Genomic DNA, 144,179 nt, shown 5'->3' on the forward strand with positions numbered 1-144,179 from the left:
TACATCGAACTTTATTGAAGAAACCTCCCAATGATAACAGTGTAATCTCCAAAATGAATAAAAACTCAAAATGCACTGTTCCAATTTATTAGGCACAGTAGAATTTCTAAACATTTGATATGTTTTAACCCCTTTCTGACATCGGACGTACTATCCCGTCGAGGTGGGGGGGACCCCATGACCACGGACGGGATAGTACGTCCAGCGCGATCGGCGGCGCTCACGGGGGGAGCGCGGCCGATCGCGGCTGGGTGTCAGCTGCCTATCGCAGCTGACATCCGGCACTATGTGCCAGGAGCGGTCACGGACCGCCCCCGGCACATTAACCCCCGGCACACCGCGATCAAACATGATCGCGATGTGCCGGCGGTGCAGGGAAGCATCGCGCAGGGAGGGGGCTCCCTGCGGGCTTCCCTGAGCCCCCCGCAGCAACGCGATGTGATCGCGTTGCTGCGAGGGTCTTACCTCCCTCCCTGCCTGCTCCAGACCCGGATCCAAGATGGCCGCGGATCCGGGTCCTGCAGGGAGGGAGGTGGCTTCACAGAAGCCTGCTCAGAGCAGGCACTGTGAAGCAGCCTGCACTTCTCTCAGATCGGTGATCTGTCAGAGTGCTATGCAAACTGGCAGATCACCGATCTGTATTGTCCCCCCCTGGGGCAAAGTAAAAAAGTAAAAAAAAAAATTTCCAAATGTGTAAAAAAAAAAAAAAAAAAATATTCCAAAATAATGAAAAAAAATATATATATTATTCCCATAAATACATTTCTTTATCTAAATAATAAAAAAAAACAATAAAAGTATACATATTTAGTATCGCCGTGTCCGTAACGACCCGACCTATAAAACTGGCCCACTAGTTTACCCCTTCAGTAAACACCGTAAGAAAAAAAAAAAAAAAACGAGGCAAATAACAACGCTTTATTATCATACCGCCGAACAAAAAGTGGAATAACACGCAATCAAAAAGACAGATATAAATAACCATGGCACCGCTGAAAGCGTCATCTTTTCCCGCAAATAACAAGCCGCCATACAGCATGATCAGCAAAAAAATAAAAAAATTATAGTCCTGAGAATAAAGCGATGCAAAAATAATTATTTTTTCCATAAAATAGTTTTTATCGTATAAAAGCGCCAAAAAACAAAAAAATAATATAAATGAGGTATCGCTGTAATCGTATTGACCCGAAGAATAAAACTGCTTTATCAATTTTACCAAACGCGGAACGGTATAAACGCCTCCCCCAAAAGAAATTCATGAATAGCTGGTTTTTGGTCATTCTGCCTCACAAAAATCGGAATAAAAAGCGATCAAAAAATGTGACGTGCCCAAAAATGTTACCAATAAAAACGTCAACTCGTCCCGCAAAAAACAAGACCTTACATGACTCTGTGGACCAAAATATGGAAAATTTATAGCTCTCAAAATGTGGTAACGCAAAAAATATTTTTTGCAATAAAAAGCGTCTTTCAGTGTGTGACGGCTGCCAATCATAAAAATCCGCTAAAAAACTCGCTATAAAAGTAAATCAAACCCCCCTTCATCACCCCCTTAGTTAGGGAAAAATAAAAAAAATGTATTTATTTCCATTTTCCCATTAGGGCTAGGGTTAGGGTTAGGGTTACGGTTGGGGCTAGGGTTAGGGCTAGGGTTAGGGCTAGGGTTAGGTCTAGGGTTAGGTCTAGGGTTAGGGCTAGGGTTAGGGCTAGGGTTAGGGTTAGGGCTAGGGTTAGGGCTAGGGTTAGGGCTAAGGTTAGGGCTAGGGCTAGGGTTAGGGCTAGGGTTAGGGTTAGGGTTGGGGCTAGGGTTAGGGCTAGGGTTAGGGCTAGGGTTAGGGCAAGGGTTGGGGCTAGGGTTAAGGCTACAGTTAGGGTTGGGGCTAAAGTTAGGGTTAGGGTTGGGGCTAAAGTTACGGTTAGGGTTTAGATTACATTTACGGTTGGGAATAGGGTTGGGATTAGGGTTAGGGGTGTGTCAGGGTTAGAGGTGTGGTTAGGGTTACTGTTGGGATTAGGGTTAGGGGTGTGTTTGGATTAGGGTTTCAGTTATAATTGGGGGTTTTCCACTGTTTCGGCACATCAGGGGCTCTCCAAACGCGACATGGCGTCCGATCTCAATTCCAGCCAATTCTGCGTTGAAAAAGTAAAACAGTGCTCCTTCCCTTCCGAGCTCTCCCGTGTGCCCAAACAGGGGTTTACCCCAACATATGGGGAATCAGCGTACTCAGGACAAATAGGACAACAACCTTTGGGGTCCAATTTCTCCTGTTACCCCTGGGAAAATACAAAACTGGGGGCTAAAAAATAATTTTTGTGGGAAAAAAAAAAATTTTTTATTTTCACGGCTCTGCGTTATAAACTGTAGTGAAACACTTGGGGGTTCAAAATTCTTACAACACATCTAGATAAGTTCCTTGGGGGGTCTAATTTCCAAAATGGGGTCACTTGTGCGGGTCTTCTACTGTTTAGGTACATTAGGGGCTCTGCAAACGCAATGTGACGCCTGCAGACCATTCCATCTAAGTCTGCATTCCAAATGGCGCTCCTTCCCTTCCGAGCCCTTCCATGCGTCCAAACGGTGGTTCCCCCCCACATATGGGGTATCAGCGCACTCAGGACAAATTGGACAACAACTTTTGGGGTCCAATTTCTCATGTTACCCTCAGGAAAATACAAAACTGGGGGCTAAAAAATAATTTTTGTGGGAAAAAATTTTTGTTTTATTTTTACGGCTCTGCATTATAAACTTCTGTGAAGCCCTTGGTGGGTCAAAGCGCTCACCACACATCTAAATAAGTTCCTTAGGGGTTCTACTTTCCAACATGGTGTCACTTGTGGGGGGTTTCTACTGTTTAGGTACATTAGGGGCTCTGCAAACGCAATGTGACGCCTGCAGACCATTCCATCTAAGTCTGCATTCCAAATGGCGCTCCTTCCCTTCCGAGCCCTTCCATGCGTCCAAACGGTGGTTCCCCCCCACATATGGGGTATCAACGCACTCAGGACAAATTGGACAACAACTTTTGGGGTCCAATTTCTCCTGTTACCCTCGGGAAAATACAAAACTGGGGGCTAAAAAATAATTTTTGTGGGAAAAAATGTTTGTTTTATTTTTACGGCTCTGCATTATAAACTTCTGTGAAGCCCTTGGTGGGTCAAAGCGCTCACCACACATCTAGATAAGTTCCTTAGGGGGTCTACTTTCCAACATGGTGTCACTTGTGGGGGGTTTCTACTGTTTAGGTACATTAGGGGCTCTGCAAACGCAATGTGACGCCTGCAGACCATTCCATCTAAGTCTGCATTCCAAATGGCACTCCTTCCCTTCCGAGCCCTTCCATGCGTCCAAACGGTGGTTCCCCCCCACATATGGGGTATCAGCGCACTCAGGACAAATTGGACAACAGCTTTTGGGGTCCAATTTCTCCTGTTACCCTCAGGAAAATACAAAACTGGGGGCTAAAAAATAATTTTTGTGGGAAAAATTTTTTGTTTTATTTTTACGGCTCTGCATTATAAACTTCTGTGAAGCCCTTGGTGGGTCAAAGCGCTCACCACACATCTAGATAAGTTCCTTAGTGGGTCTACTTTCCAAAATGGTGTCACTTGTGGGGGGTTTCTACTGTTTAGGTACATTAGGGGCTCTGCAAACGCAATGTGACACCTGCAGACCATTCCATCTAAGTCTGCATTCCAAATGACGCTCCTTCCTTTCCGAGCCCTCCCATGCGCCCAAACAGTGGTTCTCCCCACATATGGTGTATCATCGCACTCAGGACAACTTGGACAACAAATTTTGGGGTCCAATTTCTCCTGCTACCCTCGGGAAAATACAAAACTGGGGGCTAAAAAAATAATTTTTGTGGGAAAAAATTTTTGTTTTATTTTTACGGCTCTGCATTATAAACTTCTGTGAAGCCCTTGGTGGGTCAAAGCGCTCAAAACACATCTAGATAAGCTCCTTAGGGGGTCTACTTTCCAAAATGGTGTCACTTGTGGGGGGTTTCAATGTTTAGGCACATCAGTGGCTCTCCAAACGCAACATGGCGTCCCATCTCAATTCCTGTCAATTTTGCATTGAAAAGTCAAACGGCGCTCCTTCCCTTCCGAGGTCTCCCATGCGCCCAAACAGTGGTTTACCCCCACATATGGGGTATCAGCGTACTCAGGACAAATTGTACAACAACTTTTGGGGTCCAATTTCTTCTCTTACCCTTGGGAAAATAAAAAATTGGGGGTGAAAATATAATTTTTGTGAAAAAATATGATTTTTTTATTTTTACGGTTCTGCATTATAAACTTCTGTGAAGCACTTGGTGGGTCAAAGTGCTCACCACACCTCTAGATAAGTTCCTTAGGGGGTCTACTTTCCAAAATGGTGTCACTTGTTGGGGGTTTAAATGTTTAGGCACATCAGGGGCTCCCCAAACGCAACATGGCGTCCCATCTCAATTCCAGTCAATTTTGCATTGAAAAGTCAAATGGCGCTCCTTCGCTTCCGAGCTCTGTCAGGCGCCCAAACAGTGGTTTACCCCCACATATGGGGTATCGGCGTACTCAGGACAAATTGTACAACAACTTTTGGGGTCCATTTTCTCCTGTTACCCTTGGTAAAATAAAACAAATTGGAGCTGAAGTAAATTTTTTGTGAAAAAAAGTTAAATGTTCATTTATATTTAAACATTCCAAAAATTCCTGTGAAGCACCAGAAGGGTTAATAAACTTCTTGAATATGGTTTTGAGCACCTTGAGGGGTGCAGTTTTTAGAATGGTGTCACACTTGGGTATTTTCTTTCATATAGACCCCTCAAAATGACTTCAAATGAGATGTGGTCCCTAAAAAAAAATGGTGTTGTAAAAATGAGAAATTGCTGGTCAACTTTTAACCCTTATAACTCCCTAACAAAAAAAAAATTTGGTTCCAAAATTGTGCTGATGTAAAGTAGACATGTGGGAAATGTTACTTATTAAGTATTTTGTGTGACATATCTCTGTGATTTAATTGCATAAAAATTCAAAGTTGGAAAATTGCGAAATTTTCAAAATTTTCGCCAAATTTCCATTTTTTTCACAAATAAACGCAGGTACTATCACAGAATTTTTACCACTATCATGAAGTACAATATGTCACGAGAAAAAAATGTCAGAATCACTGGGATCCGTTGAAGCGTTCCAGAGTTATAACCTCATAAAGGGACAGTGGTCAGAATTGTAAAAATTGGCCCGGTCATTAACGTGCAAACCACCCTTGGGGGTGAAGGGGTTAAAGAACTGAAAATGCTCATTTGTGGAATTTGCAGCATTAGGAGGTCACATTCACTGAACAAAAAAGCTGCTTAACTCCAAAACATCCTAACATCCCAAGTTACATGTTAACCCCTGCAGACAGTGAGCCCTCGCGGGCAGGGTCCTCCCTCCTTATGTACCCGCGTGCCTTGTTTTTTGCTCATGTGTAATGTATTTGTCTATATTTGCCCCATATTCACATGTAAAGCGCCATGGAATAAATGGCACTATAAAAATGTATATTAATAATAATAATAATAATAATAATAAATAATAATAACATAGGAACCCTTCTTTGAGATCACCTTCACAAATCTTGCATCCATTGAACTTGTGAGTTTTTGGAGAGTTTCTGCTTGTATTTCTTTGCATGAAGTCAGAATGGCCTCCCAGAGCTGCTGTTTTGATGTGAGCTGCCTCCCACCCTCATAGATATTTTGCTTGATGATACTCCAAAGGTTCTCTATAGGGTTGAGGTCAGGGGAAGATGGTGGCCACACCATGAGTTTATCTCCTTTTATGCCCACAGCAGCCAATGACTCAGAGGTATTCTTTGCAGCATGAGATGGTGCATTGTCATGCATGAAGATGATTTTGCTCCTGAAGGCACGTTTCTGCTTTTTATACCATGGAAGAAAGCTGTCAGTCAGAAACTCTATATACTTTGCAGAGGTCATTTTCACACCTTCAGGTACCTTAAAGGGCCCTACCAGCTGTTTCCCCATGATTCCGGCCCAAAACATGACTCCTCCACCTCCTTGCTGACGTCACAGCCTTGTTGGTACATGGTGACCATCCACCAACCATCCACTACTCCATCCATCTGGACCATTCAGGGTTGCTCGACACTCCTCAGTAAACAAGAATATTTGAAAATTAGTCCTCATGTATGTCTGGGCCACTGCAACCGTTTCTGCTTGTGAACACTGTTTAGGGGTGGCCGAATAGTATGTTTATGAACCAAAGCAAGGCTTTGAAGGATCCTATACCTGGAGGTTCGAGGGACTCCAGAGGCACCAGCAGCTTCAAATATCTGTTTGCTGGTTTGTAATGGCTTTTTAGCAGCTGCTCTCTTTATCCGATGAACTTGCCTGGCAGAAATCTTCCCCATTATGCCTTTATCAGCACGAACACATCTGTGCTCAGATTCAGCCACAAATCTCTTAACAGTACGATGATCACGCTTAAGTTTTCGGGAAATATCTAATGTTTTCATCCCTTGACCAAGGATTGCACTATTTGATGCTTTTGGCAGCAGAGAGATCCTTTTTCTTTCCCATGTTTCTTGAAAACTGTGGCCTGCTTACTAATGTGGAACATAATTTTTAAGTAGTTTTCTTTAATTAGAATCACCTGGAAAACTAATTATCACATGTGTATAAGATTGATGTCAGTGATCCATTGAGCCCTGAGACACAATACCACCCATGAGTTTATTTGAAAAACAAAACAATTAAATCTTTATGACACTTAAATCCAATTTGCATAATAATTTGGAACACGGTGTATAGTTTCACAGTTCAGTGGCCCACTACTAGTGGAGTACAGCAAAAAGTTACATATGCTATGCACATCAGGACAAAGGATGATTACTGCAATCAAATCGGAGATGTCAACAGTGACAGCAATAGATCACCATTTAAACAGTTTACAAAATAATATGGACATTTCCAAAATGGCACTACATAAGTCAGTCTCTCATTGTATAACAAACCAACCAGAGACCCAATCTCAAATGCATTCTTGGACCTCAAATAGCAGCAGACCCATAAATAAATAGCCAAATACTACATGGTGCTGAGAGGTGACTAACTCTATACAGGTTAATAACATTCTGAAACCGTGTGGCCACGCCACTGAGACCCCTGCAACAGGGAGGAAATGAACTGTATTCCTCAAAATAGCCTTCAGGCTTTCAGTCATAGGGGCGAGCAGGCGTGGCTTCAGTCATCATTCTGTGCATATTAAGTGGCCTCTGTAACCGTGCTACAGGCACTTACTGACAGCCAGTTTCAATGCTGAGTTGGCTGTCAGTCAGTGCTGAGGACACGGTTACCGCCGCCGCTCACTATACAGTGAGTGATCACTCAAGCCACGCCGGCCCATTCCTATGATTGAAACTCTAAGGCTGCCGAAGGGAATATAGATTATTTCCACATGGCAGCAGGGCTATCAGTGCAGGCACTGGGCAGCTACAGAATGCTATAACCTGCAGATTAACCACACATCTGCAGATTAATAACATTTTTTTCATGACAGGTTACTTTTAAGGTGGATATACACCTTCAATAATTGACAGATGTTAGTACAACCTCCAGCTTTTCCTCCCAACCCCCATTACACATGTGTATCCTTGCTTCAAAGATTATGCATATATTTTCATTAAAGACAAGAGAATAAGTCACTGTCAGACATATTTGGCAGAGGCGTACAGTATTTTCCATGGAACAAAAGGATGGGTGTCACACTAGGTGAGGGAGAAGCTAGGTGCACAACAATGGGACGAGGGTATACACTTAAGGTACCGTCACACACGCTGCAGAGATATACACTCACTGGCCACTTTATTAGTTACACCTGTCCAACTTCTTGTTAACACTTAATTTCTAATCAGCCAATCACATGGCGGCAACTCAGTGCATTTAGGCATGTAGACATGGTCAAGACAATCTCCTGCAGTTCAAACCGAGCATCAGTATGGGGAAGAAAGGTGATTTGAGTGCCTTTGAACGTGGCATGGTTGTTGGTGCCAGAGGGGCTGGTCTGAGTATTTCAGAAACTGCTGATCTACTGGGATTTTCACGCACAACCATCTCTAGGGTTTACAGAGAATGGTCCGAAAAAGAAGAAAAATCCAGTGAGCGGCAGTTCTGTGGGCAGAAATGCCTTGTTGATGCCAGAGGTCAGAGGAGAATGGGCAGACTGGTTCGAGCTGATAGAAAGGCAACAGTGACTCAAATCGCCACCCGTTACAACCAAGGTAGGCCTAAGAGCATCTCTGAACGCACAGTGCGTCGAACTTTGAGGCAGATGGGCTACAGCAGCAGAAGACCACACCGGGTACCACTCCTTTCAGCTAAGAACAGGAAACTGAGGCTACAATTTGTACAAGCTCATCGAAATTGGACAGTAGAAGATTGGAAAAACGTTGCTTGGTCTGATGAGTCTCGATTTCTGCTGCGACATTCGGATGGTAGGGTCAGAATTTGGCGTAAACAACATGAAAGCATGGATCCATCCTGCCTTGTATGGAGCATCTTTGGGATGTGCAGCCGACAAATCTGCGGCAACTGTGTGATGCCATCATGTCAATATGGACCAAAATCTCTGAGGAATGCTTCCAGCACCTTGTTGAATCTATGCCACGAAGAATTGAGGCAGTTCTGAAGGCAAAAGGGGGTCCAACCCGTTACTAGCATGGTGTACCTAATAAAGTGGCCGGTGAGTGTAGACAACGAGCCGATCGCTGCAGCGTCGCTGTATAGGTCGCTGTAGAGACGTCAAACACAGCAGCTCCAGAACGATGCAGGAGCGATCCTGTGACGTAACAGCGACTCACTTATCGTTCTCACAGGTCGTTAGCTCCATGTAAAACATTGCAGGCATCGTTGCTTTTGCTGTCAAACATGACGATACACGCCGACCTGATGACCAAATAAAGTTCTGGACTTCTAGCTCCGACCAGCGATATCACAGCAGGATCCAGATCGCTGCTGCGTGTCAAACACAACGAGATCGCTATCCAGGACGCTGCAACGTCACAGATCGTTGTCGTTCTCGTTGTAAAGTTGCTCAGTGTGAAGGTACCTTTAGCTTGAGATGACACAAGAGAGCTCACGCCAGCAATCCTCCAAGAGACACCAAGAAGAGACTAATCGACTTCTAGTACTTCCAACAGAGAGAGGTAAATAAGCTAACACCAGCGCCATGCTGAAAGGACCACGGGTATTTTTATTTTTGCGTTTCCATTTTTTGCTCCCCTTCTTCCCACAGCCATAACTTTTTTATTTTTCTGTCAATATGGTCATGTGAGGGCTTGTTTTTTTGCGGGACAAGTTGTACTTTTGAATGGCACCATTGATTTTACCATATCATATTCTGGAAAATGGGGGAAAAAAATCCAAATGTGGTGAAATTGCAAAAAAAGTGCAATTTCACAATTGTTTTGGGGATTTTTTTACCATGTTCACTAACTCCTAAACCTCCATGGGAGACTAGAAGCTGCCATAACTCGATCATCTCTGCTACATGCAGGCGATGATCAGATCGCCTGCATGTATCAGAATACCTCACTTGCTATGATCACTGACCACTGGGCTCCTGCTGACCCCGGGTTTTCATGCCAACCCATCGGGGACCCGCGGTCATGTGACATGGGCACCGATGGGAGGAGGTAATGACCTGCTTCCTGCGCTTGCATGTCAAATGCCACTGTCAGAGTTTGACAGCAGCCTTTAACATGTTAACAGCCGTGGGTGAATCATGATTCCACCCATTACAGTTCCAGGCACATGTCAGCTGATCAGATCAGCTGTCATGTGCCGGAAAATATTGCAGGCTCATCGCCGGAGCCCACACTAAACAAGGGGAGGTGTCCAATGACAGACTCTGTCCGTCATTGGACGTTAAGGGGTTAAATATCCAGCAAGGATGTGTCAATAAGCAGCAGAAGGTTGAGGTCACTCCATACAGAGATGAAAATTAGGGCTCTTTTCCATTTGCGAGAAACACGTCCGAGTCTCGCATTTGAAAACCAAGCTCTGGCGCCGGCACTGTACTCTGGCATACAGCTCTATGTGTTGCTATGTGGCTGCACGCTCCGCTCTGGAGTGCCGGCGCCAGAGCTTGGTTTTCACATGCAAGACACGGATGTGTTTCTCGCAAATGGAAAAGAGCTCTTAAGAAGGTGATTGCAAAGCCAAGTGCAATGACCTTCACACAGCCGGATCCAAAATGACTGTCTGTCACAACTGGCACACCAGTGACAATGGGGTGTTGAAGCTCAACATGTCTAATCTTTCTTTTTTTTCACCATCTTTAGATGAGAGTTAGGAAACGTCCTTATATATTAGACAGTTAATAAATCTATCTGAAAGTAGTGTGTTTGGCTGACTTTACTCTTTGATACTCAGCACTTACTCAAGCAGTCCAGAGAGAATTAATAGAATATGCGAACTGCCACAAAAGGTCCTCTTCTGGTAATCAGTGGGAGTCTCAGCCATTAGACCCATCCTATGTAAATTCGGAACCATGTATGTGGTGATGGGATACACATACTGTACGAGTCAGTGTCAGTTGCTCTGCAAGTGTAATGATATTTTGTCCAGAGTCCTGAAGTCCTTATAATAGATGTGACATTTTATGGAAGAGAAAGCTGACAGCCTTCATCTCATTTTGGACAAAAGATTCTCTCTGAATCAGATGTTTCAAGTAAAGAGGTTCCAATGTTTCCATGGAGACGGAGCTTTGAGATGCTGGGGGATAATGAACTTTTCTTTTTTGACATGTGCAAAATGACCCCAATTGAACAATACAAAAGATTAGTGTGTTCAGGTTGCTGGGGAAGAAATAGAAACATCCTCTTGTCACATTAGAGTTGCACGGATACTGTATAGGGCTATTAATAATTGCACAGAGGTGATTATGGATGTGGCTCCTCAGATTGCTCTTGGCAAAATTAATCATGTATTAAGTCATAGAAATAAATCTGAGCGTTCAGTGACACAAGCCATGTGCATCATTAGTCATTGTATCTTGAAAAGTAGCCCTAATTCAGTCTGGTCCTGTGGAGCTGAGATTGAGGTGGTGAATACTGCAGACCACACACACTGGGGGGTGAAATTCCCGAAACTGTTTCTCAACAGAGACTGATGGATTCAGAGAGTGAAGCATTCACTGGCTCCTAGTCATGCTTAGGTCAAGGTCAGGTTGCTTTTATCAAGGTTGGTATCTATAAACTGAGTTTTGTGGACACAAGTAACCCTTTTTATGTCTGCATTATTGATTATTATTAGGGCAAAGTCAGACGATTATATAAATCAGAGCAAGATAGGAATGCAGTGCACGGACTGGCCGCCCTGAGCGTGACATCTGCATAACAATACATGAAGCTGTCACGCGCGGGTCGGGAGAGAATCCGACCAGTCCATGCATTGCGTTCCAATCTCATTCCGATTTTTACGGCCATCTGACTCTGCCCTAAGTATTATCATTATTGAACATTAGATGTCTTATAATATAAAAAAAATGTGATAGGCACTTTCATATATGAAAACTAGGACAGACAAGAAATGAAACAGGTGTCCATAGAATTGTAGAACTTTCAGTGCTTTTACATAAGGTCCAAATATCTGTACAAAGGATGGTGTTAGAATAGTGAATGAAATAGAAACTATACATAGGTCAAAAAATGATGCTTGACATTAAAGGAGTTGTCCAGCCTTAGGCTTACAAGTCTATAGTCACTCTACATGACTTCAGACTTGTGAATCCTCACATCGCACGCACTGCACACTGTGAGGATTCTCCGATGCTGAGAGCGGGCGATCTTGTAGATTGTGAGCCCTCACGGGCAGGGTCCTCTCTCCTCCTGTACCAGTTGTGACTTGTATTGTTCAAGATTATTGTACCTGTTTTTATTATGTATACCCCTCCTCACATGTAAAGCGCCATGGAATAAATGGCGCTATAATAATAATAAATAATAATAATAATAATAATATGACCGCAACTATGTGATTTGCATACTTCCTGCCACATTGCAACTAGACGTCTTCAGCCTCTCTCAATACACTTGCTATGAGTTAGGCTGCACATGTCTAGTTGGCACATGACCGCATGTATGCAAATTTAATACTTGCTCTCATGAACTCCGATGGCCGGCATTAGAGAATCCTCACAGCGCAGTGCGCCTCATGTGAGGATTCACAAGTCTGCAGTAACATACAATAATGGCAGAGTTTTAGCCTAAGGCTGCACAACCCCTTTAACACACCTAAAACAATTCTATAATTAATGTTTCCATAGTCAATAATAGTATTGGGAAGATACGTGTACTTTAAAGTACATTCAAATCTTGGCAGAACTTCATGCGTTGCAGCAGGGATTCTAACAGGAAAAGTTCTTACAAGAAGTGTTTATAAGTACCAGAACTTCAAAGTCTGTGCAGATATCGCTAGTTGTTTCAGTTTTAATGATACCCCCTAAGGGGCTGAACTTCTGCACGTAGGATATCTGGAATTTATGATAATAGCAGCCAAATAACTTCTACCTTACCAATGCACGGCTCATTTAACCAAGAAAAAAATGTACCCATGATACTTCAGTGCTTGAAATGTACTGCAAGATTTTCTATAGCCACTACACTGCACCTCATGCATAATGGGTAGGAAAGGCTTTTGCTATTGAATTGAAACAATACATCATTCAGTGATTCTTACACTTTATTTGACAGCAAAACTGGATGTTTGCAAGATACGATCACGCGATGAAACATTTTCCTTCCTCAGTGTCATGATTTTTCTGGAGGAAGGCATTGAAAAACCATAGTTCTCATAAGGTGCTGCCAGTAGTAGTGCTGGTGGACATGGAAAGATCCTTAAAAATTGATCTACCATATATACTCGAGTATAAACCGACCCGAGTATAAGCCGAGACCCCTAATTTTGCCACAAAAACTGGGAAAACTTAATGACTCGAGTATAAGCCTAGGGTGGGAAATGCAGCAGCTACCGGTAAATGTCAAAAATACAAATAGATACCAATAAAAGTAAAATTAATTGAGACATCAGTAGGTTAAGTGCTTTTGAATATCCATATTGAATCAGGAGCCCCATATAATGCTCCATACAGTTGATGATGGGCCCCATATAATGCTCCATACAAAATACGCCCCATATAATACTCCATACAGTTTATGATGGGCCCCATAAGATGCTCCATATTAAAATATGCCCCATACAATGCTGCACAAATGCTGATTATGGCCCCATAAGATGCTCCATACAGTTATTTGCCCCATGTAATGCTCCATCAATGCTGATTATGGCCCCATAAGATGCTCAATACAGTCATTTGCCCCATGTAATGCTCCATAAATGCTGATTATGGCCCCATACGATGCTCCATACAGTCATTTGCCCCATGTAATGTTCCATAAATGCTGATTATGGCCCCATACGATGCTCCATACAGTCATTTGCCCCATGTAATGCTCCATAAATGCTGATTATGGCCCCATAAGATGCTCCATACAGTCATTTGCCCCATATAATGCTCCATAAATGCTGATTATGGCCCCATAGGATGCTCCATACAATCATTTGCCCAATATAATGCTCCATAAATGCTGATTATGACCCCATAAGATGCTCCATACAGACATTTGCCCCGTATAATTCTCCATAAATGCTGATTATGGCCCCATAAGATGCTCCATACAGTCATTTGCCCCATATAATGCTCCATAAATGCTGATTATGGTCCCATAAGATGCTCCATACAGACATTTGCCCCGTATAATGCTCCATAAATGCTGATTATGGCCCCATAAGATGCTCCATAGACACATTTGCCCCATTTGCTGTTGCTGCGATAAGAAAAATGAAAAATCACATACTCACCTCTCGTCGCTCAGGCCCCCGGCACTTTCTATATTCACCTGCTCCACATTCCAACGTCACCAGCCACCGCTACGTTCCCTGTCCACTGCAGTGACTGCTCAGGCAGAGGGCGGCGCGCACTAATCGCGTCACCACGCCCTCTGACCTGAGCGTCAGTGCAGAGGATGCAGAAGTTGCAGCGGCGGCTGGCGGCGGTGGAACGGGGAGCAGGTGAATTTAGCGCACTGCTTATACTCACCTGCTCCTGGCGCGGTCCCTGGTTCTCCGGGCACCGGCAGCTTCTTCCTGTAGTGAACAGTCACATGGTACCGCTCATTACAGTAATGAATATGCGGCTCCACCCCTATGGGAGTGGAGTGGGGTCCATATTCATTACTGTAATGAGCGGTACCATGTGACCACTCACTACAGGAAGAAGCTGTCAGCGCCAGGGAAGCAGGGACTGCGCCAGGAGCAGGTGAGTATGCTTAGACCGCTGCCTCTCCACCTCCCCTGCCGGCCCCTGGGTATGACTTGAGTATAAGCCGAGAGGGGCAATTTCAGCCTAAAAAAATGGGCTGAAATTCTCGGCTTATACTCAAGTATATATGGTAATATATCGCTGTAACATACTGTATATGAGATTGTAACATAGTAACATAGTTAGCAAGGCCGAAAAAAGACATTTGTCCATTCAGTTCGGCCTATATTCCGTCAGAATAAATCCCCAGATCTACGTCCTTCTAAAGAACCTAATAACTGTATGATACAATATTGTTACGCTCCAGGAAGACATTCAGACCTCTCTTGAACCCCTCGACTGAGTTTGCCATTACCACCTCCTCAGGCAAGGAATTGTATTTTATTAATTTACAGCTACAGCATTGCAAGGGGCAATCTTTCTATATGCTGTATTTTTCTGATTGCTTTTATAGTTCCATATTAAGGGAACCTTACAGCTGATACATGTTGCCCAATCCACGGCCCGCATGCATCAGGCCCTGGCTGCATGATTTCAGCCAAGTATATTTGACTCTGAAATGCTGCGACATTTCAGAGAAAAGTGTACTTTAACCTGTTCACTGCGAAGCCTGGTTTCACCTTCCTGACCAGTGCGTACATAAAACCTTAAAAAGATGAGCATTTATTAATAATTTAATTAAAAAAAGCCGCCCAATTCCCTACAGTGCAATAGAATTAAACATAAAAAAACAGATAATCATTAAAAGTCAGACCACTAATTAGATGTAATAGATAAGGCTATAGAAAATGTATAAAAAATGATTACTGTCTTGAGTAAAAAAGGTTCGCCAATCAGACCGAGAATGTCTGTGTTGTCAATTCAATATGTGACTAAAGCAATACACATATACGCAAAAAAGTCGATGAACAAGGCCAGATTAATACTGGACTAGAAAATTAGTGTTACCAGATCAATACTGGATTAGAGAGTTATATGTATATGCAAATATACTACTCCATAAATCCAGACTAATACTGGATAAGAAAATTGTATATATTTGACCTTGATCAACCATTCAATTGTAAACCTCTAACTGCTGTTAAACAGTTATAAATGTTACTGTTAAGATTGTTTTACTTATTTGTCTTCCGGCATGCCACATAAAAATGGTGGTCCTAGGCGGCTGTGTGGACTTTGGCTGTGATGCCGATACACCCCTGCAGACTACCTAGTGCTGTTTTTTTCTGCTGGCCAGGATCAGGTGTTGCAGAGTTCAACTAGAGAGATCATAGTTCATAAATAAACATATTTTTACTGAACAACAACTTTTGAGGAACTGTATACAGCTGATAGTAGGCATTCATCTTCATAGACATTTCTATTATTACCTGGTTATCATACACTTCTTTCTCCCTTTCCTGTAGTCACTCTCGCTTTCCACTTCAGGTCGTTTTTCTGCCCCAACACAGCCCTGCACACTATCCCGGGAGCATCAGAGTCCCCAATAATGGCAATAAAGTCCAGCAAGCAAGGGTCCTATACTTCTCCCCTTAGAGGATTTTTCTATGCCCATATGGCCACTACTTAGCTTTCCGCTTTATTGACTCCTCTGAATCACCACACGGGGCATTTCCTCTTCCTCTCACTTATCCTTCCTTCTCTGTCCCATTACCCAACTGACGGACAACTCATACCGTCCTGCTAGGCTTCCTACCCCAGGCCCCGATACTATTTACTTTCCTCTTTTTCACTCAGGACCAACTCTGGACCGTGACTCACTTTTCTGGAGGATTTTACTATCCGCTCCATCGTCTCTCTCCTTTGCCACAGGACATGCACTGCATGCGGTTCTGCTTCTCAGTCAGACCTAAGGTCTGCTACTGGTGCAGGCTCGTCCCTATCTAACATTCTACCTAAATACTATCTGTTGTGCCCTCACTTAGCTCCTCCCCTCTGGGCTAGTCCCACTATTAACCTCAACTACTCTGGTACTACCTAGCGCTGGGAAGAACACAACTCTATCACTAACAATATGAATCATTAAACATTTCAAACACCATAATGCATTACGTCATTTTACATATCTTCAAGGAGGAACATGGGCAACACTTCAACCTTCTTACAGAAGCTTGGCTTGGAGAGTACCTGATGGAGCTTGATACAATGGCACATGTACAAAGGAGAAACTATGGCTGACAATGTGAGATCTACTGCTTGCAAATTAATAGAGCACAGTCCTGAAAATATTGTAAATACTCTGTCTCAAAGAGACTGCAAAAGTGGAGTTTCACTTTATACAAGGATATAATCATGTTCACACAGAGCAATTTGCAAAAATCATAGCCTGTAGATATATACAGATTAAGATACATGAATGTGAGTAAATATGGAAAGTGCTATTATCTTTATATCAAATTTTTAATCTGAAGGCCTCCCAGTTTACTTGCAGAGGAATCTGTAGGCTCTGTAAATTTACAGAATATAATATTACATGACCAGAATGCTTTTAATTTCCATTGTTTCAGTGTCACTAAACAAAATTAAATGACAGACAAAAATGTTGAAAAGATTTGGATTATCTGCAGGGGATTATACAAACTGCAGGAGAGGCCATTTTTAGAAAGTCTGTCTGTTAATCTGAAACACCATAGAGGAAAAAATCAGATTAGTCCTCAGCAAACAGGTCATGCAAAGTTTTAATCTTTTGCTTTACTGCACAAATCAGACTTTCAATTAAGGAAATGGTAAAGTAATAAACCATCGGCTCTAGAGTATTAAATAGTGATTAATCACTTTAAACTTGCAGCATTGTACATTTATATTATTTTAGAGTCTTCAAGGAGTGGTGTGTAAAAAAAACAGTATAATAACACAAAGTGTGCACTAAGCTTATACAGAGAAATATTGTGCACCCGACTGAAAGCACAGACAAAGTTGTGATTATAATCTCTGTAAAGCACAATGTAAGTAATGGGGAAAAAATAAAACATGTAAGGACCCTCTTTTGGTAAATATCTGCAAAACAGAAGCCTATAGTTATCTTAGCACATATGTCTAAAGATCTTCTAATTGGTATGTAACAGTTGTGTAGGAGAACGGAGTATAGGAGACAAAGTGTTGCAAAGCCTTGCAACCTCCAGACTTGAACAAAACCCTGCGGAACTATCAAGGAGAAGCATTGCAAAAGGGACAGAATTAGGCAGTGCTCTGGATCAGATGAAACCAGCCTTTAATAGAACAGATCAGGGCGCAAAAACGGGAGGAGATTTGGTGCCAAAAGAAGTGACAGATGCTCTGCTGCAGCTCCAGCAGCCGAGATAGTAGGCCGCATTCATGGGCACCAGCTAAGCACGGACCGAAAAGGACAAGCATGGAAGACCAGAGCTACATCGGTCAAGGTCCAGATTGCAGTCGATGATGGTCAAGCAATGAAGAGCCGAATGACGCTGGTCAAGGTTCCCAACAGAGACAACATCAGTCAACAGTCAAGGATCAGCCCATACCGATACAGACTGAGGAGACGCTCAAGCACCAAAGAGACCCTGGGAATACCTGGCCAGAGACTCCAGCCTGGGCCAGAGATTAAAGGAGATGTGTGAGACAAGCCATCACTTCCAGCATAGGCTTACGGTACCGGGCGTGGGCAGAGGGAGGGCTGCGGACCAGACTGGGTCTGGCTAATGCTAGAGTGACTCAGAAAACGTTGATAGACTTTGTACAAAAAACGTGCTGCTAGTGAGATGGAGCAGTGGCCCTCATCAAGGCCCCAGAAAGCGTAGAAACTTCTAGAGACTGTTCCCACCAAATACTGTCCTTTTCAGCCACACTAGCACTATCTTGGTCTGCAGATTCGGAGCTGATACTGGAGTTTAATGTTGTAAACAATTCCATATACCTATATAATTGCTTGTCAAATACTCTGTAAATATTGTGTTTTTGGGATTTGTCATTTTCAGTATCCTGTTTCTGGTTCATATTGTTAATGCAATAAAAAATATTGTTGTTTCCACCTGGTGCCTCTGCTATTGCATTTAGTCTTCTACTTACAGCTGCAAAAGACATACAGCAAAAACAAGAAGTTAGCCGACTTAAAAGGCAAAACTTTTTTCCTAAGGAACACTCAAAACAGTAAGGCTAGGTTCACATTGCGTTATTGGGTGATCGCTAACGGACAGCGTTGCACGGCGAAAATGTCGCAATTAACGCCGTGCAACGGGTCCGTTAGCGCACCCATTGACAGCAATGTTGTTTATGCCTGAAGCGCATCGCTAGGGCGTGCCTTTTTCGGCTCGCGCTAGCGATGTGCCGTTCTTTTGTGGCGCGCCTCGGACGCTGCTTGCAGCGTCCGCGGCGCGCCCGAGGTCCGTTCCCCGCTCTCGCAGATCGGGGATCTGCGAGAGCGGGGACGTTAATGTGACCCCTAAACGCGACCCCTACAAATACATTGCGTTAGCGCAATCCGCTAGCGCTAGCGCTAAACGGATTGCCCTAACGTAATGTGAACCTAGCCTAATGTGATTTGATTGACTTTTTATAGCATAACGGGTCATAAGCAGTTTTTTACAGTGATCTTTAAATGTGACTTAAAGAAACATATATCATATCATATCCTATACTTAGGCTTTTCACCAGTGTCATGGATTCTAATTTTACAGAAGCTATGACAGATATGACAAACGCCGTACTAAAAAGAAATTCATCAGGTTTTCATTTTTAAGAAAAACAAAGCAAAACAACAATCAAAGCTTAGGCAGATAGTTGCTAAAAAGAAGCATAAAAGGGCACTGTTACATTCTACGTCACACTTGGGGCATAATTATTATTAAAGGGCACTCAGGGAGCATTATGACATTTTGGGGACAATTAGGGTCATTATAAATTTTAATACGGCAATATTTTTGTTTAAAGTCAAAAAGGGATGTTACCGTAAATTATTATTCCTCTAGGGGGAATTTAGGGGCAATATTAGATTTTAAGGGGTCACCCGGGGCATTATCACCTTTTATTGTGTCATTGTAACCTAAAGGTACAGTAGATTTACTTTCTATGGTGCAGATGGAGAATTACTACTCTATTGGGGTCATTATTACTGTCTAGGAGGCACAAAGAGGGCATTATTACTTTTTAAGGGCTACAAAAATCAGACATTATTACTATATGGGGGCACTGGAAAAAAATTCAATTACTGTGTAAAATATAGTCTCCATTTGTACTGTGATTATGATTTGTGGCACAATATGGGGCACTGTTTGGTATTAATATTTTGGGAGGCACTAGCTACCTAGTGTTGTTTTTTTGGATGACATCTATGTGATACCATTCTGGAGAGAGGCGTAATTATTGTAATGACAACATTATTTTTGAAGGAAAGCAGTTATGTTACTGTGGAATCAGAATGGGGAGTTTGTGTAGGTTAGTAACAGATGGGGAGACGGCTGGAGGTGTGAGAAATCAAATGTGCCTGTGTTGGAAACTCTGCCAACATAAGTTGTGGCTGGAAGAAGAGTTCATAACGGTCTGGGCCAGACAGAAAAAAAAAGGAAAAAGTGAATGACTCCAACCAGAGAAAATATCATCTGTAAGTCATTGAATTGAACTGTTCTATAATCACTAATTTAGTCTTCCGAACTGATATCTACCGATAAAAGGTCACTATGTAGAGGTAACGCATGTTGTCTGATTTGCTTTCAGCATTTTGTCCACAGGCTAGCAACTGTTGTAAATGTGACTGATATTGGCAAAAATCTTAAAGTTTTAGTATGAAAGTGAATATTGTAAACTATAAGTTAACATTGATTCTCACAGATAATTAGTGACACAATAGGTTTAAAAAACTAAAAAATAAGCCTCCCCTTACCTACTGTAGTATTTCTCCCATTGCACAACATTATCGGGCGTCAAGAAGAAAAATATCAGTTTCCTCATATCCACTTTTTAGTATTTTCCCATTTTATATCACTGACACCATCTTTTATCTTTAGCTAAACCATCTTGCAAGCTTGGTAAAATGCAAATCAAGTAGAAGATACAGGAGCAGCAGATTGTAGGTAATTCATTCCTATTCAACTGGAAACGCTGATCCAGGTAAAAGGCTTTTTAGCAAAGCTAAATTCAGCTACATGCAGTCTCCTGCAGGAATATTTGGATGTTGTGGTTTCTTTGTTCCCATTTTCAATAAAACTGTAAATTGACCTATATGCAAATATTGTCAACTCTGAGAATTTCCATCATATCAGACAGAGCACTTAGCTGTTCACACTGGCTTATCCTAACGCTAGCTGTGGCAATGTGCTCATAATAGTGTGTTTTCCCAAGGGAAAATATCTCACATGTTAGATGACCTCACTTCAGAGGCGTCCGCTCAGCCTAGAATCCCATGCCTGAGTAGTGTTGTTGCCTTGGCTATTGTTTGTGTGCCTCATCTATGCTTCCTCACAATAGTAGCGGCAAACCTCACTTGTCATCGGAAAAAATGAAATGATGTCTTGAATTGTGTAAAAGAACTTGGAGCCAAATACATAACACAATCCGTCTCATTGAAGGTGTATAAAGTTTCTACAACTAGGTGGACACAATGGGTATAACAGGGCCTCCTGTGTTTTTTAAGTTACACGGCAAGTAGTATCCCTGACATCATTTACTGAATTAGGTAAAAATGATAAAATATTTTAAAAAAATATAACAGAGTGCAAAAGACTTCCATCATTATTTTTGTTCAATTTCTTTGGAGAATCTAATTAAACACAAAAAAATAAAAGTTGTGATGTGTAGCGTAAATCGGTAAGAACATCACATTGGTGAACATTGATGTAAATGATTTAGGACCACCACTGCTTTTCAACACCAAATGCTCCAATATTTAAAAGGGAGTCTGTCATCTGATTCATGTCACCCGAATCATGGGCAGCATGTATCAGACACTGCCTGCCTTACTGCAGACGTGTTTTACTCCGAAACATTTGTAAAACTGGCCAGAGACTGTTCGTAGGATGCATTAAGGTGTGTATGCGTGTAAAACACCTTAACAAGTTGCAATATTTTTACACAGTTGGGAAGTTGCTGAAAAATATTGCGACTTTTGGTTTGTGCATGCCACTCCTGGCCAGCTACACCAAAATGGGCAGCGCATGGTCAGAATGCGGGTTGGCATATTACTCCAGAAATGTACTCCAGCCACTGACTGTGCTCTAGTAGCACCAATTAAGATAAGTGCTTAATTCATTAAGTGAAGTGCACCTTATAATGAAATAGGCGCATCATACTCTAGCAAGTCTGTTTATTAAAACTTGTGTGCGTGTTGTGTCTCAGCTAACTAGTCCAAGACAGGTCTTTGAACGCTTCTCCCTTTGACTGGCTGGTCTCACCCTATGCACTTGCATAGGAAGAAAACTGTCAGTCTGTGGGAACAGAGCAGGGAGATGTCATCAGGGACCGATGTCGTACTAGTCATCTGACGCACATAGTCCCCGAAGCATCAAGACAGGCGTTGCTCATGCCAGTCTTGATGAGTCTGAGACACTTGACTCATTAAGAGATGCACGTCACAAATTTTTATTCAGGGACTAAAGTAAGGTTTCTGACAGAGCGTATGCCACAGCTCGTTATGAATTACTCAAACTGTGGCATTAGGCCCACCAGTAGCATAACTAGAGTCCGATGGGTCCTGATGCAAAATTTGAACCTGATACCTCCTCCATGTTGGTCAGATGTATAGTACCTTGTGGACTTCTATATCATATACAGACAAATGTGCACCACCATTTCATTAGGTAGTAATGGTATATATGTCCCACATCCTGGGCCCCATCATGGTATATATGTCCCCCATCCTGAGCCCTTTCTTGGTATTTATGTCCACAATTCTGGGCCTTTTCCTGGTATATATGTTCCCCATCCTGGAAAATGTGCTCAATCCTGGTATATATGTCTCCATTCTTGGTATACATGTCCCCCATCCTGGTATATGTCTCCCATCCTGATATATATGGTGGTCATCCTGGTATATATGTCTCCTAATCCTGGTATACAGTGGGGCAAAAAAGTATTTAGTCATTCAGCAATAGTGCAAGTTACACCACTTAAAAAGATGAGAGGCGTCTGTAATTTACATCATAGGTAGACCTCAACTATGGGAGACAAACTGAGAAAACAAAAACCAGAAAATCACATTGTCTGTTTTTTTATCATTTTATTTGCATATGGTGGAAAATAAGTATTTGGTCAGAAACAAAATTTCATCTCAATACTTTGTAATACATCCTTTGTTGGCAATGACAGAGGTAAAACGTTTTCTGTAAGTCTTCACAAGGTTGCCACACACTGTTGTTGGTATGTTGGCCCATTCCTCCATGCAGATCTCCTCTAGAGCAGTGATGTTTTTGGCTTTTCGCTTGGCAACACGGACTTTCAACTCCCTCCAAAGGTTTTCTATAGGGTTGAGATCTGGAGACTGGCTAGGCCACTCCAGGACCTTGAAATGCTTCTTACGAAGCCACTCCTTCGTTGCCCTGGCGGTGTGCTTTGGATCATTGTCATGTTGAAAGACCCAGCCACGTTTCATCTTCAATGCCCTTGCTGATGGAAGGAGGTTTGCACTCAAAATCTCACGATACATGGCCCCATTCATTCTTTCATGTACCCGGATCAGTCGTCCTGGCCCCTTTGCAGAGAAACAGCCCCAAAGCATGATGTTTCCACCACCATGCTTTACAGTAGGTATGGTGTTTGATGGATGCAACTCAGTATTCTTTTTCCTCCAAACACGACAAGTTGTGTTTCTACCAAACAGTTCCAGTTTGGTTTCATCAGACCATAGGACATTCTCCCAAAACTCCTCTGGATCATCCAAATGCTCTCTAGCAAACTTCAGACGGGCCCGGACATGTACTGGCTTAAGCAGTGGGACACGTCTGGCACTGCAGGATCTGAGTCCATGGTGGCTGTTGTGAATTAGACTTTTTGGCTCCCTCTTGTGGTTACTAGTGATATGACTCTGGGATTTTCTTCCCTCAGTTTGCACCCAGCTGGGTCGTTAGTTCAGGGGTGTTGCTATATAACCTCCTGGATCCTTAGTCCAGTGCCTGGCATCGTTGTAATCAGACACATTCTGTTTGCTCCTATCTGCTGGTCCTGGTTCGTGCAAAATTAAGCTAAGTCCTGCTTCTTTGTTTTTTGGGGTATTTGCTTGCTCTCATTTTTGTCCAGCTTGTACTAAATGTGATTCCTGACCTTGCTGGAAGCTCTAGGGGGCTGGTGTTCTCCCCCCGGGCTGTTAGACGGTTCGGGGGTTCTTGAATTTCCAGTGTGGATATTTTTGATAGGGTTTTTTGCTGACCATATAAGTTTTCTTTCTATATTCTGCTATTAGCTAGTGGGCCTCTCTTTGCTAAATACCTAGCTCATTCTTATGTTTGTCTTTTCCTCTTACCTCACCGTTATTATTTGTTGGGGGCTTGTATCCAACTTTTGGGGTATTTTCTCTGGAGGCAAGAAAGGTCTTTCTTTTCTCTTCTAGGGTTAGTTAGTTCTCCGGCTGGCGCGAGACGTCTAGAATCAACGTAGGCACGTTCCCCGGCTGCTGGTAGTTGTGGTGCTAGGATTAGATATATGGTCAGCCCAGTTACCACTGCCCTATGAGCTGGTTTTCTGTGTTTGCAGACTTAGCAATTATTCCTGAGACCCTCTGCCATTGGGGTCATAACAGTATGCCAGGCCAACATTGAATGTTTAATGCATTGCAGAAGTGGGATAATAAGAAAGGAAATTCTGAGTTTTTTTTTTTTTCTTTCCTCTCTTCCTCCCCTTTACCTTTGAGTGGCTTGTGCTTGCTGCAGACATGAATGCCCAGACCTTGATTACAAGTGTAAACCAGCTGGCAGCTCGTGTGCAGGGCATACAAGATTTTGTTACCAGTAGTCCTATGTCTGAACCTAAAATACCTATTCCGGAATTATTTTCTGGAGACCGATTTAGGTTTAGGAATTTCATGAATAATTGTAAATTGTTTCTTTCTCTGAGACCCCGTTCATCTGGAGATTCTGCTCAGCAAGTTAAAATTGTTATTTCTTTTTTACGGGATTGGGCTTTCTCCCTAGCGCCAGGAGATCTGGCATTGGCAAATATTGATGCGTTTTTTCTGGCGCTCGGATTGCTTTACGAGGAACCTAATCTTGAAATTCAGGCAGAAAAAGCCTTGCTGGCTATTTCTCAGGGCCAGGATGAAGCTGAAGTGTATTGCCAAAAATTTCGGAAATGGTCCGTGCTTACTCAGTGGAATGAGTGTGCTCTGGCCGCAAATTTCAGAAATGGCCTTTCTGAAGCCATTAAGAATGTGATGGTGGGTTTCCCTGTTCCTACAAATCTGAATGATTCTATGGCGCTGGCTATTCAAATTGACCGGCGTTTGCGGGAGCGCAAAACCGCTAATCCTCTGGTGGTGTTGTCTGAACAAACACCTGATTTAATGCAATGTGATAGAATTCAGACTAGAAATGAGCGGAAAAATCATAGACGTCAGAATGGGTTATGTTTTTACTGTGGTGATTCTACACATGTTATATCAGCATGCTCTAGACGTCTAACAAGGGTTGTTAGTCCTGTCGCCATTGGTAATTTGCAACCTAAATTTATTCTGTCTGTGACTTTAATTTGCTCTTTGTCTTCTTACCCTGTTATGGCGTTTGTGGATTCAGGTGCTGCCCTGAGTCTTATGGATCTGTCATTTGCCAAGCGCTGTGGTTTTGTTCTTGAACCGTTGGTAAATCCTATTCCTCTTAGAGGTATTGATGCTACGCCATTGGCGGAAAATAAACCGCAGTTTTGGACGCAGGTAACCATGTGCATGACTCCTGAACATCGGGAGGTGATTCGTTTTCTTGTTCTGCATAAAATGCATGATTTGGTCGTTTTGGGTCTGCCATGGTTACAGACCCACAATCCAGTCTTGGATTGGAAGGCTATGTCTGTGTCAAGTTGGGGCTGTCAGGGAATTCATGCTGATTCCCCCGCCGGTGTCTATTGCTTCCTCTACTCCTTCGGAAGTTCCTGAGTATTTGTCTGATTATCAGGATGTATTCAGCGAGTCCAGATCCAGTGCTCTGCCTCCTCATAGGGACTGTGGCTGCGCCATAGATTTGATTCCAGGTAGTAAATTTCCCAGGGGAAGATTATTTAATCTGTCTGTACCTGAGCATGCCGCAATGCGTTCGTATATCAAAGAGTCTCTGGAGAAGGGGCATATCCGTCCTTCCTCTTCCCCTCTTGGTGCGGGATTCTTTTTTGTGGCCAAGAAGGACGGATCTTTGAGACCTTGTATTGACTATCGGCTTCTGAATAAACTCACTGTTAAATTTCAGTATCCTTTGCCTCTGTTGTCGGACTTGTTTGCCCGGATTAAAGGTGCCAAGTGGTTCACCAAGATAGATCTTCGTGGTGCGTACAACCTTGTGCGCATTAAGCAAGGAGATGAATGGAAGACTGCATTTAATACGCCCGAAGGTCATTTTAAGTACTTGGTGATGCCTTTTGGGCTCTCTAATGCTCCCTCAGTGTTTCAGTCCTTTATGCATGATATTTTCCGGAAGTATCTGGATAAATTTATAATTGTTTATCTGGATGATATTCTGGTTTTCTCTGAAGATTGGGACTCACATGTGGAGCAGGTCAGGATGGTGTTTCAGGTTTTGCGTGAGAATGCTTTGTTTGTTAAAGGCTCAAAGTGTCTCTTTGGAGTACAGAAGGTTCCCTTTTTGGGGTTTATTTTTTCCCCTTCTGCTGTGGAGATGGACCCAGTCAAGGTCCGAGCTATTCATGAGTGGACTCAACCCACGTCAGTTAAGAGTCTTCAGAAGTTCTTGGGTTTTGCTAACTTCTACCGTCGTTTTATCGCTAATTTTTCTAGCGTTGTTAAACCTTTGACGGATATGACCAAGAAAGGTTCTGATGTTGCTAACTGGGCTCCTGCAGCCGTGGAGGCGTTCGTAGAGTTGAAGCGCCGGTTTACTTCAGCGCCTGTTTTGTGCCAGCCTGATGTCTCACTTCCCTTTCAGGTCGAAGTGGATGCTTCTGAGATTGGGGCAGGGGCCGTTTTGTCACAGAGAGGCCCTGGTTGCTCGGTAATGAGACCATGTGCTTTCTTCTCTAGGAAGTTTTCGCCTGCTGAGCAGAATTATGATGTTGGCAATCGGGAGTTACTGGCCATGAAGTGGGCATTTGAGGAGTGGTGTCATTGGCTCGAGGGTGCTAAGCATCGTGTGGTGGTCTTGACTGATCACAAAAATTTGATGTATCTCGAGTCTGCTAAGCGCCTGAATCCTAGACAGGCCCGCTGGTCATTGTTTTTCTCCCGTTTTGACTTTGTGGTCTCGTATTTACCAGGTTCAAAGAATGTGAAGGCTGATGCTCTTTCAAGGAGCTTTGTGCCTGACTCTCCTGGAGTCGCAGAACCTGTTGGTATTCTTAAAGAGGGAGTTATCTTGTCAGCCATTTCTCCTGATTTGCGACGCGTGTTGCAGAGATTTCAGGCTGGTAGACCTGACTCTTGTCCACCTGACAGACTGTTTGTTCCTGATAAGTGGACCAGCAGAGTCATTTCCGAGGTTCATTCCTCGGTGTTGGCAGGTCATCCGGGAATTTTTGGCACCAGAGATCTGGTGGCTAGGTCCTTTTGGTGGCCTTCCTTGTCACGGGATGTGCGGTCATTTGTGCAGTCCTGTGGGACTTGTGCTCGAGCTAAGCCTTGCTGTTCGCGTGCCAGCGGGTTGCTCTTGCCCTTGCCTGTCCCGAAGAGGCCTTGGACACACATTTCCATGGATTTCATTTCTGATCTCCCGGTGTCTCAGGGTATGTCTGTCATCTGGGTGGTATGTGATCGCTTCTCGAAAATGGTCCATTTGGTGCCTTTGCCTAAGCTGCCTTCCTCTTCCGATCTGGTTCCTGTGTTCCTTCAGAATGTGGTTCGTTTACACGGCATTCCTGAGAATATTGTGTCTGACAGAGGATCCCAGTTTGTGTCCAGGTTCTGGCGATCCTTTTGTGCTAGGATGGGCATTGATTTGTCGTTCTCGTCTGCCTTTCATCCTCAGACTAATGGACAAACGGAGCGAACTAATCAGACTCTGGAGGCTTATTTGAGGTGTTTTGTTTCGGCAGATCAGGATGATTGGGTGACCTTCTTGCCGTTGGCTGAGTTTGCCCTTAATAATCGGGCTAGTTCCGCTACTTTGGTTTCGCCATTTTTCTGCAACTCTGGTTTCCATCCTCGTTTTTCCTCGGGACATGTGGAGCCTTCTGACTGTCCTGGGGTAGATTCTGTGGTGGATAGGTTGCAGCAGATCTGGAATCATGTGGTGGACAACTTAAAATTGTCACAGGAGAAGGCTCAGCGTTTTGCCAACCGCCGCCGCGGTGTGGGTCCCCGACTTCGTGTTGGGGATTTGGTGTGGCTGTCTTCTCGATTTGTTCCTATGAAGGTCTCCTCTCCTAAATTTAAGCCTCGCTTCATCGGTCCTTACAAGATATTGGAAATCCTTAATCCAGTGTCCTTTCGCTTGGATCTTCCGGTTTCGTTTGCCATTCACAACGTGTTCCATAGGTCTTTATTGCGACGCTACGTTGTGCCTGTGGTTCCTTCTGCTGAGCCTCCTGCTCCGGTGTTGGTTGAGGGCGAGTTGGAGTACGTGGTTGAGAAGATCTTGGATTCTCGTCTCTCCAGACGGAGGCTTCAGTATTTGGTCAAGTGGAAGGGCTATGGTCAGGAGGATAATTCCTGGGTGGTTGCCTCTGATGTGCATGCGGCCGATTTAGTTCGTGCCTTTCACGCTGCTCATCCTGATCGCCCTGGTGGTCTTGGTGAGGGTTCGGTGACCCCTCCTTAAGGGGGGGGTACTGTTGTGAATTAGACTTTTTGGCTCCCTCTTGTGGTTACTAGTGATATGACTCTGGGATTTTCTTCCCTCAGTTTGCACCCAGCTGGGTCGTTAGTTCAGGGGTGTTGCTATATAACCTCCTGGATCCTTAGTCCAGTGCCTGGCATCGTTGTAATCAGACACATTCTGTTTGCTCCTATCTGCTGGTCCTGGTTCGTGCAAAATTAAGCTAAGTCCTGCTTCTTTGTTTTTTGGGGTATTTGCTTGCTCTCATTTTTGTCCAGCTTGTACTAAATGTGATTCCTGACCTTGCTGGAAGCTCTAGGGGGCTGGTGTTCTCCCCCCGGGCCGTTAGACGGTTCGGGGGTTCTTGAATTTCCAGTGTGGATATTTTTGATAGGGTTTTTTGCTGACCATATAAGTTTTCTTTCTATATTCTGCTATTAGCTAGTGGGCCTCTCTTTGCTAAATACCTAGCTCATTCTTATGTTTGTCTTTTCCTCTTACCTCACCGTTATTATTTGTTGGGGGCTTGTATCCAACTTTTGGGGTATTTTCTCTGGAGGCAAGAAAGGTCTTTCTTTTCCCTTCTAGGGTTAGTTAGTTCTCCGGCTGGCGCGAGACATCTAGAATCAACGTAGGCACGTTCCCCGGCTGCTGGTAGTTGTGGTGCTAGGATTAGATATATGGTCAGCCCAGTTACCACTGCCCTATGAGCTGGTTTTCTGTGTTTGCAGACTTAGCAATTATTCCTGAGACCCTCTGCCATTGGGGTCATAACAGGTGGCGTAGTGTGTTACTTATGGTAGGCCTTGTTACATTTGTCCCAGCTCTCTGCAGTTCATTCACTAGGTCCCCCCGCGTGGTTCTGGGATTTTTGCTCACCGTTCTTGTGATCATTCTGACCCCACGGGGTGGGATTTTGCGTGGAGCCCCAGATCGAGGGAGATTATCAGTGGTCTTGAATGTCTTCCATTTTCTAATTATTGCTCCCACTGTTGATTTCTTCACTCCAAGCTGGTTGGCTATTGCAGATTCAGTCTTCCCAGCCTGGTGCAGGGCTACAATTTTGTTTCTGGTGTCCTTTGACAGCTCTTTGGTCTTCACCATAGTGGAGTTTGGAGTCAGACTGTTTGAGGGTGTGCACAGGTGTATTTTTATACTGATAACAAGTTTAAACAGGTGCCATTACTACAGGTAATGAGTGGAGGAAAGAGGAGACTCTTAAAGAAGAAGTTACAGGTCTGTGAGAGCCAGAAATCTTGATTGTTTGTTTCTGACCAAATACTTATTTTCCACCAGAATATGCAAATAAAATGATAACAAAACAGACAATGTGATTTTCTGGATTTTTATTTCTCAGTTTGTCTCCCATAGTTGAGGTCTACCTATGATGTAAATTACAGACGCCTCTCATCTTTTTAAGTGGTGGAACTTGCACTATTGCTGAATGACTAAATACTTTTTTGCCCCACTGTATATGTATCTCAATCTTGATATTTATATGTCCTCCTTCTTGTTTTATATACCATATCCTGGTATTTGTCTCCCATCCTTGTATATATGTCCCGCAGCCTGAACCCCTTTCTGGTATATATGTTACCTGTTGTACATAAAAGAAAAAATTTTCTCACCTTCCTCCGCTGCCTCAATGTGGGTTGTCCTCTGTGTTGACCTTTTTCAGGCCAGTACGTGGGGAGGGCGCATGCGTCAGGGGGGCCTGCCGACCCCAGCGCCTACTTCAGCTGAACGCCAATTCCTGGCATGCCACCATCAGTTTCCAGCTTCTGATTGGCTAGCGGCATGTATTGCAGCGCAGTGAACCAGAGAGTCCCTGCACTGCATCTAGCTGATGAAATCGCTGGAATGAGTGGGCCCCTCTCCCGAATGGGCCTGGTAGCGGTTACACCCTCTGTGACCGCGATCATTATGCCCCTGATGCCCACCATTCCAGCAATGTTCCACCCCAATGTTGCCCGTTATGGTTACCCCAAATCTGTGGCTCTTCACATGTTGCATGACTTCAACACCCAGCATGTTCTGACAGACTATGACAGCTGCGAAGCCACAGACTACTGCTGTAAGGGTATGGCTTGCTTTTTAGCCCTGGCAACTACAGTAAAACCATATTATTAGTGCAATCTGTGCAGCTGCACAGGGGCCCAACAGGATAGGGGGGCCATTTCCTCCTCCAAAGAAGGTGGATTTGTGCATTATAATGAGCTATTGGACTGCGAAGGCCCCATATACTGTTCTTGCACAGGGGCCCTCTTCTGTCTGTGTCTGCTAACGAGTAAAACTGTAACTGTGCCAAGAAAGGTCCACACCTCACCCTTTTCCCTCTCCTTTTCCCAATTCTGTTTTTGTACCTTATCAACCAGTGCTAAAACATAATCATCTCCAGGAAATGTCTGACTAACACTGCATGTTACAGAAGTACAGATAAGCTTGTGGGGGATTAGAGATGCTTCAAAAAATGTCCAAAAAAAGCTACATACATAATTGGATAAAAAAAGTTAATCTAAAAGACGTATCTTGCAATGCGCACAATATTTCAGAAGGCTCCTGGAATGTTGGCAGTACCCCAGACATATTTCCTGTGCCAAAAAGGCAGAAAGTTTCAACATAAAATGTCAAGTTTTGTAGAATTTACGAAGTTGTTAATCCTGCAGAATTATATTCAGTATAATTGCATGTCTTCACCCTGAAAAACCTGCAGAGTAGCGGGTTCTCCAATATATAAAAATGAACATACAGTACTTTCCAAACCTGTTATTTAATGCATTTCTTTGTATTTGTATAATACAGTGCTGCATTATACAAATTTACTTGCATAAATGGAAAACGTCACCACCAGCAAACCGAGGTTCCAAACTAGTGTTCTGTGAATTTATAGTCATAGTGAGACATAAGAGTCCACTCACAACAGGTGTACGCTCAACTGAAAAAGTTGCAGATACAACTTTGCATGCACTCTCCTCCACATTGAAATTGCAACACTAAGAAGGAAAAGTCGAAGGAACTCTGGAAATCACAGGATCAGTACACATGTTAATTACATGCAAATAATGAAAAAATGGAAGCAAAATGTTATAGGGGAAAATTACAATACATAATACATCTCCAAGGAGGGGACATACAGTACATCTCCCTCACATTGAATACATGGGGAAGAGGGAAAACAACCTCCTTTTGAAGTGGGCTTAATTATAGCTAGAGAGCGAGAAGCAAATTAAAACAACATTTGAAGCAGAGACCTCCTGCCATGGACAGGTGATTAAACAGGATATCTGCTAGGCAAAAGACAGTAAGCTTTGAGATATGTTTACACAGGGGAGGAGAAGTGGAGAGGCTGCCTTTTTTTCCAAGAAAGAAGCATCCTCTGTTCAAAAGATTTGGCTGAGGGTGCTCCAGCCTTTGTGTCTCCATTGTCCAGATATGAATATGGAGGTTTTGCATTGAATATATCCTGTAAGTTGGGGATCTTATAAAATTCTAACAAACCCAACACATCCCACAAACCGCCCACACATGAGCTCATAAAGGGTAGGTATGTGGGCTTGACTTTGAGCTAATAAAAAGCAGTATTTGGATTTGGGTCTGGATCATTTGTCAGTCCTTGGAAGACATTGGTTGCCATGGTTCTGTCTATTTTCCCTATTGGAGTGCTTACCTCCGCTAAGCTCCGTGTCATTTCTGTCACCAAATTTAGTAATTCTCTTTCATTATTCCTTTATATTATATGTAATTGTATATATTGTATTGTTTTATTTTGTATCATCTTGCATATTTTTTCTAAACACTGCCTATCTTTCTGGATTAAATATATAAATATTTAAATTTAATAGCTCTGTTCCTCTTGCTCTGTAAACCACACCCGGAAGCCATACACTACCTTTAATGGGTGTCCAATAGGCCTGTATAAACTATTGGTGGCAACTAGTAGTTCTTTGTTATTGCGGAGATGCATTTTTTTAGGAAGGTGAGGTGACCAAAAATTCACTTCTGGAGTGTGATTTTTTCTCTTTGTTGTGTTTACATAATAGGTTAGTTAGTTTCATATTTTGATACACTGAATTTTTACGGATGTGGTTAAACTGAATATGTTTTTTTTCCCTGAAGTTTTAATAGGAGAAAAAGGGGGAGATTTCAATTTTTATATTTTTTGCATAATTTTTTATTTCCAATCGTGAATTAAATTTGCAATCTTAGGAAAACTTGTACTATATACTGCAATACCACATATCACACACATATCATATCTGGGCTTCACAAGAGTACCAAGATAGCAGCTGCGGGGTTTCCTTCAGTAGGCCCTTGGCTGCCACGGAAATCCATCATTGCCACATGATCACTTCACTGGAAGGACGATGGGAGCCGATGCTTGCGAGATCTGGCTGCAGCGCAATTTACATGCAGCTGTCAGAAATTGACAGTGTCATGTAAATGATTAACAGTTCAACTCTGGTCCTGGCTATTATACACAGATGCTCGCTATTCACAGGTATATGCACATGATAAGTATTGGCTGCAGACATTTCTGTACCAAAAATGTGTCTGTGGCACCCCAGGAGTCCGGTTGCCACAGTGGCATTGCCTCTCTCACAGGGGTGATGTCATGCCTGAAAGCAAGGAGGGGTCCCCTTACCAGATAACACCAGCATCCAACACCTTGTCTTACTTCAGACCAGAAGGGGGAGCTCTAACACCCGGTTTCAGAGGAGCTTCCCTATAAGTTCTGGCCTGGAGGCGGAGTTAGTGAGTCGAGTCTGAGAGTGAGAGGGAAGCAGATGAGGAGAACCTGGGGAGTGGAGCTGTAGCCAAGCTCACCCCAGAACAGAGCGCTGACAAAGGGGATGCCAGAGTCCTTGGGTGTGTTGGAGCTGTACACCCCGACAGGGCAGGGGACTGCAAGCTCCCTGGCCACACCGAACATCCAGAGGCACCACAGCAGACCAAGAGCCCGGGGCTGCCAGTGAGAAGGCAGCGCTCATGATAGGCTCACGCTGTTTGCCATACAGGTTAGAAGCAATACGCAGGAGAGGAACTTGAGCAGAGCTTTAAGCAGCAAGGACCTAAGAGAGGGCGCAGCAGGAAGGCCTCCGAACCCACCTGGCTAGGTGGATCCTAAGTTGCTTCCAGGCTGCCCGGACCCCATCATCACCTGTTACCCATGCGCCGGACTGCACCTTCAGCTACCAAGTAAAGGTAAAGAAAACTACAGTCCTTGTGTCCTCCAGTCATTTCCCACACCTTCAGTCCTGCACCCCAACGACCATGATCCCCTACAAAACTATACCTGTAGCCCTGGGGCCCCGCTCCACCTCTGGGGAGCAGAACCATCCCAGCTGCGTCACCATCGGCCCCAGCGGTCTCCTTAAGCAGCGTCGGCCACTCATTGCCAAACACCACAGATGGCGTCACACTAAATCCCCTACAAACTTTCCCTCATCATTTTTATTGCGCGCCCAGGGCCACGGATCAGGTCACTGCTGCTGTGACAACCCCCTGAAGAACTGCCTGACCCGGACCAAGTACCCTGCAGCCCTAGCGGATGTCGCATGTCTCTTAACAGGAAAAGTGCAGCGTAAATTTACCATTTTTTAAATATTTTTTCCCCAACCTTTGGAGTAGGTAAAAAATGTTGCAAAAACGCTGAAAGAATTGACATTCTGCAGATTTGAAAATGCTTCAGATCTGCAAGGAAAAAACAAGCAGCCTGTGCAGGAGATTTCATAAATCTTATTCTCTTTGCTGCATTTTTTCCAGGCAAAAAGAAGCGGGAGGGGTTGCAAAAACGCAAGTGTGGACGTGTCCTAATATGCCTGCAATTTATCTCACGTGGAGCAGGCTCAGCACCTGAGCCCCTACCACACCTGAAAATTCCTGCCCAGGACATTTATTAACTTTCTAAAGTGGGAAGGAGTTCATAACCTGATTGATAGCTGTCATGGTTTGTCTGGGTCGGTTATTCTAGGGTTAATTCCTGTAGCCTCACATTGATCCTGGTGATACTTCCGCCCTTGGCTAAGTGTATTGACCCCTGGATGTGTTTTGTGCTGTGTGCTGTTTTGCTTGATCCCTTGGCTTTTTGACTCGGTCTGTTCTCTGGATACTGTTTGTTGGATTCCGTCTCTGTACTTTCTCTGTCCGTTTGGTATTGACCTCTGCTTGGCCCCTACTATCCTTTCTGTCTAGTCCCTTGGTACCGTTACGCTATCCCATGCTCTGACCCCGCCTCATCTGGTTTATGTCTCTGTCTGTGCCATTGGTAGCTCTGTTCTTTAGTTATCTTTCTAGGAGTTTTCCTTCAGCTTCTAGCTCCCTGGAGCTTAGGCCATGCCCTCCAGCAGTCAGGTGATTCAGGTCCTGTCAGGCCTGAAGCAATATCTCACCAGTCTCCCTTGCCCCGCATTCCTGGGAGTCTGTGGCTCTCTCCGGGTCCTGTCTTCCCAGGAGATAGCATCGGTGAGTGTCACTTATATATCTCCCTTCGTGATAATAGCAGCCAAGATGTGTAAGTGTGGGGATTTCTGCATGTGTCACTCATACTCGATACTGAATAAGTTGAGATGTGTTTAAAACGTTTTCCATTTTTTCATCACTTGCATATCTAGCAATTTGGTGATTTCCATCATGCCAAGACTTTTCCTTTTTGATGTTGCAATTTGTAGATATGTAGAGAAAGAAGGCTGTTGCTTCAGCTTAAGAAAAGCTAAATTTGCTAGATTATACATCACTGAACCTGTGGGATAAAAATAGGTGAAGGGAACAACTGCTTTAAGCCCCACATTCTGCTACACTAAAGTTCTGAGCGTCATTATGCCTCGTACCTTTAGCTGATATACTGCTTCTTTACTCCTTGTTCTGACCTTGCTTTTTTCATTGATATTGTTTGTGCAGATACCTTCCCTGGTTTTATTATTTTCGCTGCTGACTTCTGATCTTGCCCCTTGGTTGCACTTCTAAATTAATCTCCAGCTTCCTTCCCAGTATGTTGTACAGTATTACTAGCACGGAACTATGATCTTTGGTTTTGACTACCAGATACAGCAGCCAGAAGGAGAACTACAACCTGGACAGAACCCTGGAGTCTATTACCGAACGAGAAGGAGAAAAGTGAGCACAAATTCTCCTTTTGACCTTGCACCCTGGCTAGCCTGCTTTAGTTCGATAACAAGGTTTTCAGTTTTGTCGATCGGTTAATCAGACGCATACAATGCAGCCAATTTCTCATAATAGTAAGCTAAGAAAAATCATTAAACTCATCATAGTTCAAACAAATATGTGCAATAAGTTCAGTGCCGAATGATTGAGCCATATACAATGGATACAAAATTGTGCCAAATACAACATTACTATAGATCCTAATAGACTGTCTATCAGTGTTTTTTAACTAATTCTGCCTCTTGGAGGATAGAAGGAAAATGTGAACAGAAGATGAAAGGGAAGAATGCTTAGCCAAGCTCTTGAGCCACTTCATTCAGATTTGTAAGATATCAATACCAAAACCGCTATATATGGAAAACTTCCGACATGTCTACATGATAGTGTTCCCCAACCAGTTTTTGGGAGTCACATGTGGCTCTTAGACTTCTTCATGTGGCTGTTCAGCTGTTGGCAACTTCAAATTTGGTTATGCACAAATAAAGGCAAGAAAAAACATAGCTTTACTATACATTTGTGCTAATTTGAAAGTGGCTCAACAATCACAAAAGGCTGGAGACCTCTGCTTCATGACACGTCCAAGCTTACAGATCTGTCAGTGACGTATCGGAAATGCTCTATATGGAGACATGGTGATGCTCTGGAGCTCATCAGACGTGCTTGAGCGAAGCTCTTACAATCCTGTTTATTATTCTGAACGTAATCCACTCATTATACGAATAAAATACACCCTAATGAGTGGGTGGGTGAGAAGAAGGGACAAGGCCTCAAGTGGGCACTGTGGGTGCCTGAGATGTGCCCTGGAGCGCTCTTAATAACCCCAAAGCTGTCAAGCATGGGAAAAACAGCGGTGGCCATCTTGTTTTTTGGGTGTCATACTGTGCTGAGGAGGAAAGAGAAGCTTCCCGGAGGAGACACAGAATACTTACCTGCAACAGCACTGAGCCTAGAATCTCATAAATTTAAGGGTTGCGAGTCAAGACAACTCCCTACTTTATTTTTATTTATAAAATTTAGTGGACTTGTAGAAATCTATTAGGAATGAAGACCTGCTCTAAATATACCCCTATTTCAGACATCCCCTGTGTTAAGGAACTTCTACGTTTTGAGGGAATTGGAAAAAACAGGGGCTAAACATATGACTTCCATTTATACGTAGATGGGAATTTCTGTTCATTTGATCATTTGAAATTAGTGCAATCTGAGCAACTTTGAGTTTTTGAAATATCTACAATTAAGACCTGCTATTAAAATTCAGGAAAATATCTCGGACCTCACCATGTCACATAATGGGGTAATAGACTATGTGGTATGTACTAAAGCAACTACCGGATTGAATTCATTGCTATATAATTATCTTTTGTAAAAAATTCTGGGAGACCCCATGGCCTTAATTAAAGCTAGGTGGGAGAGAGATGTAGGAAACATGTCTATGGAGGAGTTGGAGAACAGCCTTGAATTTACAAGAAAGATCTTGATTAACACAGCCGAGAGAAGATATCAGTTATTTTTAGTGCATAGAGTGTATATTGCGTTGCGTAGGCGTGTACTCCGGAGGACAGAGAATGAACTTCAATCCAATATTGCGGCCAGCATGCAGCCAGCGGGTAATGAAAGGGTGAATCAAACACCCGAAAACCCCGCCCATATGACCCAAAACTGGTCCCGCCAAATTCAGGTGACAGGTTCCCTTTAAACTTCAGAATAGTGTGTGCAACTGCAGTAACAGGAACATCAAGCTGTTTGGAGATGGTCTTATAGTCTTTACTCTTCACCTGTTTATCTATAATTTTCTTTCTAATTATGTTTTCCTTAGCCTTCTTTGGTCCATATTCAGTGTGATACACACCATGATACCAGACAGCACAGTGACTACTTTTCACCCTCCAAATAAGCAGACTGATTTCTTACAAGTTGGTAGACCCTTGTGATGCTAACAGGACATAGCCTAGTTAAATATGTCCCTATGGTCAAATTATTTTTTATAATTTCTACGAGTTCCATCATCTTTGTCCAGGCCATTTTCATTATTTTTTTTTCTTCTTATCAATCACAAGTCAAAAGCAATGTCTGACTTTTGTTAGTTGATTTTCAGTAAACTTAAATTGAAAATTACTTTTGTGAGTTTCAAGTTTTTTTCAGTGACCATTGTGAGTTTTTCTTATTTTAACAGAGAACTGATCTTAGAATAACATACGCTCAATCGCCCAGGTTTTCATTTCAAATTCATTGCGTTCTGTGTCAAATACATTGATCCTCACCTACTGTATTCTCACCCATCCCTTGTAGATTGTGAGCCTTCGCGGGCAGGGTCCTCACTCCTCCTGTACCAGTTATGACTTGTATTGTTTAAGATTATTGTACTTGTTTTTATGTATACCCCTCCTCACATGTAAAGCGCCATGGAATAAATGGCGCTATAACAATAAATAATAATAATAATAATCACCTACTGTATCCTCACCCATCCCTTGTAGATTGTGAGCCTTCGCGGGCAGGGTCCTCTCTCCTACTGTACCAGTTATGACTTGTATTGTTCAAGATTATTGTACTTGTTTTTATTATGTATACCCCTCCTCACTTGTAAAGCGCCATGGAATAAATGGCGCTATAACAATAAATAATAATAATAATGTATTGCATTCTGTGTTTAGAAGTTTAGTTACAGGATGCAGCTTGTTATCTGCATCCTGGATGAACAGACATAGTATTTTCAAAGTTTTGCAGTTACCAGGTTAGTGCACTCAGATATTTCACTTTCTAAAATGAAGCATGTAACATATTTCAATATAATAGGTACCGTAATTGCAATATTAGCAATTTTATAATAATTGGTAAAGACTTCTGCTCCACAGTGTCTATAAATGGAACAAAAAAAAAATTATTTATTTTTTTCAGGTGGTTGGACTGCTGGTCTGGACAAAGAATAAACTCAAATAAATGATATAATACATTCTGATGACAGCTTTGTCTATTTTTACCATTTGTGAATAGCAACCAGAACAAAATCACTAAGGAGTATGAGGTCATTGTACACAGACAACCCTTCTAGCCCTTTGATTTCAGTTTTCATTATAGCAGGAACACTGTGACAAATCACACGTAGCTGTAAATTACAGTATCAGTTCTTTAGATTTACATATGAACTTGCTGAAAGTGTAAATTTTAGTGTTGGCAGAAAGTTGCGTAAGTGAGAGTTTTTGGCACCCTTGAATGAAGTGCTGGTGGTGAACCAATATTTGATGTAAAACAGTGTTAGAAAAAATCCTTAGCTGTTCATCTGTAGGCTAAAACTAAACAACACAGACCACGCAATAAAAGATTATTATTTGCCACTACTAAATTGCAGCGTAATGCACTCCTCAATGGCTTCGGTAAAAGGGTATACTCAAATGCCAGGAGACACAACTCCACTGCCTCCAATCATCAGGACAATTACGCAATTGATTAATGGACGAGACTGTGGCTGCTTCCACTATTAGGCCAGTTATTGGGGAACGCACAGTGAGCACATGGTATACAACACCATGTTGTAATTACTTCTTCGCGGCAGAATGCCATTCTTAAGTGGAGGTTGAATTGTCAGCTCTTTCTCACTTCCCCAGTTATAATTAATCCAATATGTTCAATCTGAGGGTGATATGTCCCCTCTCTGGAGATGTCTTTATGGATCTCACAATTTTTTCTCTATAACATCAGGTTTGAAAGTTGTCCCCCTTCTGCTAGATAGGGTTTAACTTTCCGATAGTGGGAGTCCAACTGCTGTGGCCACCGGTGATTTTGAGCCTCGGTTCTCAGGATCGCTGGTTGGACCCCCAGCAAGCAATAAGTTATCCCCTATAACATGGAAAATGAGAACACCTGTATAATGCTGTGAATATCTATTTAATGCTGTAGCGGAGGCACCAAGTATTATCATTCAGAAAGAGTTGAAGTTAACAGAAGTGCATTTTGGCTGGATAAGAGGTGAATGATTGTCACATTGCGACCACCAGGGTATGATGACCATGACAAGCAAATCCGAATCCGAAAAAACTTGGCACTCTAGATGAATAATTATCATATGCAAAAGGTTTATTGATGTGCATCCATAAAGGCAAGTCGAACGTTTTCAGTCCACATCCGGACCTTCATCAGAACAAATATAAGAGATATGGTGCAGGGAGAAACGTTAATCCTGTCTCTATAAATTCCAATATTGGTAGGGTAGCCTGGATGCAGCAAGAAGTCCTGTCCACGTAGGCGCACATGTGAGTCGCTGGGTAAATGGCGCTGTGACCGTGACAAGCAAATCACAAAAAGTCAGACGAGTTGGATCTTCTGTGACTTGCTTGTCAAGGCCTCCGTACCTTGTAAGTAACAATGCGATCCCATTTACCTGCATTACACTTCAATGTAGCAGGGATACAGAGCAATCTTTGCAATGTGCCATGGCCATAGTTGCCATACAGCCCCAGAAAAATCCACCACTGTCAAGTTCAACCAGTTTTGGGTGACAATAATTATGGTCACTATTAAAGCCTCAACAAAAGCCATTACGGAGTGTTTCCACAGATTTGATTGGCAAATCAGTTCATTTATTCCAAGACTTTTGTATCATATTACTTTATACATTAATAGACCAGCAGCTCAGGTATCTGAATATTTGAATAATTTCCAAACATCATTTCTTTTATATATATTATATTACCAGGTGACATAGAAACACACTAACACTAACACAATGTATACTACTTTAAGCAGATCTGTCACTAGAATTCAAAATACAAATGGCAAACATTATTTAATAGAAGTCTTAGACCCCATGAGGCTGCTGTACTTACTTTGAAAATCCAAACCACGATGGCTGCCTAATCCTGAATTAAATATTAGTGTATTTAGTCCAGCTACAGCCATTCACAGGTACTGCTGCTCAGCTTACATTAATTTCAATGGGAGATGAGCCACAGTACCTAAGAAAGCCATTACACATTGTCCGGTGCTATACTATTCCAGCCCTGTACACACTATTGGAGGTGCTATTATATCATTTATGACCTGCTTTTTTTTTTTCTAAAGACAAGCGTTAGCTTTAAAAGTGTATCCTGAGTACAGTGAGAAGATGGGAAAATGGTGAGGAGAAGAGAGGACATAAAGAATAAAGAGGAAATAGTTGTTTAAGTACAGTACTGCAATCTATAAACTGTTTATATATTCAGAATCTAATGTATGTAAATAATGTTTCTGAGATACATCCTCATACAACTCTTCATTCATTTGCATCAATTCTTTAATCCATCATCGTTTTTAATCCAAGTTGATCCATAATTATGGTGAATCATGTAAAATACTGATGCTGGTGATTTGTGGCATCAGAATGATTTCCTAAGAAATAAAAATGTGTCCATGCACTAGAGGTTTTAGACAGCTGAATATTTAGACTATTTTCTGGCACTGTCATATGTTGATATACTCATTGACAATACTGCTGGTTTAGTTTGACCAAAATGTCAAGACAGTTGCTGATCTTACAGATAGATCAATCATGAATGAAAAGTCACAGAGAAATTGACCTTTTGAAAACTCTTCTGTATGGTGCCAGACAAGTTGCTTTTTATTTCACTGCAATGCAAAAATACTTTTTAATTAAAAAAATAATTGATGTGATTTAGGAATGTTCACATGTTTGTGCTAATAGTAGGTACAGTTTGTGACCAATTTTAAATCTTACTGTTCCCTTAAAGTAATTTTTTTTTGTATCGCTGAAGCATAAGCCCCGAGGTAGGTGTATTAGCTGAAGCTATCTTTGAAACAACATTCCACAAAGTCATGAAATGTCATCTAAATAATTTCTTGACGTCATTCAGAAGCTACGATTTTGTAGTTAAATCCAGTTTTGCAAACAGAGTGAAAATCACTGTGAATGCTAGTGACAAGGACTTCATACCAGGACTGGGTTAGGACACATACACCGTCCAACTGTCATAGTATAAAAATCTGATATTCAGCAATAGTGGTAATGCACGACATCTTATTTCCCAATAGAGAGACAGACATATTTCCCCTTTTTTGCTTTCGAAATAATACATTGCGTTAGGCATTTGAAAAACCAGCAAATGAGCACATGACCTTCAGGCTCACACATGTATATAAACAATTGGCCGATTTTCATCCCAAAAAATGGGACTATTTTTTTTCTAACAAAAAGAAGAAAATTCCAGCTTCTGGCAATAATTATACAAATATGATTTAGAAAAAAAAAAAAAAACTGTTTAAAAATTCATGGCATGATGTAGGGAGCAGAAAACATGGCGACATGTTTTGAACGCTATCCACGTTCTTCCTCAAGGCCCGATGAGAAAAATTTCCCATGAATCCTAAATCCACATTGAATGAATCTAATTGGATAAAGGCCACGATATAAAACTAATCTAAATAATTAAACAATGACAGCAATGACAAAACAAAAACACAGAAAAAAGATAAATAATCAATATTTCTTCTCACTTCTCATCACTGTGCTGTCCGTGTTGTGCAACACGTATTTTACTCAGCAGCTATTCATCTTCTACAACATCGTTTACAGTTTCCTATATTACAGAATTGTAATGTATCCGTAAAACATGGATGCCACTCTGATGGTCTGTATGACATCCAATTTTTTTCTCGCACCCATCCGATTTCAGAGCAAAATTGCAGCATACTGCATTGCAATGGCTAGAGACCTTAATGTCTGGTCAGTTACACCATTTATCCCCCTCTAAGGGGTTGTGACATTCATGCTGTCGTTGCCATTTTTTTATAGATAAATAATAAAGTCATGTTTTTAGAGGATCCTGGACATTCTGTGGTGCAATGTGGCGTTAGTGGACAAAATGACACAAGGTGTCCCAGATGTTCTTTACTTCAGGTCTGGGGTACGGGCATCAATGCCTTCATCGTGCATGAACTGCTGACACACTCCAGCCACATGAGGTCTACTGTAGCATTGTCCTGCATCAGAAGGAATCCAGGGTCCAGTGCACCAGCACATGGTCTCACAATGGGACTGAAGATCTTATCCAGGTACCTAATGGCAGTCAATATACCTCTGGCTAGGACATGGAGGGCTGTGTGGCCCTCCAAAGAAATGCCACCCCACACCATTACTGACCCACTGCCAAACCGGTCATGCTGAAGGATGTTGCAGGCAGCAGATCGCTCTCCACGGCGTCTCCACACTCTGTCATGTCTGTCACATGTGGTCAGTGTGAACCTGCTCTCGTCCATGAAGAACACAGGGCACCAATGTCGAATCTGCCAGTCTTGGTGTTCTCTGGCAAATGCCATTCGCCCTGCACGGTGTTGGGCTGTAAGCACAACACCCACTTGTGCACTTTGGGCCCTCATATCACCCTAATGGAGTCTGTTTCTGACAGTTTGAACAGACACATAAATGTTAGTGGTCTACTGGAGGTAATTTTGCATTGCTCTGACACTGCTCCTCCTGTTCCTTCTTGCACAAAGGAGGAGGTAGTGATCCTGCTGTTGGGTTGCTGCCCTCCTATGGCCCCCTCCACATCTCCTGGAGTACTGGCCTGTCTCCTGGTGTCTCCTGGTATCTGCTCCATGCTCTTGACACTGTGCTGACAGACACAGCTACCCTTCTTGCCACAGATCGCATTGATGTGCCATCCTGGATGAGCTGCACTACCTGATGAGCTTCTGTGGGTTGTAGACTCATGCTACTGCACCTCTAGGAGTAAGAACATTTACACTACTGAGCATCATTTCCTTGTCTTGAGTAGAATTGAGTGAATATGTTCAGCTTCCCTCTTATTCGGCAAGCTATAGCGCTTACAGAATAAGCTGCAGAGGGATCCCGAATACATGGAGCGTGCCGGTTGATCAGCTGTTAGGCTCTGCAGCTGCATGTGCTGTGACTGTGACACAGCTGCGACACATAGAGCTGTGGCGCCGATCAGCTAATGAGCCGGCATGATCGAGATTCCCTCTGCAGCTTATTCGGTAGGCACTATAGCTTGCCGAATAAGAGGGAATCTGAACTTATTCGCTCAACTCTAGTCTTGAGGCATTTCCACTGAAGTTTGATCAACGTGTAATATGATTTTCCACTTTGATTTTGAGTATCATTCCAAATCCATACTTCCATGGGATATTAATTTTGATCCTATGCGCTCTGAATGATCTGTACAGGTCACTAAGTGCGCATTGTTTGGTTTGGTCTGCTTGTGTGAACAGGCATTCAAATGACCACCGATCTGTAAGGGTATGTGCACACGTCAGGATTTCTTACAGAAATTTTCCTGACAAAATCCGGACATTTCTGCCAGAAATCCTCATGCGTTTTTTTTGTTGCATTTTTTACTCTTTTTTGTGCGTTTTTTTGCGGATTTTATGCGGATTTTTTGCGTTTTTTTCCTGACACTCCAATTTAATGGGAAATCCGTAAAAATAATGAACATGTTGCTTCTTTTTCCGGAATGCGTTTTTTTTTGCGGAAAAAAACGCAACATATGCACAAATAATGCGGAATGCATTCTAAATGATAGGATGCATAATGTATGCATTTTTTAAGCGTTATTATAGTGTTTTTATTGGGAAAATCCGCAAAAAAACGCAAAAATTCCTGAAGAAATCCTGACGTGTGCACATACCCTAAAAGTTTACTGATGAGTGGTCCCATAGTGCTGCTGGTCGGTGTGTCTAAACAGATCTTAAAGAGGTTATTCATGCTTGGGGCTCAAGTCTGCAGTGACTATATGTATCTGCTGAATTGTGACTCTTCACCATACACGCTGTCATGATTCTCCGGTGCCCACGTCGGGAGCGGGTATGGTCATGTGACCGCAAGTATCCGATTTGCATACTTCCGGTCCATAGACGTGCCTTTCCTTATTCAAATCTCTTGTACTGAGCGAAGCCACGCACATGTAGTCGGCTCGTGACCACATATGCAAATCGCACACTTGCGGCCGTGCGCTCACCCGCTCTGTTCTTTACAGTTCGAATTGTCAGTTTATGTAGGCCTTTAGGATATAGTAGACTGTCTTCTTGGACATCATGATGAACTGAGTCAACAATACCTGTACAGTATACAGTATACTACTGGTTTGTCAGATTATGGTCTACACTAGATGGTATGACTCTGTATATACCTGTGGAGTGCCAAGAACTGATAACTAATTATATACACAAACCAGGGGACACAGTATACTCCACTGTGATTGCTGCAATTAATGTTGATTATTATGAGGCTTTTGTTAACCTTTTTTTCTGATCATTTGTTGAGTAAACCGAATTTTATTGGACATTGAAAACACAAGACTTGTACTTACTCTCCACTCCTTCTGTATGAAGCACTTTCTTCCTGGAGACATCACTAGCTCCACCTTCTTCCTGCAGACATTATCTGTTTCTTATTTCTCTTATCTTATCTAGCATGGCTTCTGGATGAGAAACTTTTGCTCTCTCTGGTCTGATGAGTGCAGTCCACAAGTCCTTGAAGACTTGTCATAATCCTCAGCACTGGGCTTCAGAGAACTATGTTAATGGCTTCTGGAAGAAAGGATAAGATAACGATTGTCATGTAGAAATGCAGATAATCCAATGTCTGATTCACTGAGTATGATAGTTTTAAAACTGTTAATGAAGGGACTAGACTAAAAATGTAATATATTATAATGAGCTTGCCACTGGGAAGCAAACACACATAGATATATCTACCATAGAGGTACCATAGATTTCTATGGAGTATAAGATGGGACGGTGATGGTGACTGAACTGCTTGCTGCGTTCGTAGTGGCTACCTACAATCCATGTTATGGGGAGAGAGGCCTCGCATCATACTGATTTATACAGTTACCATTGAGTTAAATTCCAGTCTTATATATCCATGAGAAAGAAGGGATTATCATGCTACACAATATGAACTGTAATATGTAAATGAGCCATATCTCAATGGCTTTGTTTCAAAATAGCTTTCCCTCACTATAAACAACTAGCTGAAGAGCCCGGCCTTGCCCGGTCATAGTAACTAACTGTAGTTATAACAAATTATTATGATTAAATTGCATATAAAAACATTTCACATCATACACTGCTCAAAAAAATAAAGGGAACACTTAACAGAATATACAGTAACTCCAAGTAAATCAAACTTCTGTGAAATCAAACTGTCCACTTAGGAAGCAACACTGTTTGACAATCAATTTCACATGTTGTTGTGCAAATGGAATAGACAACAGATGGAAATTATTGGCAATTATGAAGACACTCGTAATAAAGGAGTGGTTGTGCAGGTTGGGACCACAGACCACATCTCAGTACCAATGCTTTCTGGCTAATGTTTTGGTCACTTTTTGAATGTTGGTTGTGCTTTCACACTCGTGGTAGCATGAGACGGACTCTACAAACCACACAAGTGGCTCAGGTAGTGCAGCTCATCCAGGATGGCACATCAATGCGAGCTGTGGCAAGAAGGTTTGCTGTGTCTGTCAGCGTAGTGTTTGGAGGCTGGAGGCACTACCAGGAGACAGGCCAGTACACCAGGAGATGTGGAGGGGGCCGTAGGAGGGCAACAACCCAGCAACAGGACCGCTACCTCAGCCTTTGTGGAAGAAGGAACAGGAGGTGCATTACCAGAGTCCTCCAAAATGGCCTCCAGCAGGCCACAAATGTGCATGTGTCTGCACAAACGGTTAGAAACCGACTCCATGAGGATGGTCTGAGTGCCCGACGTCCATAGATTGGGGTTGTGCTCACAGCCCAACACTGTGCAGGACACTTGGCATTTGCCACAGAACACTAGGATTGGCAAATTCGCCATTGGCGCCCTGTGCTCTTAACAGATGAAAGCAGGTTCACACTGAGCACATGTGACAGACATGACAGAGCCTGGAGACGCCGTGGAGAGCGATCTGCTGCCTGCAACATCCTTCAGCATGACCAGTTTGGCAGTGAGTCAGTAATGGTGTGAGGTGGCATTTCTTTGCAGGGCCGCACAGCCCTCCATGTGCTCGCCAGAGGTAGCCTGACTGCCATTAGGTACTGAAATGAGATCCTCAGACCCCTTGTGAGACTATATGCTGGTGCAGTTATCCCTGGGTTCCTCCTAATGCAGGACAATGCCAGACCTCATGTGGCTGGAGTATGTCAGCAGTTCCTGCAAGATGAAGGCATTGAAGCTATGGGCTGGCCCGCCCGTTCCCCAGACCTGAATCCGATTGAACACATCTGGGACATCATGTCTCGCACCATCTACCAACGTCACGTTGCACCACAGACTCTCCAGGAGTTGGTGGATGCTTTAGTCCAGGTCTGGGAGGAGATCCCCCAGGAGACCATCTGCCGCCTCATCAGGAGCATGCCCAGGCGTTGTAGGGAGGTCATACAGGCACGTGGAGGCCACACCCACTACTGAACATCATTTCCTTGTCTTAAGGCATTTCCACTGAAGTTGGATCAGCCTGTAATTTGATTTTCCACTTTGATTTTGAGTATCATTCCAACTCCAGACCTCCGTGGGATATTAATTTTGATTTACATTGATCATTTTTATGTTTTATTGTTCTTAACACATTCCACTATGTAATGAATAAAGATTTGCAGCTGAAATATTTCATTCAGTGGTATCTAGGATGTGGTATTTTAGGGTTCCCTTTATTTTTTTGAGCAGTGTATATTCAACACTACAGATTTGCAACACAAATTAACTAAATGCTTACCCAAGTATTGATTGTATTAGAATATTAGAAACACGTCACTACTTCTGTATTTTTCTCCCACTTGTGGTTTTGGCTTCTAAATACTGAGGTAAAATACTGACCAAATACTGAACGTGTGAATGTGGCCTTATACACAGGCTCCACCTGCAGCGCCTCATTCTTCTCTATACACAGCCTCATACTGCAGCAGCACATCACTTCTCTCATTTTCCCATCACACCTCTCATTTTCCCCCTCACTACTCTCATTTTCCCCCCTCACACCTGTGATTTTGACCTCACACCTGTCATTTTCCTATCACTCTACTATTGTCCCCTCACCCCTCTCATTTTCCACTCATTTCTCTTCATTTTCACCTCACATCTCTCATTTTCCCCTTACTCCACTATTTTCCCCTCACTCCTCTCATTTCCCCTCCCTCCTCTCATTTTCCACTCACTCCTCTTATTTTCACCTCACTTCTCTCATTTTCACCTCAGTCCTCTCTTCCCATCACACATGCACAGAAACTTCCTGTTATGAGCACAGCGGTGTAATCCACAAGGCTCCTCAATTTCCCTTGATGTCATGCCTCACAGGAGCAACCATTCTAGACACGACGGAGCTAGATGTGGCCTGTGCCTTCCACACTCTGAAGGCGGCGGCCCTGAATGTAGCTCGCAGCGGCTGGGACGTTGCAGCCAGTGAGTTTTGCAGGGTGGCTTTCGAGGTGAATGTGTCTCCGCCCGTGTGCGCTAACAACGTGGTCCATGTGGACAGGGCTTTGCGTGTGGATTGAGTGTGGCTATGCGGAGCTTTATATATATATATAGATTAAGGCCCCCATACACATTAGACTAATGTCCGCTGAACCCACCAATATCGACGGGTTTGGCCAACACTCTAATGTGTATGGGGGTGCTGGCCGATTGATTATCGGAAACTATTTTGAACAGGAATGTCCAATTTCAGACTAACAATCTTTTTGCGCTCCTGAAGACATCTCTGCAGATACTTTCTCAGAGAGAACACAAGAATACTTGGCCGAGTCAGCGCTTCTGTGTATGAGAAAGATTGCCGAGATGGCTAGTGGCTGAATGACCATCCCACATTGTTCATCTCACAGACATCTACGGTGTATGTCCTGCTGTAGTTTCGGTGCATAGAGGGGTTGTCACTCCACAGCCCCCAACCATGAAAGATAAAGAGCATCTAGTCATGCTGAGTGATTGATGGGAGTGGTGCTTATTTTAGGGTATTTAGACTGAATTGGGTTTTACGGAATTAAATGAAAGCTTTCAGTATTTTGAGGCAATTGTCTTTGATGGCTAATGTCTTTATAATTAACAGAAATGTGAAATTAATGGTTCTTTTTTCACCAATGGGCTTTAATGTTTGTAAATTAGAAATTCATATCCCTCACCATAATTATGCTAAAATAGTCATTTGGCATCTTCCTTCCAGGTAGCATGTTGTGCTGGTGACAAAATCTTATTGCAAAATTCTGAGAAGTTGCAACCTGGTACACAAATAACATATGTAGACTAAAGGTGCCCATACACGTTAGACTAGTTTCATGCAGATTACATTCACGGTCAGCGTTTGGACTACTATGTTCAGACTGAAAATGGGTCTCCGTACGCTCATTTGAGGCTTTTGAGTTCATGTTAGGAGATCTGAGACCAGTCCGAATATTGGGGTCCATTCTTGGACTGTAAATATTGAACGTGCGCAATTGGCCTTAGATATATGTTGGCTGAACTCTACTGACCACTCTCGGTCGAGCAAACATGCATACTGTTTCAGAGAGGGAGAGTAAACTTCTGGTGGCGGCTAGTCTCCATGGAAAGCAAAGAGAGTTGTCACAGAAATTTAAAATGCTCAATCTCACTCGCCCCAATATCATCTGTCAAGGGAGACTTGGGGAATCGAACTCTGCTTCAGGAAAATGGCTGCCGCGATCTCCATCTGCGCACGCGCGTCATCCCGCGGCCATTTTCCTGAAGCCCCGGGCAGCAGAGTGCTCCATCTGCGCACGCGCGGCCACAGGAAGATGGCCGCCCCCACCGATCACCAGGGTAATAGCTCAGATCGCGCTCTTTTTCCTCACAACTCTGCAGTGGATTCGGCACTTGGGCATGCGCAAACCACTACGCCTCCAACGGAAAAATAAGCAAGATCTGGGGGAAGAAACAGCGATGTCACCACGCCCATCCGACCAGACCAGCCTGATTGACAGGCGAAAACGGCTACTTTGGTAACGTATTTCGGCAGCATAGGTGGGGAATCGGGGTCCACAAAATACAATATTGTAATGCACAGCTCAGGCCCTATTTAACAGTATTTTTATCTCATACGGAAAAAACGGGGTGACAGGTTCCCTTTAAGAGAAATGTGGATTACTCTGGAATAAAACATTGGATCACAGATATCAAGGTATCATTTTATTCAGCTTCCTTGGTATCAGCTGGAGGGGGGACATACAATTTGCAAAAAAGAGTAATAACATGTGAACAATTCCTTAGAGTTTTAGGTAGTAAGTTAAAGACGGACATTTAAATGAGGTCTGAGGCTAAGGCTACTTTCACACTAGCGTCGTGCACTGCACGTCGCTATGTGTCGTTTTGTAGAAAAAGCGCATCCTGTAAAAGTGCTTGCAGGATGCGTTTTTTCTCCATTGACTTGCATTAGCTACGCAGTGCGACGCATTGCCACATGTCGCAACCGTCGTGTGACGGTTGCGTCGTGTTGCGTCGTGTTGCGTCGGTCCGTCGCCACCAAAAAACGTTGCATGTAACGTATTTTGGTGCGTCATCTCCAGCATTTCCGACCGCGCATGTGCGGCCGGAACTCCGCCCCCTCCTCCCCGCACCTCACAATGGGGCAGCGGATGCCTTGAAAAACAGCATCCGCTGCCCACATTGTGCGGCGCATTCACTGCTAGCGTCGGTATGTCGCAACGACGCAATTCGTCGTGCGTCGTACGACGCTAGTGTGAAAGTAGCCTAAGTTCACCAGAAAATAAATGTTTTGTCATCCTCCATATTGTAGTCAGCATGCCATCCATATGTCCATTGTTCACCTCTGCATGACATCCATTTTTTACATTAACAATAAAAAAAATAATAAAAGGTGCAATTAATTTTTCAATTTTTTGCACTGGATCTGTTAAAAACGGATGGCATCTGTATTGCACCCTTTTATTTGTGTGCACAATGAAAGGTATAGACGAGTCTCATAAACCCTTCACTTTTACTCCAGAAAAGGAAGCAAAAGCAATAACAAATTGGCTTTTACATCCATATTGTCATCCACAAGGCATCCGACTTAATACATCAACAATAGTGATGAGCGAATGTGCTCGGATATGGTGCTTTTTGAGCACGCTGAGGTCACTCGGTCAGCACCCGAGCATGCTCAGATAACACCATGTCCGAGCACATTCGCTCATCACTAATCAACAATTAAAAAATGTTACAAGATTAAATAGAGCGTAATCACTGCAATGGGTTCCTTAAAAGCGGATCCCGAAAGGATGGTGTCCACATCGCATCCATTTTTTATGCACTTTTTCAGTGTAATGAATGCGAACCTAAAAAGACATCAGATATCAGATGAGTGGAGGCTGCGGACTTTCTCATGGACCATCACTCCTCGTGTAATGTGTTCCTCAGAACTACCACATCCCCTTGCATTGGTTCGCGCCCCGTGTCCACTTGCCACACATTCGAGCTGAAAACGCGCGTGTGAACGACCTGGCTGCACATTGGGCATAGCCCAACATGGCCGGGGTCAGTCATCAAAAGTGACACTTGTAAACCTTATAAAATGACATTATTCGTCAGCGAATCAGAGATGCCGAATCTGAGTTTACTACGGTTTTCCAATGTGTTTGTAAAAAATATTGTCTATCAGTGATTTTCTGATAAGCTCTCAAGAAAAAAATAAAAAGGCAAATTGGCTTCTCTGCCCTGTGTCACAGCATGAAAACACTGTCCTGTGATCAGGAGAATCATTGTGGTTATTTTGTGCTACAACATATGTTTTTTTTCCTTTCCTGCCTGCTCCTAGTATCAGCACAGACCTCCAGACTTGCAACCTGACCCCGAAGCATCAGGATTCCTGGGACAGATTGTATCTGCTCTGCAGGAGTTAATCAGGATCCCAGGCTCCCCCACTCTGGCCCCTCCCCGGGGCGGGGTCACGGCCAGCTCCTCCCACTCCTCTAAGCAGCTGGGACCTGAGAACACAGACAGCGGCGGCGGCGGCGGAGCAGAGGCATGGGGCTGCGGTGACCCCGGACTAGGAGGACCCCCGGTGTAACGGAGAGGTGAGCGCCCCCTGTTCGCAGTACATAGCCCTGCAGCATAGTGCTGGCCATGTTATCTGCTTGCAGCTGTCGTGCATATGTCGTTGCTACCTTGTGTATCTCTCTAATTGCCCCTCTCTGGGGTGTTAACGCTCTGAGGATTGTGTGTGTGACATGTTATACGAAGCAGAGCCGAGTTTGTCATTTGATGCAACTCCTTACAGCTGCCTCTATGTAGGGCTGCAAGTGACAAACACAGCTCTGCTACATCTGTAATGGATAGAGTAGGTTCCCACAACTTGATCACGGAGGGGCATACATTTATAATGTTTTTTTCTTGCATTGAAGAACCCCCCCCCCCCCCCTCAGATAGCTGACAACAGAGAACAATACATTGCATTGAACTGCATAGCAGATGCTGATCATGCTTCCACTTGTGGTTCCTCTATCCCTTTAAGGCCTGTCAAAGATCTGGCACCTTGGAAGTTGTATGAGGGAAGTATCCGGCAGGCTCATGCCATAGGAATGTCATTGTGATTCCTCCCATATGTAGATACCTTGGGGGCAGAAAGTGGCGGTTCTGAAGTGTGCTGGTGGCGGATGTCCACAAAACACGTCCTGCAGGAACTTCGCTGGTGCTCCCTACAGAAGTCATCCAGAAAGTCAGCCGGTCACTTCCACAGAGGAAATGCATGTCCTTCTATCCAAGACGCTCCTGATTAATGCCCCAGCTCATTGTAAGCAGTCCTCTGACCCCTCAGCTAACGACCACTAACCGCTAAGATTAGCGCCCTCTCCGTAATGGTCACTCTCCCCGCATTGTCCTTCCATTATCGCCTCCTCGGCTGCAGGTTCAGGATCATTCTGGTTGCAGTTGGATTATCCGTGTTCTGTAGAAGGTCCCGTACACGGTGGACCGAGCCTACAACTCCTCTACTGGTACCTGAGTCTTACAACCAGTAATGATAATGTGGGAACATAAGTAAGAAAGATAAAAAGTACTGGTAATGTAGCCATTAAGCTGGCCACAAAACTTCAATAACTGTCATCCAACTTCCTTTCTGACGTCCCCATACACGGACGCTCAGCGTGTCTGTATTATCAATGGGAAGAGGAAAGTAAGTGGCTGCCAGACTCCTTTTGGTGGTAACACATTGATTTATTCCACATCGTCATCACTGTCCCCATTGGGGCTCACAGTCTACATTCCCTATCAGTATCTCCTCTGATGACAGAACATTGGACATGTTGAGTTTCATTATGGCCGATCGTTCCTTCCCCCAATATCACCTATTGGGGGAAAGTTGGCACAACCTCAATTACATGTTAGCCGGCTTCTTCTGCAGATTCAGCTGATTTTTCTCTTAAGCTGCATTTCACACATTTAGTATTTGGTCAGTATTTTACATTGGTATTTGTAAACCAAAATGAGGAGTGGAAAAGTATAATAGAGACTCGTCACTACTTCTGTATTTATCCCCCACTCCTGGTTTTGGCTACAAATACTGAGCATGCGAATGTGACCTTAGGGCTCATTCAGACATCAGTGATTTTTCTCATATGCTAAACAAAAAGTTCTGAGTTTCATCAGTGGTTTTGATCAGTATCTTGTCAGAGTTTGAGGTTTTTTTATGGATGTTTCTCAAGCTTCTCCTATCAATCTGTGAAAAAGATGGCACAGGGATGGCATCAAAGTGCTGTCCACAATTTTTTATTTTATTTTCCACTGATACATAGACTTGCATTGGCAAGTTTGAGCAGACGCTCCCATCAATATCGGACAAGACTCCATACTTCTTTGAGGACCACTTGGTCTGAGGAAAAATTAGGACACGTGAATTACCCCCATAGACTGATAGGTGCGAGTGTTCTCTTTGGAAAACACAGAACTGGTACGAGAGAAACTGACAACTAAGAGTATGTGTCCACGTGCCGGATTAGGTTACTTTCACATTAGCGTCATGCACTGCACGTCGCTATGCGACATTGCGGCGCACCGACGCTAGCAGTGAAAGTGCCGCACAACAGGGGCAGCGGATGCTGTTTTTCAACGCATCCGCTGCCCCATTGTGAGGTGCGGAGAGGAGGGGGCGGAGTTCCGGCCGCGCATGCGCGTTCGGAAATACTGCAGACGACGCACCAAAAAACGTTACATGCAACGTTTTTTGGTGGCGACGGTCCGACGCAACCGTCGCACGACGGTTGCGACGTGTGGCAATGCGTCGCTAATGCAAGTCAATGGAGAAAAAACGCATCCTGCAAGCACTTTTGCAGGAAGCGTTTTTTCTACAAAACGACGCATAGCGACGTGCAGTGCACAACGCTAGTGTGAAAGTAGCCTTAGCTGCGGATTGAACGCTGCGTACAGCTGCAGCGTTCAACCCGCGGCGTCCAGATGTTACAGCATAGATGAAATCCCGTCTCCACTATGCGTGCAAACACGCACCCGGCGGTCCTGCGTTTCCGTACATGCGGTGCGTCTTATTAGAACTCAGCATGTCTGTTTACCTTGCGGCGACGCTCAGTCGCCGAAAGGTAAATCACAGGGCCCTATGTATGGGGTGCGGAGATTCCGGATGTGTGCAATGAACACATCCGGAATCGCCGCACGTACAGAAGGGGACGGCGCTTTGGGCGAAGCGGGTTTTCCGCTCCATCCAAAGCGCCGTGATTACGGACCGTGGACACGCACCCTAATTGTGCTGTTGATCTAAGTTCAGACAAGCAGTGAATTTATTGATCTAGTCAACTAGTTATGTCTGCTGATTGCAGTCAGAACAGAATCTCAGTACAGCTCCATGCTCTCATGCGCTGTTTCTGTGCACTAGTCAGCTCTGTGTGTAATATATATATATACGGTATGTGTATATATATATATATATATATATATATATATATATATATATATATATATATATATATATTATAATATTTTATTATATTATGTTCTTCACATGGATCTGAGGTCCACAGACTACAGTGAGTGTGCAGTCCATCGTGCACATAGACCTGGTGCATCTTGTATGTCCCAATCAGTGTGGTTCGTCAGATTTCGATTTGGGCTGTTGTGTTTTTTTTATAGAATGAATGGCACTGCAACCCCAAAAAAAGTAACTTTGTTTCATTGGACAACCCCTTTATCACCTATCCCTCAGAGGCAGTGTGTGTCATAAGTGTGGCTCATTTGGACAAGACTGATTTGGTAATCGCTCCGCAGGGGGTTTCTATTGTTGCCCTGACAGTGTCAGCAGAATACAGGCCACCACACACCTGCCTCATCCCTGGGCAGCCACAGTCATAGATCAGAGGAGTCTTCATTCCTCTACTTTGGAATATGTGATATACGTTTAATAGAGCGCATTAATACATTACACATTGTGCCTTTTTGCATAATAATGGAGATGCAAAATGTCATTTACCCGTGGCAGCACTCCGAACTTTCCATACTGGTTTGAACATGATCTTTGCTTATACTGGTGTTTTGCTGGAGGCCCTAAATGTAAAAAGAAAATCGGATTTCCTTATTTCCTTTCTGCGCTATCTGTCATTATTTGTATACTAGATGGTGGCCCGATTCTAACGCATCAGGTATTCTAGAATATGTATGTAGTTTATTTATGAAGATTTTAGAATAATACATTGAATACACAGGATTCGGTTTCGCTTGGCAAAACAATAAACGCACAAGATACATACCTTCTGCTGACCCGTCACGTCCTACGAGGTAATCCATCTGAAGGGGTTAAAATAATTTACAAGCAGGAGCCCTGCAAATGCAGCTGTGCTCGTGCTTGTAATTCCCCGGCGAATGAAGGAAATGTAGGTCATTGACCTACATTTCCTTCAGTCGCGGTGATGCGCCCCTGCTGGATGTTCTCATGAACTGCAGCCTGGGAACTTTTTCCCACGCTCCAGGTCATATGAGGACATCCACCAGGGGGCGCATCACCGCGACTGAAGGAAATGTAGGTCAATGACCTACATTTCCTTCATTCGCCGGGGAATTACAAGCACGAGCACAGCTGCATTTGCAGGGCTCCTGCTTGTAAATTATTTTAACCCCTTCAGATGGATTACCTCGTAGGACGTGACGGGTCAGCAGAAGGTATGTATCTTGTGCGTTTATTGTTTTGCCAAGCGAGGGTCTGCAAATGGATTGAGAGAGCAATAAAATATTAAAACAACCGCTGTGTTTATTTCATTCAAATACTTTTAAATCGTGTGTGTGTGTGTGTGTGTGTGTGTGTGTTTTTTAACCCTTTCAAACAATTGGATTAATAATGGATAGGTGTCATAATTGACGCCTCTCCATTATTAATCTGGCTTAATGTCACCTTACAATAGCAAGGTGGCATTAACCCTTCATTACCCCATATCCCACCGCTACGCGGGAGTGGGAAGAGAGTGGCCAAGTGCCAGAATAGGCGCATCTTCCAGATGTGCCTTTTCTGGGGTGGCTGGGGGCAGATGTTTTTAGCCACGGGGGGGCCAATAACCATGGACCCTCTCCTGGCTATTAATATCTGCCGTCAGTCACTGGCTTTACCACTCTGGCGGAGAAAATTGCGCAGGAGCCCACGCCAATTTTTTCCGCCATTTAACCCTTTATTTTAGCAGCTACAGCGCCCAAATTTTGCATACACACACTACTAACATTAGTAGTGTGGAATATGCAAAAAAAAAGGGAATATGAGATGGTTTACTGTATGTAAACCATGTCTCATATCCTGTCGGGTTTAGGCAGGAGAAATGAAAAGCCGGCAATTGAATTACCGACTTTTCACTAACACCGCTGCGTATTTCTCGCAAGTCACACTTGCTGGTCCGTGTGGAATCCGTATTTTTCTCGCCCCCATATACTTTCATTGGCGTATTATTTGCGCAATACGCTGACAAACGCAGCATGCTGCGATTTTGTACGGCCGTAGAACGCCATATATTATGGATCCGTAATATACGGCTGATAGGACGAGACCCATTGAGAAGCATTGTGCCGTATGTTATGCGAGTTTTACGCACGTAGTTTCTGCACTCTTACGTCCGTAAAACTCGCATGTGTGACGGCGGCCTTAGCAAAGCGTGGTTCAAATCCCGTGCCAATTCGCGGCCGGACTGCGCCTGTCGCTGATTGTTCGCGGCCTGCCATGTAGTATATAACAGCCCACGTAGTATATAGCACAGCCCGCGGCGTATATAGCACAGCCACGTAGCATATAGCACAGCCCACGTAGCGTATAGCACAGTCCACGTAGCGTATAGCACAGGCCACGTAGCGTATAGCACAGGCCACGTAGCGTATAGCACAGGCCACGTAGCGTATAGCACAGGCCACGTAGCGTATAGCACAGGCCACGTAGCGTATAGCACAGGCCACGTAGCGTATAGCACAGGCCACGTAGCGTATAGCACAGGCCACGTAGCGTATAGCACAGGCCACGTAGCGTATTGCCCAGGCCACGTAGTGTATAGCACAGCCCACGCAGTATATAGCAATGTGGGCATCATATCCCTGTTAAAAAAAAAAGAATTAAAATAAAAAAAAGTTATATACTCACCTTCTGTTGGCCCTGGATCCAGGCGAAGCGGTTACCGACACTCCTCGCGCGCTCCGGTCCCAAGAGTGCATTGCGGTCTCGCGAGATGACGTAGCAGTCGCGAGACCGCAATGCATGGAGCGGTCACCGGAGCGTCGCGAGGAGCGGGAAAGGCCGGTTCTGGATCCGAGGGGCCGACGGACGGTGAGTATATAACGATTTTTTATTATTTTTAACATTAGATCTTTTAACTATTGATGCCACATAGGCAGCATCAATAGTAAAAAGTTGGTCACACAGGGTTAATAGCAGCATTAACGGAGTGCGACCAATGAATATCCGTGACAGACAGACAGACGGAAGTGACCCTTAGACAATTATGTAGTAGATCTGCATTTTTTGGTTTGTTAAAAACCCTCTCTAAAAAGTGCAATTTGAACCCAGTCTTGCCTTACTATACATAAACCACATACTTAGCATAAAAGGCTAGATCTGCTGAATTTGGAGATTAAGGGTATGTGCACACGTTGCGGAATGTTGTGCAGATTTTTCTGCACTTATTTTGGTAAATCCGCAGTAAGTCTGCACTGCGGATTTATTGTGGAATTACCGCGGATTTACCACGTTTTTTTCGCAGGTTTCTTGCGGATTCCACCTTTGGTTTTAAACTTGCAGATTCCTATTGTGGATCAGGTGTAAACTGCTGCGGAATCCGCACAAAGAATTGACATGCTGCGGAATAAACAATGCGGCGTTTCCGCCCGTTTTTTTTTCTGCAGCATGTGCACTGTGGATTTTGTTTTCCATAGGTTTACATGTTACTGTAAACTCATGGAAAACTGCTGCGAATCCGCAGCAGCCAATACGCTGCAAAATCTGCAGCGTGTGCACATAGCCTAAGCGTACATTTATATGTGTTGATCTTTGCACTGTGGTTCCCCATAAAATCCTCATGTGCCAGGCTGGTCTCCCCATGTGGACATTGACCGTTCTTGCTCCCCCCACCCTTTTTTTTTTTAAATTACCGGGATCCTTGAAATCCTATTTATTTTTTAGTAAAATATAAATGAAGCATAAGGCTATATTCAGACAGTTGTGTTTTGAGCGGATCTGCTCCGAAAACTGCCTTCAACATCTTTTGAAAGACTTTCATTTCAATGGTACTGTACTGTAAAGCGCAGCTGAAAATGTTTATAAAAAAAAAAAAGCTGAAGAAATACGTGTGAGCATAGCCTTACTGCCAAGAGTTTTGCCTGTAGGAAAAAAACACAACATGGGAGGATAGCCATAATCCTCTGTACTTTTCACATGTTAATTTATTTATTTTATTTTATTTTTTAGCCTCAGGTTTTGAAAACTTGTGGCAAAACACAGAAGTTCAAATCGCTTCTATTAGGTGGATTCTTCTGAGAATTTTCCTTAAAATTGACACAGTCAAAAGGAATAAAAAAAAAATTGCTTTTAAAAGCTCTTTAAATGGAATTGGTCAATAGGATCAACCCTCCTAGGTCAGTATGGGCACGCAAGTTATGGGAAGTTGAAGAAAATGATACCTTGGTATTTCCAATATGATGTCTTAGTCTCGAAAAATCCATATTTTCTTAATATGTAAGTGAGCTGTTAAGCTCTATGGGTCGGACACTAATCTCTCTGAGAATCTGCCTCCAGAGCCTATTTAAAATAAAAAGTGGTGCTACCAGCGTGAAACATGTAATGACTGACTGTCTGATCTACATGTCTCACATTGGTAATGCCCCCTTTAATGTAACCTAAACCCTGGAGGCAGATTCTCAGGGAGAGCTATGTACAGCCCATAGATCTTAACAGCTCATTTATATGTTTAAGAGAAATGTGGATTACTCTGAAATACACTGATACTGTGATATGATGTTTTATCATTTTATTTAGTCTTCTGTGACCTACATGCCCATATAGACTGCTTAGGAGGATTGATCCCACTGACAGATTCGCTTGTAAGGGTATGTGCACGCGACATATTTTCAAGTAGATCCGTTCCGTAACCCGCCTGAAAAAGGGTTAATAAAGAAGCATAATAATGAAAATATTCACTGCTATATAAAAACGACTTGCTGTGCGTATGTTCAGTCTTTTGAGCTTCTTTTAACCACTTCACGTTTCCTAAGGCACAAAGCTATTAAAAGACATGACCTGACTATTCTTCAGGCAGCTCATGCTTACAAAACTGTGTACATAATGGAAAAAAAAACTTCTAGCTGCAAAAAAGACAGAAAAGACGCTTCAGGAAAAACATTGTCATAATTTTCCTGAAGAATCTTCTGCTTGAAAAGCTTGATGGTATACTGATGTCTGAAAGATGTCATACCCACATATATTGTTTTTTTTTCAGGAGTTTTGGAGCATAATCTCTACAACTCTCCAATCAAAACGCGTGTTTTTTTTTTTTTTAAACTGCTCATGTTTTTTGCGTTGAGAACTCAGCAAAACACCATTGGGGATATACAGCTCTGACAATAATTAAGAGACCACTGCAAAAATTTTTAGTTTCTCTGATTTTTCTCTTTATTGGTATATTTTTGAGTAAATTGTTCTTTTATTCTATAAACTACTGACAACATGTCTCCGAAGTTCCAAGCAATACATTTTCTATTTATTTTCTGAAAATGAGAAATAGTCAAAATAACAAAAAAATGCATTGCTTGCAGACCTCAAATAATGCAAAGAAAACAAGTTCATAATCATTTAGAAACAACAATACTAATGTTTTTGCTCAGGAAGAGTTCAGAAATCAATATTTTGTGGAATAACCATGATTTTTAATCACAGCTTTCATGCGTCTTGGCATGCTTTCCACCAGTCTTTCACACTGCTTTTGGGTGACCTTATGAAACTCTTGGTACATAAATTTAAGCAGTTCTTGTTTGTTTGATGGCTTGTAACTATCCATCTTCCTCTTGATTATATTCCAGAAGTTTTCAATGGGGTTCAGGTCTGGAGATTGGGCTGGCCATGACAGGGATTTGATGTGGTGGTCCTTCATCCACACCTTGATTAACCTAGCTGTGTGGCATGGTATATTGTCCTGCTGGAAAACTAGTCCTCAGAGTTGGGGAACATTGCCTGAGCAGAAGGAATCAACTGTTTTTCACTTGGACACTGTGTACTTATGCAGCGTCCAACCCGCAACGTCCAGATGTTACAGAATAGTGTATAGGATTTCAAGAAATCCCATGTTCACTATGCGTCCACAAGACGCCCATGGATCACCCATGGAGATGGACATGTGGCGCATCTCTCCAGACCGCAGCATGTCAATTTCACCTATAGCATTTTTCAGACACAGTGAATCTGCATGGTTCAGTGATCACATGCGGATTCCCCTGCGTTCATTAGACTGCAGCGCTTTGGATGCAGCAAAGATGCGCTGTTACTTCTGGGCCATGTGCACCCGGCCTAATAGAAACATGTCACCGCTTCTGCATTTTTTTTTCACCCATTCCTGGTTTTGGCTTACAAATACTGAGGTAAAATACTGAACATGTGAAAGTGGCCTTGGGGTATGTTCCGATTGAAAAATTTGTCTTTAATACCTGAAAAAGCCTCTGTCTGGACATAGCCTGTCTTACCATTGCCGTTATTCTTGTATTTTGTGGGGGGACAGAAGCTTTATGGTGTTTCTTCCCTTTGTTAATAGGCCATAAAGTTGTCTTTCTAGGTTATAAAAGCCTTGGTTGTATATTTACTGCTCATGTAATTCTGCTAAATTTAATTGCCTACTTTTACTATGCTAATTTCCCAAACCTGCGGGACATGAGAAACATGGACGCTCCTGGCAATGCAAAACCTGATCCACACCTGTATACCTGGCTCAGCGGAGCAGGTTCTTCCATGAAGGAGTTAGTAGTATGATGGCTGGTGTGACATGCTGCAGACACAGGAGCCTGGTACAGTGAGGCTCGTTTGTGGTAGGTGGCAGCAGCTTTGTTACCTCACATCTTCTCTTGGCCGCCCTGTTTGCCTAAATGAGGCTCGCGGAGCTTGAAAGGGGAGACAACAAGCGGATGTCAGGATAGCGCTGAAGTATCCATGGTAATGTGTGCAGGGCTCGGGTTAGTGAAGTGCTGGGCTCTCTGGAGGCTTTTATAAGGGCAAATTCACATCCATTGTCCCAGCTGCTCTGAGACTGTACAATACGTGGCCTGCAGCTGTACGTGGATTAACCCTTTCAGTGTATGGCAGCATAACAGTGTTACCCGAGGTTAGGGCGATTATTATTTATGTAATGATGACAGCAGTCTGGTGCCAGAACTGTGCTGTGTTGTGCGACAGCCATTCTCCTCCCGTCGTTTGCAAATAAACCTTTTTGCCACGTCTCCAAGGGTGACATGTGAGCTGAGTACCTGTGGGAGTGGAGTGTATCTGTGAGGGACATGGGTACTAGACAGGAAGCGATCATTTTTCTATCGATGGGAATCTTGAGTAATTTAGTGTATGCATATAATTATAATTTTGTTAAGTGCCGTATCTTAAGTCTATACTGACAACCATTTTATTTAGTTTTGGTAGTTGAACTCGTTGCTTGACGTACTGAAGATATCAGCCATAGGCCGGGGTCACACTTGCGAGTGTGATGCAAGAAGCTCTCGCAAGTTTCTCGCATCAATACCCACCACTGCCACCGGCACTTGGGACCAGAGTGTGCGGCTGCATGTATTTCTATGCAGCTGAATGCTCCGGTCCCGAGTGTCGGCGGCAGTGCCGGGTATTGAGGCGAGAGACTCGTGCAAGTTTCTCGTATCACACTTGCAAGTGTGACCCCGGCCTTGAATGGGTTATCCAGGTTTGGCATTCTCACTGACTGCAGGCTTATGAATCTGTCTTCACACCACTCACACAGTGTTCGCTGTCAGGATTCTCTGGGAGCAGGCGGTCATGTGACCGCATGTATTCAATTAGTATACTTCTGGCCACTTCTAGACATGTCCCGCCTTGCTCAATTCACTTGTATTGCTTAAGGCCATGCACCTCTAGTCGGCATGTGACCACATCTATGCAAATCTCATACTTGCAATAATGCGCCTGCCCACTTCCTACACTGGAGGATCTTGGGAGCACTCAGTGTGTGCGCTGAGGATTCACAAGTCTTGGACAACCCCTTTAAGACCTCCATACATATTAGCCTAACATCAGTCAAACCAGCTGATATCAAAAAGTTCAGACATTCTAATGTGTATGTCGGGAGATCCAATTTCAGACCACCAATCCATTTGTTCTCTAGAGATAAGTCGCCTTTCAAGAGATGTCTAGCGGGGGCTCTCTCATAGGAGACAGTACTCCTGTCGGGGAGAGTTGGCCGACAACCATGTAAGGTCTATGGGGAAACTTAAGCTGTTTTTCCATCCGCTGCTGTCTTCTGCACTAATGACCTCCATTGTTCTACTCCGTTATAAAAACAGATTTAAAAAAAAAAAAGCGAAATCCATCACATGATTCCTCCCAAGGACACCCAATGTGTCTTGACTATAGTCGAGTTTCTGGATAATGTCCCACCTTTTGCCAGATCTGTAATAGTGTTTTGGATGCGCAAGTGAATAGCAAGTTTAACTTTTCATCAGCCCTGAACTGTCCGCTTGTTTTTTTTTGTTTTTTTTTCCCCTTCATATGAAATGAACTACCCTAAAGTATGTGCAGACTTAACGTATGTGCTGACCTTTTATTCCCAAAAGTGTGATGATTAGCAGGAGCACTCATTTGACTTAATGTATGGCTGTGTTCACACTTCTGTTTGTGAAGAAACACCGTATGCACTACCAGAATAGGTGCCCTAGTAGGGTCCCACACCGTATATGTAGAAGAAAATAGACTAGGCACTCAACTTATGCAGAACTTTTTGTGGTTTAATGTAGTCAACAAATAAACGTTTCGGCCACAGTAAAAGGCCTTCTTCAGTAATGGTTAGTACCAGAAGAAGATAATAACATAGGTGAACGTGGTTATATAACATAGGCACGATAACAGCAGTGTCTGGGCAGGAGTATAAGGTCCCAACCGGAGTAACCGGTGTGTAGTAGAGACCCAGAAATTGACAACGTGCCGGCGTGTCTGGCAGGGATGCGGTATCCACCGCTTGTCAGCTGACATTCAGTGGATACCATGTCCCTGCCAGACACGCCTACGTTCACCTACGTTATCATCTTCTGGTACTAACTGTTACTGAAGAAGGCCTTTTACTATGGCCGAAACGTTTATTTGTTGACTACATTAAACCACAAAAAGTTCTGCATAAGTTGAGTGCCTAGTCTATTTTCTTTCACACTTCTGTTTAGACTTCTTTTTGTACTTTTTAGGAACAGACAATTGGAATTTTGTCTGAAATGGATCCATTGTATTACTGGCGCAAATGGAAACAGAGGGACCTCATTGATTATTACAGCCTCCTTTAAATATGTGTTTTTAGCCGATTCATCAAGATTGACATTGCATATGTCAGTGTTAATTAAGGGGCTCTCTGGCGTTCAATTCACCTAATTCATTAAGAGGCACATGCAACTTAATGAATTGAGTGCATCTTACAAGTGGCGTGCGCCATTGCCAAAAATGTTACTCCAGTTAGAAGCGGAGTAAGTTACACCACTAAAATGACTTAACTTTTCTAACTCTAACCATCTCTCCAACCTATCACTAACAACTGGTGTTTTCCCCTCAAGCATTAAACATGCCTCAATCACACCTATCCTCAAAAAGCCCTCTCTTGACCCATCCTCTGTATCTAGCTATCGCCCTATATCACTTCTCCCCTATGCCTGAAAACTACTGGAACAACACGTCCATCTTGAACTGTCCTCCCATCTATCTTCCTGCTCCCTTTTTGACCGCTTACAATCAGGCTTCCGGTCACACCACTTCACTGAAACTGCCCTAACTAAGGTCTATCCTCCTGGACCTGTCCTCTGCCTTTGACACAGTGGACCATTCCCTATTACTACAGACCCTCTCATCCCTTGGCATCACAGACTTGGCCCTATCCTGGATCTCGTCATACCTAACTCACCGAACATTCACCGTCTCCCATTCAGACACCACCTCCTCACCTCGCCCCCTATCTGTCGGAGTCCAGCAAGGTTCAGTTCTAGGGCCCCTGCTCTTCTCCATTTACACTTTTGGCCTGGGACAGCTGATAAAATCTCACGGTTTTCAGTATCATCTCTATGCTGATGACACACAGATCTACATCTCTGGACCAGATATCACCACCCTACTAAGCAGAATCCCTCAATTTCTATCTGCTATTTCATCCTTCTTCTCTAGATTTCTGAAACTTAACATGGACAAAACAGAATTCATTGTCTTTCCCCCATCTCACGCGACCCCTCCCCAACGAACCTATCCATTAAAGTAAACGGCTGTCCACTCTCCCCAGTCCCACAAGCTCGCTGTCTCGGGGTAATCCTTGACACTGATCTCTCCTTCAAACCGCATATCCAAGCCCTTTCCACTTCCTGCTGCCTTCAACTCAAAAATATTTCATGGATCCGTACGTTCCTAAACCAAGAATCTGCAAAAACCCTAGTCCATGCCCTCATCATCTCCCTCCTTGACTACTGTGGCCTCCCCTCTAACACTCTCGCACCCCTCCAATCTATTCTAAACTCTGCTGCCCAACTAATCCACCTGTCCCCCCCTATTCCCCGGCCTCTCCCCTCTTTCAATCCCTTCACTGGCTCCCCATTACCCAGAGTCTCCAGTACAAAAGCCTAACCATGACATACAAAGCCATCCACAACCTGTCTCCTGCATACATCTGTGACCTCGTCTCCCGGTACTTTCCTGCACGCAACCTCCGATCCTCACAAGATCTCCTTCTCTACTCCCCTCTTATCTCCTCTTCCCACAATCGCATACAAGATTTCTCTCGCGCATCACCCCTACTCTGGAACTCTCTACCACAACATACCAGACTCTCACCTACCATCAAAACCTTCAAAAAGAACCTGAAGATCTACCTCTTCCGGCAAGCCTACAACCTGCAGTAACCACCGATCGACCAAACCATTGCACGACCAGCTCTATCCTTACCTACTGTATCCTCACCCATCCCTTGTAGATTGTGAGCCCTCGCGGGCAGGGTCCTTTCTCCTCCTGTACCAGTTGTGACTTGTATTGTTCAAGATTATTGTACCTGTTTTTATGTATACCCCTCCTCACATGTAAAGCGCCATGGAATAAATGGCGCTATAATAATAAATAATACTAATAATAATAACTTTTCATGAATTTTGATAGGTGGGTGGGATAAAAGTGAAAACGCCAGAACTCAAAACTTCTCAGTTGCTCAAAGATTTTGCAATGAAGGTGTTTTGTACGAGAACTGTAATGTAAACGTCTTAATGAATCAGGCCCTGAAAGGTCTGCATGATGGACCCCCATAATAATCAGTGGGATGTCTCTGCTTCCGTCTGTTTTACATGGCAAATGTACAGGCGTATTTTCCTATGGAGGCATTGCTTCTAGGGAGGAAAATCTCTGTACAGTCATGGCCAAAAGTTTTGAGAATGACACCAAAATTATATTTTCACATGATCTGCTGCCCTCTGGTTTTTATTAGTGTTTGTCTGATGTTCTGATGTTTATATCACATACAGAAATATAATTGCAATCATATTATGAGTACCAATAGGTTATATTGACAGTTAGAATGAGTTAATGCAGCAAGTCAATATTTGCAGTGTTGACCCTTCTTCTTCATGACCTCTGCAATTCTCCCTGGCATGCTCTCAATCAACTTCTGGACAAAATCCTGACTGATAGCAGTCCATTCTTGCATAATCAATGCTTGCATTTTGCCAGAATTTGTTGGTTTTTGTTTGTCCACCCGTCTCTTGATGATTGACCACAAGTTCTCAATGGGATTAAGATCTGGGGAGTTTCCAGGCCATGGACCCAAAATCTCTATGTTTTGTTCCATGAGCCATTTAGTTATCACCTTTGCTTTATGGCAAGGTGCTCCATCATGCTGGAAAAGGCATTGTTGGGCGCCAAACTGCTCGTGAACGTTTGGGAGAAGTTGCTCTTGGAGGACATTCTGGTACCATTCTTTATTCATGGCTGTGTTTTTAGGCAAGACTGTGAGTGAGCCGATTCCCTTGGCTGAGAAGCAACCCCACACATGAATGGTTTCAGGATGCTTTACAGTTGGCATGAGACAAGACTGGTGGTAGCGCTCACCTCTTCTTCTCCGAATAAGCTGTTTTCCAGATGTCCCAAACAATCGAAAAGGGGATTCACCAGAGAAAATGACTTTGTCCTCAGTCCTCAGCAGTCCACTCCCTGTACCTTTTGCAGAATATCAGTCGGTCCCTGATATTTTTTTCTGGAGAGAAGTGGCTTCTTTGCTGCCCTCCTTGAAACCAGGCCTTGCTCAAAGAGTCTCCGCCTCACAGTGCATGCAGAAGCACTCACACCAGCCTGCTGCCATTCCTGAGCAAGCTCGGCACTGCTGGTAGTCCGATCCCGCAGCTGAAACAGTTTTAAGATACGGTCCTGGCGCTTGCTGGTCTTTCTTGGGCGCCCTGGAGCCTTTTTGACAACAATGGAAGCGCTCTCCTTGAAGTTCTTGATGATGCGATAGATTGTTGACTGAGGTGAAATCTTTGTAGCTGCGATACTCTTCCCTGTTAGGCCATTTTTGTGCAGTGCAATGATGGCTGCACGTGTTTCTTTAAGGTACCTTCACACTAAACGATATCGCTAGCGATCCGTGACGTTGCAGCGTCCTGGCTAGCGATATCGTTTAGTTTGACACGCAGCAGCGATCAGGATCCTGCTGTGATATCGCTGGTCGTTGAACAAAGTTCAGAACTTTATTTGGTCGTCAGACCGGCGTGTATCGTCGTGTTTGACACCAAAAGCAACGATACCAGCGATGTTTTACACTGGTAACCAGGGTAAACATCGGGTTACTAAGCGCAGGGCCGCGCTTAGTAACCCGATGTTTACCCTGGTTACCAGTGTAAAATGTAAAAAAAACAAACAGTACATACTCACCTTCGCGTCCCCCGGCGTCCGCTTCCCACACTGACTGAGCGCCGTAAAGTGAAAGTGAAAGTACAGCACAGCGGTGACGTCACCGCTCTGCTGTTAGGGCCGGCGCTCAGTCAGTGCAGGAAGCGGACGCCGGGGGACGCGAATGTAAGTATGTACTGTTTGGTTTTTTTACATTTTACGCTGGTAACCAGGGTAAACATCGGGTTACTAAGCGCGGCCCTGCGCTTAGTAACCCGATGTTTACCCTGGTTACCCGGGAACCTCGGCATCGTTGGTCGCTGGAGAGCGGTCTGTGTGACAGCTCTCCAGCGATCAAACAGCGACGCTGCAGCGATCGGCATCGTTGTCGCTATCGCCGCAGCGTCGCTTAATGTGAAGGTACCTTTAGAGATAACCATGGTTAACTGAAGAGAAACAATGATACCAAGCACCAGCCTCCTTTTAAAGTGTCAAGTGATGTCATTCTTACTTAATCATGACTGATTGATCGCCAACCCTGTCCTCATCAACACCCACACCTGTGTTAATGGATCAATCACTAAAACGATGTTAGCTGCTCCTTTTAAGGCAGGACTGCAATGATGTTGAAATGTGTTTTGGGGGTTAAAGTTCATTTTTTGGGCAAATATTGACTTTGCAAGTACAGTAATTGGTGTTAAGCTGATCACTCTGACATTCAGGAGTATATGCAAATTGCCATTAGAAAAAATGAAGCAGTAGACTTTGGAAAAATTAATATTTGTCTCATTCTCAAAATTTTTGTCCATGACTGTACATAAGACATGCCATAAGTTGTATGGCTTTTTACTAGTGGGTCGCACGCCTCTGATCACTGCAGTGCCAGGTCCACGCCTGCCTCACCTGTGTATATGGATCCTAATGAATAAGAGCTTGAGCATTGGTGCCTCTCAGTAGAAATTTTACTGTTGGAGGGTTTAGGTAAATAAATTATAGGCATGTTTGTGCACAAACTTAGTAAATTGACACACAACTGAAAGGGTTTCCTTTTTTTTTCTTTTTTTTTTGTTCTCCACTCTTTCCACTTGTATAGCAAAAGGGTATATCTCCAACTGTGGTATCCTTATGTTACCAGTCTGCTTGTTTGGATGACAGCCTTTCACACCAGGCAGCTGGTAAAGACATATGTTTTATGTCAAAATTGTAGATGACTGTCTTTAATCAAAAACCTTTAATCTCCGTGCAATGCTGGATACAGTGATTAAGGGTACCGTCACACAGTGAAATTTTCATCGCTACGACGGCACGATTCGTGACGTTCTAGCGATATCGTTACGATATCGCTGTGTCTGACACGCTACTGCGATCAGACATCACGCTGAGAATCGTACGTCGTAGCAGATCGATTGGAACTTTCTTTCGTCGCTTGATCACCCGCTGACATCGCTGGATCATTGTGTGTGACACCGATCCAGCGATGTGTTCGCTTGTAACCAGGGTAAACATCGGGTAACTAAGCGCAGGGCCGCGCTTAGTAACCCGATGTTTACCCTGGTTACCAGCGTAAACGTAAAAAAAACAGACAGTACATACTTACATTCCGGTGTCAGTCCTCCGGCGTCTCAGCTTCTCTGCACTGTGAGCGCCTGCCGGCCGGAAAGCGAGCACAGCGGTGATGTCACCGCTCTGCTTTCCGGCTATGGTGCTTACACAGTGCAGAGAAGCACAGCGCCGGGGACAGACACCGGAATGTAAGTATGTACTGTTTGTTTTTTTTACGTTTACGCTGGTAACCAGGGTAAACATCGGGTTACTAAGCGCGGCCCTGCGCTTAGTAACCTGATGTTTACCCTGGTTACCCGGGGACTTCGGCATCGCTCCAGCGCCGTGATTGCAAAGTGTGACCGCAGTCTACGACGCTGGAGTGATAATCATACGACGCTGCGACGTCACGGATCGTGCCGTCGTAGCGATGAAAATGGCACTGTGTGACGGTACCCTTAGAATAACTGTGCTGCCCTGTTTCAGATTAGTTTGCCTTGTCTCTTATCTCCTCAACCAGTGTTTGTGGAATGTCTTTAGTCTACTTCATTCTTTTTAGGCTTTTACTGAGCCATTGTTTCATTACATCTCTATTTATTTATGGAATTTATTTTTCTCCATGTAGGCAACTAACATGAATGTTAGGTAAGGCTACGTTCACATTTGCGGTGTGCGCCGCAGCGTCGCCGCCGCAACGCACAGCGCAAATGTGAACACATGCACAACGCAGCTTTTTGCGCCGCATGCGTCCTTTTTTTCATTGATTTTGGACGCAGCAAAAATGCAACTTGCTGCGTCCTCCGCGACCCGACGCGGGCGCCGCAGGGACGCATGCGGCGCAAAAAGCAAGTGCACCGCATGTCCATGCGCCCCCATGTTAAATATAGGGGCGCATGATGCATGCGGCGCCGCTGCGGCGCCCGCCGCTGCGGCGGGCGCCGCTAATGTGAACGTAGCCTTAATGAGATTCTAGGAAATGCCCATACTATTGTTTTAACTTTGGTAAATCTTTTCTTTCCAGACTTATGGTCAGCATGGGTCTACCCGTCAGTGACATTCTCTACCATTGAGGAAGTCGGTAGTTTGTCTGCCACATTGGTCTGTTTATACAGCCCACAAATAACTTATTGTTTTCTAAATTATATGGGCGGTTGCAGTCAGCCCATATCATAAAGTCCATCTATAGAGATTATTGTATTCACTGAGAAGAATCATGGGCCAGGACTGTGACCTTGGATAGAGGCTCATGCTGGGCAAGGACTTCAAGTGATCCGCAGTCCTGGCCTTTGAACCACTTGGGGAATTGTTAGAAGTGAGACGATAAAGTTTAGGATCCCAAATAATTATTTAGAAGTACTTAGAAGTGTTCATTGACCAAAGTACCTGTAAGGCCACGTTCACGCTTTTGGTATTTTACATCTGTATTTGTAAGCCAAAATTGGGAGTGAAACAATCAGGGGAAAAGTATAATAGAGACACGACACCACTTCTGTTATTTATCACCCACTCCTGGTTTTGTCTTACAAATACTGATGTAAAATACTGACCAAATACTGAACTTGTGAATGTGGCCCAACACTGAAAATGTGGACACCATAAGTGGTAAGGAAGAATAGCTGCCGCTATCTTTTTTTTTTTTTTTTTTTTTTTTAATTCATCAATGTCATGTGAGATAAGCAACATATATTTTCTTTCTTCTGCTCTCCCACCTCAACACAAATCAGACAAGTGCATGTAAATAGCCAACTTCTGCACCCATCCGTTATGTGAGCGAGCACACAGAGTCCATCGCGTCACCAATTTGTAGATGTTACTGGCTTGATTTTTCATACCACCGTGTTTTCAGTCATTGTGCGCTTCGTGCACCCAACGGACAGCACACTGACCAATAATAGTCTATGGGACACAGCATTGCAGCATGCACTAGTTTGGTCTAGTTTGCAGAACAGCGCATGCACCAGAAGGCAACTTCTGCATCCGTATGTGATACAGATGAGCACACAGAGCATATCCCGTTTGCATCCTGCAGACGTGACTATCCTTTTTTTTTTTTTTTTTTTTTTTTCATACGGTTGTATGAACTCGACCCGAGGCTACATTTGTTATTATCAATGAGCTGTTTTTTTGTTTTTTGTTTTTTAAATGAACAGCACATAAACATAGTTTCTTTGATCCATTCATACATCCATGAACGAAACAGATCCATGTGTGTCAGATCTGTGAAATCCAGAGCATTCTGATCTGTTTTGCAGATCTGACTCAGCCATTAAAGTAAACCTGTCCTAAATGGAAGACATGCTTTGCAAAGAGTCAATGGATAAAAAAAAGTTTAGTTTACTTCCATTCTATAAAAAAAGTGTATGAGACACAAACATAGATGTAAAACTGAAAAATGGAAGTCACTTATTGGATTCAAAAATGGAAGCGATTGTGTAAATGTAGCAATAACAATCCACACACACTACATGTGTAATGTGTAAAAGTTTGCATGAGGGGCACAATCCACATAGTCAAATTGTGACTGTGTGCACCATCTCTGGTGGGTCAGATGGTGCAAACTTTGCTAAATGGCACATTAATAGTGTGCTGGTCCATGATACTGAAGGGGGCACAGAACACAACAAAAATATTGGTTGCTTCCACTGGTCGTGTGAATTAAACAAGCCCAGAGACTCCGAATACTTCCCGTAAGGCTGCATTCACACATCCTTGTAAAACAGACCATTTTTCTCTCACGTATTCCATATAGCCTCCACGTTGCATCGGTTTATAAAAATTGAAAGAGGGGAAACTGTGTGAACTTACTATTATTATTTTTTTATTTTTTTTTTTCAAATCCATTACCCCTTTTCAATGGATTAGTGAAAATGGATGAAAACAAGAGGCCGACATTTTTCTTCAGTTCTCCATCTGTGTTTGATCTGTGTTTAACAGATGGTCACAGACGTTAATGGCCAGATCTGATCCGCAGATCAGATGAGAATAGCACTTGCTCTGAGCCTTGCGTCCCGGAGACATGGATCTATTTTTAAGACTGATGTGTGTATGTGTCAGTGTGGTGTCCAAGAAAAAACATCCGGCACATAAACGTGTTCAACCGATGTGTGAATCTAGCCCAAAATAGAAAATATGGAGTATCCTAGAGTGGTCCGTTTGTTTGGTTTTATTTCTCTGAAATTTTTAGGAGGACCGTTAACAGCAGGTTACCATTCCTGTGAAAAAGGTCAGTATTTCATAAGATTGGCATTAAAGTATGCGTGATTTTTCTAATTGAATCCTGTAAAAAGAAAACCTTCCGTTCCTCCATATAGTTTTTGGTTCTCTTTGGCCACTATGCTCGGGATCCATGTGGCGCTTACCCTAATGCCACTCTTGGTTTTCACTCTTCAGACCTATCTGGTCACTTTACATCTACAACTCTTATCATTTCAACTGCACGTCCTTCCTTTCAGGTATAAGTCTTCCATTTGCTCCTTTGCTTCATTTCTACCCATCTTCTGTTGGTTTCATGTGTTTTGTGCAGTAATACACCATATATGATCTCAGGCATTTCCCTCTGTGTCTAGTAGCTGGCTGGATGTGTTGCTTGGAGAATGATTGTCGTTTGTCCAGGCAGTGTGGGATCCTGGGAGGAGAGGGTGCGGGTTCTCCGCTTTCTTTTTTTATGAAAGGGTTAAGGCCTATTTTGGTGCCCTCTCCTCTCAGAGCCTTCATCCTCTTGCTGCTTCCGAAAAAGTTAACCCTTTGTTTGGCAGTGTTTTTGTTTTGTTTGTTTTTTACACTGCCAGCTACTTACCAGTCGGAGGATAAGCCATTTCAGTTCCTCTGTACTCGTGCTGTTTATTCGGAGAGATTCTTGGCTTTGTTCATTGTAAACATGTATTGTGCCAGGCATTTTTGAGTCTTGCTTGCCCTTTGCCAACCGCTTGTAAAAGCAATGAGTGTATAACTGAAACTAGGCTCTCAGCAACGAGTATTACCTTTGTAATAATCTCTTTTTATGTTCTCATCTAAATGATGCATAACAGGTTTTTATGTGTCTTCCATTGTTATTATTGATATAAAAACTAATGTATATAATTTGGTATATTTTGTCCTCTCTCGGCTGGCATTTCTTTTCCAATGCCTTGAATCTACTCGAATAGAACTGAGCTGCAATGACGGGCATAGCAACTACCAACAGTGCAGAGCTGTGCCCTGTAGTCGGCCAGCTTTTGGAAGTCTCAGCCCACTGATCTGATTTTAATGTCCTTTCTAATTAAGTTTAATATTTGCCAAGTTTTTAGAGGTATTTCCCCATTCTCTGACCACAGCAGCAATCCGACCACCCTGTCCCATCATGTCGGAAAGCATCATTGTGCAATGTCCATGCACTTTAATGAAAGTGCCCAATATTAATATTTAGGTAGTCCAATACCTATTTGAGTTATTAGTATCACTGAATTAAATGTTTTCACAATTCACCATAATTTCTTTGGTCACCTAACGGATTGTAATTATATTTGTGTAGTATGAATAACATCCAAAATGGGTGACTTCTCGCTGAAATTTACTATCTCTGCCTTTAAAAAAAAAAAAAAAAAAAAGTGGTCCCCTAATAGCACTCTTGTAAAATACCAAAATCAAATTGTACTCCTCCTCTCCAGGTCGAGTGCCTGCCCTCTGCCAGGGTTTGTCTCAGTGTTTTGGCTGCAGTGGTGACATAATTTTGACGACTCGCATCACCACTGCAGCCAATCGCTGAGCTTCACAACTTTGACAAAGTAGATGGCACAATCCGTTGAGCTCAGTGATGTAAGCTGTCAACATGACATCTCAACTGCAGCTAAAGCACTGAGACAGAAGCCTCAACAAAAAGCAGGTTTTGCACCTGGGGAGGGTAACTATCATCTGAAATTACTTTATTTTTCCATATTAATTATATTTTACATGACTTCAATAATTTCAGTATGGGCTCATAGACTTTCTATTGAGCCCCTCCAATGATGTGCGTGCAATGAGAAGTGAGTGCATCCGATCAGCATTATGAGCGATCGGTGGAGATCTCTGCTCCTGGACCCCAAAAATTAATTAAAGAATGAATGGCCTTTAGGCACAATTCATCTGGCACATGGCAGAATAAAACAATATTTCTTTTTTTTTTTACAGATATGCTTTCATTACTGCAGGAAACATGTTATCCACCCTTATAGAGAAAAATTAGGTCCACTTGCACTGAACTTGTAATGGGCTTGAGCGTTCCTAGGAGTGCTTGTTTCCGAAAATAAATGCTAGTGTAAACAAGCCACAAATCATCCGACAAACAAGTGCTTGCTTAAAAATCATTGTTCTGTGTAAACAAAACGTGCTGCCGAGAACAATGCTACTCTGTACGCAGATGACCATTATATTACCGATAGCCTTGAGACAAGGTGACCACACTTGAATGAACATATATACTGTATATGTGCTTACTTGGTGTTGAAAAATAAATATTTAACACATACTACTGAGCATTTGAGCTTTCAAGTAATCTTCTCTTTACACTGATCCAGTAAGCAAAAAACAGATTCTTCTTTTCAAATACGAGAAAAACGGGTGGCTATTTAACTGATCCTTTTTCGATAGTCTTGAATGTAAAAAAAAAATAAAAAAACAAAAAAAAATGGATCCAGTTGAAATTGGCTTTTTTTTTCAGGCAGGTCAAGTTGTCAAACGGTTGCATGCTGGTTCAATTCTAAAGGGTAGGATTACTGGACATGTTAAATGACTTCTGTGTAACCGAACAGCTGTTCAGCCCCACGGGTGGTGTAGTGTAAATCCACCAGTAATGTGAACCCAGCGTGGTCTAAAAATAAAACAAAACAAATCTATTTGAGGTGTATGGACACCTTTTTAAGCCTGGCTTTCTACATCTAATAAGCTCAGTGTCCAGCATTCTGTCGCATTTTTTTTTCATTCCGAATACATGTAAAGAAACTGTATGGTTCTGTATTTGTTTTTACAGTTGCGTGTTTAATCCTATTAAGATTCATGTCACTTGCTCAGGGCCTGTGTCATAAAAATCCCAAAATGCAGTCATGTGCATGATCGCTTCCTGTTGACTTTAAACAGAAAACATTGATGCACCCCTGAGAGCAGTGATTGGCTACAGCGGTCACTTATGTCAACATGGTATCGGCAGTACAAGTAAAGAACCCCATAAACAGTAGATAAGTTTTCAGTTTTGACAGTATGGGGGAACTCTCAAGTTTCTCCCAATAGGTAATGTTGGCGGAGAAAGGATCCAACCTGTTGAATTTCAAGAGCTCATCCTTTTGTTTTGCACACAGAGAGGACGTTGCCAGAGGAATCTGGCAGCAGGTCTCTGAGGACACAGGAACGCTTTGCTCGGACAAGAGTTTTGTTTATGGAGATTTTAAGAAGTATCTAATGTGTATGTTTAAAGATCCATGCCATGCTGCAGGCTTTCAGTCATACAGGCATGCCTGGAGCAATTAAAGGCACGGCTCACAGAACTGTTGGCTTTGGCGGCCCGGCGCCTTGATTGGCGGCCCTGACGCGCGGCGCCTTGATTGGCGGCCCTGACGCGCGGCGCCTTGATTGGCGGCCCCTTGATTGGCGGCCCTGATGCGCGGCCCCTTGATTGGCGGCCCTGACGCGCAGCGCCTTGATTGGCGGCCCTGACGCACGGCCCCTTGATTGGCGGCCCTGACGCGCGGCCCCTTGATTGGCGGCCCTGACGCGCGGCGCCTTGATTGGCGGCCCTAACGCGCGGCGCCTTGATTGGCGGCCCCTTGATTGGCGGCCCTGATGCGCGGCCCCTTGATTGGCGGCCCTGACGCGCAGCGCCTTGATTGGCGGCCCCTTGATTGGCGGCCCTGACGCGCGGTGCCTTGATTGGCGGCGCCTTGATTGGCGGCGCCTTGATTGGTGGCCCTGACACGCGGCGCCTTGATTGGTGGCCCTGACACGCGGCGCCTTGATTGGCGGCCCTGACGCACGGCGCCTTGATTGGCGGCCTTGATTGGCGGCCCTGACGCGCGGCGCCTTGATTGGCGGCCCTGACGCACGGCGCCTTGATTGGCGGCCCTGACGCGCGGCGCCTTGATTGGCGGCCCTGACGCGCGGCGCCTTGATTGGCGGCCCTGACGCGCGGCGCCTTGATTGGCGGCGCCTTGATTGGCGGCCCTGACGCGCGGCGCCTTGATTGGCGGCCCTGACGCGCGGCGCCTTGATTGGCGGCCCTGACGCGCGGCGCCTTGATTGGCGGCCCTGACGCGCGGCGCCTTGATTGGCGGCCCTGACGCGCGGCGCCTTGATTGGCGGCCCTGACGCGCGGCGCCTTGATTGGCGGCCCTGACGCGCGGCGCCTTGATTGGCGGCCCTGACGCGCGGCGCCTTGATTGGCGGCCCTGACGCGCGGCGCCTTGATTGGCGGCCCTGACGCGCGGCGCCTTGATTGGCGGCCCTGACGCGCGGCGCCTTGATTGGCGGCCCTGACGCGCGGCGCCTTGATTGGCGGCCCTGACGCGCGGCGCCTTGATTGGCGGCCCTGACGCGCGGCGCCTTGATTGGCCATGTGACTTGTGTGCAAGTTGGTTGTTTTATATACAGTAAAAGCAAAGCTATAGTTGCACAACAGCAAGTCGCAGACAAGCTTCACAGTTAGCTATTGCCTTATTCACAAACATCTGCAGTCCCCAGGTGAGATTCAACATCACACTTGTTTCTGTGAAAAAGTATTCTCACAGAAATGTTTTGAGGCTGCCTGCAATGTACAGGCATATGGTGAGCTTAGGCTGTAACCAGAGGTCTGATGTCGCAGAGCAGTATAGGTGCAGATGCATGGAGCACCTTACTACTACAACATCATTAGACCTTATTACAGCAGCATCAATGAAAGGTTGTCCACCTTTTGGAATTTGTTTTATTTTTTATTTACAGGATTTGTATTTCCCTTCACCGTCAACTTTTGATGTGGTCATAATTCAGTGGAGAGGAGCTCAAAAAAAGTGTTATAAAGGCAAACTGTGCAAAATTTATAATGAAGCACAATTACAAGAAGAAGAAAAATTCAGCCCAAATGCCATGCATTTAATTTTAAGATCTAAAAATATAAAGCTAATATTGTCCTGAAGGGTGTACAACCCCTTTAACACTTTCATGCCATTTGCATATACAGTGCCTACAAGTAGTATTCAACCCCCTGCAGATTTAGCAGGTTTACACATTTGGAATTAACTTGGCATTCAGAATGTTATTTCTTTGTTTATTTTTTTTTTTAAATTGTGAAAAGTTGTTTCAGAGGGTCATTTATTATTCAACCCCTCAACCCACCAGAATTCTGTTTGGTTCCCCTAAAGTATTAAGAAGTAGTTCAGGCACAAAGAACAATGAGCTTCACATGTTTGGATTAATTATCTCTTTTTCCAGCCTTTTCTGACTATTTAGGACCCTCCCCAAACTTGTGAACAGCACTCATACATGGTCAACATGGGAAAGACAAAGGAGCATTCCAAGGCCATCAGAGACAAGATCGTGGAGGGTCACAAGGCTGGCAAGGGGTACAAAACCCTTTCCAAGGAGTTGGGCCTACCTGTCTCCACTGTTGGGAGCATCATCCGGAAGTGGAAGGCTAATGGAACTACTGTTAGCCTTCCACGGCCTGGACAGCCTTTGAAAGTTTCCTCCCGTGCCGAGGCCAGGCTTGTCCAAAGAGTCAAGGCTAACCCAAGGACAACAAGGAAGGAGCTCCGGAAAGATCTCATGGCAGTGGGGACATTGGTTTCAGTCAATACCATAAGTAACGTACTCCACCGCAATGGTCTCCGTTCCAGACGAGCCCGTAAGGTACCTTTACTTTCAAAGCGTCATGTCAAGGCTCGTCTACAGTTTGCTCATGATAACTTGGAGGACTCTGAGACTGACTGGTTCAAGGTTCTCTGGTCTGATGAGACCAAGATCGAGATCTTTGGTGCCAACCACACACGTGACGTTTGGAGACTGGATGGCACTGCATACGACCCCAAGAATACCATCCCTACAGTCAAGCATGGTGGTGGCAGCATCATGCTGTGGGGCTGTTTCTCAGCCAAGGGGCCTGGCCATCTGGTCCGCATCCATGGGAAGATGGATAGCACGGCCTACCTGGAGATTTTGGCCAAGAACCTCCGCTCCTCCATCAAGGATCTTAAGATGGGTCGTCATTTCATCTTCCAACAAGACAACAACCCAAAGCACACAGCCAAGAAAACCAAGGCCTGGTTCAAGAGGCAAAAAATCAAGGTGTTGCAGTGGCCTAGTCAGTCTCCTGACCTTAACCCAATTGAAAACTTGTGGAAGGAGCTCAAGATTAAAGTCCACATGAGACACCCAAAGAACCTAGATAACTTGGAGAAGATCTGTATGGAGGAGTGGGCCAAGATAACTCCAGAGACCTGTGCCGGCCTGATCAGGTCTTATAAAAGACGATTATTAGCTGTAATTGCAAACACAGGTTATTCCACAAAATATTAAACCTAGGGGTTGAAGAATAATTGACCCACACTTTTATGTTTAAAATGTATAAAAATTTAACTGAGCAACAAAACTTTTTGGTTTGTAAGATTTATGCATCTGTTTAATAAATCCTGCTCTTGTTTGAAGGCTCTAACTTATTTGCATCTTATTAAACCTGTTAAATCTGCAGGGGGTTGAATACTACTTGTAGGCACTGTATTGGCTGCAATATATACAGTATGATGAAATGCATTCATATACTTGTATCCACATGTATTAAATGTATCCATATACTGTACATGAAGTCCCTGGTTCTGACATCTGCTGCTCCTTATTATGGGATCAGGATGAAGCTTGTCACCTGCTTAGGATTTGTTGACGTGCTCCCATTAACCCTTCATCACCCTATGGAGTCAGGTTTACGTTTCTTTGTATAGTTTATAACCTGGGGCAATTTCTTATTGTGTACCGTAATTGCATAGGGCACTGCACGGTGATCACTATTTGGTCTACTAGGTTTCTTATCTTCACCTCTCATGACCTACAAAAACTAGGTCTTTCATGGTTAGTAGTTGTGGTAGGAGGGGATGCAATTACTTTTTTGTCTTTATGCAGTGAGTGTACTCCTACATCCAACTCCAGGTATGAGAATGGAGAATTCATCAGTGTGCTGCATTATTACCGTACCTGGAAACTTCTGGAATGGGTTTTTGTATCAGTAAGGGTTAGCCATTATATTGTAATACTGGTCTGAAAGTGTTTATTTATTATTTTTATTATTATTATATTTATTATTATGCTTTGGTTATTTAGCACTGTTAAGGCTACTTTCACACTAGCGTTAACTGCAAACCGTCTCAAAACGTCTTTTTTTCCGAAAAAACGCATCCTGCAAAAGTGTTTGCAGGATGCGTTTTTTCCCCATAGACTTGTATTGGCGACGTATTGCGACGGATTGGGATACGTCGTGTACGTCGTACGACGGATGCGTCGAAATTTGGCCACACGTCGTCGGCAAAAAACGTTGATTGTAACGTTTTTTGTCTCCGCTTAAAAAACGTGTCGCGACGCATCCTGCGGCATGCGTCGTTGGCTACAATGGAAGCCTATGAGCGACGGATGCGTCGGGACACATCGTACGACGCAATGCAGCGCTGCAATACGTTTTTTTACACTGAGCATGCTCAGAAGCTGGACTTTGTTGCCAATTGGCCAGACACCCCCAAATCTATATAAACCTGGCCTGGGCCTTCAACCCCACATATGCCAGCAAGACCCAGAGAGAAGACTGCCAGCCACAAGACCCCAGCCACAAGACCCCAGCCAGCCACGTATATAAGTGCCACGTATATAAGTGCCACGTATATAAGTGCCACGTATATAAGTGCCACGTATATAAGTGCCACGTATTTAAGTGCCACGTATTTAAGTGCCACGTATTTAAGTGCCACGTATTTAAGTGCCACGTATTTAAGTGCCACGTATTTAAGTGCCACGTATTTCACGTAAATGCCACGATATTTCGGTGCCACGTATTTACGTGCCACGATATTTCAGTGCCACGTATAACCACGTAGTTATAGTATTTATAGTACGTGGCACTGAAATACGTGGCACTATGACTGTCAGAAAATGTTCATTAAACGGTTAGGGGTGAGGTTAGAGGTAGGGTTAGGGTTTGGATCCCTTTATCATCATCCGTAGTTCATTAATCGGATGTATCCAGAGTCGCCTCCGTCTCCGTTGCTGCAGAAGCATCCTCCATTTTTCCGCTGCCGCCTCCTTCTCCCGCACTATGATATCCAGGCGATTCGTCTCAAAGATAACGTCGGTAACCAAACTAGCAATCCTCACAAGAACACCTTCCATCGCTGCCACAAAACTAAAACCCTCAAAGATGGGCTGTAAAAACAGTAACTATATAGTTTTCCATATTTTCCAGTAGCCAATCAAATTTGGGAGCCTCCCATTTTAAAAACGGATCCGTCGGAAAAACGGATGCAACGGATGGTAAAAACGTATGCAACGCATCCAGTATTTTCGACGGAAACGTTTAGCGGGTTTGCGACGGATCCGTCGAAATGCTGTATGCGTGGCATTCGTTTGTCACCGTTTTTCACTTTTTTGACGCATCCGTTTTTTCGGCAAAAAAGACGTTTTGAGACGGTTTGCAGTTAACGCTAGTGTGAAAGTAGCCTTACTCCACAGCGCTTTAGACATGATCATCACTGTATAAATATATGAGGGGACAGTACAAAGACCTTTCTGATGATCTTTTTAATCATAGACCTGAGACAGGGACAAGGGGGCATCCTCTACGTCTGGAGGAAAGAAGGTTTAAGCATAATAACAGACGCGGATTCTTTACTGTAAGAGCAGTGAGACTATGGAACTCTCTGCCGTATGATGTTGTAATGAGTGACTCATTACTTAAATTTAAGAGGGGACTGGATACCTTTCTGGAAAAATATAATGTTACAGGGTATAGATACTAGATTCCTTGTTAGGGTGTTGATCCAGGGAACTAGTCTGATTGCAGTTTGTGGAGTCGGGAAGGAATTTTTTTTTTCCCCAATGTGGAGCTTACTCTTTGCCACATGGGTTTTTTTTTTTGCCTTCCCCTGGATCAACATGTTAGGGCATGTTAGGTTAGGCTATGGATTGAACTAGATGGACTTAAAGTCCTCCTTCAACCTTAATAACTATGTTACTATGTTACATTGGGGCTCACAATCTAGATTCCCTAACAGTATATCTTTGGAGTGTGGGAGGAAATCGGAGAACCCGGAGGAAACCCACACAAACACGGAGAACTCCTTGCAGATGTTGTCCTTGGTGGGATATAAACCCAGGACTCCAGCGCTGCAATGCAAAAGTGCTGCTAACCACTGAGCCACCATATTGCTACATTTTGGTGTGCCACACTGAGTCTCTCCTCCACATGGTTACCTGTTTTTTATATATGAGGGTGATGCCTACATACAAGACTAGTGATTGGGAGTTCGAGGTAAGAGGGGATACAAAACATAGGTTTTTAGTTTAAGGGTATGTTTCCACGGTCAGGATTGGCTCAGTATTTGCTCAGGATATGACGCAGGTGTAATCGGCGTCTGAGGTCACTGGCAGGTCACCTGCGTTTCTGATGCGTTTTTTCATTACATACGTTTTTGGGTTTTTTTGTCACTTGAAATAAAGCTTATTGAAAGTTGGCTTCTGGAAAGGGGGAAAAAAAGCGATTTCCTGTTTGCAGATAGGGTACGTGCACACAGTCAGTAAACACTGCAGGTTGGACGCTGTGTACAGCCACAGCCGCAGCATCCAGATGTTACAGCATAGTGGGTGGGATTTCATGAAATCCCATCTCCACTATGCATTCAAAGACGCAGGCGGTAGACCTGCGTATCCGGACATGCAGCGCTTCATTCCAGACCACAGCATGTCTATTTACGATACAGAGAAGCTCAGTCCCCGCAGAGTAAATTTCCCATAGACTATCATTGCATGCGGTAAAACTGCATCCAATTATTAGTCACATGCGTAATACCTGCGGGAACGTACTAATTTACTTATGTTGATTCTTGTCACATCCGGAAGTACGTGATGGGCCGGTGTCAAACTTGCGACTGTGATGCGAGAAACTCACACATCAACACCTGGCACTGACGCCAACACTCAGACCGACGTGCGGCTGCATAGAAATACATGCAGCCGCACACTCCGGTTCCGAGTGTTGATGCGAGAGACTCGCGTGAGTTTCTCACGTCACACTCGCAAGTGTGACACCGGCCACACAGAAACAAGTTACCGTATGTCCTTTCCTTTTTTTTTTCTAAACAAATCATTTTTTTACAAAAATGGCATGGGCTCCCGTGCAATTTTCAAAACCAGCAGAGGGAAAGCCAGCGACTGGGGGTCGATGTTTATAGCCTGGGAAGGGGGTAATACCCAAGGAGCTTCCCAGGCTATGAATATCGGCCCACAGCTGTATACTTAGCCTTTACTGGCTATTAAAATAGGGGGCCCCTTAAAAAATGACATGGGGGTTCCCCCATAATTAATAACCGGCAAAGGCAAGGCAGACAGCTGCGGGCCGATATTAATAGCCTAGGTAGGGGCTATGGATATTGCCCCCCCCAGCTACAAACACCAGCTCACAGCCGCCCCAGAAGTGGTGCATCTCTAAGATGTGCCAATTCTGGCACTTAGCCTCGCTCTTCCCACTTGCCCTGTAGTGGTGGCAAGTGGAGTAATAGTTTGGGGGGTTTATGTCACCTCTGTATTGTAGAAGGTGACATCAAGCCCGGCTTAGTAATGGACAGGCGTCTATAAGACACCTATCCATTACTAGTCCTATAGTTGTTACCGGTTAAATAAAGACACAGCCAGAATAAAGCCTTTTTTAATTAAAGGGAACCTGTCACCCCGTTTTTTCAATATGAGGTAAAAATAGTGTTCAATAGGGCCTGAGCTGTGCTGGACAATAGTGTCTTTATTATCCCCTGATTCCCCACCTTTGCTGCCAAAATACCTTAGTAAAGTCGCCGTTTTCGGCTGTCAATCACGCTGGTCTGGTCAAAAGGGCGTGGTGAAATGGCTGTTTCTCCCCCACCTCTTATCTTCCCGGCGTTGGCGTAGTGTTTTGCGCATGCGCAACAGCCAAATGCACTGCGCAACGGCAAAAAAATTGCGCGATCTGTGTTATTCAGAGGTTTATCTGTGGGGGCGGCCATCTTCCTGAGGCCGCGCGTGCGCAGATGGAGTGCTCTGCTTTCCGGGGCTTCAGGAAAATGGCCGCGGGATGCCGCGAACTCGAACTCAGCTTCAGGAAGATGGCCACCCCCACCGATAAACCTTTGAATAACACAGATCGTGCTTTTTTTACCGTTGCGCAGTGCATTCGGCTGTTGCGCATGCGCAAAACACTACGCCAACGCCGGGAAGATAAGCAAGAGGTGGGGGAGAAACAGCCATTTCACCACGCCCTTTTGACCAGACCAGCGTGATTGACAGCCGAAAACGGCGACTTTACTAAGGTATTTTGGCAGCAAAGGTGGGGAATCAGGGGATAATAAAGACACTATTGTCCAGCACAGCTCAGGCCCTATTGAACACTATTTTTATACGATGATGGAGAAAACGGCTGCACTCACCAACCTTCGGTAACAGGTCACTCTTTATTCAGTCCATACAAACACAGCACGGGGGTGTGTACACAGGGTAATGCGGCGGCTGAATGACGGCCGTTTCGCACCTGTCCGGTGCTTCAACGGGTTCCAGTGACCTGTTACCGAAGGTTGGTGAGTGCAGCCGTTTTCTCCATCATCGTATATATCTATTTGGTTTCTTCTGGCTTTGGCACCCGATACCCAGCAGGACAGCAGGATTTCATTTACCCACAGGCTCGCATAGGGCAGGATCTGTGGTGCGGGTCGCTGACTTTCTTATACATATACTATTTGAACACTATTTTTACCTCATATTGAAAAAACGGGGTGACAGGTTCCCTTTAAATAAAAAACCACACAGTTTTCCCATCTTTATTGTTCTGCTAATTTCCCGAATCCCTTGATCTCCTACAAAAAAAAAACCAACACAAATACCCCCTGTTCCGACGTAGTCCTTAATAACAAGTGTTCCATGACGAGTCCAGCTCTGCTACATCTGGATGCCTGACTACAGTTCTCACAATCAGCTGATCGTGAGAACCAGCCTAGTGACCAGAGGTAACCCCGGCAGTCACGTGCACGGCAGTTCTTGCGGTGAGCTCAGTCATTACGAGAACTGCAGTGGATGCGGACTTCCGGCGGTCACAAAGTAAGAGATTATTTAAATTATTTTGCATGTGTAGTAAACTAATGTTTTACCGCATCTAATGATAGTCAATAGGAAATTTATGCTGCGGGGACTTCAAACCCGCAGCGTTTTTGACCATGGAAACATACCCTTAAACAGCCATGTCTTAGGGAACATATTCTGTACAGTACTATTATTAATATACTGTATATTTAATATATATAATTTGTTTGTTTTTTTTATACATTATTGCTTCTTTTGGGTTTACAACCCAGAAAAAAAAAATGGCCATGTTCAAATATAACAATGATTTGTAAGTGTTTTTACTAGTGCAAATTTTGGTATCCTTCGGTGGCAAGCCAGTTGCTCTAACATTGAAGAAGCATATAGGAAAGGGTTAAAATAAAGCTTTTGGGTTGTGTACCAGTCATATTGTCTCAGTAATCCCGCCAGTGATACTTGTTGGGGGTAGACGGGCTTAATATTTAATCCGGACATCAGTGTTGGTTACTAGGTGCCTTTGTAAAATATGATTTGAACAATAGCCCGGCCTGCAGCTATCTTTTAAGGTGAAATCTGATGTCCTTGATTTGCCGTTTCCCACAATTGGAAGACTGAGTTTCCCTGGAGACCCCCTGGAGGGGAGGAGAATTTGGATACCAAACACCCACCCAGTCTGACCAGACTATTGAGTATTTATAGCTTTGAGCCATTGTGTGTATGTAAACCGGAAGGGAGCTAATCCTGATTGGGGGGGGGGGGGGAGTAAGGCAAGGCAAGCAAGGAGTCTAGCCAGCAAAGGCATGAGGGATCTGCTGGGTGCGTTATTAGAGGGGGGAATAAAGACTTTCTATGCGTCTTTAAGGGCTCCTAGGATGTAAGATGCAAGATGGGCTCTTTATTGGTTTTGTGCCATGGACTAATTTGTGATTGTTGCAGCAGATAGTGCTCCGTTCAGAAGAGATCACTGTGATCTAGTGATGTAAAAATGTTTTGTAGATGTCCACATTGATATAGAAATTGCAAAGCCGTAGATGTAGGACATATTTTCTTCATTTTACTTGTGTAAATTCAACATGCAGATCAAAAGCATCAGTTACTGAATGCTGCAGTTTTTTTTATTTGTTGTTAAAACCTTGCCTTAGCAGAAAAATATACACTGCTGGTTGTCTTAAAAAATTAGCAGTGCATGGGTTTTTTTTTTGTTTTTTTTTTTATATCTAGTTGCCTCGTGAATCACATCAGAGGCACGTAGCTATAATTGATCATCGATTGCTAAGAGCAGCCGGCTCAGAGAAGCCTGAGAACTTTATTGAATTAGCCCTGAAGTTATGTCAGTGTTACTGTGTAGCATCAGCCGGCAATGTTGGTGATGCCGAGATCTACTTTTGTAATATAGAAGGTATTAAAGGGATAGGACAATAAATACCCTTTATCGCCTTTTAACAGGATAGCTTGTGAAACAAGATCTTTTTATCACTGCTATAGGGAAAACGTGGCATTGAGCGTGTCTTACTTGGATATCCATTCATGTAAATGGAATCAGAGTTCATAAATAGACAATTAACTTATGGACCATAAATGTGTATAATTTATGGGATGGTGATAAATGTATGGTTTCTGGGGGATTATCGGCCTCTCTAAACAGGCAGGTAAGCGACCAACAAATCAAACATTTTCTTTCTACTAGTGAAATAATTTTTTAAAAAGTAGGATAAAAAAGTTGTTTCTCTCGACAGCACTTTGTTCTTTATAAATGGTACATGTGCTGCCGAAAACATAATGATCTATGAACACAGAATTATCATATTAAGGCTACATTCACACGCTCAGTATTTAAGTCAAAACCACGAGTGGAACAATCACAGAAGTATAATAGAAACACGTCACCATTTCTGCATTTATCACCCACTCCTGGTTTGGCTTAGAAATACTGATGTAAATTACTGACCAAATGTGTGAATGTGGCCTAACAATAATGCTATGCGGCCAGCCTGTCTAACCAGGAAATTAAGTGACCACTGATCATCTTGTGAGTAGCCGATCGGCAAACGACTGTGATCGTCTGGACTAAATACAGTTTGTTTGCAGGAGAGCCTTAATGAAATGTCATATTTTCGGATTTCTGCAGTGTTTGTGTCAGATGCGTCAGTCGGAGGAGGTCTGTGCAGGAGTGCGGTATCCATCCTGCTGCTCCAGCCATTGTTCTGCAGTTTCACTGTGTGCACACACTAGACTTGTGTTTATTGTTGCCTGCAGTTTCACTGTTGCACTTTTGGTTTGTTTTTCTGTGTAATCCTGTCCTGTGGTTTTCTAGAAACTGTTGTGAATTCCTTAATGACCCCTTTAGATTCCTGCTGTTTCTGTTTCCATTTATTGTCCATGCTCTCTGGTGCCACACTATAATTTCTTCTGTTATAAAAAGCTTCCTGGAGTAACAATGATGTGTTCTGGCAGTGGTATAGACGTGCGATGGGACAATCTTTGATCATATTTGGTATTTTACCATTCTATTGTTCATTGTAGATCTCTGTGCATGAATACGTGTATGTGTAATAAATAATATAACTTTTTGATCTAATTTTGTGAGGTGTGTGTGTGTGTGTATAATTTATCTGTATATTTAGACACAGCAACACCTATCCCTAATGTCTTTTTCTGTTTTTAATTTAATTAATTTTGATTCCCTTTACATTTGGATCTCCTGTTATCAACTTAACAGTGATTACATTTGATCTGTGAAGTTTGTGAAAAGTGGCGACCATGATATAAGGACTAGATAATAGGGGTTATTCAGTCCCAGAAGAGAATGCTCTGCCTGCAAACTGCTCAATTGTGACGAACTGTAAAGGTACCTTCACACTCAGCAACTTTACAACGAGAACGACAACGATTCGTGACGTTGCAGCGTCCCGGATAGCGATATCGTTGAGTTTGACACGCAGCAGCGATCTGGATCCCGCTGTGCCATCGCTGGTCGGAGCTAGAAGTCCACAACTTTATTTGGTCGTCAGGTCGGCGTGTATCGTCGTGTTTGACAGCAAAAGCAACGATATCAGCGATGTTTTACATGGAGCTAACGACCTGTGAGAACGATAAGTGAGTCACCGTTACGTCACAGGATCGCTCCTGCGTCGTTGTGGAGCTGCTGTTTGACATCTCTACAGCGACCTAAACAGCGACGCTTTATTTCAGCAGAAAGGGAGAAGCCCTCGGGACCAACCTGTCTGACTAATCTCTAATGCAGCTCGCTCCCTGACAAACGCTGCAGCATTTCAGAGTCAAACCTCTATATGGCTGAAATCCTACAGCCAGTGTCTCATACATGCTGCCCAATCCCAATACACAGGCAGTGTGTATCAGCTGTCTGGTTCCTTATTAAGGGTGAGTTTACACCCCTCGACTTAAAGGGAGTGCACCTTCCCACCGACAGGTCTTCCATCTATCTCAGCCTTTCTCTGGCTCCATAAAGCAAGAGCTGTCATTCAAAGCAGAGTAATGGGTTAGAGAGAGAAAACAAGCAAGTGGGAAGGTGCAGTTAAATATTTGGCCCCACCATGATTCATCGAGCACCTGTTCTTGGTTTGTACACTCATTCTTTATAGATAGTCCCTTTAAATGATCAGCGATCACTTGTTTGTTGATCGGTACTTATTTAATAGACAGACAGACTGCAGTTTCTATGAAAACCGATCGATCACAGAATTCTATGCATGTAGACTACCATTTTTTTTTTCGGCAGCGCTTGTCATGATTACACAGAACATTGTGCTATCAAGAATGATGCTTTTTCAGCCCCCTTCCTGTGAACACCCTTTTGCGATAATCATGCAGTGTTTCCATACATAACTACTGATGGGAAGTTCGGAATGATCACTTCTTTGTCTTGAGTCTTTCCATTTGGGAGAACCTCTTGAAACCATAGTTTCACATGTTTTTAGCATTACTTTTGGCCCAAGATGCATATCTGTGGGTTCAGCTAAACATTTATTTTGTATGTAGGCTTCGCAACTCTCCCACAACAGCAGATGTTAAATTTGTCCTGGGAGATTTGCCACCCCCAGAGCTGTCTGGCAAGAGTTTACTCAACTCACCCTATTAAAAGCACATTAATGCTTGGGAAGTCGGGAAAAATAGCTGTTGGCTGAATTGAGTTGAGGGGAAAAAAAGCAGGACCCTGGTCCAGTGGTCATGTCGGTAGTGCTTGGCTACTGAACCAGAGTCCTACATACAACCTCCTACCTACTGGCATCCCCATAGCCTCTTCTAAGCCCAGCATGGCGTCATGCTTGCATTACACTGCAATAATGACATGGCACTGGTCCTGCTAATCTCAAGAGGCTACAGGGATGGCGTAAGAAGGCAGAAGTATGCAGAGCTCTGGTCCTGTCGCCAAAGACTACCAATGTGGGAGCTGGATCAGGGTACTGCAAGTCTCTTTGCCAGTGAATGAGTGAGTCGATCCGTTATTTGAGGAGTGTGGTTATGAATATTGGCCAAACCGATTTGAGCATGTAATGTGTATAGCGGTATATCCACTCTCCCTCCAATGATAGATAAGAAGAAAAGGGTCAGACACATTGGGTTTCAACCTGCAGTACTCACTGGAGATGAGCTACAGGCAGAAGTGTTTGATAGTGTCTTGCCAATTTACTAAAAGGTTTATGGGGAAGCTACATTTTATCTTTACACATTTTATTTTGTTTTTACCAAATACCATATTTTTCAGACTATAAGACGCACCGGACCATAAGACTCACCCCAAATTTTCAGAAGGAAAATGGGGGGGGGGGGAATTAATATGTCAAATGGGGTCCGTCTTACAGTCTAAATTCAGCTTACCAGGGGGAGGGTGGTAAGGAACTATATCGCTGGTGGATCGGGGTCACAGGAGGTGTTTGGTGGTTCGGCGATGATCTAACTCCAATCCCACGTTGGTGTGGCATATTCAGCAGTTATCAGTGGTTTGGTGGCTCCACCAACATTTTGTGAAAGCCTAGAGTCCCCACACATTCATTGCTCTTTGCCTAGCTCTCAATCTGCATATGCACCATCTCCGGCGGCCATTTTCCCAGAGGCTACCACATTGCAGCGAGGTTTCACAATTTCACAAAATGTCGGTGGAGCTACGGACCACCGAGCACCGCCAAACCTGCCGCACCAGCCTGGGATGGGAGTCAGATCATCACCCTGCAGCATTGGACCACCGAACACCCTTTCTTCCCAGCCCAGGGTTGGCAGAATCTCCTGACTCCTGCTACCACCACACTCCTGGTAAGTACACCTGGACTATAAGATGCACCCCCATTTTTCCCCAAAACATTTTTGGGAAAAAAGTGTGTCTTGCAGTCCGACGAAAACGGTAACTCCATTCTGGTTTGCTGGTTAAGTGAAGATTCACATACTAGATGTAGATTTGGTCAGTGTACATTTGACGCCATGACAATACTTTTCATGGATAAAATGAAATAGATTTTTCAGCTTTCTCCTTTTCCCTGAGACACAATGTTGCAAAACTCCAAATGTTCTTTTGTCACTTGGCCCCTATGTAAAGGAATCCCATTATCACCTTACAGGGTGTTAAAGAAATTAATAGACCGTGTTTTGCCACTTGTGATCTTGTGATATCTCAGGAAGTTTGCGACTTGAAAACCTACCTTTAAGGTACCTTCACACGAAGCGACGCTGCAGCGATAGCGACAACGATGCCGATCGCTGCAGCGTCGCTGTTTGATCGCTGGAGAGCTGTCACACAGACCGCTCTCCAGCGACCAACGATGCCGAGGTCCCCGGGTAACCAGGGTAAACATCGGGTTGCTAAGCGCAGGGCCGCGCTTAGTAACCCGATGTTTACCCTGGTTACCAGCGTAAAAGTAAAAAAAACAAACAGTACATACTCACCTGCGCGTCCCCCGGCGTCTGCTTCCTGACACTGACTGAGCTCCGGCCCTAACAGCACAGCGGTGACGTCACCGCTGTGCTTTCACTTTCACTTTAGGGCCGGCGCTCAGTAAGTGTCAGGAAGCAGACGGCAGGGGACGCGCAGGTGAGCATGTACTGTTTGTTTTTTTTACTTTTACGCTGGTAACCAGGGTAAACATCGGGTTACTAAGCGCGGCCCTGCGCTTGGTAACCCGATGTTTACCCTGGTTACCAGTGTAAAACATCGCTGGTATCGTTGCTTTTGCTGTCAAACACAACGATACACGGCGATCGGACGACCAAATAAAGTTCTGAACTTTATTCAGCGACATCACAGCAGGATCCTGATCGCTGCTGCGTGTCAAACGAAACGATATCGCTAGCGAGGACGCTGCAACGTCACGGATCGCTAGCGATATCGTTACAAAGTCGTTTCGTGTGAAGGTACCTTAAGTTTATTCCTGCTAAAAACCTCCTCTGAGATGACTGAATACTGTTTGTACTTCTAAATTGGTCAACTGATGATCTCTGTATACATAACAATTATAGCTAAAGTCTAATTAGAAGTAATAGAACAAGATAATTATTAACTCTTAGGCTATGTTCACATGTTCGTTTTTGCTGCATCTTTTTTTCGTTTATTGCTGCATTTTTGTTGTCTCTCGTGCATGTTGATAAGGTTTAATGGCCCCTAAAAAGGATGATTTAACTTCCTTAGGTTTTTGCAGCAAAAAACTGATACTGAAGGTTTTTTTAATAGGGGGGGGGATCTTTTGACATGTTGAAAAGGGGGGACTAATTCTAGATTTACTCTAAAGGGTGCACTTCTGATTGACATAATTGTGCTGCCCGATCAAACAGGCATGCGTTTTTAGACAGCAGTGAAAAATACTGAATAGATAGAGATAGATACCTGACAGATGCATATAATTGCCGAACCTCCCAACATATAAAATTGCACCCCTTGAAACTTATTGGACAGTTTGTTTTTTTATGATTAAATGAAAAAAAAACCTTCCTTTTTTTTTAACCAAAAAATAAATTTTCATCCAAATACTCCATGTGTGCACATAGCCTAATTGTTATGCCTAAGCTTCCTTTTTAAATGAGAAGTGGGAAGATTTAAGTGATGGAATTTTTTTTCCAACAACACTTGATAAATTATTTGCGTGGTTAAAGAAATAACCTCTTCTACTGGATATCAATAGTGTAGCTACCAAGGGGGGTGGTTGCACCAGGCCCTGAGACACTGCATCGCGGCTATGGGGCCATCACCAGCACCAATAATCCCCCCCCCCCTTATTCAACAGTTGAAAGCAATGATGGAGGAGTGAGCATCAGCTGACGCTTCCTCCCCCATCATTCTTCGGTGCCTGACGTCTCCGCACAGTTAAGTCACTACATGAAGTCCTGAGATGTGCGACGCTTCAGAAGACAAGCTGTGGGGTCCGGAGCTGTGGGGAACAAGGTGGAGAGGAGTATTATATTTTATTTTTTTAGAACATTGTGATGGCCATAAAACTGTATTGGGAACTGTGGGGTGCACTCAGAAGTTTCTCCCACATCCTGAACCAAACGCCTAGAAATTCAATGCATTGGTTATATCCAAAAACTTGCTGATACAAGGTTAAAACCGTGGGATTTCCAAATGGGGGAGCAGAGTGCACGTCATGGGTTCTCCTCCAGTCGCTGTTACCGCTGGACACTTGGTATATTGGATTGTGGATTTTCCGTTTTCCCGTACACTGAATGCATTTTTGTTGTTCTTTACAATGACAGTGTAATGTATTCACTAGTGGAACGCTTACCATCTTTTTATCAATCCGGTTATTTATTTTCCATGTGTGCGGGTTGTATAAATATTGCACTTTCTCACTACCTCATAAAGATAAATGAATATTGCCATGTCTTCCTGCCATAGGTTTGTATAGCTTTTAGAGCCACAGGCTTCGGGCAATAATATACTGTAGATCTAACCATTAAGTGTTTATTGCTGATCTAGATCTTCTTCACACTGGAGATCAGCTACTTTATTGCCTTGGAGTGAGGCTTTAGGCTAGAGCCACCTTACTGTAGTAAACTTGCTTTAATTTGGCATCAAATACTCAATTATTAAAATAATTATCTCCCAGACTAAATGTTCCAACATACATCTGAACCTGGAGTGTGAAGTATCCTTGTGCTGCAATGTAGAGAAATTGTTTGTGACTGCTAAAGTCGCCGTGTAGACCCAGCCTAAAGCAGATCTGCAATACCTCATATAACCTGTGGACAGTTGTGGCGCTGTACTACCGTATGTTTGTAATCCTGTGAAATGGCTCCATCTGCCAATGCTGCCTATTGCTGGCTCTGAAGTCGGTTTGTTAACCAATGTTCCTGTTCTTTTCAGCTGCCTCCCATCTCTACATTGCATATTGTGAAAGTGATCCAACAGGAGGACATGTTCCGCTGAGGGAAGAGGAGAGATTCCGCAAAGATGGCTGCACAAAAGATTCGGTCTGCTAACGCCAATGGTCTGCCTCGTTGCAAGTCCGAGGGAACACTGATTGATATTAGTAGTAGTGCCCCTGATCAGAGCCTTAGTGATGTCAAAGGTGAGTTAAAAAATGTTTTCTATAGTTTTGGTATGTGGCTTTTTTCCCCTTTTTTAAGGGAATCTTTTGGGAGGTTTTTGCTATGTAATCTGAAGACTGCATGCTGTAAGGGTTAAAACATCAGAGATGTCTCTCTTATCAAGCTTAGAAGTTTTGTTTGCTTACAATGACTGTTTTTAGCACCGCAGCTTATCATTGCTGTGATTAGCTGGTCATGTGAGCCCTGGTCCAACACTCCCCTCCTGTGATAGGCAGCTTACTGTCTATGGACATTGTGTATACAGAGTCTAGTGTAAGCGGGATTCGCTTTCTCAGCTCTACTTCATTCTAAATCTAAAAACTGTGTCAGAACTGCTGCACCTGGTAATCTATGTCATACACTGTTGGATTCAGCTTCTTTGCCTACATCAGGCTTCTCTCAGATGAGGTAGCAAAAATCTGGTGACTAATCACATCACTATTAAATGATGCCACATATTGATCATGCATTGATGGGTTTATAAAGTAGTTTTTATAGTGTGTGCGTATATAATATTCTATATGTTCAAAGAGAATATTCCACTCCAACAACTATTTCTTCCAACATGTTGTGGTAGATTATTATTTTTTGTTATTATTACGGGTGTATAATCTAATTATACCCAGGGAGACAATATCCAGATTTACAAAGGCTTGTTGAGGTGATGCTTTAATGTATGCTTCTTCACTTAAAGGGGGTTGTCGGGCATATCATTTTGATACTTTTACCCATTCTCAGGATTGGTCATCATATCAAATATGTGGTAGTCTGACACCTGCCTATCCCCATCATTTTAGCTGAGGTTAAATCGGCTGCACTCGCAGAGGTTTTCAAGTATGAAGTTATTTAATTGTATAGGTTCAATATAAAGTTGTACACCAAAACAAAAAAAATTAGATAATAGACAATGTGATATCAAGTAGCGCTTGACATTTCTACCCCGTCCTGGTCTTTCTCAAACATCGCTGAAAGAAAGGTGGGAAATATATATAAAAGATTATGGTGTACAGATGGACCACATAAGTTAGAATAAATGTAGAACATAATACCATTACAGATAAGGGAAAAAAATAATTAAATGCAAACATGACCGCCAACAATGTATTGTAAGAATGTTGAAAAAAAATGGTGGCATTACAGCTATTTTTTTTTTTTCAACATTCTTACAATATATTGTTGGCGGTCATGTTTTGTTTTTATTTATTTCTCCTCATCTGACTTTGGATTCGTCCAGTTCCGCCAGCACCCCTTGCACTGCTGTGCGCTTCCTTTCTACTCTCTATCCCCATCATTCAGCTGTTATCATATCCATAGTACACAGACTGGGAAAGCAAAGCTCTGTACATGCTGAGTACTGCAGATCTACTCCTATTCTCTTCAAAAGCGGGTGCAGACTCCCACAATTCTGATATTGATGACCTATCCGAAGGATAATTGGAGAATCCCTTTTAATCATGATTTTAAGAAGGGATATATTCCCTTTCACTGTTAACGAAGACCCAACTCGTACATAGTCTGGTCTTTTCTGTGGTAACCTACGGATGCGAAACCTGGACAATAAAGAAACAAGACAGAAGACGAATCGACGCCGTCGAATTGTGATGCTGGAGAAGGATGTTCTCAATACTACATATGGAAAGAAGGACAAAGAAATCAATTTTTGAACATATCAAGTCAGACGTGTCATTCAGAACAAGGATCGCCAAGGTACGACTTGCCTACTTTGGAAGCATTGTACGAAGACAGTAATCGCTAGATGACTACATCATGGTCTGAAGAATAGAAGGAACAAATGAAGAGTAAGACCAGCAACCCAGTGGCTTGATACTAAAAAGAAAATGGTGAAGACCTTGGTGGATCCTCCTACTGATCTTTTATCCATCAAGTTGTCATGGTTCAAGAGCGAGCCGAAAGCCATTAAATAAAATAACAATACCGTATATACTCGAGTATAAGCCGAGATTTTCAGCCCATTTTTTGGGGGTTGAAAAATCCCCCTCTCAGCTTATACTCGAGTCATACCCAGGGGTCGGCAGGGGAGGGGGCGCGGGGGCTGAATAATAATAATAATTTTATTTATATAGCGCCAACATATTCCGCAGCGCTTTACAAATTATAGAGGGGACATGTACAGACAATAGACATTACAGCATAACAGAAATCACAGTTCAAAACAGATACCAGGAGGAATGAGGGCCCTGCTCGCAAGCTTACAACCTATGAGGAAAAGGAGAGACACGAGAGGTGGATGGTAACAATTGCTTTAGTTATTCGGATCAGCCATAGTGTAAGGCTCGGATGTTCATGTAAAGCTGCATGAACCAGTTCACTGCCTAAGTGTGTAGCAGTACAGACACAGAGGCTATTGACTGCATAAAGTGTATGAGAACACGATGCAAGGAACCTGATTGTGTTTTTTTTTTTTTTTTTTTTTATAGGCCACACAGGGATAGTTAGGTTAATGTGTTGAGGCGGTAGGCCAATATGAACAAATTAGTTTTTAGGGCACGCTTAAAACTGTGGGGATTGGGGATTAATCGTATTAACCTGGGTAGTGCATAACAAAGAATCGGCGCAGCACGTGTAAAGTCTTGGAGACGGGAGTGGGAGGTTCTGATTATTGAGGATGCTAATCTGAGGTCATTAGTGGAGCGGAGGGCACGGGTAGGGTGGTAGACTGAGACCAGAGAGGAGATGTAGGGTGGTGCTGAGCCATGGAGGGCTTTGTGGATTTGAGGAATATGATCCTGGCAGCAGCATTCGGGACAGATTGGAGCGGGGAGAGTTTGGTAAGAGGGAGGCAGTTTAGGAGAGAGTTACAATAGTCCAGACGAGAATGAATAAGTGAAACAGTAAGAGTTTTTGCAGAGTCGAAAGTAAGAAAGGGGCAAATTCTAGAAATGTTTTTGAGATGCAGATAAGAAGAGCGAGCCAGTGATCGGATGTGGGGGGTGAATGAAAGCTCGGAATCAAGTGTGACCCCAAAGCAGCGGGCATGTTGCTTTGGAGTAATGGTGGAATGGCACACGGAGATGGCAATGTCAGGCAAAGGTAGGTTAGTAGAGGGAGAGAACACGAGGAGTTCAGTTTTTGACAGGTTCAGTTTCAGATAGAGGGAGGACATGATGTTAGGGACAGTGGCAAGACAATCACTTGTGTTTTCTAAAAAGGCAGGCGTGATATCAGGAGAAGTAGTGTATAATTGGGTGTCGTCAGCATAGAGATGGTACTGGAACCCAAATCTACTGATTGTTTGTCCAATAGGGGCGGTATACAAAGCGAAGAGGAGGGGGCCTAGGACTGATCCTTGAGGAACCCCTACAGTAAGGGGAAGGTGAGAGGAGGAGGAGGAACCAGCAAAACATACAGTGAAGGATCGGTCAGAGAGATAGGAGGAGAACCAGGAGAGAACGGTGTCTTTGAGGCCGATGGAGCGGAGCATAGTGAGGAGGAGCTGATGATCCACAGTGTCGAATGCTGCGGAGAGATCCAAGAGAATTAGCATGGAGTAGTGACCATTAGATTTAGCTGTTAGGTCATTAGAGACTTTAGTGAGGGCAGTTTCAGTAGAGTGTAAAGAGCAGAAACCAGATTGAAGAGGGTCGAGAAGACTTATCTGAGAGATAGCAGATAAGACGGGAGTGGACCAGTCGTTCGAGGAGTTTAGAGATGAAGGGAAGATTAGAGACAGGTCTATAATTAGTGGCACAGTTTTGATCGAGGGATGGTTTTTTAAGTAATGGATGTCTAACAATACTCACCTGCTCCTGGCGCGGTCACTGCATTTCCCTGGTTCCCGGTGACTCGGCTTCTTCCTGACCTGTACTGAGCGGTCACATGGTACCGCTCATTACAGTAATGAATATGCGGCTCCACCTCCCATAGGGGTGGAGCCGCATATTCATTACTGTAATGAGCGGTACCATGTGACTGCTCAATACAGGAAGAAGCTGCGGCACTGGGGGAGCAGGGACTGCACCGCGCCAGGAGCAGGTGAGTATAACAGGGAGAGGAGCGCTGCGCTGCGCGATATTCACCTGCTCCTTGTTTCGAAAGCCGCTCCATCTTCAGCGTCTTCTGCAGTGACGCTCAGGTCAGAGGGCGCGATGACGTGGACAGTGCGCGCCCTCTGCCTGAACGTCCGTGCAGAAGACGCTGAAGACGGAGCGGCGGCTGGAAAGAGGAATGGTGAATATTTAAATTGCCGGAGGCCTGAGCGACGAGAGGAGAGTATGTGATTTTTTTTTTTTTTATCACAGCAACACCAAATAGGGCAAGTGTCTGTATGGAGCATCTTATGGGGTCATAATTAATGTTTGTGCAGCACTGTATGGGGCAAATACCTTTATGGAGCATCTTATGGGGTCATAATTAATGTTTGTGCAGCACTATATGGGGCAAATATCTCTATGGAGCATCTTATGGGGCCATAATTAATGTTTCTGCAGCATTATATGGGGCAAATACCTTTATGGAGCATCTTATGGGGTCATAATTAATGTTTGTGCAGCACTATATGGGGTAAATATCTCTATGGAGCATCTTATGAGGCCGTAATCAACATTTGTGCAGCATTATATTGGGCAAATGTGTCTATGAAGCATCTTATGGGGCCATTATTAACCTTTATGCAGCATTATATGGGGCATATTTTAATATGGAGCATCTTATGGGGCCCATTATAAACTTTATGGAGCATTATATGGGGCTCCTGATTCAATATGGATATTCAGAAACACTTAACCTACTGATGTCTCAATTTTACTTTTATTGGTATCTATTTTTACTTTTGAAATTTACCGGTAGCTGCTGCATTTCCCACCCTAGGCTTATACTCAAGTCATTAAGTTTTCACAGTTTTTTGTGTCAAAATTAGGAGGGTCGGCTTATACTCGGGTCGGCTTATACTCGAGTATATACGGTAAATGTTCTCTTAAATGTGCTTTCCTGCCAATAAATGTTAATTATTTAAATAATCATTAGATTATAGATTAGGAATAGCTTGGCTGTTTATATCTAACTAGATGGTGGCCCGATTCTAACGCATCGGGTATTCTAGAATATGCATGTCCACGTAGTATATTGCCCAGTGACGTAGTATATTGCCAGTGACATAGTATATTGCCCAGTGACGTAGTATATTGCCCAGTGACGTAGTATACAGCACAGAGCCACAAAGTATATTGCCCAGTGACGTAGTATATTGCCCAGTGACGTAGTATATTGCACAGCGACGTAGTATACAGCCACGTAGTATATTGCCCAGTGACGTAGTATACAGCACAGAGCCACGTAGTATATTGCCCAGCCACGTATGTCACAGGTTAAAAAATAAACATATACTCACCTTCTGAGGGGCCCCTTGTAGTTCTGTCGCCTGTGTTCGGTTCAGGAGGCAGCTTCCGGTCCGAGGGTGTGATGACGTCACGGTCACATCACCGTGACGTCATGGCAGGTCCTTGTCACACACCAACCTTAGCACCGGAACCTGCCGCTTGCATGGACCGGTCACTGGAGCGTCGGAAAGGCGGCAGAAGGTGAGTATATAATGATTTTTTTTTTATTATTATTATTTTTAACATTGTATGTTTTTACTATTGCAGCTGCCTCAATAGTAAAAACTTGATCACACAGGGTTAATAGCGGCGGTAACGGAGTGAGTTACCTGCGGCATAACGCGGTCCTTTACCGCTGGCATTAACCCTGTGTGAGCCGTGACTGCGGGGAGTATGGAGCGGGCATCGGGCACTGACTGCAGGGGAGAAGGGAGGGACTAATCGGACTGTGCCCGTCGCTGATTGGTCGCGGCAGCCATGACAGGCAGTTGGCGAGACCAATCAGCGAATGAATATCCGTGACGGAAGTTGCCGACAGAAAGACGGAAGTACCCCTTAGACAATTATATATATAGATATTGAGCAGTTTGCAGCAGCATTGCATGGACTCGATTTTTATGTAGCAAGCTGAAATGTTGCGTGCTGTGTGAAATAGCCAAAGTGGCCCATTCTTCAGCATTTTATATTTGACCTTTTTGACTAGTTAATTCATTTCCAGTTTAATTCTGAATATTCTGCCTATCACACGTGTACATTTTCCCACGTGTGTGAGGAGGGAATGGTTATCACGTTGTCGTATTTTTCTAGTATTCATCAAATTGTAATTGCCAGGTTCTCGGCATTGTATGTATGATCAACACTACAGAGATTACTGTAAACAGGATTCACTTTGTGTAAAGTGCACCCACCCCAATCACTGGCTGCTTTTGAGGTTTTTACATTTACTTTAATTTTTTTTTTTGCCAATTTGTGCAAGATATTATTTTGCTTTAAATGCTCACTTATAATTGTTTATTTGCATACATTAATATTACATCCACTTACCTTCCAGTAACTCATAAGGACACTTTTCCCGCAGTATAGCTCAGAATCCACAACATTTTTAATTCACAAGGTCATGTACACACACCAGCTCCAGATCTCTGTAGGAGGGTAATCTGTTTCCGCTCATTTAATCTTGCATTTACCTTCCTCTCGGGGTGCAAATTGATTATTGATTACAGCCAATTTAGTCCACTTATTCCAGTGTAAAACTTCAGTAGGCGAAGTACAAAAAGCAACAAAATAAAATTATCGTATATGCAAGCAAAACAGTTCTAAAATAAAATGTCAATTAAAAATACCTATTGTCTATTATTTCATATTCTTAGTTCTTGGCTTAGGTTCTAAAATTACCCAGTAAACGCAAGGAAAAAGACTCGCACCACCGTTGTCCCATGTCCACTTTGGTACTCCATAGCAGCCAGTCCAGGGTCATGTGAAGTTCCTCTGGCAGCACTCAAATGGCATCCTCATGGGCATCTCTTGTGATTACTTGGCCACCATGACATCACATGAGGCCTGGTTCCTAGGCATCATGCAACATCCTAATGCCACTAGCGCTAAGCAATCCCAAGAGGTGCTGACCGAGAAGGTTTACACTACCCTGGGCTGCCACAGAGAACGGTGTGTATTCCGGACTAGGGTTTTGTAAACTTTTTTGCTCGTTTTTACTATCTAGTAACTTGTTAGGCAAATATCATAATTATGGTTGAGATGAAGCACCTGATGCCCCTCACCAGATGTTCATGCCAGGAGATCGGTGGGGAAATTGGTACACAGTGCAGAGGGCACGCCGGTCCGGAAGGTGAGGATACCTGAATGGGTTTTTTTTTGTTTTTTTTTTTGTAATCGCAAAAACATATATTTATATGTGTAGTAAGATGCCAAAAATACCTTTTTGTTAACGATCTCCAAAAACAAATGTTTTGAATACTGAACTAAAGTTGGAGTTTATTTAAAGTTGTTCATTCTTTGTTTAATCTATTTTTCTTTATTTTTCAGTGTTGTCACCTAGTTCTTTGCGTATGGACAGTCCTACATCCCTGGAGAATGTAAAGGAGGTGGTGGCTATTAAGGATTATTGTCCCAGTAACTTTACTACTCTGAAATTTTCTAAAGGAGAACACTTATATGTGCTGGACACTTCAGGAGGTGAATGGTGGTATGCGCATAATACAACAGAAATGGGCTACATACCATCTGCCTACGTACAACCTGTCAATTATCGGGACTCCTGTCTTAGCGACAGTGGTATGATAGATGGACTAATGGAAAGCGTTGATGAAGGTGTTAAAGAGCTGGATCTATTAGGTGATTGGACTGATACACTTAATCAGAACTCTGTTAAAACAAATAACAACAACCCCTTCTTACGGCCTGTTTCAAACCCTTTTCTGACTGGTCCAGTGAATGCCCCACAGAAGGTGGCCCCAGATTCTGGAAATTCAGTGGATTTGCTGATATTTGATCCATTAGCACCCTCATCTGCTAGCTCCACAGAAACAAGCAATGATGTGTTTTCTGAGGTTTTACCACGTGCCAATCAATTCGATTTAATGGAAGAGCTAGCTCCTGTAAAGAGGGATAACCCATTCTTCCGGAGCAAGCGCTCCTACAGCCTCTCCGAGCTGTCCATTCTCCAGGCAAAGTCTGATAATCCAGCCATGGGTAGCTTTTTTGCTGGTCTCAAGTCCCCAGCTCCTGAGCAGTTCCAGAGCAGGGAAGATTTCAGAACTGCATGGCTCAATCACCGCAAGCTGGCCCGGTCCTGCCATGATCTGGACTTGTTGGGCCAGAATCCTGGCTGGGGTCAGACTCAGCCTGTGGAAACGAGCATTGTCTGCAGGCTGGACAGCTCTGGGGGTGCCGTGCAGCTGCCGGATACAAATATTAGTATTCATGTCCCCGAAGGGCATGTAGCTTCTGGTGAGACGCAGCAAATCTCTCTCAAAGCCTTGCTTGATCCCCCACTGGAACTCAACAATGATAGGTGCACCACGGTAAGCCCTGTACTGGAAATCAAACTTAGCAATATGGAGGTGCAGACCTCTCTGACTTTAGAGGTCAAAGTCTCTGTAGAGCTGCGATTTAATATACCTGCTCCAAGCGATGTCGCCATAAAGTGCTTGCGGAGTGATGCTAAAGAAGGTCCTTACAACTTGTTGCCTCATTCCTACACATATGGGGACACCGTTCAAGTGAATTTGGAAAATTTAGAACCAGTTATGTACGTTGTGATGGTCGTTCAAGCCCAGATGATGGTACCACCGTCTACGGTGTGGCAATATGTTAACAAGAAGGTAACTGTTGGACTATATGGCCCCAAGCATATTCATCCTTCATTTAAGGCAGTACTTGCTATATTTGGTCATGATTGTGCCCCTAAGACACTTCTTGTCAATGAAGTAAGCCAGCAAATCCATGGGGTAGCACCAGTAACCTTACAGCTGTGGGGGAAACAACAATTTATTCTTTCCAAACCTCAGGATCTCAAACTTTGCCTTTACTCCAACATGACCAACTATAGAGTGGAAGCCAGTGACCAGGGCAAGATTGTAAGAGGATTTCAACTAAAGCTGGGAAAAGTCAGTCGCTTAATCTTTCCAATTAATTGCCATGACCCTGCACAGCTTTCTGACTTCACTCTCAGGGTGCAGGTTAGAGATGAAGTAGGTAACATCTTATCACAATACTGTGTACAAACCCCAAGGCCTCCTCCAAAAACTGGACTGAAAACCACAGGGCCAAGAAGATTTCTTAAGAAAAAAGAAATTGGAAAAATAGTTTTGTCTCCACTGGCTGTTACATGTAAGTATCCGACATTCCAGGAACGGCAGATAACAAACCTAAAATATGGCAAATTAATAAAGACTGTTATGCGACAAAGTAAAAACCCCTACCTGCTGGAGTACAAGAAGGGGGATGTGGTGGCTCTACTGAGTGAAGAGAAGATCCGACTAAAGGGACAACTATGGAATAAAGAGTGGTACATTGGGTATTACCAGAGCAAGATAGGCCTGATTCATGCTAAGAATGTACTCGTTGTTGGAAAAGCAAAACCAAACTTTTTCTCTGGATCAGAGTTGACCACAGGCATCCTTTTAGAGCAGATTCTGCGACCTTGTAAGTTTTTAACCTATATCTATGCCTCTGTTCGGACTTTGCTAATGGAGAACATTGGTAGTTGGAGATCCTTTGCTGATGCCCTCGGTTATGGAAATCTGCCCCTTTCATACTTTTGCCGCGTGGAACTGGAGCATGAGACTGAAAGAGTGGCATCTGTATTGGAAAAACTAAAGGAGGAGTGCAACAACAATGAGGGCAAGGAAAGAAAGTCCTTCCAAAAGGAGCTGTTTTCGGTAAGGCTGACATCTGAATAAAGTCTCTCCATCATTCTACCTTTTTTTTTTTTTCTATTTGGGAGTTGTAGTACATTCCACTAAAATGTTATCATTTAGCCAGTAAAATCCTCGTCAGCAGTCATTGAATTAAAACATTTGAGTTTACACCTAAAGCTTCCAAATGGACATAAGGAAGATATTTTGAGCTACTCCGGTCCACCTCGGTACTCCCATGGCAGCTAAATCAGAGCAGTGCAAACTTCCTCGGCTGGAACTTGAATGCTGGCATCCTGGGCACCTCTGTAATTAGGCCCTCGCAATGTCATGACCCTAGATACTAGGTCTAGTAATCGCAACTGAGTACCAGCTGAGGACTTTGGCACTGTAATGACCTGTTGCCACGGAGTACCAGAATGTGCAATGGATCAGGGTTTTATGATTTTCTTTTCATTCAGATCTGTTTTCAAGCCATTTTGAACCATTTTTTTCACAACTAATTGTTTGATGTGCCTAAACCAGAAACCTTGTACCACTGTGAGCTAAACACATACGTGGCACAAATGTCTCCTTGTCTTAATGTTATCACAGCGCCTCAATGTAGGTAAGAAAAAAAAGGAAAGTTCCCAAAAGTATAAGGCTACTTTCACACATCAGGTTTTTGCCGTCAGGTATAATCCGTCGAATGTTGAAAAAAAAAAACTGATCTGTCGCGGATTGTGAAAAACTGATGCGACGGATCCGACTAGCTGATCCAGCTAATTGGATCAAAAAAAAATTGGAGCATGCTCAGTTAAAAAAAAAAAAAAAAAAAAAAAAATGGAATCCGTCACCGGATTCAGTCATTTAACGGAATTGACGCTATAGGGTTCCATTGTAGCAAACGACAGACGGCGACGGATCTGTCGCTGTCTATTTTTTCGATGGGCGCAAATGTTACACTGTCTGTTTTTTCAGGCCGCCGGAAAACCAATTTTCGATGGATCCAGAAAAGAACGGATGAAACGTGAGACCATCTGTCGCTAATACAAGTCTATGAGAAACTGATCTGGCGGCAACTTTTGCCGGATCCATTTTTTTCAGAATTTGCCGGATTGAGCCTGACGGCAAAAAACTGATGTGTGAAAGTAGCCTAAGAGGTTTTTCAGCTTTTATCGTTACTGTTACACCCCCTCCAAAAAAAAAAAATCAAGCTTGAATAAGGCTAGGTTCACATTGCGTTAGGGCAATCCGTTTAGCGCTAGCGCTAGCGGATTGCGCTAACGCAATGTTTATTTAGGGGCCGTGTTAGGGGTCGCGTTAACGTCCCCACTCTCGCAGATCCCCGATCTGTGAGAGCGGGGAACGGACCTCGGGCGCGCCGCGGACGCTGCAAGCAGCGTCCGAGGCGCGTCACAGAAGAACGGCACATCACTAGCGCGAGCCGAAAAAGGCACGCGCTAGTGATGCGCTGCAGGAGAAATGGACATTGCTGTCAATGGGCACGCTAACGGCCCCGTTGCACGGCGTTAATTGCGACATTTTCGCCGTGCAACGCTGTCCGTTAGCGTGCACACATTAACGCAATGTGAACCCAGCCTAACCCTTTCCAATGCACTGTCCGTGGTCTTTCTTGACAGGCTGCAATGGCGATGTCTCAGCCACAGAATGTTAGCCCCCCCGCGTAAACCTGAAAGAAATATAGCGGGGTTCTCATGGCCTCATGGACCCTGTCATTTAATATGACTTTCTGTCAGAAGAAAGGTCAAATAAAGGTCAGGTCAGTCATCTCTGAAAGTGTGACACTGGTTTTATCCAGTTTTTTCTGGTATGTTTGGCAGCTATTGAAACGGTTTTCTATTGGCTGTAAGCAGCTTTGCCGCTCTTTTTTTGAATATATACACACCTGTTTTGTGGTATCTGGTCATTCTGTCAGCGGAAGAAGATAAAGAAGACACATACCCCAGGATGGAGAATCTCCTGCAACAGCTCCTGACTAGAGCCGACGGCAAGGATGGAGCGGACTGGCTGAGGCAGTGCCTGGCTATGAAACCTATCTTAGCGCCTGCCGATGCTGTCCCTCATCCTCCAGAAGATACCCTTCGGTCGCCGTGTCAAGCCTCTCTGGTCCTGCCGACACCCACCGCTTCAGGGAGGCGCAGGAGGCAAAGGACCCCATACTCTCCTTCGGCGTCGCCGCCTGCTTCCAGCCGCAGTGTCCAAGAAGGAAGAAGGAAGTTGCGGCGCCACCCTCCTCAGAATTCTCGCAGCCCAGCGCGAGACTTCCACCACGAGCGTCATGACAGAGCGCCGACCGCCTCATCTGAAGCGGCCGGGATGTCTTCAACACACAGCAGCCGTAAAAGCGCTGCGGTGTCATTGGATTCTACAACAGCGGTGGCTTCTGCTGCTGCGGTCCAGACCACCGGTTCGGGAGGATCCCCTGTCGTCACACTCAGAAGAGGATGAAGAAACGCCGCTTACAGCAGCTTCCCATATGAGCTTGCCCAACATGGAGGGCTCGAGCTCCAGCTGCTGTATGGAGCAGAGAAACGACCAGCATTCATCAAGGGGTGAGACTTTCAATGTTTCTTTGTCTGTCCCACACTCACATTAAAAAGACATCATAAAGAAAGTGTTAGCTGAAACTTTAAAAGAAGCTATTCCCCCCCCCCCCCCTTGCTGTCACATCAGCTGTACACAGTGCTGCAATTTCTGACATTTCATCAGCTAACACCGCCCCTGTTAACTCTTTTAAAGAAGCTCTGACATGTGAGCTGTCTCCCTTAGGATTCCATTTAAGCCCTTCTGTTAAAGAGCGTATTTGGAATAATCATTTTATCCATCTTTAAATCTTTCAATAACTGGGTGCAAGCTTTTTCTGTTTTTGCTGCAGTTTTGGGTGAAAAATCTCCCCATTTCTGCAGCAAGATATTTCAGCACTTGGACATAATCCTGGAAGCTGGAATTATGATGAAGCTTTCAGGCACAAATTATCCGTTCACCCCTTCTAGTTCAAGTAAATGCGGTGTTTGTTTCGCTTTCAACGATTCCTTTTGTAAGTGGAACAACTGTAGATTCCGCCATGAGTGCTCGTTCTGTGGTAACTCACACCCTATGTCTAAATGTTTTAAGTAACAAGCAGCTCAACAGTCCTCACGTAAGGAGCCTAATTCAAAAAGCACAGATGCCAGTGATTCTGGCAAACATGTCAGTATGGCTAAGCAAATATCCCAACCAGGAGACCAGTGAGCTGCTTTTTAATGGTTTTTCTGAATGATTATTTATCCCACAATTTAAAGGGGCGGGTTGTTTTGTTGTTCCTAATTTACCCTCTTTAAAGGCTCACCCTGAGGTAGCTAGGGATAAAATTATTAATGAAATTCAATTAAGCAGAGTTTCAGGCTCTTTTTTAACCCCGCTGTTTGTTAATTTCCATATATCACCATTGGGTATTATGCCAAAAAAAAAAAAAAAATAGATGAGGGCTCTTTCCGGCTAATTCACCACTTATCCTCAAGAAATTTGGTTTTAATGTCCAAGTCAGATATTAAGTCTGCTTTTAGACTTCTTCCTGTTCACCCGTGTGGATTTAATTCTTTAGATTTTTATTTTGATGACTGCTTTTTTTTTTTTTTTTTTTTGATAAGTGCCTGCCAATGGGCTTTTCTTTGTCATGTTCGTATTTTGAAAGTTTTTCTTAATTTCTTCATTGGGTTTTACAAACTAATTGTAAGGATGCAGGTATCCTCCATTATTTAGACGATTTTTTGTTTATCGGTCCTTATGGTTCCTCAATATGCGAAGATACCCTCAATAAATTTATCCAAATGTGTGAGCACTTTGGTGTTCCTATTGCTCAAAAAAAAAACAAAACAAAAAAAAACAGTTAGTCTGCCTAGATCCCTCGAGTTTCTGGGGAATCACTCTTGATTATCAAAAAATGGAATCTGACTTCCTGATGAGAAAATTTTTAAACTGCGCATTGCGTTATCAAATTTTTTAGCCAAGAGCAAGGTCACTCTTAAGGAAATTCAATCATTGTTAGGTCTATTGAATTTTGCGGTTCGCGTCATTCCTATAGGTCGGGCTTTTGGCAGAAGTTTATAGGATGCCACTAAAGGTGTATCTTCACCTCATTCGCATGTTAGTATCCATTCTGACCTAAAGGAAGATGCTAGAATTTGGCTCTCCTTTTTGTCAGAGCATAATGGCAGATCTTTTGTCTCTGGCGATTCTTTTCCCTTTCTTTTCACAGCGGATAGCCAGTGTGGCTTCAGTATTTTATTTGACTCTCATTGGATGTCCATCCAGTGGCCAATAAGTTGGGTGTCTAAGAAACTATCTTCAAACGTAATGTGTTGGAACTTTTATTTTCTATTTTTGCAGGAATATTTATTTGGGGATCACTAATGCAGAATTCCAGGATTTTACTCCTTTCCACTAACCAGGCAGTAGTTTTATTTTTTTTTTATTTTTTATTTTTTTTTCTATCAACACGTTATCTTCTAAAAATACTTTTGCTGACAGAATTTTGAGACAATTGGTCTTACAATGCCTGAAAGCAAAGTTGGGAAAGAGCAAATTTCTTTTCATAACTGACTCTTTACAAAATCGTCAGTGGTCGAATTTTTTCCTGCAGGTTCCCAACGTGGATTCGGAAGGACCCTCTTACCCCTTTCAATTTGGGACATGGTTGCACTCTGATACAGTATTTTATCAAAAAATCGTTATCTAATAGATCATGGGCTGACTATTCGGCTGCATGGCTGAAATGGAACAATTTTTGCAACCTACATTATTTTGACCCAACAGTTTCTAATCCGGTAGCAGCACTAAAGTTTGCTGAATCGATAGTAGAAAACGGTTTGTCTTACTCGGCAATAGCGAAATGCCTAGCAGGAGTTTCATTTTTCCTTTAAACTTTCTGGCAGTATTGCTTTAACTAATCTTTTCCCAGTAAGCAGTTTTTAAAAGGCTTTAGGAAAACCAATTTTATACCTGACTCGAGACCACCTATTTCCCTGTCTTTATTGAAAGAATTGTGCTCCTGTCTCATCCACGTTTATGTAAGTTTTGAGGAAGCCTTATTATTTAGCTCTATTTTTTCTCTGTCCTTTTTTGGAGCACTTCGCGTTGGTGAGGTGGTTTCTGTTAAGAAATCGGAGCCTTCGGGACTCATGATTTTGGATGTCCAGATTCATGAGTCGTTTTTTAATTTTATTTATAATAAAATTAAAGACAGATCAATTAGGCAGGGGATCTAGGTTGAACATTAAAGCAATCCATGTCTCAATCATTTGCCCTGTTGATAACATGGCAAATTGGATTAAGGTCAGACCTATGGGACAGGGCCCATTATTCATTCATAGTGATTTTTCTCCGGTTACGGTCTTTCAATTTAATTTTGTCCTAAAGAAATGTTTAAGCTTTTTGGGTAAAAAACACCTTAAAATCACATCTCATTCGTTTAGAATCGGAGCAGCTACGGAGGCCTCTAGGGCCGGGCTTTCTGATTCAGGGATAAAGGAATTGGGAAGATGGAACTCCAAAAGGTTCAAATTATATGTACGACATGATCTTTATGACTATTAATTATTGTTTTTCTTTCAGGTCCGCTAGTCATTTGGATAGTCGGACACTCTTTTATCTTCTGGGCCAGGAAGAGGGCCAGCCAACGATCTTATACTAAAAATTTATCCTTTAATCCTTCTGATATTCAGGTTTGGTGGCATGGAGTTCGCGGCTTGAAATGGCATTGCCTGGTTGCTGAAGTGAAGAAATGGCTAATTAAATTTCCTTCCCCTGATTTAATTATATTTCATGTAGCTGGGAATGATCTTGGAAAAATCAGGACTCTTGACTTATTATCGGCCATGCGATCCGATTTTATTTATCTTAAACAAATTCTGTCTGATTCAAACTTTGTTTTTTCAAGATTATTCCCAGACTTTTGTGGCACAACAATTAATTTTCTTTTTTAGATAAAATCCGGAGAAGGGTCAATAAATCCATGGAAAAATTTTTTCTTTTAATTTCAGGGTTTTCATTCCGGCATTTGGATTTGGAGGGTTTTTTACTGGGCCTTTATAGGCCTGATTTGGTTCATTTATCTGATATTGGCCTTGATATTTTTAATTTGGACTTACAAACTATCATTAAAAAAATGGCTGTGTGGTTTGGGGGGGGCCATGTCTCGCTGAGTCATGGCCTTGTGGGAAAATCACCCATGTCTGGGTGGATTGGTTTATTGGAAAAGTTTGGTACTTTGGTTTTATAATTTATGGAGTTTATTTATTGGTGATTAATTAATTTATGTAACCCTAAATAAACTACACGGCCATTTTTATCCACAATTAAAGCGTTTTGTGTTTTTATTGTATGAATGGGTTCTATGAGGCCATGTTAGCCCCCCCGCGTAAACCTGAAAGAAATATAGCGGGGGTCTCATGGCCTCATGGACCCTGTCATTTAATATGACTTTCTGTCAGAAGAAAGGTCAAATAAAGGTCAGGTCAGTCATCTCTGAAAGTGTGACACTGGTTTTATCCATTTTTTTCTGGTATGTTTGGCAGCTATTGAAACGGTTTTCTATTGGCTGTAAGCAGCTTTGCCGCTCTTTTTTTGAATATATACACACCTGTTTTGTGGTATCTGGTCATTCTGTCAGCGGAAGAAGATAAAGAAGACCCCACCCTCCCTCCCCTGAATTCTTGTAAATTTACTGTCGTGTAGTTTAATTGTGGGAAAATCACCCATGTCTGGGTGGATTGGTTTATTGGAAAAGTTTGGTACTTTGGTTTTATAATTTATGGAGTTTATTTATTGGTGATTAATTAATTTATGTAACCCTAAATAAACTACACGGCCATTTTTATCCACAATTAAAGCGTTTTGTGTTTTTATTGTATGAATGGGTTCTATGAGGCCATGTGACCACTGCATTCAGCCGCAGGACTCGGCAGTCTTGCTGATGTAAATGGCCCAATTTGGCCTAGCCCAGTGATTGGCTGCAGTGTCCACATGCTGTAGCTGGGACATCGGGGGAAGCAGGGGATCTGAAGCTGCAGGGACCAAGTAAGCTTGATTTTATTTTTCTACAAACCAAGTTTTGTCTTGTTAAATTGTTTAAAAGCTGGAAAACTCCTTTCAGAAGAAAAGCTCTAGATGCAAACATCTGAGCAAATGTTTAACTGAGGCCGATATTGGGTTTGCACAGGGTTTGTGTGTGATTGTAAAGAAAATTATCAAGCCAAAATCAAATATACTTTTGGTTCTTCACTATTTTACAGAGGTTTGCATTGTATTACTGTACAGTGATTAAGTGTTTTTGTTGTCAGATCTCATTAGACAAGATTGGTGTACACCACCAGTAGATAATACTTCTCAATTAGAAGCTCCTATAACAGGCTGTATACTGTCCTCTAAGTGCAATATATCTTGCACTCTTATTCATTGGAATTTAGTGGATCACAGTTTAAATAATACAATGCTGTTAAAACTGTGATCCAATATACATCCTATAGGATGTATGTGAATTTATAGGTTTATTTTAACTATAATAAAAGTAAAATTTTACTACACATGCTTTCCCTATCTTCCACCCCTACAAGATATGTACAGTGATTTAAGCTTTTCACTAAAAACTGTACAAACTCATTACATCATGACCCTTCCGGCTTCTTGCAGGCCTTGCTGAAAATGGACTGCCAAGGCCTGGTGGTCCGCCTTATTCAGGACTTTGTATTGCTCACGACTGCAGTTGAAGTTTCGCAACGTTGGCGAGAGCTGGCCGAAAAACTGGCAAAGGTGTCAAGACAACAGATGGAAGGCTATGAAGCCCCCCACCGTGACAAAAATGGAATCCTGGACAGTGAGGTAAGATGGTTCAGAGTGTGTATATCTTAGTGTGTTCTGACATCGATGTGTTGGACAAGGACTCTATAAAACATAAAAGCCGCTAAATATAAGCAATCAAAGCTGTTGTACAGGATTAGACATTTATGACCATTTCCACCAGGTGCCTCACCACAGGTGACTATGGATTGTCTGGCATTGCAGCTCTTCTCTATTGAATGAATTTGGCTGACCAATACTAGAAAAAACCTGTGGCGTGGTTTTTGGCTGTAGGCAGTCAGTATTTCTAATTCTGCAAAAATTTTAAGCCTGACCGATATTCCGACAAGTGAGATCGCTGAGACTTTCAGACTACTGCTAATCGGGGGGAAAAGCAGTAGTGCAATGACCCCTAAATACATTTTATAAAAGCCGGCCAAATTTTCACTGATTGCAGACTGAATTTACGGTATTTTTCAAAAGACTGAATGTCCTAGCATGTTGGATTTTTTTTTCCCACCACTCATAAGCACTGGGTGTATCATCGGAGTAAAACAAATCCAATATGGCTGATACCATCTGACATGTCCCAAGCAACAAACATCTTTTTTTTTTAGAGCTTATCCATAGCTTATTGATAGATCACTTGTGCTGTATACTGCAATACTTTTTTATATTGTAGTTTAAAGTAAAAATGACAGATGTCTGAAAGTTCAAAAGAAATATCTTTAATTTTAAAAAAAGTTATGGCTTGAATTGACTCCCTTCCTCCTCTTCCCCCTTTTCCAAATCCAAAATTAAAGAAATCTAAAGAAAGTTTTATAATAGAGCATATTGGGTATTTCCACATCTATAAACTCCACTCTATCAAAATGGAATAACTTAAAAAATATTAACTTTCACAGTAAAATGTTATGAAGGCAAAAAATAAATCAATTGCTAATTTTTGTGTGAAAAGATGACAATGTGAAAATTTTATTACAGAAAACTGGTGCCTAGGCTTTGAAGTTTTTCCTTCTTAAAGTATAAATTTTTAATATTAAATGTCAAAAATGATCAATTTTTTTCAGTAATTCAACTTGACTGGTTTTTTTTGTCTCATAATTAACTGTATGGGCTTCTAGGCCCTAATAGTCTCTACTCATCAATACAGGAGCACTAGCAAGTCCTTATAAAACTCAGCCAACATCCCCGATGGAACTAATAATTGTAACTCGGCAGTGTGGAAATTTATCATGATGTGCCGGCTGCGATCACGGAAAGGGTGCGATCTGGCGAATACAAGCAAGGTTTTTGTTTTTTGTTTGTTTTTTTATTCACGAACGTGTTTCGGCTCTGCACCTGTGCCTTTCGCAATGTAAAAAAAAACAAATGACACATTTTTACTTTAAGAAAGGTTCCAGTCCAGCCAGCATTGGACTGGAGCACCTTGGGCCCACCAGAGAAAATCACTCTTGGGGCCCACTATGTAGCTACATAGAAATAGATACAAGACCACCAATTGTGCGGTAAAACGCACTAATATCCGGGTATAATGTAAGGTAGTTCACGTCTTAATTATGTAGCAAGGGTTGGGGTAGCCCCTTCACAGAATATAATTTAGCCCCCTCATAAAATATAATGCAGTCCCCTCTCATAGAATATAATGCAGCACCCCACAAAATAGAATGCAACCCCCTCAAGTATAACGCAGTCCCCACCATATAATATAATGTAGCACCCTCATAGGGTATAATGCAGCCCCCCCTCATATAGTATAATGCAGCCACCACAGAATATAATGTAGTCAACTGAGAGAATGCAGCCCCACCACAGAATATAATGCAGCCCCCATAGAGTATACTGTAGCCCCCTCACATAGTATGATGTAGCCCCCCATAATATAATGCAGTCCCGAGAATAATGCAGTCCCCCCACAGAATTTAATGTAGCCCCCTCATAAAGTATAATGCAGCCCCTCTCCACCCCATTTTCCTCATCACCACCTCCATCATTGCCTCCTCCCCCACCATTATTGTCCAATTCATCACCTCCATCATCACCTCCATCATTGCCTCCCCCCACCTCCATCATTGCCCATCACCTCCATCATTGCCCATCACCTCCATCATTGCCCATCACCTCCATCATTTCCTCCCACCATTGCCCATTACCTCCATCATTGCCTCCCCCACCACCATCATTGCCCATCACCTCCATCATTGCCTTCCCCCACCACCATCATTGCCCATCACCTCCATCATTGCTTCCCCCACCACCATCATTGCCCATCACTTCCATCATTGCCTCCCCCCACCATCATTGCCTCCCCTCACCCTCATTGCCCATCACCTCCATCATTCCCTCCCTCATCATGATTGCCCATTGCCTCCCCTCACCACCATCATTGCCTCCCCACCACCATCATTGCCCATCACCTCCATCATTGTCTTCTTTCCCACCATCATTGCCCATCACCTCCATCATTGTCTCCCCCCCACCACCATCATTGCCCATCACCTTCATCAATGTCTCCCCCCACCAATACCATTGTCCTTCACCACACACAGCTCACCGCAGCAGCAGTTCATCACACACACACACACACACACTCACACACACTCTCACACACTCTCTCACACACTCACACACTCTCACACACACACTCTCACACACACTCTCACACACTCTCACACACACTCTCACACACACTCTCACACACACTCTCACACACACTCTCACACACACTCTCACACACACTCTCACACACACTCTCACACACACTCTCACACACACACACTCTCACACACACTCTCACACACACTCTCACACACTCTCACACACACTCTCACACACACTCTCACACACACTCTCACACACACTCTCACACACACTCTCACACACACTCTCACACACACTCTCACACACACTCTCACACACACTCTCACACACACTCTCACACACTCTCACACACACTCTCACTCTCACTCTCACACTCTCACACTCTCACACTCACACTCACACTCTCACACTCACACTCTCACACTCACTCACACACTCACACTCTCTCTCTCACACTCTCACACTCTCACACTCTCACTCTCTCACACTCTCACACTCTCTCACACTCACTCACACACACACACACACACACGCTCTCTCTCTCGCTCTCTCACTCACACACACACACTTTCACACACACGCACGCACACTCACTCTCACACACACTCTCTCACACATACACACACACACACATACACGCAGGCACACAGCACAGCTCACCTCCCTGCAGCAGCCGCTCACCCCAGCAGCCTCTTCCTCGCTGGATTCCTGGAAGCTTTCTGACTGAGACAGCAGCACACTGGATGATGTCATCCAGCTGGGCTGTCTCAGACAGGAAGCAGGACGCCGGGAGGTGAGCTGCTCTGTGAGTCTGTGTGCCTGTGTGTGTGGGTGTGCGGTATTTTTTGTGTGTGGTGTGGCTTTACATGCGGGCAGTGTTAGCTGCACCCTGCGGCTAACGCTGCCCGCTATTAAAGAGAAATGGTATTCACGCCTCTCCGCCCATAGGGGCGTGGTGAAGCGTGAATATTCATTTGGCTTTAGCAGCGGGGACAGGATCCTGTCTCCAGCTGCTGCTACTGGCACAGGGCTGGCCCCCTTGACTCAGGGGCCCTATAGCCACTGGCAAGGGGCCCCTGGAGCAGTGGGGGCCCTAGGCAGCTGCTGGCCAGTATGCCAGCAGGTGTCAGTGCCTCGGTTCTCCGGTGGGCCAGTAAGAGCCTGAGTCCAACACCGAAACGTGTTGGTGAATAAAAAAACTTTGCTTATACTTTCCGTGAGCGCAGCCGGCACATCATGATCTTGGCTTTTTTCAAACTGCTGTCTAGACAATGCTCTCATCCAGCCACGGGGCTGTAGCTTCTATACGTGTAGTGTCCTTACCCAACCCTTATAAGCTCTACCATCACCCTCACCCCCCATCTTGTTCCTTACGCTACTGCCCTATCTGTATTTGTCCCATCCAAGTCTTCTGAACCATTCAGTGTAACACTCTCTTGTTTTGTTCTCAGGCCATGTGGAAGCCAGCCTATGATTTTCTTCTTACGTGGAGTGCTCAGATTGGGGACAGTTACCGAGACGTCATCCAGGAGCTGCACACAGGCCTGGATAAAATGCGCAGTCCCATCACCAAGAGGTGGAAGCATCTCACGGGGACGCTCATTCTTGTGAATTCTTTGGACATCTTGAGAGCCAACGCTTTCAGCACACAGGAGCAGGAGGACTGTGTCATCTAGTCGGCACATTGCTATGGATTGACTGAGCACAGAATGCCTGTTTTTAATGCATTAATTGTTAGACTTGGACTATTACCGTCAGATATTTAATGTTGTGAATTTTGTACTATTTTGGCACCTTTAATGCCGTGTAATGTTCCAGTGAACTGATGTATATTAGTGAAACAGATTAACGCCTCCATTGGTAAGGGTTACATCTGCACCTATTTAATTTTTTTTAATCCATGCAGAGGTATTTGAGTCTGTACACTGGGTGACCCTGGCTTTTAGTCCCTGCTCCTCTCTTGTTTGTTCTGTCTCTAGGGATTGTGTACAGTGTAAATACATGGGGATGGTTTAAAGTCACAGGGTGATTTGGGAGCCGGAGATTTAGGGTATGTGCACACGTTCAGGATTTCTTGCAGAAATTTCCTGAAGAAAACCGGAAATTTTCTGCAAGAAATCCGCATTTTTTTTTTTGCGTTTTTTTTGCGTTTTTTTAACATTCTGCAAGCGTAATTAGCTTGCAGAATGCTAAAGTTTTCCAAGCGATCTGTAGCATCGCTTGGAAAACTGACTGACAAGTTGGTCACACTTGTCAAACATACTGTTTGACAAGTGTGACCAACTTGTTACTATAGATGCTGCTTTTGCAGCATCTATAGTAAAAGATAGAACGTTTAAAAATAATAAAAAAAATAAAAAAAATGCTTATACTCACCCGCAGACATCAGATCTCCTCACCGGCGTCCGTTCCGTATAGCTGATGTGTGCGCGCAGGGCCTTCCATGACGTCACGGTCACGTGAGCGGTCTCGGCCAATCACAGGACAGTGACGTCATTCGGCAAGGTCCTTCTCCGCACACCAGCTACAGGAACCAGCCAGCGTGCAGCACAGAGGCGGGAACACTGCGCTGGACATCGAGGGTGAGTATAGGACTGTTTTTTATTTTAATTCTTATTTTTTGACCACTTATATGGTGCCCAGTGCGTGGAGGAGAGTCTCCTCTCCTCCACCCTGGGTACCAACCGCACATAATCTGCTTACTTCCCGCATGGTGTGCACAGCCCCGTGCGGGAAGTAAGCAGATCAATGGACCCCTAGGTGTGCGGAATCCCCGCAATTCCGCATTTTTAATGAACATGTTGCTTTTTTTTCCGCTATGCGATTTTTTCGCGGAAAAAATCGCAACATTTGCACAAAAAATGCGGAATACCTTGTAAATAATAGGAGGCATATGTTAGCGTTTTTTTCGCGTTTTTATCACGTTTTTATAGCGAAAAAAACGCTAAAAATCCTGAACGTGTGCACATGGCCTTAATCCTCCGGACTCCGCATAAATGGTTTCAGAACGAGCACAAATACATTCACTTCTTTGTATCCTATCCTTCAGCGTTTCTTCTCCGTAGTTGTTGATGGCCTCTTTGCACAGGGTCATTTGTGACTTCTAGTTCATGTTCTGCATGGATTATTTTATACGACCTTCCCCTTTTGGGTTATCATCTTTTTTTTTTCTTTTTTTCTTTGTAACCTTTTGATTTTATGTCTCATTTTGGCTAATTATTGTCTTGTAAATATGTAGCTTTGTCCCCGAATAATTCCCCTAAGTTTATGTAGGACATCTAGCGGACAATCGTTTGTCACACGTGCCTGTTTAAAGCAATACATAGTTGGTTTAATATAGGCAGAGACTTGCTGGCACTAGATGCTCTTCACCGGTGCCCTCCAATGCAGTCTGATCGGGTTATCACATCGAACGCCTTGACCTGGAAATAATAAAACACTCTGCCTGGTTTTATGAGTTGATGTTTGTCTCAATCTGACTTTCTAACTGGTCCACCGGTCCCTAGGACTTGTTAGTGTTTTTGCTGTGCCTTATCCTGTTGTATTAATATAATGACTGCACTTCTCCCAGTAGACAGATGGGCTTACAAGTCTCGCTCACACCAGCCCCCCATTGTCCCTTCATTGCACGTCTGCATAGGAAAAGGCTTTTACTACTGGAAGATGTTGGCTAGGAGCAGACATGTCCTTTTTTTTTTCTTTTCACTGTTCCTTGTAAATTTATTTCTGACAAATTTCTAACTACCTCGCATTCATTTCACATGAGTCTAATAAAAGTCTAGGTCAAAGAGTTGTAAGATGCAATGTGTATTTCCTTTCCAACTTTCTGGGTATTGTGGTTAAATGCTCAAATAGAAAATCAAATGGGGAAAAAAATTAAATCTATCTACGGTACATCTATTACCTATTTATTTTTTTCACTTTTTTTTTTTTCGAGAGAATATGAATATTTACACATTTTGTTCAAAGTGCAGAAGAATGTCATCCATGTGTCATCCAGAAAACGCGGATAGTTTTTTTTTTTCTAATTGTAAACCGTGTGCTTTTTTTTTTTTCTTTTTAACATCCGTGAGATCCATTTCCATATGTACATGTGATCACAGTTTCCTTTGAAAAATGTGGGATCCACTCTTTTTTTCCTTGTACCCATAGAATGGAGAATGAGATTTTTTTTTTTCTATTTTATTTTTTGCTCTCTGACCGGAAAAAAAAAAAAATCTGAACAGCACTATTGAATAACATGGGTCAGTGTGCGGTCCAATTTTTTTATATGCTTGTCTGCGTGAGCCCTTAAATTACAAACTTAGTTTATACAGTCTGTCGTGAAGAGAACACCCGACTTTCCAACGTAGTACATTAATGAAGAATCCATGCTTTATTGGCTCAGCAGTCTCTAAAACGTGTGACATTTTGTCCTATCTGTCTTGTAAGGTCAAAATAGACAGACGTACCCTGCTGTAGCTTGATGGGTGCAGTTTGTCTGACCGAAACGTCACACATTTTTTAGATTGCTGGACCAATAAAGCATTGACTCTTCATTAATATACTACGAGGGAGGGCCAAGTTTTCTGTTCATATTTTGGCTTAAAGCGAGTCAGTTAATGGGTTTTATATGTAATCTGAGAGGAGCATAATGTTGGGAGGGTGAGACCCTGATTCCAGCGATGTCTCTTACTGGGTTGTGTTTTGCTGTTTTAACTAAAAAAAAAACCAAATCAGTGTTTTATCTGCAGGAGGTTATCACTGTGGGAGGGGTCATAAACTGCTCAGCATTCTGAGCACTGCTGGATCTGCAGCAGAGAAAACGGTGATTTGTAGCAAAAGTACATCATGCAGACCAGTAAGTGACACATCACTGGAATCAAGCTCTCTGCTCCTACATCATGCTGCTCTCAGATTACGTAGCAAAACCCTGGTGACAGGCTCAATGGTAGCCTACCTGTTCACTCAATAGATAACATGAAGTGCCGTGTATCCTTTTCATTGTAATTTAACATGAGGCCACATTGCCTTTGTTAGTGACAAGTTTAGAAGTTGGATAATCTGGCAAATCTTTACATATAATCCTTTTTTTTATTTTTTCAAAAGCTGCTTTTCTTCTTATGCAACTTCCTGTTGAGAGTGCACCAAATTTATCACGCTGGCTCCTGCTGTTTAACAAATTTGACTTTGGACACTCGAATATTCATTTACATTTAGCGCCAGTAATATGTCAACATTTTAGTGCAATTTTGCATTTAATGCCAAACCACCTGTTCTAATATACTAATAGACAAATCATGCAAGAGATGAATAATACAATCGGAATAAACAATCTGCACATGATGGCAGACGAGCATGATTTGATGAGATTTGTGTAATAATAAATCATTAATGTCTGATCATTTAATAGCTACTTTTATTCCATTTAGACATCTGTGAAGCAGAAGAAATATCGATGAACAATTACATTGCACACTTTGTGAGCGAAGCCACTCGCTATTCTATGAATGAGTATTTTTGGACATAGTCTGGTTGTTCACCCCATCTACACTACACAATTATCGTGCACTATGAGTTGTGAGCATTTGAATATTATTATTATTATGACTCTCTATTCATGTAAATGGGTGTCAAGACTCGTCCCATCTTGAAATACCCAGCTGTTGTTGAACAAAACATAAAAAGGGTTGAAAGCACATAATAAAATCTAGTGCAAGGCACAATTTCTTGGCTCAATTTGAGGCAGAAATCTGCCACATTTTAAAGGGAATTAAGTCAGTACGATCCACCCTCCTAAGCCGTCTGTATGGGCATATAGGTTATAGAGAGTTGAATAAAATGATACCTTGATATCTGTGATCTGATATTTTATTCCACACGAATCCCATATTTTTCATAATATGTAAATGAGCAGTTAAGATCTATGGGCCGGACTTAGATCTCTCTGACTTATTTTAAATGAGAGGAAGCACACTGTCTCACACTGGTAACTCTCCTTTTCATATAAAATGAGCTCTTATTGAAGAAATCTGCTTCTTTATCCTGCCTGTGTTCTCACTTCAAGGGGAAAATTCCTAAAATCATTCTCTGATTATAATATTTAAGTTGCTTTTTATCATGTGTACTATTTTATGTAAGAAACAAGAAAAGGATGAAACCATGGTTACTGTATACATTTCTGCACGGCTGGACAACCCTTTTGATGAAATTTTGAATATGATTGGGGATAAAGGTGTTTTTTGTTCCTCAAATATTTAGTTTTAATCTATGAAATGTTGACGAGTTTAGGTTTATTTTCTTCCCATCGCCTGTCACAGCAATTACATTTGCTCAGGAGATTCCTGCAAATGAAGTGATACAAAGTATACAGTGTCGCTGTGCCACAGGTTTATATTTAGAAGAACTGATAACGAATAAAGACAGGAAGGGAACTAGATAGCATCTCGCCAGCTCTCATTAACACTTGTACAAATCTGTCATTCTGCACGGGACGGAGCCAGATGCCATTCTGCACATTCCGCTAGGTGCTGTTTCCACTCCGCTTCCTTGGTGAAACCCACATGTTTAGTTATGTATGCCTGCTTATATAGCACCAACATAGTCTGCAGCGTTTACAACATCGTCAACGCTCATTGTGGCTCAGTCTAAATTCTCTATTGGACTGGAGTGTTGAGACCCATCTGATACAGGGAGAAGGTACAAACTCTATGCAGATGTCCATGGTCAGATTTGGACCCCAGCTCTGCAAGGCAATAATCTTTATTTTTTATTTTTTTTATATAGCGCTAACATATTCCGCAGCGCTTTACAGTTTTGCACACATTATCATCACTGTCCCCGATGGGGCTCACAATCTATATTCCCTATCAGTATGTCTTTTGTGGCTGATCAGTCATCAAGTTACCATTGTGTTATTCTACCTGTTCTTTCTACCCCTCCTGTATTTAAAATGGCATTGGGAACAGAACACTTTGCACTATTTTAACGTTCCCAATATATGTGTTTCCCTCTTTAGAAGTCTTTTTAAGCTTCATTCAGTTTTGGCTACAGCGTGGTTTCCGGTGATGGTGGGGGGCACAGACAAGCCCCTGCTGGAAGAGGAAGGCAAATTTGTAAACAAGGTGACAGCAGAACAATGTATCAATGCACATGAGCTTGGTGACAGACTGCAGGCTTCCTCCTCTTTGCTCCGGCCGCCTTCAGAAGGAGAACATGGCTTGGCGCCATCTAATGTTACAAAGGGATTGTGTCCTTCAATGGTCACTGATCTGCTTTACTGAACTGACGTGAACCCTTCCGCAAACAGAATGCGCTTTAAGGCATTGAACGTGGAAAATATGTTGTCAGAATTGATGACAATGTAATGATATTGGCCAAACACTACAGGGGCTTTAGCTAATGCAGAGATATTCTGCTAAGAGACCAACATGTACAAATGCAAGGGCATCAATAGCTCGGATGTGTATAAGTGAAATATAAAATAGATGTTTGTTTTTTTTGTTTTTTTTTTAAATACCTGTCTAGTAGTGAAGTTTTTACTAATGTATCACGTTTAAGGGTCTTTAGGGAAAAAAAAAATTATCTTTGTAACACTGAAAATATTTGGTGTTATGAAAAGCTGTGAAGGATGTTCTTGTTATATATGGATTAATGTAGATGTGGACATTCAAAAATTAGTCATCAGACCTGTAGAAGAACTTGTTCTCATCTAAAAAGACTTTTCTGAAATGATAAAAGAACGACCTACTTTTTTCAGAGTGACACTGCCATTCGTGCCTTTGTACTGTGTCTTGTATTATAGATTAGTTCGACTAAATTGAATGGGAAATGGCTACAATAGTGGACACAGACCACGGCCAAAACTATTTTTCTCTCTTCCCGTTTTCATATCTGGTGCCCAACTGATATAGTTTGTTGATAACTGTCTTACCAAGGCTCTAGAAGAAACTTGTAGCCATCCCTTGGCACTTCCCAGTCAGCAAATGAACAAAGGCTAAGGAAAAGACGAACTACACAACAATCCATGATGGAAATTCTGAATCTGATCTCCTACAAATCTTGTATTGAAAAAATGACTTATTTTAGGCTTTTTAACATGTCCTGCCATTCTGGTGATTGGCCATACTTAAGAGTTTAGAGCTAGTAGTTTGCCCCAAAGCCTATCTGATCTCACAGGACGGGAGTGACGCCTTTCTTTGACTCTAAATATAAAGTCTTTGTACAGAGTGGTTGTAGATTCTAGTTAGAATATTCTATTTTGTGCCTGGTGAGCAGATGTGCCACATGTTTCCATATTCACATTTCTTTCATTTTTGATTAGATTCCTAAAAGTTTTAGCTTCATAGAATAAAAAAAATCTGATGCCAAAGTATTTTTCCTACTCCAGGTGTATAGAAGTAAGACTATTTCCACAAAATTGTGACATACTACTCTTGCCCGTCATGTAGTGGCACCTGGCCAAGGACCAAGTAATATCTGCAATATCCCAACGTGAATGTTCTGATAATTGTAACATTCTTGAGCCTTATTCTAGTCCGTTTCTGTCTTCCCATTATGGCCTTGAGTCCCTTCCAGACTACTGTTCTGATGGCGTGGACTAAGAGCATCGCAGATCCCTATATTACAGATAGGTTGGGTCAGTAAAACAATTTCTCGTTTGTACAGGCCTATTTCTGGAATGTTTTGAATGTAATATTTAATAATGACGCAAAATACCGCTACTGTATTAGAAATCAAAATTGTGTGCAAATATTATGTTTTATAGCCTTTAGAAAACCTCTACCCTCATTTTTAAGAGTTTTGGTTTTCCAGAAACAGACACTCAGAATTTATTCTAATCTATTCATATATTCAGCGATAATCTTGCCACGGTGTTTGCAAAAATCAAGGTCTTCTGGAATTTACCACTAATTTAAAGGTTGCAGCAGCTCTTGAGGCGGTAACACTTGCTTTGTTTACTGCTCTGTGCCCAGGAGACTGACCACCCCTGGCGCCTAGCTGGTAAGATCTGCACTGCCCTGGATTGTGAGATAACGGCACACTCCAGTGATCTTTTAATACAATCCCATTGACAAAGCTCAATAGATCAGTCAGGATCTGATTTAGGATGGGCCTTAAATGATCTATAACCTTTTCAGGTGAACTTAATGTGACGTCTCTAAGCTTTTGACTGCACACATCCAACTGTTTAATGTTTCAGTACAAGTTGCTGTCAAGTAGCTTAATAGAAATATTCCCAACAGGTGTTTGATCCATGAATCACCCAATAAATTTCAGGAATCAATTAGAATTGATATTAAACAGTCGTCCTCATCAAACTGTTCACTTTTTGACATCGTGAGACCAAGATGACACCTAACCATTGATGAACAGTATCTCGCCATTGCGAGGCTTCAGGGAGGATGTTCTCAGATGGAAGTGGCCACTGAGCTCAGTGTCAGTCATCACCAGGTTACAACAGAGACCAAAAGAGTCGCAGAAAGGCAGAGTAGAAGACGTCCTCTGCCACAATCCCACACTGATAAACCAAAAACACAGTTAAAGTGCTTCTTTAACCCATTAACGACCACCGATACGCCTTTTAACTGCGGTAGTTAAGGGTACTTAAACCACAGCGCCGTTAATTAACGGCGCTGTGGAAAAAGTGTATAGCGCCCCCCAGAGTCAGATTTTCTCCAGGTCTCAGCTGCCGGTGGTAGCAGAGACACCATCGAACATGATTCGGGTCGGTTTTTACCGACCCCCGGGTTGCGATCGCCGTTATTGACTGTATGATGGTGACCGCAAAAAAAGAGAGTAATTTGCCATTTAATTTCTCTGTCCTTTGATGTGATCGCACATCAGAGGACCGAGAAATGGGGTCCCCGATCACCCCGATACTTACCAGTGTTTCCCAGTGTCCCTGGGTCCTCCTGCTTTTCCCCACGGCCGCTGGCGTCTTCTTCCAGTAAGAAAATGGCAGGCGCATGCTCAGTGCGCCCGCCAAGATCTGTCGGCGGGCAACAATTGGAAGATTTTTCCTATTGGTTCATTTTGGTCACTGTGATAGGGTCTATCACAGTGATCAAAATAAAAAAAAAATAGTAAATGAACCCCTCCTTTATCACCCCCTTAGTTAGGGGAAAATAATAAAATAAAGAAAATATATTTATCTCCATTTTCCCATTAGGGTTACAGTTGGGCTAAAGTTAGGGTTGGGGCTAAAATTTGGGTTGGGGTTAGGGTTGGGAATAGGTTTAGGGTTCAGATTAGGGTTAGGTTTGTGGTTAGGGTTGGGATTACGGTTAGGGGTGTGTTGGGGTTAGGGTTTGGGTTAGGGTTGGGATTAGGGTTAGTTGTGTGTTGGGTTAGGATTGTGATTAGGGTTGGGATAAGGGTTAGGGGTGTGTTGGAGTTAGAATTGGGGAGATTTCCACAGTTTAGGTACATCAGAGGGTTTCCAAACGCGACATGGCGCCACCATTGATTCCAGCCAATTTTGCGTTCAAAAAGTCAAATGGTGCTCCCTCCCTTCTGAGCTCTGCCGTGCGCCCAAACTGTAGTTTACCCCCACATATGGGGCATCAGCGTACTCAGGACAAATTGGACAACAACTGTTGGGATCCAATTTCTCCTGTTACCCTTGGGCAAATAAAAAATTGCGGGTTAAAAAATCATTTTTGTGGAAAAAAAATATTTTTTTATTTTCACGGCTCTGCTTTATAAACTTCTGTGAAGCACTTGGGGGTTCATAGTGCTCACCATACATCTGGATAAGCTCCTTAGGGGGTGTAGTTTCCAAAATGGGGTCACTTGTTGGGGTTTTCACTATTTTGGCACATCAGGGGCTGTGCAAAAGCAACATGATGCCCGCAGACCATTCTATCAAAGTCTGCATTCCAAAACAGCACTCCTTCCCTTCCGAGCTCTGCCATGCGCACAAACAGTGGTCCCCCCACACATAGGGGGTATCAGAGTACTCAAGACAAATTGCAAAACAACTTTTATGGTCCAATTTCTCCTGTTACCTTTGTGAAAGTAAAAATTTGGGGGGTGAAAACATTTTTGTGGAAAAAATGCTTTTGTTTACTTTCACGGCTCTGTTATAAACTTTTGTGAAGCACTTGGGGGTTCAAAGTGCTCACCACACATCTAGATAAGTTCCTTAAGGGGTCTAGTTTCCAGAATGGTGTCACTTGTGGGGGGTTTCCACTGTTTAGGCACATCAGGGGCTCTCCAAACGCGACATGGCGTCCGATCTCAATTCCAGCCAATTCTGCATTGAAAAAGTCAAACGGCACTCCTTCTCTTCCAAGCTCTGCGGTGCGCCCAAACAGTGGTTTACCCTCACATATGGGGTTTCGGCATATTCAAGAGATATTGCACAACAACTTTTGTGGTTCATTTTCTATTTTTACACTTGTGAAAATAAAAAAATTTGGTTCTGAAGTAAAATGTTTGTAAAAAAAAAAGTTAAATGTAAATTTTTTCCTTCCACCTTGCTTCAGTTCCTGCGAAGCACGTAAAGGGTTAATAAACTTCTTCAATGTAGTTTTGAGGACCTTGAGAGATGAAGTTTTAGAATGGAGTCACTTTTGGGTATTTAAGGTCATGTACACCCCTCAAAGTGACTTTAAATGTGAGATGGTCCCTAAAAAAATGGTTTTGTAAATTTTGTTGTAAAAATGATAAATCACTGGTCAACTTTTAACCCTTATAACTTCCTAACAAAAAAAATGTTGTTTCCAAAATTGTGCTGATGCACAGTAAACATGTGGGAAATGTTACTTATTAACTATTTTGTGTGACATATCTCTCTGATTTAAGGGCATAAAAATTCAAAGTTTGAAAATGGCAAAATGTTAATTTTTTTTGCCATATTTCCATTTTTTTAATAAATAAATGCAAGTAATATCAAATAAATTTTACCACTAAGTCCTCATGAACTGCAGCCTTGGAAAAGTTCCCACGCTCGAGTTCATATGAGTTCATCCACCAGAGGGCGCCTCACCGCAACTCCATGTAAGTACAGATCACTCAGATTTCCTTCATTACCCGGGGATTACAGACACGAGCGAGTGCTTTAGCGCAGCTCCTGCCTGTCAAATAATTAACCCCTTCAGATGGATTACTTCGTGGGACTTGACAGTTCATCTGAGGGTATGTATCTTGTGCGTTTATTATTTTGCCAAGCGAGGGTGTTCTGATGGATTGAGAGAGCAATAAAATACTAAAACAACCTGTGTGTTTATTTCATTAAAATAATTTTTAATAATGTGTGTGTGTGTTTTTTAACCCTTTCAGACAATTGGATTAATAATGGATAGGTGTCATAATTGACGCCTCTCCATTATTAATCTGGCTTAATGTCACCTTACAATAGCAAGGTGGCATTAACCCTTCATTACCCCATATCCCACCGCTACAGGGAGTGGGAAGAGAGAGGCCAAGTGCCAGAATAGGCGCATCTTCCAGATGTGCCTTTTCTGGGGTGGCTGGGGGCAGATGTTTGTAGCCACGGGGGGGCCAATAACCATGGACCCTCTCTAGGCTATTAATATCTGCCCTCAGTCACTGGCTTTACCATTCTGGCGGAGAAAATTGCGCGGGAGCCCACGCCAATTTTTTCCGCCATTTAACCCTTTATTTGCGCAGCTACAGCGCCCACATTTTGCACATACACACTACTAACATTAGTAGTGTGGAATATGCAAAAAAAAGGGATATGAGATGGTTTACTGTATGTAAACCATGTCTCATATCCTGTCGGGTTTGTGCAGGAGAAATGCAAAGCCGGCAATTGAATTACTGACTTTTCACTAACACCGCTGCGTATTTCTCGCAAGTCACACTGCTGGTCCGTGTGGAATGCGTATTTTTCTCGCCCCCATAGACTTTCATTGGTGTATTATATTTGCGCAATACGCTGACAAATGCAGCATGCTGCGATTTTGTACGGCCGTAGAACGCCGTATATTACGGATCCGTAATATACGGCTGATAGGACGAGACCCATTGAGAAGCATTGTGCCGTATGTTATGCGAGTTTTACGCACGTAGTTTCTGCGCTCTTACGTCCGTAAAACTCGCATGTGTGACGGCGGCCTAACATGAAGTACAATATGTCACGAAAAAACAGTCTCAGAATCCGCAGGATCCGTTAAAGCGTTCCAGAATTAGAACCTCATAAAGTGACAGTGGTCAGAATTGTAAAAATTGGCCCGGTCATTAAGCTGCAAATTTTCTCCGTCACTAAGGGGTTAATGTTTCTGCACAGTAATAGATCTCCCTAGATAGTCCTAACATAGTAAATGTACATTTAGCGCCAGTACCCCCTACTTAGTAATAATGTCACTCAATAAATCCCAAGATAGTAAAAGTACCTCTTTAGTGACCGACCACATATATTAAGTGCCTTCTACATGAGCCACAACACAGTAAATTGCTCCTCTAGGGACCCCCATTGTAATAGGGCCCCTTAACTCATTTAACCCTATTCTTTCCCTTTTTGCACTCGTGCTACATTGCACCATTTTGTTAGGTCTCTGTTGCCCATGATGGGAGCATAAGTTGTGTAGTTTGCTGATGGATCAATTATAAGGTCTGCAAGGGATGTAACTACAGTGGGGGCAGAGGTTACAGTTACACCCTGGTCTTGGAGCTATATGAGAAGGCCAATACTATTAAAGACCTGTGGAAGCTGAGCTTTGTCCCCCAAAAATATTTCCACTTGAAGGGTCTTTGTATCATAGGAGCTAAGTGTTTGGTTGTTTCGTGATGAATGTTTCTATGATATTACTGGCATCACTATGTCTTATGACCGTGTAATATAAAACCCTGAAGGTACTTATTACAGAGTCTGATCTTTTAGTGGCTGCCTTGATGTGTGGGTTGTAGACAGGGTTTCCGCCCATATATTTCCTGTTTTTCTGCTGCCGTCCTAACAGTTCAATGTCTAGGAAAATTAATTTGGAGGTAACTTTGCTTATACTGGAAGAGCTAATTTTTAACACCATAAACCCCTCTCCTACCACTACACTGTTCTTGTAAGACCCCGGCACTTACAGAAATGTTAATTAGAGGTCATAGCTATGACTTATAACATAAGCTGACCTCCCCAATTTTCCCAATTAGATGTGGCTATTGTTGTAGTTGTCTGTTTTACATTTTTGTCTGCTAGAATTTTTCTTGTGTCGGCGTCCCCTCGCCGTGTCATCTATTGCAGACAGGTTACTATTTGTGACCTATGATATTTGCTTAGAATAAAGCAATGCAGCTTTTACCCTTTCCGGCCCTAGACCCTCTAGGTTCTATACCACGGACTTATTTTTGTAAAAACAGACCAGCATATTTGCAAGCAAAATGGAATTTACACAGACATTTAGGGTGAGTGTCCACGGTCAGTAAACGCTGCTTGTTTGACGCTGCGCAGAGCTGCAGCGTCAAACACGCAGCGTCCAGATGTTCCAGCATAGTGGAGGGGATTTTTTGAAATCCCGTGTCCACTATGCGTGGAAACCCGCACGCGGCGGCCCTGCGATTCCGGACATGCTGCGAGTCTTTTCAGATCGCAGCATGTCCGTTCACCTTGCGGGGACGCTGCGTCCCCGCAAGGCATAACACAGGGCCCTATGGGAGGGGTGCGATGATCCCGGATGTGTACAGTTAACACATCCGGCATCATCGCGTCCCAGAAAGGGGGCGTGGCTTAGCACCGAGCGGCTTCGCCGCTCCGGCGATACCGCCGGCCATCCTGAACGTGGACACGCACCCTTAAAGTGAAACACCCATTGATGGAGTGTGCTACTCTTACCTGCAGAATTGTGCGATCTAGTGGCTGGACCTATACCACCACTCTATATGGGTCAGTGGGTACAAGTTTAGTACCAAATTTGTTACAAATCCTACAGTCTGCTAAATACCATTGCAAATCTAAAAACTGAAAAGCTACAGGTGCTTCTCACAAAATTAGAATATCATCAAAAAGTTAATTTATTTTAATTCTTCGGTACAAAAAGTGAAACTCATATATTGTATAAAGTCATTACAAACAGAGTGATCTATTTCAAGTGTTTATTTCTGTTAATGTTGATGATTATGGCTTACAGCCAATGAAAACCCAGAAGTAATTTTCTCAGTAAGTTAGAACAATTAACAAAAAACACCGTCATAGGCTTACAAAGTGTTTAAAAAGTTCCTTTAGTCTGTTTCAGTAGGCTCCACAATCATGGGGAAGACTGCTGACTTGACAGAAGAACAGAAGGCAGTCATTGCCACACTCCACAAGGAAAGTAAATTTTGCATTTCATTTGGAAATCAAGGATCCAGAGTCTGGAGGAAGAGTGGAGAGGCCACAATCCAAGCTGCTGGAGGTCTGGTGTGAAGTTTCCACAGTCAGTGGTGGTTTGGGGAGCCATGTCATCTGCCGGTGTAGGTCCACTGTGTTTTATCAAGACGAAAGTTAGCGCAGCCTTCTACCAGGAAATATTAGAGCACTTCATGCTTCCCTCTGCCGACAAGCTTTTTGGAGGTGGAAATGTCATTCTCCAGCAGGACTTGGCACCTGTCCACACTGTCAAAAGTACCAATACCTGGCGTAAAAACCACAGTATTACTGTGCTTGATTGGCCATTAAACTCACCTGACCTTAACCTCATAGAGAGTCAAGAGGAAGATGAGAGACACCAGACCCAACAATGCAGATGAGCTGAAGGCTGATATCAAAGCAACCTGGGCTTCCATAACCCCTCAACAGTGCCACAGGCTGATCGCCTCCATGCCACGCCACATTGATGCAGCAATTGATGCAAACGGAGCCCCGACCAAGTATTGAGTGCATTTACTGAACATACATTTCAGGAGGCCAACATTTCGGATTTTAAAGTCATTTTTCAAGCTGGTGTTATAAATAAAGTGTTCTAATTTACTGAGATAATGACGTTTGGGTTCTCATTGGCTGTAAGCCATAATCATCAATATTAACAGAAATAAACACTTGAAATAGATCACTCGGTTTATAATGACTCTATATCATATATGAGTATCACTTTTTGTTTTGAAGAACTGAAATAAATTAACTTTTTCATGAAATTCTCATTTTGTGAGATGCACCTGTAAGTGCCCTTCCTATTACAATCATGGAGAAATCTGATTGTCAGTCAGTTTGTTCTATTATTTATGGATGGGCAATTGTAGCATTGCAAATTCTTATCTCACCCAATACTTCATGCACGTGTACAGAGACCCAGAGCAGACATACATGTTGTTGATTAGAGGAGAGAAGTTCTCTGCTCCCAGACTCATTGAGAATCATCTCTCCTGAAAACAAAATGATTGGGTCTGAATTCCACATCCTGATCCTTCATTTCCCAGAAATCACCTGTCGTGGAGTGATTGGGAGGTGCACTTACACATGAGATAGGTGGCCAGTCCTATTGCTTTACGTTAGGCTAGCATCACACAACCGTATTTTCTCTCATCCAATAGAATCGGGACAATTATGCAGATCACAATCTGTCCACACTCTCTGATCACACTCTGACCACCCTCTGATTAGAGTTTGATCCAATTTTCTCAGATGAGAAGATGGAAAAAAAATCCTCCATCTTCTCCATTCTGTCAGTCTGTAAAAATCGGACCACACTTGGATGTCATCCAATCCGATTTTTTTCCCCCACGGACTCAGTGACTTAAAGGGAACTTGTCACCCCCATAGGATGTTTTCAAGTAAAAGATCCACCTTCAGCAGCACTAAGGCTGCACTCTGTGAAGGTGGCTCTTATGTTTCTGATCCCTAGTAACACTGAAATATTGACTTTTATAAATTGCGACCCATACCTGTGTTGAGTCCGAGAGGTATGGTGTCTGCCCCTGTTTCAGCCGTCCATCATCCCTCTCTTGCGTCTGTGCGCTGCCTCCTGTGTTGCTGTTACATGCCCGTCGCCTGCGTTGTGCCAACAGTTCTCGGGCATGCGCAGTGCGTGCTGCCCGGGAACTGACATCAGGCTATCGCGCCTGCGTGTTGCAGAGACCCCAGATCCCGCCTGCAGTGTGTTACTATGTATTCACACTGCAGGGCAGGGAATCTGGCGCCTGCGCAGTGGAGCGGGTCACCGTGCTCCATTGAAGCTAGTGCCGAAGTCTCGTGAGACATCACAAATCTGGCGAGACTTCGGCACTATCTTCAATGTAGCATAAGGGTACTGTCACACTCTGCAACTTTCCAAGATCACGACCAGCGATACGACCTGGCCGTGATCGTTGGAAAGTCGTTGTGTGGTCGCTGGGGAGCTGTCACACAGACAGCTCTCCAGCGACCAACGATGCCGAAGGCCCCTGGTAACCAGGGTAAACATCGGGTTACTAAGCGCAGGGCCGCGCTTAGTAACCCGATGTTTACCCTGGTTACCAGCGTAAAAGTAAAAAAAAAAAAAACAGTACATACTCACATTCCGGTGTCCTTCAGGTCCCTTGCCGTCTGCTTCCCGCACTGACTGAGTGCCGCCGTAAAGTGAAAGCAGAGCACAGCGTTGACGTCACTGCTGTGCTGTGCCACTGCCTTACGGCCGGCAGTCAGTCAGTGCGGGAAGCAGACGGCAAGGGACCTGAAGGACACCGGAATGTGAGTATGTACTGTTTTTTTTTTTTTACTTTTACGCTGGTAACCAGGGTAAACATCGGGTTACTAAGCGCGGCCCTGCGCTTAGTGACCCGATGTTTACCCTGGTTACAAGCGAACGCATCGCTGGCTCGCTGTCACACACACCGATCCAACGATGACAGCGGGAGATCCAGCGACGAAAGAAAGTTCCAAACGATCTGCTACGACGTAAGATTCTCAGCAGGGTCCCTGATCGCTGCTGCGTGTCAGACACAGCGATATCGTATGGATATCGCTGGAACGTCACAGATCGTACCGTCGTAGCGATCAAAGTGCCACTGTGTGACAGTACCCTAACATGCTTGGTGGGCAATTAAGTGGATAAGTCACAGATTTCCAATCACTCTCAATAAAACTTTTCCTGGAATTGTATTCCCTCAGTGGGATGAAAACCACCGTTCCTTTTAATAACTGAATTGCAATTATATTAACTTTGCCAAGGCAATATATTTATCTTTAGTTGTCTATAATCGCCTTTGCCTCGAGCTTTTATTTGCCATCACTGCCTCTGCTTTTATGAGGAAGTTATTAATGGACTTGTCTTCACAAGCAGCAAACCTATCAATTTGTTTTGCTTGTTTGATAATAGAAGCTGGAGAAAGAAACTGGTATGCAAAAAAAATCTGATTAAACACTTATGAAAACCAGTTAGTTTTTTTGCGCATGAAAAAAATCACTGCCATCTGAAAGACCCCTTACTTTCATGGTGTATCAAAAGTATAACACTTTTTTTACAACCTTACCTCCTACTGCCTTATCAAAGATCTGTGGATTACCTCTTGGAAAATGTTCCCCCACCATTAAGCATTAATTTAAATTAATCACAAAAAATAGAATTTTTCACATGAATCCATTTAAAAAATGTATTTGTGTCTGGATATTTCGGTTACAGTATATACAGTACTTGCTATGGCGCCCCCTGGTGTTCTTTTGATTCTCTCTGATGAGCAGTCCCCTCTGCTTCTTATTGGCTAGCAGGCACAGTAGCCGGGATCACTGCAGCCTGTTTAGACAAGGATTCAGGGGCTGGGAATGAGATGCTGGACATATTCCAACACACTTTTGAGGTTGTGCACTGATCATTAGTGATGATATTTAATATCCAACCTTCACCCAACATCTATTTTATTACTGGAGGGAAAACTGTAGTTGGCATAGCTTTACCTTCTAAGGCTACTTTCACACTAGCGTTGTGTGACGGACGTCGCAATGCGTCGTTTTGGAGAAAAAGCGCATCCTGCAAAGTTGCCCGCAGGATGCGTTTTTTCTCCATACACTTGCATTAGTGACGGATTGCCACACGTCGCATCCGTCGTGTGACGGATGGGTCGTGTTTTGGCGGACCGTCGGCACAAAAAAAGTTACATGTAACTTTTTTTGTGCGTCGTGTCCGCCACTTCAGACCACGCATGCGCGCCCGGAACTCCGCCCCCTCCTCCCCGGACATTACAATGGGGCAGCGGATGCGATGAAAAACTGCATCCGCTGCCCCCGTTGTTCATTATTTTCACAACGTGCGTCAGTACATCGGGCCGACGCATGGCGAAGGCCCCGTACCGACGCGAGTGTGAAAGTAGCCTTAGTGAGAAGATAAAAAAAATGTTTTTCACGATATATAATCCACATCGTTGATGCTTCTCGATCCAGCACTCAGCTCTGCTACTTTTTCCTCTGCTGCCCAGTCACTCTTATCATCTTCCACCCAATGAACTTTTGTAACTTTATCGTTTCAGGCCGTTTAGCCTGGCTGGGGTGGTGGGATGATCCTTGAGAATTCAGTGAGTTGGTGTTCACAACTCTATAAAGGACTTTTTTGTTCAATTTCTGTTCAAAGTCGGCTTTTGGACTCTGCTGCAAACGTTGCTCTGCTACATCGCTGTTTTAATTCAGCTATGTTACCGTTCCAGCTCGGCTGTAGTGAACTCTAATGCAAACTCAGATCTGCTACAACACTGTGCCAGTTCTGCCATATTGAAACCACTTGTGTAACTCCATTTTCTCATTACTAAGTGCTTCATAGCAAATGCAGCAATGTTGCTAGTTGCATTGGCTCCAACTCTCCATTGTGGATTCTAACTTTGCTACTCCAGGTGAAGTCGCTCCACACTCCAGCCCTGCCTCATCTGCTAAAATTGTTCTGCACCAACCTCATCTGTCCATGCCGCATAACAACCTCTCACCCCAGGACCAAGGACTTCGAGAATCCACCGCACCAGAGGAGACATAACACACATGGCTTTGCCTTGTACTACAGCATGTGATAGCTAATTATTATTATTACTAGATGGTGGCCCGATTCTAATGCATCGGGTATTCTAGAATATGTATGCGTAGTATATTGCACAGCCATGCAGTACATTGCGCAGCCCACGTAGTACATTGCGCAACCCACGTTGTACATTGCGCAGCCCACGTAGTACATTGCGCAGCCCACGTTGTATAGTCACGTAGTATATTGCCCAGCCACGTAGTATATAGCACAGCCCATGTAGTATATTGCCCAGCCACGTAGCATATAGCACAGCCCATGTAGTATATTGCCCAGCCATGTAGTATATAGCACAGCCCACGTAGTATATTGCCCAGCCACGTAGTATATTGCCCAGCCCACGTAGTATATAGCAATGTGGGCATCATATCCCTGTTAAAAAAAGAAATAAAATAAAAAATAGTTATATACTCACCTTCCGAGCCCCCGGATCCAAGCGAAGCGGTTACCGACGCTGCTCGTGCGCTCCGGTCTCAAGAGTGCATTTCGGTGTCGCGAGATGATGACGTAGCGGTCTCGCGAGACCGCTACGTCATCATCTCACGAAATCGCAGCATGGACCGGTTACCAGAGCGTCGCGAGCGGGAAAGGCCTGTTGTCGATCCGGGGGCCGACGGACGGTGAGTAATAACGATTTTTTTTTAAATTATTATTATTTTTAACATTAGATCGTTTTACTATTCATGCTGCATAGGCAGCATGAATAGTAAAAAGTAGGTCACACAGGGTTAATAGCAGCAGTAATGGAGTGCATTACACCGTGGCATAACGCGGTCCGTTACCGCTGCCATTAACCCTGTGTGAGGGCAGACTGGAGGGGAGTACGGAGCAGGCACTGACTGCGGGGAGGAAGGAGCAGCCATTTTTCCGCCGGACTGTGCCTGTCGCTGATTGGTCATGGCTGTTTTGCCACGACCAATCAGCGACTTGGATTCCATGACAGACAGAGGCCGCCACCAATGAATATCCGTGACAGACAGACAGAAGGACAGACAGACGGAAGTGACCCTTAGACAATTATATAGTAGATACATTTTTATAGCGCCATTTATTCCATGGCGCTTTACATGTGAAAGGGGCAAAATTAGACAAGTACAATAAACATGAGCAAAACAAGGCACACACAACTACAGAAGGAGAGAGGACCCTGCCCGCGAGGGCTCACAGTCTACAGGGAATGGGTGAGGATTAGTGATGAGCGAGTATACTCGTTGCTCGGGTTTTCCCGAGCACGCTCGGGTGGTCTTGGAGACTGCTGCTCGGAGATTTAGTTTTCATCGCCACAGCTGAATGATTTACAGCTACTAGCCAACTTGAATACATGTGGGGATTCCCTAGTAACCAGGCAACCCCCACATGTACTTAGGCTGGCTAGTAGCTGTAAATCATTTAGCTGCCCCGATGAAAACTAAATCTCCGAACACTAACAAATACTCGGAGACCACCCGAGCGTGCTCAGGAAAACCCGAGCAACGAGTATACTCGCTCATCACTAGTGAGGATACACTAGGAGAGAGTAGAGCTGGTCATGCGGCGGTTCAGCAATCTACGGATCACTGCAGGTTGTAGGCTTGTTGGAAGAGGTGGGTCTTCAGGTTCCTTTTAAAGGTTTCCTTGGTAGGCGAGAGTCTGATGTGTTGGGGGTAGAGAGTTCCAGAGTATGGGGGAAGCATGGGAGAAGTCTTGTATGCAATTGTGGGAAGAAAAGATAAAAGGGGAGTAGAGAAGGAGATCTTGAGAGGATCAAAGGTTGCGTGTGGGTAAGTACCGGGAGACCATGTCACAGATGTATAGAGGAGACAAGGAGACAGGTTGTGGATGACTTTGTATGTCATACTTAGGGTTTTGAACTGGAGCCTCTGGACAATAGGAAGCCAGTGAGGGCCTTGGCAGAGAGGAGAGGCTGGGGAATAGAGGAGAGACAGGTGGATTAGTCGGGCAGCAGAGTGTAGGATGGATTGGAGTGGTGCTAGAATGCTAGAGGGGAGACCACAGAGTAGGAGGTTGCAGTAGTCGAGGTGAGAGATGATAAGGGCATGCACTAGCGTTTTTGTGGTTTCATGGTCAAGGAATGCACGGATTCGGGAAATATTTTTGAGTTTGCGTCGGCAGGAGGAGGCAAGAGCTTGGATATGTGGTTTGAAAGGGAAGGCAGAGTCAAGGATCACCCCAAGGCAACGAGCATGTGGGACTGGGGAAGTGAGCAGCCATTGACATTGATGGATAGGTCTGGTGGAGGGGTAGAGTGGGATGGGGAAATATGATTTCTGTTTTGTCCATGTTCAGTTTTAGAAAGCGAGCACAAAAGAAGGCTGAAATATCAGACAAACATTGTGGGATTTTGGTCAGTAAGGAGGTGAGGTCAGGTCCAGATAGGTAGATCTGCGTGTCATCGGCGTAGAAATGATACTGCAAACCGTGGGATTCTATGAGCTGTCCCAGGCCGAAGGTGTAGATGGAGAAGAGTAGGGGTCCTAGAACTAAGCCTTGGGGAACACCAACAGACAGGGGGCGAGGTGAGGGGGCGGTGTTGGAGAGGGAGACACTGAATGTTCTGTCTGTTAGATATGATGAGATCCAGGATAGGGCCAAGTCTGTGATACCAAGAGATGAGAGAATCTGTAGCAGGAGGGAATGGTCGACAGTGTCAAAGGCAGAAGACAGGTCCAGGAAAAGGAGGCCAGAGTAGTGTTGCTTGCTCTTGGCAGTTAGTAGGTCATTGGTGACATTAGTTAGGGCAGTTTCAGTTCAGTGATGTTGTTGGAAGCCAGATTGTAACCGGTCAAAGAGGGAGCAGGAGGCGAGGTGGGAGGACAGTTCAAGATGGACGTGCTGTTCCAGTAGTTGGGAGGCATAAGGGAGAAGGGATATCGGGTGATCGCCAGACACAGAGGATGGGTTGAGGGAGGGCTTTTTGAGGATGGGTGTAATCAAAGCATGCTTGAAGGATGAGGGGAAGACACCATTTTTAAGTGAGAGGTTGAAGAGGTGTGTTAGGGTTGGAATGAAGACTGTGGCAAGGTTAGGAATAAGGTGGGATGGGAGCAGGTCAAACGTGCAAGTGGTGATATGTGATCTTGACAGGAGGGTGGAGAGCTGATCTTCTGCCATGGTGGAGAAGCTGGTTTTGGAGGAACAGGGTTGAGCAGCTAAGAGGGGCATTGGGGGCTGCGGGCCAAAGCTTTCTCTAATCGTATCGATCTGCTTAAAGAAAGAGGCAAAGTCTTCAGCAGAAATGAGAGGAGAGGGAGGAGGTGCTGGGAGATGGAGTAGAGAATTGAAAGTGTTGAAAAGCTGTTTAGGGTTGTGAGACAGGGAGGATATGAGAGATGAGAAGTAAGTTTGTTTTACGGCAATGAGTGTGAACTTGAAGCTGGTGAGGGACTGCTTGTATGCGATGAAGTGCTCGGCAGAGCGGGATCTCTTCCATCTCCACTCAACGACCCTGGAAGCCCGTCTCAGTTCTTTGGTCAGGCTGGTCAGGCAGTGCTACCTGTTGATTGTACGAGTTTTGCTATTGGTGAAGGGGAGGCCGAATCAATTGTTGCTGTTATTGTGGTGTTATAAAAAGTGGCAGGAGCATCTGTGTCATGACGGAAAGCTATGTCTGTAAGAGGGAGAAAGGACTCAGAGTGATTGTAAATTGAGGTGTTTGAGATTTCTGTGAGGGTGAATGAGTTTGTGGAGTGGGGGTTGCGCACTAGGAGAGGAGAGGAAAGAGAATGTCAGTAGGTTGTGGTCAGACAGGGGGAAGGATGAGTTAGTGAGATTAGTAAGGGAACAGAGGCGGGTGAAGATAAGGTCCAGCTTGTGACTATCTTTGTGAGTGGCCGCGGAGGACCACTGAGTGAGGCCAAAGGAGGCAGTGAGCGATAAAAGTTTAGAGGCAGCTGGGGTGGAAGCATCAATAGGGATGTTGAAGTCACCCATGATGATAGTGGGGATGTCAGCATAGAGGAAATGAAGTAGCCAGGTGGTGAAGTGGTCGACAAAGGTGGATGACAGCCAGCTGGAGGGGGAGTAGATGCAGATGGAGTGCACCTCAAATGAGGGAAGAGGATGGTAGCGGAAGTGGGGTAAGGGAGCAGGTATCGGACAGGAGCAAGCCAACTCCTCGACCACGTTTGTTGCTGTGGCGAGGGATTGAATCCACCATAGGAAAGTGCAGCTGGAGAGGCTGAGCCAGGTTTCAGTGATGCCAAGGAAGGAGAGTTTGTTGGTGATAAAGCGGTCATGGATAAATGGCAATTTATTGTAGACAGAGAGTGCGTTCCATAGTGCTCCAGATAAGGGGACCGGGGGGCTGGATGAATGGGTATGAGGCTATCATCATTGCAAAGACGTGAAGAGGATTGTGGCAGTGTGTTTGTTAGGTGTCGAGTTCCCACCGCTTCACAGAGGGAATCTCGAACCATGTCCTCTGCGGTCTCCCATTTTTTCCCCAGCCGCAGAGGCGCCTGCTCAGCAGAGACATCGGTCCCAGCATCTTGCACAAGCTGATGCTGTGCATCTGGTTACTGCTGCTGTGCGTCTGGTTACTGCTGCTGTCCCAGGTCCAGCTATTGTAACCAGTATTAATCAGCGGCGAGCAGACGCTTCAGGGACTAAGTCCTGCTTTTTGCCTACTGAGCATGCCCACCGGATGACCTCTCATTGGAGGTCAGAGGCCACATGCTCAGGTCCTCAAGGGGCTCTGATTGGACCACTGGGAAGCTCCCAGAAGGCTGCAACTATAAAAGGTTCGCATGGCTAACTCGGCCATGTGCTAGTATAAAGCTGAAATCGCGTGTGTGGATGTGTGTATGTTATCTGGTGAAAGCTCCTAATCATTCCCCTCCCTAGCGTTGTTGTATGTGGTTGGGTGTTTGGAGCTGACTAGCGCCAGTTTGTGCCATCCAGCACAATGCACGGTCATACTGCGTCAATTCAGCAGCGTCCGCCAGTGCGGTGCCATGCGCAGCTAGTGAGCTTTTTGGTCCTTAGCTAGGGCTGTTAGTGGCGTCTGCCAGAGCGGCGCTGCGTCCACTCAGTGTGCTGAATCTTTATTTTTTTCCCTGGGACCGCAGTTTCGGCGCCGAGCGCTAGTGGGTCTAGAGGGACTCTAACCCCGTGTCCTTGGGGCAGAGTCCTGTGACACCTTATATCTTCCTTTATATTATTTTGTGCGTTTCACCAGCCCTAACATTATACTAGTGCCAGGGTCTGGCTAGTAATGGCGGATGAACAGCGACTGCAGTGGTACATCCAGCAGCTGGAGGGTAGGTGGCGGCTCTCGGGCACACAAACTCAGCTGTGGATGTTACCGCAGTGGCTGTTCAGGCTGCTAGCGTGGTTGCAGCCAGTTTATCCGCTGCCACCCCTGTTTCGACCTTATCCCGCTGCCAGATAAGTTTTCTGGCGATAGCAAGTTATGTAGGGGATTCGTGAGTCAGTGTGTAATACATCTTGAGCTCCTGGCTGCACGTTACCCTACAGAGCGGGCTAAGGTGGGATTCATAATATCCCTCCTGTCGGACACGGCGTTGGAGTGGGCTACGCCGCTGTGGGAGCGTGACGATCATGTGGTGCAGAGTGCTCCGCGGTTCCTGAGCACTCTGAAGCAGGTCTTTTTGGGACCCCAAGTCACCCATGATACGGCGCTCCAACTGCTGGCACTGATACAGGGCTCATCCATGGTCAGCCATTTTTCCGTCCACTTCCGGACTTTAGCATCTGAGCTGGAGTGGCCGGATAAAGACCTCATCCCTGTATTTTGGAGGGGGCTGGCTGACCATATGAAGGACATCTTGACCACTAGGGAGACTCCCGCCACACTGGAGGAGCTAATTGCTGTCTCCACTCACATCGACCTTCGTTTTAACAAGCGAAGGTTGGAGCTAGCCGAGTCTTGGCAGAGGTTTCGGCTGGCTCCCACCTTCCCCAGACCTCTGGAATCTCCAGATTAGGCGTCCATGCTCCAAGAGGCCATGGAGGTTTCTCGAGCGAGGTCTAAGTCCCGGATCGCTCATGCACACATGGTCTGTCATGTCTGCCGGCAGTCAGGACATTTTGCCACCAAATGTCCCCAGCGGTCGAGAAAACGTCCGCGTCTAGTGGCTATAGGTGGAGGTTCACTAGACACATCGGCGTTTTCCTCCAAATTGTCCTTCAAGGGGACAATTACCATAGGCCCATCCACTCATACGGTAGAGCTTTGCCTGGATTCTAGGATGGAGGGCAACTTTATGTCTTCTGCCTTCGCCCAACGGCATGAAATACCCCTGGTGATGCTCGCCAAACCAGTCACTGTAAGAGCTGTAAATGGGTCGACACTGCCCTCACCGATAACTCACCAAACCATCCCATTCACTCTTTTCATGTCTCCTTCCCATCAGGAGATTATCTCCCTGCTAGTCATTCCCGAGGGAATAGATGAGGTCCTCTTAGGGATACCTTGGCTACGTTACCACTCCCCTCATATAGAGTGGTCCTCAGTGAGAATTCTGGGAAGGAGTGAATCTTGTGAGGGTAGATGTCTGAGGGAGTGCGTTCAGGTTGCTACTACAGAGGTACCCGGAGATCTTTCCTCTCTCCCCAAGCACTATTGGCCCTATGTGGACGTGTTCTCCAAGAAGGCTGCGGAGACTCTTCCGCCTCACCGCCCCTATGACTGCCCTATTGATCTCTTGCCTGGTGCTGAGCCACCCCGGGGTCGAGTCTATCCACTATCTCTCCTGGAGATGGAGGCAATGATTCAGTACATTCAGGAGAATCTGGCAAGAGGATTCATTAGGAAGTCGGTGTCACCCACAGGGGCGGGGTTCTTCTTTGTGCAGAAGAAGAACGGAGAACTACATCCCTGCATAGATTACAGGGGTCTTAACACCATAACTGTTAAGAACAAGTACCCTCTGCCCCTGATATCTGAGCTCTTTGATAGGCTGCGGGGAGCGAGGGTTTTTACTAAGCTTGATCTGCGGGATGCTTACAACCTGATTCGAATCCGTGAGGGGGGAGGAATGGAAGATGGCATTAGTTTTTTCCCTGGCACCGCAGTTGCGGAGCCGAGCGCTAGTGGGTTTAGAGGGACTCTAACCCTGTGTCCTTGGGCCAGAATCCTGTGACCAAACACTAGTGTTCATACAGCAGTATTGTGGCTCTGTGACGCAACAGAGTCTTTCTCCATACATACTGGGTGATGTTAATCCATGTGTGTTCTCATTATACTACCATATACAGTCCGCCATTACCGAGCAGCTGGTAATATCTCTGCACAGTGGACCCCGGGCTGCGAACGCACCTTATATCTTCCTTTATTATTATTATTATTATTATTTATTTAAATAGCGCCATTAAGTCCATGGTGCTGTACATCAGAAAGGGGTTACATACAGGGTTATACATATCATTTACAGTACACAAATTTATGATGACAGACTGGTACAGAGGGGAGAGGACCCTGTCCTTTATATTATTTGGTGCGTTCTACCAGCCGTAACAGTGTTAGAAATGAGTGTGGGGATGTGTTAAGGAGGGCCAGGATTTTGGGATACGTCCCCAGCAATGAGGAGTAGCAGACAGAGCGTTAGAAGGTGAAAGCAGGATAGGCATACCTCCCAACCGTCCCGGATCCCGCGGGACTGTCCTGATTTTGACAGCCAGCCCCGGGATCCCGGGCGGGACACTAATGTCCCGCACTACCTGCCTGGGGCGGGGACAATGCAGGGGGCGGCACCTGAGTAGCTTAGGTTTGTGGCTGTTTTTTTTTTCTTATACATGCTGGGTCTCCTCCCGACCGATGACGCCCCCCCCCCCCCCCCCCCGCCCCCTGTGTGTGCGGCGCTGCCACGCTGAGGAAGAGAGCCAGCAGCGATCAAGATGAGAGGTCAGCGACTCACCTCCCTCCTGTGTGTGCACGGAGCTCCGGCGTCTCCTGCTCTTAGCTGCTATCCCGGCAGAGAAGGAGAGACGGGGGAGGTGCCGGGACAGTGCAGAGCTGTGAGCAGCCGGAGAAACTGAAGAGCTGCACATGGACAGATCAGCCGCCCCTGCACCACAGAGGAGATTGTGTGTGATGTGTGTGTGTGATGTGTGTGTGTGATGTGTGTGTGTGTGTGAGATGTGTGTGTGTGTGAGATGTGTGTGTGTGTGTCTGATGCTGCATGTGTGTGTCATTGTGTGTGTGTGATGCTGCATTTGTGTGTGTGTCATGTGTGTATGAGGTATCTGGTGTGTGTGATGGCTGGGTGTGTGTGATGGGTGTGTGTGTGTGATGGCTGGGTGTGTGTGTGATGGCTGGGTGTGTGTGTGATGGCTGGGTGTGTGTGTGTGTGTGATGGCTGGGTGTGTGTGTGTGATGGCTGGGTGTGTGTGTGATGGCTGTGTGTGTGTGTGTGTGTGTGTGTGTGATGGCTGGGTGTGTGTGTGTGATGGCTGGGTGTGTGTGTGTGATGGCTGTGTGTGTGTGATGACTGGGTGTGTGTGTGTGATGGCTGCGTGTGTGTGATGGCTGCGTGTGTGTGATGGCTGCGTGTGTGTGTGATGGCTGCGTGTGTGTGTGATGGCTGCGTGTGTGTGTGATGGCTGCATGTGTGTGTGATGGCTGCGTGTGTGTGTGATGGCTGCATGTGTGTGTGTGATGGCTGCGTGTGTGTGATGACTGCGTGTGTGTGTGATGACTGCGTGTGTGTGTGATGGCTGTGTGTGTGTGTGTGATGGCGGCGTGTGTGTGTGTGATGGCGGCGTGTGTGTGTGTGATGACTGCGTGTGTGTGTGATGGCTGTGTGTGTGTGTGATGGCTGCGTGTGTGATGCATTTGTGTCAAAGCTGCATGTGTTTGTGAGCTGCGTTTGTGATGCTGCGTGTGTATGTGTGATACTGTGTGTGTGATGCTGCATGTGTGTGAGCTGCGTGCGTGTGTGAGCGTGTGTGTGAGCTGCGTGCCTGTATGTCATTATACAGTATGGAGAACTGTGGCCAGCATACAGTATGGAGCATTATGTGCGGTCATTATACAGTATGGCGCATCATGTGCGGTCATTATACAGTATGGAGCATCATGTGCAGTCATTATACAGTATGGAGCATCATGTGCAGTCATTATACAGTATGAAGCATCATGTGCAGTCATTATACAGTATGAAGCATCATGTGCAGCCAGCATACAGTATGGAGCATTATGTGCGGTCATTATACAGTATGGAGCATTATGTGCGGTCATTATACAGTATGGAGCATCATGTGCGGTCATTATACAATATGGAGCATCATGTGCAGCCAGTATACAGTATGGAGCATCATGTGCGGTCATTATACAATATGGAGCATCATGTGCAGTCATTATACAGTATGGAGCATCATGTGCAGCCAGTATACAGTATGGAGCATCATGTGCGGTCATTATACAGTATGGAGCATCATGTGCGGTCATTATACAGTATGGAGCATCATGTGCGGCCATTATACAGTATGCATGCGGTCATTATACAGTATGGAGCGTCATGTGTGTTCATTATACAGTATGGAGCGTCATGTGTGGCCATTATACAGTATGGGGCATCATGTGTGGTCATTATACAGTATGGAGCACTGTGTGGCCATATTTTTTTGTTTATAACTATTGTATATGAAACAGTGTGATCGGCAGTGCTAAATGGGTGTGGTTGGGATGTGGATATGGGTGTGACTAATTATGAATGGGTGTGGTCAGAGGCGTGGCCTAAAATTTGCCGTGGCGCGCTTTGCGCGCCGCAAACTTTGTCCCTCTTTCCCATCTTCAAAAGTTGGGAGGTATGGGATAGGACATGCTGTGGCCGTGAGTGTCTGGGGGAAAAAGGATTGTATGTGGAGGAACTTAAGGCCCCGTCTCACATAGCGAGATCGCTAGCGAGATCGCTGCTGAGTCACAAGTTTTGTGACGCAACAGCGACCTCCATAGCGATCTCGCTATGTGTGACACGTACCAGCGATCAGGCCCCTGCTGTGAGATCGCTGGTCGTGTCGGAATGGCCTGGACCTTTTTTTGGTCGTTGAGGTCCCGCTGACATCGCTGAATCGGTGTGTGTGACACCGATCCAGCGATGTCTTCACTGGTAACCAGGGTAAACATCGGGTTACTAAGCGCAGGGCCGCGCTTAGTAACCCGATGTTTACCCTGGTTACCAGCGTAAATGTAAAAAAAAACAAACAGTACATACTCGCCTTTCGGTGTCCAGGTCCCTCGCCGTCTGCTTCCTGCTCTCACTGACTGCCGGCCGTACAGTGAGAAGTGAGAGCACAGCAGTGACGTCACCGCTGCGCTCTGCTCTCACTGTACGGCCGGATCTCAGTCAGAGCAGGAAGTAGACGGCAAGGGACCTGGACACCGAAAGGCGAGTATGTACTGTTTGTTTTTTTTGGTAACCAGGGTAAACATCGGGTTACTAAGCGCGGCCCTGCGCTTAGTAACCCGATGTTTACCCTGGTTACCCGGGTGCTGCAGGGGGACTTCGGCATCGTTGAAGACAGTTTCAACGATGCCGAAGTCGTTCCCCTGATCATTGGTCGCTGGAGAGAGCTGTCTGTGTGACAGCTCCCCAGCGACCACACAACGACTTACCAACGATCACGGCCAGGTCGTATCGCTGGTCGTGATCGTTGGTAAATCGCTATGTGTGACGGGGCCTTAACTTTGGGTAAGAAGGGTTTTAATCCTACCAGCCATGGTCAGACTAGTTCTAGACCTTACAGGCCAAATAATCAAACAATTTTTGCCAGTTTCTGCCATAAAGCTATTTAAAATGTTGCAAAATGTATGCAATAGTCATATTTGCTCAATAAAGTTGTGACTTTTTTGGATTTTACATGTCCGGTTCAGCCAACTGTTTAAAAAGTGGGCAGAGCTTATCTGGAGGTCGCGAGGCCGAAGACACCCAACAAATTCATCATAATTTCTGATAAATAAAAAAAAAAAAAGCTGAAATTATGACAAACGAACTCCAGTCCCAGCCTTGCTGAATTTGGAGCCTTAGGCCGGGGACACACACAACGTATAAAAAAACGGTCCGTTTTTCACGGCCGAGAACCGCACAAATGTTTCCAAAACAGTGATCCGTGTGCAGTGCGAGGATGCGATTTCCTCGCATCAAATGATCCCTTTGACATCCGTGTGACATCCGTATGGCATCCGTATGCCGAGATTTTCTCGCAGGCTTGCAAAACCGACATCTAATGGATTTATGTGCTCAAATGTTCGGTAAAAAATATATACAGTATATATATAGATATGTCATTGAGACACATATATATATATTCTGTATTTATATTTCATTCAGCGCGATATCTGTGAAAAGCCGGTAATTCAATTGCCGGCTTCTCATTTCTCCTTCACAAACCCGACATGATATGAGACATGGTTACATACAGTAAACCATCTCATATCCCCCTTTTTTTTGCATATTCCACACTACTAATGTTAGTAGTGTGTATGTGAAAAATTTGGCCGCTGTAGCTGCTCAAATAAAGGGTTAAATGGCGGAAAAAATTGGCGTGGGCTCCCGCGCAATTTTCTCCGCCAGAGTAGTAAAGCCAGTGACTGAGGGCAGATATTAATAGCCAGGAGAGGGTCCATTGTTATTGGCCCCCTGTGGCTACAAACATCTGCCCCCAGCCACCCCAGAAAAGGCACATCTGGAAGATGCGCCTATTCTGGCACTTGGCCACTCTCTTCCCACTCCCGTGTAGCGGTGGGATATGGGGTAATGAAGGGTTAATGCCACCTTGCTATTGTAAGGTGACATTAAGCCAGATTAATAATGGAGAGGCGTCAATTATGTCACCTATCCATTATTAATCCAATTGTATGAAAGGGTTAAAAAACACACACACATTATTAAAAAGTATTTTAATGAAATAAACACACAGGTTGTTTTAGTATTTTATTGTTCTCTCAATCCATCAGAAC

General features: G+C 43.9%; 1 protein-coding gene across 1 annotated transcript; it reads left to right on the forward strand.

Annotated features, from left to right (window-relative positions):
- The first annotated feature begins 51,243 nt into the window (after positions 1-51,243).
- On the forward strand, positions 51,244-116,160 carry SH3BP4 (SH3 domain binding protein 4). Its single transcript, XM_077272366.1, has 5 exons — positions 51,244-51,395; positions 92,016-92,220; positions 99,619-101,975; positions 109,623-109,811; positions 113,822-116,160. Exons 2-5 carry the CDS (start codon positions 92,103-92,105, stop codon positions 114,044-114,046), a joined length of 2,889 nt encoding a protein of 962 aa, XP_077128481.1. The 5' UTR covers positions 51,244-51,395; positions 92,016-92,102; the 3' UTR covers positions 114,047-116,160.
- The last annotated feature ends 28,019 nt before the right edge of the window (positions 116,161-144,179 follow it).

This window comes from Ranitomeya variabilis, chromosome 7, assembly GCF_051348905.1.
Source record: "Ranitomeya variabilis isolate aRanVar5 chromosome 7, aRanVar5.hap1, whole genome shotgun sequence".
NCBI lineage: Eukaryota > Metazoa > Chordata > Amphibia > Anura > Dendrobatidae > Ranitomeya > Ranitomeya variabilis.

Bases quoted from the DNA above. Each gene is read 5' to 3' on its own strand.
- SH3BP4 (XM_077272366.1), top strand. From the start codon at position 92,103: ATGGCTGCACAAAAGATTCGGTCTGCTAACGCCAATGGTCTGCCTCGT. The intron at 101,976-109,622 runs GTAAGGCTGACA...GGCTTCTTGCAG, and splicing joins TCCAAAAGGAGCTGTTTTCG to GCCTTGCTGAAAATGGACTG. The intron at 109,812-113,821 runs GTAAGATGGTTC...TTTTGTTCTCAG, and splicing joins ATGGAATCCTGGACAGTGAG to GCCATGTGGAAGCCAGCCTA.